The sequence below is a fragment of the Homo sapiens genome, chromosome X (genome assembly GCF_000001405.40).
Source record: "Homo sapiens chromosome X, GRCh38.p14 Primary Assembly".
Lineage (NCBI taxonomy): Eukaryota > Metazoa > Chordata > Mammalia > Primates > Hominidae > Homo > Homo sapiens.
The window spans coordinates 120,028,533-120,172,711 of record NC_000023.11 but is presented as its reverse complement, the minus strand read 5'-3'; the positions used below and the strand labels follow the sequence as shown (position 1 = coordinate 120,172,711).

At 42.6% G+C, this 144,179-nt stretch overlaps 3 protein-coding genes and 2 long non-coding RNA genes across 6 annotated transcripts, besides 4 other annotated features; 3 read left to right on the top strand and 2 right to left on the bottom strand.

Annotated features, from left to right (window-relative positions):
• Window positions 1-7,081: 7,081 nt before the first annotated feature.
• Window positions 7,082-14,099, bottom strand: RHOXF2 (Rhox homeobox family member 2). Its single transcript, NM_032498.3, has 4 exons — window positions 13,883-14,099; window positions 13,286-13,697; window positions 12,309-12,354; window positions 7,082-9,254 (listed from the first exon to the last, which is right to left on the bottom strand). Exons 1-4 carry the CDS (start codon window positions 13,959-13,961, stop codon window positions 8,925-8,927), a joined length of 867 nt encoding a protein of 288 aa, NP_115887.1. The 5' UTR covers window positions 13,962-14,099; the 3' UTR covers window positions 7,082-8,924.
• Window positions 14,100-25,856: 11,757 nt separating this feature from the next.
• On the bottom strand, window positions 25,857-136,476 carry RHOXF1-AS1 (RHOXF1 antisense RNA 1). The gene is made up of 5 exons (NR_131238.1): window positions 136,180-136,476; window positions 51,573-51,860; window positions 33,593-33,714; window positions 28,812-28,989; window positions 25,857-27,074 (listed from the first exon to the last, which is right to left on the bottom strand). It is a non-coding gene; the product is annotated as an RHOXF1 antisense RNA 1 (long non-coding RNA).
• Window positions 51,999-52,180: a silencer, noted in NCBI's record as "fragment chrX:119254442-119254623 (GRCh37/hg19 assembly coordinates)". NCBI's record gives its function as "represses an EF-1alpha promoter that drives an FKBP-Casp9 reporter gene in an ReSE screen in K562 erythroleukemia cells {active_cell/tissue: K562}" and the evidence as "EXISTENCE:reporter gene assay evidence [ECO:0000049][PMID:32094911]".
• On the top strand, window positions 52,274-63,661 carry RHOXF1 (Rhox homeobox family member 1). 2 transcript variants are annotated; one of them, XM_011531281.3, is made up of 4 exons: window positions 52,274-55,142; window positions 56,806-57,247; window positions 59,798-59,843; window positions 63,410-63,661. In XM_011531281.3, the coding sequence occupies exons 1-4, from the start codon at window positions 55,103-55,105 to the stop codon at window positions 63,518-63,520; spliced, it is 639 nt and encodes a 212-aa protein (XP_011529583.1). In that variant the 5' UTR covers window positions 52,274-55,102; the 3' UTR covers window positions 63,521-63,661. The 2 variants fall into 2 exon arrangements, with proteins under 2 accessions (XP_011529583.1, NP_644811.1); NM_139282.3 differs by lacking the exon at window positions 52,274-55,142 and having other exon boundaries at window positions 56,799-57,247.
• Window positions 53,012-55,070, top strand: LINC01402 (long intergenic non-protein coding RNA 1402). Its single transcript, NR_126557.1, has 3 exons — window positions 53,012-53,172; window positions 54,801-54,850; window positions 55,003-55,070. It is a non-coding gene; the product is annotated as a long intergenic non-protein coding RNA 1402 (long non-coding RNA).
• Window positions 95,022-100,448, top strand: RHOXF2B (Rhox homeobox family member 2B). The gene is made up of 4 exons (NM_001099685.3): window positions 95,022-95,238; window positions 95,424-95,835; window positions 96,767-96,812; window positions 99,867-100,448. The coding sequence occupies exons 1-4, from the start codon at window positions 95,160-95,162 to the stop codon at window positions 100,194-100,196; spliced, it is 867 nt and encodes a 288-aa protein (NP_001093155.1). The 5' UTR covers window positions 95,022-95,159; the 3' UTR covers window positions 100,197-100,448.
• Window positions 120,105-120,604: an enhancer, noted in NCBI's record as "H3K4me1 hESC enhancer chrX:119186073-119186572 (GRCh37/hg19 assembly coordinates)". NCBI's record gives its function as "activates a minimal SCP1, AML or CMV promoter by ChIP-STARR-seq in naive and primed H9 embryonic stem cells {active_cell/tissue: H9 hESC(naive and primed)}" and the evidence as "EXISTENCE:reporter gene assay evidence [ECO:0000049][PMID:30033119]".
• Window positions 120,605-121,106: an enhancer, noted in NCBI's record as "H3K4me1 hESC enhancer chrX:119185571-119186072 (GRCh37/hg19 assembly coordinates)". NCBI's record gives its function as "activates a minimal SCP1, AML or CMV promoter by ChIP-STARR-seq in naive H9 embryonic stem cells {active_cell/tissue: H9 hESC(naive)}" and the evidence as "EXISTENCE:reporter gene assay evidence [ECO:0000049][PMID:30033119]".
• Window positions 128,405-128,906: an enhancer, noted in NCBI's record as "NANOG hESC enhancer chrX:119177771-119178272 (GRCh37/hg19 assembly coordinates)". NCBI's record gives its function as "activates a minimal SCP1, AML or CMV promoter by ChIP-STARR-seq in primed H9 embryonic stem cells {active_cell/tissue: H9 hESC(primed)}" and the evidence as "EXISTENCE:reporter gene assay evidence [ECO:0000049][PMID:30033119]".
• Window positions 136,477-144,179: the final 7,703 nt, after the last annotated feature.

The window sequence follows — 144,179 nt, the reverse complement described above, 5'->3', positions numbered from 1 at the left end:
GACCGGATCTCTTTGCTCCTCAAGCTTGCAGACAGCCTACTGTAGGACCTCGTGATCATGTAAGTTAATGCTTAATTAACTCCATATATATATACATGGAGGATATATATATATATATATGGAGGATATATATATATATATATGGAGGATATATATATATATGGAGGATATATATATGGAGGATATATATATATGGAGGATATATATATATGGAGGATATATATATATGGAGGATATATATATATGGAGGATATATATATATGGAGGATATATATATATGGAGGATATATATATATGGAGGATATATGGAGGATATATATATATGGAGGATATATATATATCCTATTAGTTCTGTATATATATATATATTCTGTATATATATATATAAGTTCTGTATATATATACATATATATATCCTACATATACATATATATATCCTACATATGCATATATATATCTATATCTCCTACATATATATCTATATATCTATATCTATATCCTATTTGTTCTGTCCCTCTAGGGAACCCTAATGCACTGGATCTCAAAGTTTCTATGGTGAGACCAAATGTTTAAAGATGTCTGATGTCCCCAAGACCAGGAGAACAAGGGAGTAAGGAAAGAGAGTGCTGGAACTTTATGACTTCAGGCAGTCACTGTCTCTCTCTGGGCCTCAACTTCCCCTTTGAAAAATGAGAATGTTTGCCCTCTCTAAGAATACCAGACCCAAAGTGCTCAGGAGCATTTCTCAAGATTATTGGAAGTGTCAAAATGAGAATCAGATCAAGTTAGGAAACATTTTAAAGTTTATTGTTATACAGTAAGAGAAAGTACAGCTCATGACCCAGGAGACTTCAAACAAAGTGGTAGAAAGCTCACCTTATGGCAGTCATAGCACACTTTATAAAGCATAAAGGAGAATATTTTGATTTTTTTTTGTGGTTGGCTGTTTTACGTTATCATTCTTTTTAAGGTAAACAGAGCTGTTTAAACTGATTTGCCTATAGCTGATTGGTTTAATTTCACTGAATCACGCTGACAAAGATGTAAAGGTTATGTTTGATATTTATGATTAGAGACAGTGTTTTGGGGAAATTGGGAAGAATTAAATTTTGGTTACCTGGTTATGAGTGGTTGGCCTTCGGGTACACCTAAAGTGTGGCTTCATTTTTATCTTTAACAGAAGATAACTGAGCTCTCATTATGTGCTAGGGCACTGTTTAAATTCTGAATCCTGCCCTCTGGTAGGAAGACAGAGATTAAACAAGAGAGCCAATAACCAAACAAAAAAGTAGAGAGACTGCGGGGTTAGGGATTTTAGCTCAGGTGCTTAGAGAGGGCATTTGAGCAGAATCATGAATGCAGTAAAGGAGGCAGCCATGCAAAAACCTGTAGGAAGAGCATTCCAGGCAGAGAGAACAGCCAGTGCAAAGGCCCCAAGGTGGGAAGGAGCTTGGTGTGTTCTCAAGACCCATGTGCTCAGGACCCAGGGGGCAGAGGAGGAAGCAGGGGGAAATGAGGCTAGGAAAGGAGGCAGACGAAGATGGCAGAATAGAAAGCTCCGCTGATCGTCCTCCTGCCACTCTGTGCAAGGACACCAAGTTAACAACTACCTACACAGAAAAAAACACCTTCTTAAAAACCAAAAATCAGGTGAGCACTTACAGTACCTGGTTTTAATTTCGTATCACTGAAAGAGGCACTGAAGAGATATAGAAAACAATCCTGAATCACCAATGCTACCCCTTCCCCACCCTGGCAGCCATGGCATGGTGTGGAGAGTGTTTCTGGGCACTGGGGAAGAGAGAACACAGTTCTTTTGCTTCACAATTCAATTGTGAAGCATTGCACTCAGCAATGTCCTGTTACAGCAGAAAGGAAAACCAGATCAAACTCAGTTGATGCCCACTCACAGAGGGAGCATTTAAACCAGCCCTAGCCAGAGGGGAATCACTGATCCCAGCAGTCTGAACTTGAGTACCTGCAAACCTCACCATGAAGGGCCAAAGTGCTGTCAGTCTCTAAGTAAACTTGAAAGGCAGCCTAGGCCATAAGGACTGCAACTTTTAGGTAAGTCCTAGGGATGAACTAGGCCCAGACACAGTGGATTGGGGGTGGCGGGGCGGGGAACACAACATGCTGAGACACTAGCTAGGACAGCCAAGGGAATGCTGGCATCACTTTTCCCCTAACCCCAGGATGCACAGCTTGTGGCTCTAAAAGAGAGCCCTTCCTTCTGCTTGAGGAGAGGAGAGGGAAGAGTTGGGAGGACTTTGTCTTGCATCTTGGATACCAACTCAGCCACAGCAAGATAGGGCTCCAGTCAGAGTCAACAGGCCCCTGTTCCAGCCCTAGTTCCCAAATGACATTTCTAGACAAACTGTGGGCCAGAAGGGAACCCACTGCCTTGAAGGAAAGGACCCCATCCTGCCAGCATTCATCACCCGCTAACTGAAGAGCCCTTGGGCCCTGAATAACCAACAGCAATGCACAGGCACTACATTGAGGGCCATCATGAGCCTCTGAGACTTGCTGGCTTCAGGTACCAACACCACCACGGGGCCTAGAGCACCAAGCAGGTTCTTGAGGTTCCAGATTCCAGGACTTGACAGCATTTCTGGACCTGCCCCAGGCCAGAGGGGAGCCCACTGCCCTGAAGGATGAGTCCCAGACCAGGCAGCATTCACCACAAGCTAACTTAAGAGACCTTGGGCCTTAACGGAACATTGATGGTAGTCTGTCAGTGCTCCTTGTGGCCAGGGGTGTCAGTGGCTGTGGAGTGAGGCTCCTTTGCCTTTGGAAAGGGGAGGGAAAAGCAGGAAGGACTAGGTCTTATGGTTTCAGTGCCAGCTCAGCTGCAATACAATAGAACACCAGGTAGACTTCGAAGGTTTTTGACTCTAGTCCCTGACTCCTGGATGATACTTCTAGACCCACCTGGGGCCTGGGGGAACTCACTGACCTGGAGGGAAGGACACAGGCCTGGCTGGCTTTGCCACCTGCTCATTGTAGAGCCCAGGGTCTTAAGCAAACAGAGAGACAGTAGCCAGGGAGTGGTTACAGCAGGCCTTGGGTGAGACCCAGTCCTGTGCTGGCTTCAGGTCTGACCCAGCACAGTCATAGTGGTGGTGACCACAGGGGTGTTAATACCTATGTCACTCCACCCCCAGCTTTAGTTGGCTCAGAACAGAGAGAGCGATTCTGTATGTTCGGGAGAAAATAAGAGAACAAGAGGCCAGGTGCGGTGGCTCAAGCCTGTAATCCCAGTACTTTGGGAGGTCGAGGCAGGTGAATCACAAGGTCAGGAGACCGAGACCATCCTGGCTAAACACAGTGAAACCCCATCTCTACTAAAAATACAAAAAATTAGCTGGGCGTGGTGGCATGCACCTGTAGTCCCAGCTACTCGGGAGGCTGAGGCAGTAGAATCGCTTGTACTTACAGTGGAACGTTCCAAATGAACAACAACACATTGAAATACATTTAAAAATGAGGGCTCTTGGTAAAATCCCTTTTGGCTAAGGACGGGTTTGGCACTATGGAATGTTAAGTGCTATTCTCTTTGGATTAATCGGTCTTACACTTTTTGCTGACGGCTATGGGTGACAGGATTAGGCATGTGCAGGACCGTGGGAGATGGGGAGCTTTTTCCTCCCCAGAAGGGGAATCCTGACAGCTGATGGAACTGCTGGAAAAGATCCCTTCACTACTGGCAAGTGGTCCCCTGAACTTTTCATTTTCAGTGTCACTGCAATGAATGAGTGGGTCCTTCTCTGGCCTCTGTGAGCTCTTCACCTTCCCCACCCTGCCACAGGCAATGCTTTTCTCTCTCTCCTTTCCCTTTCTTATCTTTTCTATTACTCAGGGTGACCATCTTGCCCAGGGACGTGTTGAAATTCCTAGTCAGAAGTTGGATTAAAGATGACGGGAGCCATCTAAGGACAAATTTAAGCCTTGCCAGTTTAATATTGGGTGCTAAGCAGAGTAGCTGATGTCTATGTTTCGTCACACATATTTTACTCTGGCCCAAACAGAAAAAGATAATTTTCCTTTGTGTTGTGGCTTGGCCCCCCAGGTCTATGGTGCAGCGAGGTGGGTCACTAGGGCCACTTAGGGCAACGGAACACAGAAGCCTGGCATGCTGGCAAACAGGTAACAATTTCTTACCAGTCAGACTCCTGGCCTCTCTCTCTCTCTCTCTGTGCAAACAGGTTGAATAAATGGTAAAAATCACTGTTACTCTCCTGTAAAGTTTAAATTAATCAGAAAAAGCACTTGTAAGGCTAGTCTTAAGCTGTACCAAATTTGGTATGCTTTGTGTGTCTTTCCATATTTTCTGTCATTAATGAGGGGTACCTTAGGATAGAATACAGGCTTAGGACACCTGTAAGCCCGCTGTTCAAGACAGCCAAGCAAACTGATCACTTATAAGCTTTGCTGCAGGTCCCTGGAAAAAACAAAAAACAAAACAAAAAAAAAACTGGATAAGGTTTCCCTCTTGTCTTGTATGTCCTTGGGAGCTTGACCTTGTAACCATGTGGCCATGCTTTCTCTTCACAATGGCAGCCTGGGTTCAGCGTTCAATTCCTGGCTTGGAAAATGAGTCCTTTAACTTCTGTCTATGGATTTATATGTATTATGTGTTTGATGTTTATATATAAAAGAGCTTTCACTAATTGGTTTAAAAATAATAAAAGCTTAAATAACATATTTTGTCAGAAAAGTAAAAAGTGTAATGCCTTTTAGTTCATGTGTCTTAAGTAATTTTTGGGAAATAAAGAGAGTTTTAAAAATTATTGGTAAAATGAAAATGTCAAATAAGGCAAACGTCGAGCTGTAACCAATCCAGCCATTCTCTATCTCACTTCTGATTTCTGTATGTAGTTTCCCTTTTTTGTCTATAACTCTCCCACCACATGGCTGCACTGGAGTCTCTGTGAATCTGCTGTCATTCTGGGGGCTGCCCGATTTGCAAATCGTCCATTGCTCAATTAAACTCCTTTAACTTTAATTTGGCTGAAGTTTTTCTTTTATCACATGAGAACAGGACTTATAATGAGAAAAAAAATAAGGTGGAATGATGGCATCCTAGGATTGCTGGCTTTAGAGTTGCTTTCAATCATATTCTATTGCTCCACGGTTTTGAATTTGCTTAAAGTTACCTTCTCAAGTACAGGTTGCAAATTGGAAGCTGCATCCTATATCTGGTCTGCAGATCTGTTTCGGATGACCAGTGTAATTTTAAATAAAACATATTTGAATTGATTGCTCAGATCTAAGGATCAGAAGGTTTCATGTAAACACTTATTTCTGGCCAATCTTTACAAACTGGAAAATCTGCCAGATCTGGACCCCAAAGTCCTGACCAGAAAAATTAGGCTGAAGCAGAGTAGTGGCCATTCCCTTTGGGGGAGACATAGCCTTTCCCAGTTTACCAGTCCCCACTCTGCTTGTTTTCTTCATTTATGTTACCTTCCCGGCCCTGTTAGCAGCTAGGTTTTCGACCCTTACTATTTTTTTAAAAATTATAGGAAATGTCCAAAATATATAAAACAAACATAAGATGAACACTCATATAGCCACCACCCACATTCAACAATTATTAATATCCAGTCTTGTTTCATCAGTAGCCTTGCTGATTTCTCCAACATCCCTGCACCCAACCTGGGATTATTTGGAAGCACATCGAGACATCACATAATTTCATCATTAACCATTTCAGGGCATGTTTAAATGATACACCCTTTTTATACAGACAGCCACAGTTATCACTACCATAGCGAAAACATGGAAAAGCCTTTACAAATATCCACTCTGCTCACTTTAAAAAATTCCTCTCCATATTATTCACTTCATTTGATTCCTTTTCTCTGTCAAGAAAGGACAAACAGTAATTGTTGATCTGGGAAAATGGGGTCGAGCATGCATATAAACATGAATGGTACTCCCCACACTCTAGAAAACAATGCGTGAAATGATTTTTTTCATAAGGCATTCATTCCTATTTTTTCTGATTTTTTGAAATATGCCTGATAAACTTTTACCACTAAACCTACTCCAAATACATGAGTCATGCTATTACTGTCATGATTCCATAGGTGAGATGATATGGTTGGGATATTTGTCTCTGCCCAAATCTCATGTTGAAATGTAATCCTTATTTTCCCCAATGTTGGAGGTGAGGCCTGTTGGGACGTGTTTGGGTCATGGGGGTGGAAACCTCATGGCTTGATGCTGTCCTTGCAATAGTGAGCGAGTTATCACAAGATCTGGTTGTTTAAAAGTGTGTGGCACCTCCCACACCCACTCTCTCGCTCCTGCTCTCACCATGTGAGATGCCTGCTCCCAGTCTGTCTTCCACCATGACTGTAAGCTTCCTGAGGTCCTCACCAGAAGCAGATGCCAGCATCACACTTCCTGTTAAGCCTGCAGAACTGTGAGCCAACTAAACCTCTTTTCTTTATAAATTACTCAGCCTCAGGCATTTCCTTATAGCAAAACAAGAATGGCCTAACACATGAGACAGCAGAGATATAGTAGGTTAAGCGACTCATTCAAGGTAACAAAGACAGCGTAGAGCTGCAGCAAGAACCCAGACCACCTTATTTTTAATCAGATCTCTTTCTGTTATACCACATAGGAAAGGTGGAACAACAGGTTATAATAATATGATGATAGGAGATAATATAGAATAATAGTAGAAAACATTTCTGTGTGCTTACTCTGGCTGGGCATTGTGGAAGGCCACTTACATATGTTATTTATCCCTCTCATCAATTCTGTGATATAATATTATCATCTTATAGAGAATAATAATGATACTACAGAGCTTAAGTAAAATGCCCAGGGGGAAACAGCTGGGAAGTGGTGCATCTGGGATTGGAAGCCAGATTGCCCTAACTGTGGCATCCCAGTGCACCACCGCTGAATTAAACTTGACAAAGCATGGGCTCTGGAGGCAGACAAATTTGGCTTCAGATCCTGTTCCTCTGATTAGCTTTGCACCATGGATAAGTTTCCTCTTCTTTCAATGAAGATGCTAGAACCTCACTATTAGGATTCATTTGAGCATCAAACAAAATCATCCAAGGACATTATTTTATTGCTTGTCACATAGTAAAGGCATACAAGACGTTAGCTGCTAATAAAAAGGGAATGAAAGTTTTAAAGGGTACTGTCTCCAGTAATGTTCTCCATCAGAAAAAATTGTAACTTGTTCTCCACCCAGCCCCTTGAACTAGTCCCATTGTATGCTACCTAAACAATGTGTTGTTCAAGGTCAGTAAATGACATCCTAACTATAATTCTACGAATTTGAATTTCTTAAGGTCCAAGAACTCTGCTTTGAAGTTCAGGATCTAGGTTACCAGAGCTAGACAACATCTTGACCTATAATTCTAACAGGTACTTATCAGATACATGAAAACAAATGCCAACTGAGTATAGGAGATCTCATTTTCTACATAAAGGAAACATATATGGCTAAAAATGTCTTTTGATGGTGTAAAAATTTTATGAATCTGATAACCACGGGGAGGGATAATGGAAGTATGATTTCAATCTCCCCTCCTCCCCTTTTACCTTTCTTTGCCTATTTCTGAGTATCTCTAGGCTACCAAATGTTTCAGTCTGAATGTAGAAAAAACAAAATAATGAGCAGGAATAGACCGACTGGCACAAAATGTACCAAATGGAAACAATTTCCAGACGGAATGTACACTGACATGCGCGACTTACTGTAAATAATTATACAAAGCACAATACAATGAGAACAAGAGCAAAAAAAAAAAAAAAAAAAAAAAAGGAAAATCTCAATCGGAGAAGAAAAAAGAATCCACTTGGCCAAGAGGCATGCATTAATGCATAGTGAATTCATGGACTTTCCTTATTCCCACCAAGGCTTGTGGCTTCAGGGGTATGAATAAACCTCCTTCTCCTTGCAAAACCCTCACACCAAATGCAATTGCGTGGCTGAAGCTTGACACCCACAATTGTGAAGAGAGAAGTGGGGAATGAAAAGCAGCAGACAGCCTGACAGAAAGTTCATGCTCACCCAAGAAAATGGAATTTTCCTTCAGGCTGAAAACATAATCATTATGAAACTGGCCATCAAATAATTTTCAGAGAAAATACTGTTGTAACCATCACTCCTTATCTGCAGGCATTGCAATCACTTCACAGGATGACCACAATGTTCATGATCACTTTTTAAAAACTTTTTGGTATATTTTTTCTTTTCTTTTGTTGTGGTAAACCATATAAAAATTTGCCATTTTAGCCATTAAATAAGTGTATAATTTCATGGCATTATTTACACTTACACTTTTACAAGAAAATTACTTTAAAGAAGTCTTCCATAGCAAGAAAAAACTTAATGAATTTTTAAGAGTGGGCATGGCTTCCTTCCCGATACCATTTTGGTTTTGCTGTTTTCCACCCTGGCAGTAACTTGAAACACACTATTCTCTCATTAGGGACTCACACCACCCCATCCTGCACATGTACCTGGTATCAATGGGGGCAGAGAGGAGATGAGTATGGGGTGTTGGGGGTGGGGGTGGAAGAGAATGTCTGGGTCGGTGTAAGCCTGCCATGGGCACATGGGAAAATTCTGTGACATGCACAGCCCCCAGATGGTGACTCAAGATTACTGCATGAGACGAGAGTCCGTGACATTCGGTTTGAATGGCATTTCTTAACAATTTTTATTGAGAACTTACTGACCCCATGTGACACACAAAACAAATGTACATACCCTTCACATATTTATAGAAACATTTTTACAAGTGCCCTAAAAATGGGTCAATGATGTACTTTTCTTTAAAACGTTTAATAGACATTTGATGAACTACTTTTGATGGGGTGCTATGCAAAATATGAATCTGGCTCAAAGACACTCTGGCAAAAAGTGGCACAGAGGCTATCCCTTAGACATTGGGGAATGTGAAAGAAGGCACGATAACAAAAGGGAATGGGCCAAATTCAGCCTGGCCAGCGGGTGGCATAGGTGGAAGAAGCATGAGTGGAAGGGGCAAGGACGGAGGAGGAAAGGGTGGCATGGGGAAACACAGGCTGCTGGAATGGCTGTGGTCCCAGAAGTAATCATCTCTCATCCCGCTGATGAACAAGGGTGCCGTTATGGCCTCAGCTGCGGTTACCATGACAGGCTGGCCCACTGCCATGAAGGGCAGCATGTTTCTTGCCATTAATGCCCTCTGATGTCTCCTCCATTTGGCTCTTCTATTCTCAAACCAAATCTTCAATCAGAGGAAAAAAGAAACAGGTTTAGTATACTGAGCATTTAATTTCATCATGGAAAAAAACACAACAAGCAACTCTCTATGTCCTTAACCTTTTCGGGTGTATCAAGACAAGCTACTTCCTTACTACTAAAATATCTTAGAAAGGTGACCACCACACCTTTCCCCTAGTGAGCTCCAAGTATGTGCTACGTACGCTCTGGCTTGGCTTATTTCTTTGTCTCTCTCCTTTTATCTGTAATATTACTTTTTCCACTCTTGGGTGCAGGTGTAGCTGATGAGTGGGACTCGATCCCTGCTGGTATTGCTATGTGTGGCATGTCTGCTTGCAGATACTTGACCATCAGCTACCCAGCTGCCCACCAACTCCTACTTACTAGGCCACTGTCACCCTGGTCGTGGGGGAAGCTGAGCTTGGAAAAAAAGGCGGGGGTGCCTTTTAAAGTCATACCAAGAAGATGAGGCCCCCGTTTTGAAAAGCCCATCTTCAGTGTAAAGTAAAAAATCGGTAAGAGTACATTGTATTTTAAAACAAGTTTTCTTTCCTTCAAGAAATTCTAAGGGGTCATTCATCTTCTGAAACTCCTTGAGAATTAAAAAGATGGTATATTGCAAGGCAAGTCTCGTTATAGGGGGCCCAGGGAGTTTGTGGATTGTCTTGCTGGGAAATGAGGGTATCTGAAGCCCTGGACACTCTTCACACTTCAGCTTGAAGCTTTGTGGAAGGAGGACACAAATGTTGTCCAAATTCACAAAAATTCTCAAAAAGCTTTGCCCAGTTGAGAGTTTGAGAGAAAGGAAGCATTGCTAATTCTGCACGCTCCAACTCATCCCTCCCTCCAAATCTTCCTGGGCTAAGGACAAGGTCAGCTCACTTTGTTCTCCCTATAGTCCTGGGATATGGGACAGAGACTTGGTTGCCCAGTTCCATGGGACGCCTTCAGCCATCTAGCCTCACTACTCGAGCAGAAGATCCCAATCTCATCAGCATTCCCAAAGCGGGAGTGTCCAAATAGGCAACTCTGAACACGTTCAGTAGTAATGTGGAGGAGGTATCAAAAAACACTACTCCCCAAACACCTGCCAATTGTTAAAAGACCAAAAAATAAAACCTGTCAATTAAACAACACTATCCCCCAAGCTTCTAGTTAATGACATTTCCATTGTATTTTGATCCTTCTGGAAGTTCCCAAACTGCAAATTTTATGGGACAAAGGGACTCTTCTCCCTGTTTGATGCCCCATTTCCTTCTCCCATCTTACTATTTGGAGTCCTTCTCCCTCATGAATACATAGTCTAAATTTTAAGCCTACCGTAATAGTGCTTGTTTAGAGACAATTCCAATGTACCTGTGGTCAAAGGTTCATAAACATAAGCAATGCCAAAAGTGGGCCAAATGTGCTATGGGACAACATTAGGTCCCTAGTCTCCGTATCGGTTTCATAAACCAGCCCTTACTATCTTTACAAAACAGAGGGGGGAAACATCTATTAAAAATTTTTGGAGATATTCATGCTGAAATGTTTGGCAATAGATGAGAACATCATGCCTTTTTCCTTATTTGCTGAGTGAGAGTGGTCCTTTTGCCTTCAGAACTGCATTGAGTGAATGCTATGTAAACCCAGGGAGGGGAAAGGCAATTCACCAAAACGTCAATATTTCATCTCCCCCAAATTGGCATTGCCTGCCTGAGAAAATGGAGGGCAACAGGATGCCAACACTCAGTGCCCCGTTTTGTCAGGCAGCTTTTCTGCATGCCACCATTGACAGAACCGCAGCATAGTTCCCTCACTGCACTCACACACATGAGCTCTGCAGAAAAGCTATTAAGGTCATCCCGATTTTTCTTTCTTTTCTTCCTTTTTTGCAAATACTCCTTTGGATCCACTGACCTACAAATTTATTATCACAGCCTGAGCAAATAAATAAAAAGGTATTTCAAATTACCACAGGTAAGAGTCTAGCCTGACCTGACAGCCATCCCCCACTATCAACACATTCCACAAAACACATCTCTTCCTGTTAGTACAACAAACTGGAAGAAACAAAAAATCTCTTAAATGCTAGAAATTGATCAAGAAAATATTCACTGATGCATTTGGTAGCTTCAAAAGTTGAATGGGGGCAGCTTCCCCAAGCCATGAGTGTGACTGTATACAATTCTTGCCTAACACTTCCATCCTTAGGTTGGTGGAAATTTATGAAAAATTGATCTTGTAGTTTGTTTTGGTTTCTAGATAAACTTGCAAAGGTTGCAAGCCTTTTCGCTATCTCTACCATAATGCAAAACCAACTATGTCAGCAATGTTTTCAGCCTGCCATATCAAAGTATTCCAGAAAATTAAAATTTAGAGCTGCCACTCTCTACAAGGCTTCACCAAATACTTAAAAACAATAGTAGGAGGGCCAGGCGCTTGAACTTTATGCTATCCCCCGCCATCAGTCTCAGCTTAAGGAAACATACGTTCTGGTTGGGAATTATTCCTTTACCCCAATGCCTAAACATTTATAAATTCTTAACCAAAGAGTTTATGCTTGGTTTTAAATATATTAAATAGTTTAGTTTAATGGAGCTCTTTGGAGCATTAGTTCGAATAATCCCCATGTCAGAAAACCCCAGGATGCCTCCACATGGAAGTGCTACCTAAAGGATACCAGTGCTAGGAATTCAATCTTATATATTATGCTATATTTAATTTATACTGTTATATATTATATATATTTGTAATTTGGAATACATATATTTATATATTTGTAATTTATTCAAGTGTATAATATATTTTATACACAAGGAATAAAGGAAACAGTTCAGTACTCATTTTTTTTTCCGTGGATTGTCATGTTCCCTCTGGTAATGGGAAATTTCCACAAGCTGAGCTTTCCTTACTGCATTTTCCAGCCACAAAGATCCCAAAGTTCAGACCTCATTGCCTATACATGAAAAAGGCCACAAAAACACCAAGATGGCAATGTCTGGGTCAAAGTGTGTCCAAGCCCTGAAGCGGGTTTTAGAATGGCTCCCCTGCCCGATTGCTTTTTCGGTTTACTGACCTGCACTGCGAGTTCAGTCACATTCATGCTTCTTGCCAGCCTCCTTCTATGGAAGAAACCACACGTGTTCAGCATTTGGAGTTGTGGGTGTCGTTTCATTCTTGTGTTTAATTTTTTTATTCTACCAACTCCCCACACCCAGTAGGCTGTTCTGTAACACCCAGCTGAGCCTCACATTAGGAACATTTCTCTCATGCCACAAATAAAGGAGATGCCAAAAAAAAAAAAATCAGGGCGGTGGCTCACGCCTGTAATGCCAGCACTTTGGGAGGCCGAGGCAGGAGGATCACTTGAGGTCAGGAGTTCGAGACCAGCCTGGCCAATATGGTGAAACCCCGTCTCTACTAAAAATTCAATAATTAGCCGGGCGTGGTGGCTGGCGCCTGTAATCCCAGCTACTTGGGACGCTGAGGTAGGATAATCTCTTGAACCTGGGAGGCAGAGGTTGCAGTGAGCCGAGATCGCACCATTGCACTCCAGCCTGGGTGTCCCAGCGAGACTCCTTCTCCAAAAAATAAAAAAATAACCCCCCCATAACAAAAAAAATCGTTAATCAATATAAATGACATTCTAACTTACTATTTGAAACTTAGAAAAATTAACACCAAAGGAAACCCAGACGAACGACGGACTTCTCAGAATTTTAAATAAGGTCAGAATGCGACCCTGCACTTGCTGTACAGAACCTTAATCTCCTCATCTTTATTTCTGCCTCGCCTGGGATAGGAGTTATTTATCATAACTGACCTCAGCCCAAAGTTGCCCAACTTGGTTCATTTAAATTCTGCATGATGCCTAATAGGCATAGCCCCACTACAGAACCCACTAGGTGCCAGGGGTCTGCGGGGAGGGGACGGCAGCAACACCAGGCCCCAGATGGGTTTTGGTTCAGGAGGGGAGAGGGTAGGAGAGGGACTGCGGGAAAGCCAAACGCCGCCTCCCTGCAAACCGCGCGCCAACCAGAGCAATGGGCTTACCGCAGGAACTCACTGGGGAACTGCTCGCGTTGGAAAATGCGCTCCAGCTCCTGCAGCTGCAATGGGGTGAAGGCGTGGACGTTGGGCTGCTGCGCGTTGCCAGGCTCCAGCCCCCCGACGGCGCCCTGTGGGCGCGAATACTGCTGCCCAGGTTCCTTCTCGCTCTGGTCGCTGTCCTCAACGTTGCCATCGCTGCCGCTGGTGCCCTCGAGGTCTCCTTCCCATAGGTGGCCAGGAACTCCGGCGCCGCCGCCATCTTTTTCTTCTCCGCCGCCATCTTTTTCTTCTCCGCCTTGGGCTCCTGCCGACTTTAACTTTTCTCCTGCTGCTGTGCCTTGCTCAGGCTCAGGCTGTGCATCCTCTTCCTCCTCTTTGACCTCTTCAGTAAGCGACAGCACCATAGCATTCATATCTGGAAAAGTAGAAACCCCAAGAGAAAGATCAAGGCATTGGTCCTGAGGGTGTTGGAAGGAGGTGGTGAGGGGCTACACTCTGAGAGCAGTGGTAGTGCAGGGGTATCATCCAGTCTACTCGCCTCTCCCAGAGAACCTTGGTTTCCTGAGTTCGCAAAAGCATGTGTCCCATCAAGGTACTGACCCTGTAGTTCTTTCTCGTCGTCGACTGCAGGGCTGAGCAAGCTGGTCATATACTGGCTACACTGGTCCGGAGGCTCCATACCCTGAGTGGTGTGGATGGAGCTGTGCACTTCTGCAGATTCTGAGCTGGGGCCACCACGCTCTCCTAGGCAGTGCTAGAACTGTGAGTCGCCGCCTGCAACGTTCTTCTGGTGTCTAGACTCAGCAACAGTGTATCCACTTAGAGACCTCCTCTCTTGCTTTTCTGCTTCCCGCTATTTGCTGTGGGTTGGGCCTGCTGAGGTGCGCATGCGTCAGGGGCTTGGCCTTGCCCGGATGAGGGAGAGCACGCGTTGGTGGTGTGGGGGGGGAGGGGTAAGTGGTGTAGTAGGGTGTGGGGGAGGGGGGAGTAGGGCGTGGGAGGGGGAGTAGGATGGGGTGCGTGCTTGCATGCGTTGTCCTGTAGACAGGCATGCGTGAGTGTGGAACTTGGGGGAAGCTGCTGTGCTGAATTGTGCAAGCCCATTTTATGGCGATAAGGGAGATTTTGCACTAGCCCCATGCTTCCTAGGTCTCCAGGAGCAGGAGCTTGGGCCTGGATTTGCAAAGCTTGTGGGCTGCGCAAATGCACTATGTAAAAATGCAGCACACTCCTTGAGAAAGTCCACTATTAATTCTTAGTAATGAATCCACATCAAAGTGCAAGGGTGGAAACATGCACAATGATGCTTAGAGCATCCGAGATTGCTTTTCTTTTCTTTCTTTCTTTCTTTTTTTTTTTTTTTTTTTTTTTTTGAGACAGTCTCGCTCTGTCTCTGGAATGCAGTGGCACTATCTGGGCTCACTACAACCTCCATCTTCTGGGTACCTAGATTCAGTAACAGTGTATCCACTTAGAGACCTCCTCTCTTGCCTTTCCTCTTCCCACTATTTGCTGTGGGTTGGGCCTGCTGAGGTGCGCATGCCTCAGGGGCTTGGCCTTGCCTTGGGCACGGGAGAGCACGTGTTGGAGTGGGGGCAGTAGGACGGGGTGGGGGGAGTAGGGCGGGGGAGGGAGTAGGGCGGGGGGGCGTAGGGTGGAGGGGGGGAGTAGGGCGGGGGGGCCGGGGAGTAGGATGGGGTGGGTGTTTGCATGTATTGTGCAGGTACTCAGGAGTGCCTCAGCCTCCCGAGTACCTGGAACTACAGGTGCGCACCAGCACACCTGGGTAATTATTGTATTTTTAGTAGAGACAGGGTTTCACCATGTTTGCTGGGCTGGTCTGGAACTGCTGGCCCCAAGTGATCCACCCACCTCGGCCTCCCAAAGTGCCGGGATTACAGGCGTGAGCCACCGTTCCCAGCTGCAGCCAAGATTTCTAAAATTGCAGGGCATCCTTCCTTTGCCTTTGGTTGTGACTGTGGATAGCGCAGCTTCTGCTATGTCTCTGGCTACAGACCCATTACAAATGCGCACTTACCTTCTGTGCTGAGCTGGTGCTGTGGACCTGCAGTGATTTCCCTTCTTTCCTGCTGCTGCATAGCCCTCTTTTCCTCTACTCCTGCCCTTTTCTACAGATATCTTTCTGAGCTCTTGTTTAGGAATAAATACATTTTATTTATTGTCAAATAATCACAGCCAGGACAGATTGAGTGCTCTAAGATTCTTCCTTTAAGAAGTGTTTTGTAGATACTTCAGGACTTGTTAATGTCCTGAATATAGAGAGTAGGTTTTAACCATAGAACCTATCCTCCATCGTTTGAGTGACTCATTCTATTTTTGCTTGCACAATGACCCTTTTCATCAACCTTATTTTATATAAGAAATTAAACTAGTTTGTGGGCCCCTACATGTACTGTGGGTTCCAGTCACCCCAACGACTGATCCTAATGGATGAGTGCACGCATCATACCTCATGTTCCCAGAGGATGGGTAAGAAAACAGCTGGAAAATATTTGACCAATTCACGTTCAAAGAGATGGGAAGGGATGACGATCTAACAGCCTCTTTCTGATTTTAACTAAGATGTCTCCTCGTCAGGCTGGCTCTTCCTGGAGCTAAACTGCTGGAATCTGAAATTTTGCTTTGCTTCCTGTTGCTAGCTGGCTAATCTCACTTGATCACTCTCCGTTTGTGTTAGTTTTGTCATCTGTAAAATGGGAATAACAATGATAACTATCTCATGGGGTTTTCGAATAGATGGAGATGATTAAACATGCTGCCTCACATTTCCTGCTTCTGTCAGTTTGTATGTGTTTATTTACAAGGGTCCTTGAAAGGAGAGAGATGATGGCTATTCTCTGGCAGTGGGCAACAGGGGTAAGATGTTTTATTGTGAAAATAATGGTTCTATAAGTCTTTTTGTACCTATATGTACTTCACTCAGTAAACCTTTGTTGGCTGCTGTGTTGACAGGGCCCTGTGGCAAGAAATGTGGGGATTGCCACAATGTCTGATCAATGCCTGACCATTGAGATGTAGGTTCTCATAGTGTAGTGGGATTGATAAGGAATCAGAGAGACTGATGGGGTTCAGGAGGATATTTATTATTTAGGTGCACCGGCCCAGTAAGATTAAGATCCAAAGAACTGAGCCCTGAACAAAGAGTTAAGTTACTTTTTAAGCATTTCGTGGGGCAGGGGGAAGCATATTGCAGAAGTGAGAAACAGAGACAGTTATTCAATTAATTGAGACATGCATTACATCATTTCTTAGTTTTCAAGGAAAAACATGTTTTATGACTTGAGTTTATCTGTCTAGTGAACTTGCAGCTGCACAGCTAGGGAAACAGGGTCTTCACAATGCCTGGGAAAGGAGGAGAGATAAGGCTCACTAGCCACAGAAAAACAGGCAGTTAATTTTTAAAGGACTCCAACTCTTTCTCTTTCTCAGGGGAATTGGGTTTTCTTACATACGACTGAGTTTCTGCTTACATATTCTTTAATTTCTTTTAATTCCTATTTCCATTCCCCCCTTTGGTGCTTTTTATAACAAAGGTGTTAATAGAAAGCACCACTACTTGCCACCTCTTCGCGGAGCTGAGCTGCTTCTACTGGCAGTGGCTGATATTTGGTTAATGCCATCAACTGTGCGGTAGTGTGTCGGGTTACTATTGCCTCTGTAGTTGACTGAATACTCCTAGTAAGCAGGGGTAAAAGGCAAGGGAGGATGAGGCAGTTGCCAAGAATAAGCAAGAACCTACCAATGAGGGTTTTGAATCCTCCAAAGGCTGAGAACCATCCTCCAAACAAGGAATCCAGGGACCACCCGGATCAAGTCTGAACTAGAACATGGGCCAACTCGCCCATTCTAGCAGTGATTTCCATAATAGCTTGGCCATTATCATCGATTTCTAGGCAACAGTTGGTTAAATTAAATTTTCTACATACTCCTCCTTCTGAGGCTAAGAGGTAATCCAAAGCTCATCTATTTTGATGTATAGCATTTCTTATTTGTGTTGCTTGTATTGCCAATAAACCTAGTGCCCTTGGTGTTTCATTGGTTATAATTTCAAGGACTACCTACAACCTTATGATGCAGTTGAGCATATAGATTGGGGTGCAATATCCCCATGAACCGTCTTGCACCCAGATAGCTGGCTTATAATATTTAATGATTCTTTCAGGAGACCATTCATTATCTTTTCAGTCTCCTATGTCCACATCTTTTTGACATTTGTGTCTATTTTTGTGATTATGCTTCTTCTAGTTCTTCTTTTATTTTCATCATAAACTGGATATCCTAAGAGTTCCTCTTGCTTTAGAGGAATTAGAAAGAAGGATGGCTTGATTGTTCCTAACACACATGCCCCTGTCCATTTAGCCGGCAGTTGCTGATGTACCCATGCTCCACAGATCCATTATAGGCCAGAGGATGCCTTCCAAGCATTTGGAGCCTCTAGCTGATTCCAAGTGTGGCTTAGAGTAGAGAATCAAGAGAAAGGGTTTGGACCTGGTAAGTAGGAGTCATTCTGGGCATTTCTCCGTAGAGTTTTGTTTTTAGTCTCATCATAATGCTGTTGCCCTAGGCAGGTTGTTTCTCCTGCTGCCTCTGTGAAAGCCTTTCCCCATCGGGTGATACAGTACTTTTTAATTACGGAGGTTTTTAACAACCAAACACTGGCTGAGGCTGTTGGTTCACTGGCAGGGTTAGGCAAAGTGAAGTTACCTTGTGGCATTAATTCCTTTGCCTCCCATGGCCACTGGTCACCCATATTAGTTCCTCCACATACATAGCATGAGGAAATTCCTAAGCTGCCAGTTATGTTTTCAGCTAGTTGAGCAAATATGTTTTTGGGTGATGGGGGAAGCTCAGGCACTGGCTGATCAAAATGCTTATAGAATGACTTATGGACCCAGAATTGGGGGATTGGACACATTTGAGTCCTTCTAGTCTTTTTGACAATCAGTAGTGGAACTCCAAGGCCTGCTTCTTGTCTATCAACTCATAATAGTGCTGCCTGCCCTGTAGACCAAAAAGGTAGCTCTGGCTTTAAGATAGTAAAATTTAAAGAATTGCATGTCCTTGTCTTACAATTTAGTTTGACTGACATACTACTTAGCAGAGCAGTCCATCCTGAATATAAGTGTTGGAGCTGTGTTAGCATAGACCACTGAATGTTACGGTCCGGGCATCCGATTTGTGGTTCTCCATACAGATGTTTAGGGCTGTTCCTGCTCAGCCTCTCTTGTGTTAAACCATTGCAGGCTGCTTCTGTTTTTTTTAAGATTATGAACATATGCGGCATGGCAGGCATCAAAGTACAAGGAACTACGCCTTTTATAGGAGGGAGGGGCTTCTTTGGTTCGAGCTATAAGCTCTCCTTCTTTTTCTCCCTCTGATTTAATATGTACCTCAAACCAGAATTCATAAGGTAAGAGTTTAGGGTCATAACCTACATGTAGCTGATTATTTCCTGGGTCACAGAATGAATAGGTGGTCTGGTTGTATGTGCAGATTCCTAACTTGGTTCCTGTACATTCATAGTAGGTATGGTACAGTAGAGTTTTAACTATGGTGTTTCTTACCCAGGTAGTGTGTACACAGTATGGGCATCTTTCTAGAGATTTCTCCTTTTTTAGTATAGGCAGAAATGGTAAGAACATTAGTGTATATAATAGAAACATGCTTACACTACACATGGGCATGGCAAACCTTCCTCTGGGCATAGACATTTGCAGCATTTGCAGTAATAACATAACATAATAACCAGTATTGACAGAATTATAGCTAGGCTTATAAATTGTATCCACATTTGCTTATCCGGAGATGGTCCTTTTAGCTTCGGCTGTGCATAGACTAGTCAGCTTCCGGGCTGTGACTAGAGCAGAGCTTGCAGGATTCTCAAGCTTCACCTGTGCGTAGACTGACCAGCCTCCGGTGTGGTCAGAGCAGGGCAGTTGTCCTTCTTACCGGTAGTTGGGTTTTGCCATAGGACTGTTCTGGTGGGGCAATCTGGGTCTTGTTGGCTAGTCCACTGGTCGTCATGGGGAGTCACTGCTGCCGCTGGTTTTAGCCAGCTATGGTGAATCCAAGGTGTGACACCTGCAACTTTAACAGCAGTGGGAGTAGACATGATCACAATATGGAGCCCATCCTATAAGGGCCCCAGGGTTGTTGGATTCCACCTTTTTTTTTTTTTTTTTTGAGATGGAGTCTCGCTCTGTTGCCCAGGCTGGAGTGCAGTGGCGCAATCTCGGCTCACTGCAAGCTGTGCCTCCCGGGTTCATGCCATTCTCCTGCCTCAGCCTCCCAAGTAGCTGGGACTACAGGTACCCACCACCATGCCTGGCTAATTTTTTGTTTTCGTATTTTTAGTAGAGACGGGGTTTCACCGTGTTAGCCAGGATGGTCTCATTCTCCTGATCTCGTGATCTCCCCGCCGCCGGCCTCCCAGAGTGCTGGGATTACAGGTGTGAGCCACCAGGCCCAGCCTGGATTCCACATTTTAACCCAGACAGAATCCCCGGTTTATGTGGATGCACTGGGTCTGTTAGACTTAAAGGTATCCTTTCACTTACCCAGCCTTGCACCTCCTGCATTGCCACTCCTAAAGCCTGCATCTGTCTTCTAAGGGTTAGCTCTCCTAACTCCTTTAACTACCCTCTAATTTGATTAATGATTGGGGGTGGCCTTCCAAATAATATTTCATAGGGTGAATACCCAATTTGTTCTGTAAGTGTACACCTGACCTGGAGGAGGACCATGGGCAAGACCTGATCCCATCGTAAGTGAGTTTCCTGGCAAAACATTTTTAGTAGCTGTTTGAGTGTCTGGTTCATCCATTCCGCCTTCCCTGAACTCTGTGGTCAGTAGGCTGTGTGCAGTTTCCATTTGATCTTTAAAAGCTGAGTCAGCTGTAGTACTACTTCTGCCACAAATGCAGGACCATTGTCTGATCCTAGGGTTAAAGGCAATCCAAACCTTGGTATGATGTCTTTTAGTAGCACCTTTGTCACCTCTCGTGCCTTTTCAGTCCTGGTGGGGAAGGCCTCAACCCACCCTGAGAAGGTGCAAAGAAACACTAGCATATACCGGTAACCTCCTGCTCAAGGCAACTCGGTAAAGTCTACAAGCAGGTTCTCACAAGGCACAGCTCCCATTTCCTGAATTCCTGGGGGTCGAATAGGTCCTTGTTTTGGCTTATTCCAGACACAGGATAGACATTATTCGCAAACAGCATGGGTGATGGCAGAGAGCCGTGGCACATAGAAGTGTTGACCTATCAAAGTCTCTAGTTTCCAGTGTGTGTTCTTTGATGGATCTGCTTCACAAACCTTGAGGCTATTGTCTCTGGGACGTCTAGTCTCCCATCAGAGAACAGCCACCATCCACCTTTAATATATTTCCCTGTTTCCAGAACAAAACAAGCTTTTTCACTCGAAGAGTAAGGGGGTACCTCCAGCAAAGGGGGCTCTATAAGGAGAGGCATTGCTAGAGTTCTTTCTTCAGGTGAAGCCTTGCTCATTGCTGCCTGCCGAGCCTCTTGGTCTGCCTTTCTGTTGCCCTGCACCTCATAGCTTTTCCTGATTTGGTGTCCTTTGCAATGAATGACAGCCACCTTCTCCGGAGCCCATACGGCTTCCAATAATTGCAAAATTTCCTCTTTATTTTTTATTTCTTTTCCTTCAGTAGTCAAAAGTCCTCTCTCTTTGTGTATTCCCCCATGGGCACGCAGGGTTGCAAAAGCATATTTTGAGTCAGTACATATGTTTACTTTCTTCCCCTTGGCCAATAACAGTGCTCTGGTTAATGCTATTAATTCAGCCTTCTTAGCGGAAGTCCCAGAAGGTAAGGCTTGAGCCTCAACCACTGAGTGTTGGGTCACTACTGCATATCCTGCATATCTCACCCCATCTGTTATGAAACTGCTACCATCAGTGAAGTATATAACATCTGGGCTCTCCAAGGGGGAATCTCTGAGGTCTTCCTGGCTCGAGAACACTTTGTCCACCATATTTATGCAACAGTGGGGAAGGTCCTGCCAGGAGTGAGGCAACCCAGCATCCTTCCAATCGGGTTCCTCCACAGGCAGCAGGGTAGCTGGGTTCAAGGTATTTACATTCTCTAGTGTTATCTGGGGATTTTCACATAGAAGCCCTTGATACTTTAGCATTCTAGAGTTGGACAGCCAACCATATCCTCTTTGCTCCATTAAGGTGACTACGGCGTGTGGCACTGAACTATTAACTTCTGACCTAGGGCTAGCTTGTTGGCATCTTCTATAAGGATTGCGGTAGCTGCCAATGCCCTGAGGCAGTGGGGCCAACCTAAAGCCACCAAGTCCAGTCTTTTGGATAAGTATGCTACCGGCCGATGCCAAGAGCCCAAGAACTGAGTTAAGACTCCAACTGCCATTCCTTGACATTCATCCACATACAAAAAAAGGGCTTTTTTACATTTGGCAACCCTAGTGCCGGGGCCTGGATGAGAGCTTCCTTTATATCCTTGAAGGCCTTTTCCTGTTTCTTTTGCCATAGGAGGGGCTCTCTTTCCTTTCCTTTTATAGCCTCATACAAGGGCCTTGCTGTAAGGGAGAAGTTTGGAATACAGATTCGGCAGAATCCTGCCACGCCTAGAAATTCCCTGGCCTTGTAACTGGGGTGGGCAGTGCACATACAGCCTCCTTGCGTGCACTTAAGCCTGCGCTGGCCTTGGGATACCATGAATCCTAGATATCCAACCTCCTGAAAACAGACTTTTGCCTTGTCCTTGGACACTTTATAACCAGCTTCACACAGCACGTGAAGAAGCCTCTCTGTTCCTTGGAGTCATTCCTCCCTCGTGGGGGCGGCAAATAGGAAATCATCAATGTGTTGTAATAGCACATAATTGTCACTAGGTGGCGCAAAAGCCTCAAGATCTGTAGCCAAGGCCTCCTCAAAAATGGTAGCATTCTTAAACCCTTACGGCAGCCTTGTCCAGGTATATTGCGATTGCCCCCTCTGACTTTGGGGAGCAAGCTTCAAACAAAAGAAGGCATCCTTTAAGTCCAGACATGTGAACCAAGTGGCATCAGCAGGAATCTGTCCCAACATTGTGTATGGGTTGGGTACTGTTGCATGGATAGCGACAGTGGCCTTGTTTACCACCCGGAGATCCTGCACTGGCCTGTATTCCCCATTTGATTTGTGCATGGGTAACAGAGGAGTATTCCATGAGGACTTGCATTTTACTATAATCCCATGTGTATAAAGCCGATTCAGATGCTTTTGTTATTCCATCAATTGCCTCCCTGGGTACTGGGTATTGACGGACTCATACCGGGGCAGCATGAGGGTTAAGCTCTGCTACCACTGGGGGTCTGTTTGCAGCAAGTCCAGGGTATTATCCTCGGCCCATACACCTGGTACCTTGAAAAGCATCCCCCATATATTGTGTAGGTCGGTTCTGGTGACCTTCTGGCACACGGTTCACACAGCCACCATTCCTCAGCCCTTGGGACAGTTGGAGTTCATACCATTGCCTTGGACTTTCCAAACTCCAGTGTCATATTCCCTTTAGGCGTAAAGAAAATTTCTGCCTGCAGTTTCTGGAGTAAGTCTCTCCCCAGCAAGGGCACTGGACAATTTGACATATACGGAAACTCATGCTGCACTTCTTGTCCCCCAATAACACATCTCCTGGATTTGCAAAAAGGTCTCTTTTTTTTGGCCCCAGTAGCCCCTACAATAGTAGCACAGTTCTTTGTGGGGAGGCTAATTGGGTGAGTTACCACAGAGAAATCAGTACCAGTATCGACCAAAAAAATCCATTAATTGACCCCCTATTTCCATAGAGACCATAGGCTCCCCGGGGCCTAAAAAGATGGAGCCTGGTCTGTCTCAGTCCTCAAAATTCTCGGCCCGCTCTAGACCGATCAGATCAGGATCTGCCTTTGAAGCACCACGACTAGCAACTGAATGCCACACTTGGCTGTTACATCATTGACCATCATCTCCATCCTTTTCCTTTTCGGGGCACTCATCTTTCCAGTGGCCCATTTGCCTGCACCTTGCACATTGGTTCCTGTCCAGCTGGGACTGGCTTTCATCTCCCGCCCTTGTCTGTCTCCTTCCTCGGCCTCTGCCTCGGCCACTCCCTCTAGCAAATCCAGGGTTACTTTCTGCTAGTGCAGCAGCTATAAATTGAGCTGTCTCTTTGTTTCTATTTCTGGTTTTTCTTTCTTGCTTTCTCTCTGCCTCTTCTTCCTGGCTTATGTATATTTTGTTTGTTATTTCCAGGAGTTCACTAATATTTTTCCCTGCAAAGTCTTCCAGCTTCTGAAGCTTTTGTCTTATGTCTCCCTGAGCTTGTCCGACAAACATCATATTTATCATATTTTGGTTTTCAGGAGCCTCTGGAATAATTGGCACGTACAGCCTATAGGCCTCACAAAGCCTTTCATTAAATGTACTTGGGCTTTTGTCAGGCTTTTGGCACACTTCTGATATTTTGCTTATATTCATTGTCTTCCTTACTCCTGCTTTTTTCTCATTCAGGAGTGCCTTTCTATATTGCTGCAGGCCTTCCATGTCCCTTGCCTCATTTGGATCCCAGTTAGGGTCCTCATTTGGGTATTGCTGAACTGGCGTGGGTTAGGGGTGGTCTCTGGGGCTTCCCCTTCTAACCAGCTGAGAGCTGCCTGATTAACTCTCCTATGCTCCTCTGTATTAAATAATGTTAGCAAAAGTTGTTGACAATCCGGCCAGGTTGGATTATGTGTCATAATAGTAGAATTCACCAAATCAATGAGAGCCTGAGGTTTTTCTATATAGGAGGGGGTGTGTTGTTTCCAATTTAAGAGATCAGTAGTGGAGAAAGGCTGATAAACATAAAGCCTAGGGCCGCCTTGTATCTGCCCCTGGTCATCATAAACTTGTGTCCTGGTCTCTCAAAGTGGCATCTGCAAAGCCTGTGGTCGGCCTGAGCAGAGGCACCCAGCTGCCTCACCCTGTCCATCTTCCTTGTTTTTTTATAATGGGGGCTTCTGGTCCTCTGTGGGGGGAGACTGAGCCTCACTTTCCTCTGAGCCCAACTCTCCGGACACTCCTGACTCTGCCTCCTGCCTTATTCTGGTCAAAGATGGGTAGACTGGCACATATGGGGGCGGACATTCCCTTTCCTTGGGTGGGGCCTGAAGAACTGGTTTCAGCTGAGGCTTCAGGGATTCCTTTTCCTGGGAGATGCTAGGGGCTTTAGGTTCCTCTGCTTCCTTTGGTTGGGCCACATGAGACACTAATGCCTTGCAATATCCCTCTAGGCAGGGCTGTAGCTACTTGAGGTGACTTCGTGCCACATTGAGCCAAGAGTCTATATAGGGAAACTGGTCTGGGTATCCTGGTTGTCCTCCAACTCCAGTGACCACCTTAAACACATGGCCAGTTAATTCCCTATTATACCTTCGGAGGGCCTCCCCACATTGAAAGCAGGCCAATCTATTTCACAGTTATGTCCTTAGCTTTTGAGCATCCAGTTTCATCCCATAATCACCTCTAAATCTTTTTTTAAAATTCTATATCATGCACTCCAAAGGAGTTGATTTCAATGCTTTCCCTCCCATTTCCTCCCTTGTGGTGCACTTTCCCTTTCACTTTCACCCTTGGGTCCACCAGACCAGGTCCTATTACGGGAGTTTTGGACACTGCTTAGCCAGGAATGTGCCTTCCCCTGTCACAGCCTGCTGTGGCTGTGAAGCTGGTTCGATCAGCCGTATGCAGCGTCCTAGGTCTGATTTCCCCCACACTTGCCTCGGAGCACACAGCCCACGCTGAGGGATCTGTGCCTCCCCACATCACTCCCCACATTGGCCTCTCCCGAGACCGTCTCTTTCTCACACTTTCACACACCTCCCCTGCACCAGGACTCCTCATCGGATGAAACAAGCCTCTCTCGTGTCCCAGGTGAGCCTAGTTAGGCTCCCACATTCACACACATACACAGACCACTCCTACCCCAGGACTCCTCATCGGACAAAATGAGCCTCTCTCATGTCCCAGGTAGGTTCACATGCACCCACACACTCCCAGTTGGGATGGCAAGCCACTCTTGCCACCCTGCCAGCAAGCTGTACCTTGCTGCACTTGCCACTCTATCGGCCCATTTTCTCCCTTTTCCCAGTTCCACTGTTAGTGGGGACACGAGGTTCATCCAAATTGGCAAGCCACTCCTGCCGCCCCCAGCCACTCTAGGTTGGATTACTGGTTGGTCCCTGGGAGGTGACCAAGCTCCCCTTCATCCTTATGGGATGGGCTTTCATGCCTTGGGCCCTTGCTCCTTACAGCGGTTCCTGAAGTGCTGGTATCTTCCTGCAGCCCCATCCCCGGTTCCATTGCACTGCTGGGCAGGCCACTGGGATGCGGGGAGAGCCTATCTCTGTCTGGGTGAAGCTCCCCTGTGATACACCTTGGATGCCGGGTCTCCCCCGGTCCTTGGGCTCTAGTCCCCACAGGCAAAGGAGACAGTAAATCTGTCGTCTCCAATCCCAGGCGAGTCCCCAGAAATGTTGCGGGATTTTTTAAGGAATCAGAGAGACAAATGGGGTTCAGGAAGATATTTATTATTTAGGTGCACCGGCCCAGTACTCAGCCCAAAGGACTGAGCCCAGAACAAAGAGTTAAGTTACCTTTTAAGCATTTTGTAGGGTGGGTGGAGATCTGTGCAGGGGGAAGCATATTACAGAAGCGAGAAACAAAGACAGTTATTTAATTAATTGAGAAATGCATTACAGCATTTCTTACTTTTCAAGGAAAAACATGTTTTACAACTTGAGTTTATCTGTCTAGTGACCTTGCAGCTGCACAGCTAGAGAAACAGGGTCTTCACAATGTCTGGGAAAGGAGGAGAGATAAGGCTCACTAGCCACAGAAAAACAGGCAGTTAATTTTTAAAGGACTCCAACTCTTTCTCTTTCTCAGGGGGAATTGGGTTTTCTTACATACAACTGAGTTTCTCCTTACACATTCTTTAATTTCTTTTAATTCCTATTCCAATACCATAAAAGCAATTAAGGACAGGTCTAGAGTTAGTTAAAGACAGGTGGAGGTGGTGATAGAGAGGACAGGGTTACATTGGTAAGGGTGACAGTTAGAAGGGGAAGTCCTTTTAGTGAAATAGATGAGAGGTTTTAGATCTGCACAAACCTTTTTCATGGAAGTCCAACTTTGCTCCTGGGTAGTTTAAAGGACGTAGTCCCATGTACCACAAGGTTGCCAGGCTATAGGAGCAGAAAATCAGCGTCTTGGCTGCAGGTGATCACAACGATGAGTGCTAGGGGTAACTGTGTCAATTAGAGGGCCGAGGCATAAATAATTGTGTGAAAAGGCTAGCTGTCATTGATCTTTTACATTTCCACAAGGTATGACAGAGCAAGCATAAAAGGCAATGGTCTGAGGTGACTCAGACTTAGTTACATTAATAACAAAGGAGCTAGTAACAGAATAAGGAAAGGAAAAGAAGCAATATAGAAGGTATATGAAAATTAAGCTTTCTTTAACTTTAACTTAGTAAGGCTTAATCCTAGTACAGTAACCCATGATTCTGACGAGGAAGATGTTTTCTTGACTTGAGTATGGTGGGTCCATCCTTTCTCAGCTGTGAGGATGGCAGTCTCAGTGGTTAACAGCATAAAATAGGGTCCTTCTCAGGCTGGCTCGAGTTTTTTTCTTTCTGTCTTTTGATGAGGATGTGGTTTCCAGGCTGCTGCTGGTGTACTGGAAATTCTAGGGCTGGTACCCGTGCTAAAAGACTTTTAGTTCTGAGGGAAGGGAAAGTGGAAGATAAAAAGTATATAATTTTTGCTGCATATTCTGGGGCTTGAGGTCCCATGGTGATGCCTCCCACTCCATTCCTGCTCAGCACCACTCACAGGATGCTGCAGCCCTGCCCCCTCTTAAGGTCTTGGCCTTCTAGTGGCCTTCATCTCCCCTGCACATTGTGGCCTTGGGGATGAGGAGCTTGTGACTTACCCAGCTGCCCTCGGACCTTAAGAAAGCTAAACACCATTTTATATTTGACAATGCTTTTTGTATGATTTTGTACCAGGTAAGTTAAATTTTACCTTTATATTAATGTGCTATTAATGTTAAACTTAATTTTAATAAAATCTTGTAGATATTATCCAATTTTAATGTCTGACTATAAGGTAAGATTTTTATAGACTCTTTTTAACATGTTAAATTTTTTGTTAAAGAGCAGGTTAGTGCTTTAAGAATAAACTATTGTGGTTTTATTTTAATGTTCAGTTCACAGCAAAACTGGATGATAAACCCTTTACCTTTAGCCAAAATGTTTACACACAGAATTTCCTTTACAATTAACATGTTAAAACTTGCTTAAACCTTTAAAACAAAAATTTTTAAACCTTTTAATGTAGGTAAAAATCCATATTCTTATGCCTCCTTATAATCCTTTTATTAAAAGTATATTTTATTTTTCTTACATACTTTGTACATAAACTGTTTTTTTAATAGTTTTACATTCAGGAGGCCTAATTACTTTTAAATTATACAATATTTCTTGCATAAATTCCCTTTATAACCTTTCTTACGACTTTCACAGACAATCTTCAACATGTCTTAACTTTCTGCCTTCCTTTTACACTATTTCTTTTCCTAGTTTCACCCTCTGTCTTTCTTTGATTTCTGTCTCTTACTTATTCTTTCCCTCTATTTCTCTCTCTCATTTGCACTCTCTTTTTTTCTCTCTCTCTCCGTCATCCCTTGTTCCTTTTTCCCTCCCAAGTTCTCCTGCTCCTGCCGGCCGGCAAGGCCGGGCAATGGCATGGGTCCCGCCCCCACACACACACTGCCGTCTGTTTCATCTGCTTTTTTTTTCTTTTCCCAATTTCCCTTTTTACTTTTTTCCTTTCTTCTTACACTCAGTTTCTTGGGCTGGGTGGGATTTGTGGGGCTGCAGTCCAGACCCCGGGCCATCACTGGCCCAGAGGCTTGGCAGATGCCTGCTGCAAGTTGCAATAATTATGCCCTTTCACCTCCTCTGCTCTCCTCCTGGCGCCGTTCCCCACCCTCTTTTTCACATAGAGCTGGGCTGGGGAGAGGGACTTAACCCTTGGTGCGCCTGTCTGGTGTCACGCTTGCTGTTTTTGCTCTTTCTCTCTGACTTCCTTTCCTGGTTTCTTTTTCCTCCCTGCTGGACTTCGCCTCTGCCAGCCACCTATGCTGCTGTTTTCCCCCCTCTCCTTCCCCTTCCCCTAGGGGAGCAACTGGTGGGAGTGGAGCTTAGCCTTTTTCTTTTCCTGAGAAGAGAGGAAAGGGGAGTTTTGAATATATATTTACTACCGGAGGTTTGTGTGAGATTCAACCCCCACAATGGGGATTTCTCACCTCTTTGAGGTTCAATCCCCCAATGGGGATTTCTCACCTCTTTTTGAGGTTCAACCCCTACAATGGGGATTTCTTACCTCTTTTTAAGGTTTAACCCCCCCAATGGGGATTTCTCACCTCTTTTTAACCACCCCAAGGAAATACTTTACCGGCTCTCCCAGTGTTTTTTTTTCGTCGATTTGGGCACAGAGTTTCCTGGTTCACGTGGATGTGAGGATCCTTTACTCCAGATCGCCAGCCAGTTTTTGTTTTTTTTTTCCTGCGTTGCTGAGAGTCTGGGTTTATTCATCACACCAGGTGGATCTTAATTCCATATCCCTGAGGCCACTGCAATGAGGCAGAGGAGTGTGCTCCCTCATGAGAAAGGACTGGAGACCGCCCCCAGAAGAGAACGTATCCATGTACGGATTTCCACCAAAATTGTTAGAAATGCTTGTTTCCCAGTGCCATAAAGAAATTTACTTGAACATAAATTTAATTTCCTCAGCAAGGGCATTTTTACTTTCTGCAGAAAGGGTACACTCGCCAGCTGTTCTGCCATGAGAGTACACTGAACAAGGGAGACAGGGTCATTTATAACCTGACATGTCCACCCTACTGCTATGTCCAGTCTCCATTGGCTGGAATGGAACCTCACATTCTGTATTAGTCCTGATTGGCTAGCAACTTAGAACTTTTTAAAAGAGGCAAAGGCAGAGGAGAACAAAGGAAGGAGGAAGTAATTTATGGAATGCTGAGAAAGGTAAAAACACCTTCAAATAAGGAAAAGGAACAGGCTATCCTAATGCTTGCTTGGACCAGTATAAGCATGCCAGGGCAAATATTTAGGCTAAATTGTGGAAGCTAAGAACATAAAGTACATTGATTTCTTTATTACAGCTCACAGATATTTAAGAATGTTAGCCCAGGTCTTTGAATAAATTTTGCTTCTAAGAGAAGTTACTATTTCTTCCTAATTAGATGGGGAGGAAAGTCTTTGAAGAGGAACCTCTACTTTACTTTTCACAATCATGAAATGAAATTAGAAACCAATAGCAGAAGGGAAACTGGGAAATTCACAAATATGCGGAAATAAATAATATGCTGTTAAACAACAAATGGATTGAAGAAGATATCACCAGGGAAACTAGAAAATACTTAGAGATGCATTAAAATGAAGACACAAACTCCCAAAACCTATGAAATGCAGCAAAAACAATGCTCAGAGGAAAATCTATACCTAAAAACACCTACATTAAAAAAGAAGAAATGTGCAAAATCAATAATCGAACTTACACATTTAGAAACTAGCAAAGGAGAGGAAACTAGACCAAAGCTAGCAGAAGGAAGGAAATAATAAAGAATGGAGACAAACAAAATAGAGAATAGGAAAGCAATATAAACTATCAGCAGATCCAAAATGTGGTTCTCTGAAAGATCAACAAAGTTGACAAACTTTTAGCCAGACTAACAAAAGAGGGAATATCAAAAACTAAAATAAGAAATGAAAGAGGGGATAATACTGGTAAAAAAAAAAAAAAAAAAAAAAAAAAACCAGACACATAGACCAATGGAAAAGAATAGAGAGCCCAGAAATAAAGCTGCACACCTATGGCCATTTGATCTCTTACAAACTTGACAAAAATAAGCAATGGGGAAAGGACTCCCTATTCAGTAAATGGTGCTGAGATAGCTAACTAGCTATATGCAGAAGAATGAAACTGGGCCCCTACATATCATATACAAAAATTATCTGAAGATGGGTTATCATATACAAACATTTTATCATATACAAAAATTAACTGAAGATGGGTTAAAGATTTAAATGTAAGATATCAAACTATAAGAACCCTAGAAAATCTAGGAAACACCATTCTGGACATCAGCCTCAAGAAAGAGTTTGTGAGTAAGTCCTCAAAAGCAATTGCAACAAAAACAAAAATTGACAATTGGGACCCAAGTAAACTAAAGCACTTTTGCATAGCAAAAGAAGCTATAAACAGAGTAAATAGACAACCCACAGAATGGGAGAAAATATTCACAAACTATGCATCCAACAAAGGCCTACTATCCAGAATCTATAAGGAAACAATTCAAGAAATAAAAAACAAGTAACTCCATTAAAAAGCAGGCAAAAAACACATGAACAGACACTTTTCAAAAGGAGACATACAAGTGGCCAACAAACATTTGAAAAAATGTTCAATATCACTAATCATCAGAGAAATGCAAATCAAAACCACAATGAGATACCATCTCACACCCATCAGAATAGCTATTATTAATAAATCAAAAAACAACAGATGCTGGTGAGGCTGCAGAAGAAAGGACACTTACACACTGTTGGTGGAAATGTCAATTAGTTCAGCCACTTTGGAGAGCAATTTGGAGAATTCTCAAAGAACTTAAAACAGAATTATCATTTGACCCAGCAATCCCATTACTGGCATACATCCAAAAGAAAATAAACTGTTCTACCAAAAAGACACATTCACTCATATATTCATCACAGCAATATTCACTGTAGTGAAGACATGGAATCAACCTAGGTGCCTATCAATGGTGGACTGGATAAAGAAAATGTGGCACACATACACCGTGGCATACCGTGCAGACATAAAAAGAATGAAATCATGTCCTTTGCAGCAACAAGGATGCAGCTGGAGGCCATTATCCTAAGTTAATTAACATAGGAACAGAACACCAAATACTGCATGTACTCACTTATAGTGGTAGCTAAACATTGGGTACTCATGGACATAAAGATGGCAATAATAGGCACTAGGGACTGATGGGGGGAGGTAGGGAAGGGGGCAAGGGTTGAAAAACTAACTGTTGGGTACTATGTTCACTAGTATCCCATCCGGATGACAGGACCATTCAGATCTCAAACCTCAACATCATGCAATATACTCATGTAACAAACCTGCACATGTATCCCCTGAATCAAAAATAAAAGCTGAAATTATTTTTTTAGAAAAAGAAGAGGGGATGTTACCACTGATTTGACAGAAATAAAAAGGATTATAAGAAAATACTATGAACATTGTATTTCAACAAATTAGATGCCCTAATACATTGAAAAACAATTCCTACAAACACACAAACTACCAAAACTGACTCAAGAATAAATAGAAAATCTGCAAAGACTTATAACAAGTATGATATTTGACAATAGTGCCAAACCATTCAAAGTGAAACCACTTCCTCTGGGGCAATACCTGTAGTTAGTTGTCTCGCGCCGATGATTAACAACATGGACACACACGTGGAGTGGGTTAAGGAGCAGAAAGTTTAACAGACAAAAAGGAAGAGAGATAGAATAAGCTTCCTCATGCTGAGAAAGCGGGTCACCTGAGAGAGGGTTTCTGGGTTAGGTGCAGAACGTGATCAATTTTGTACAAAGGCTTGAGGAGGCGGTGATTGATTTACATAGAGCCCAGGGGATTGGTTTGACCAGGTGCTCCATTTACACAGTCCATGAAAAGACTGGCCCTCCAACCCTAATCTTTTATTATGCAATTATGGCTTCTATCTGACTGTCACCATGACACCTGCACATGTGACTTTACCTGGCTAGTGCCATGACACCCGCACACGTGGCCACAAAGAAAAGGGAGCGAGAATCGCCATATTGAATGTACCTGGCTTCCAGGTACAGCTGATGGCATTTACATATGAAAGCTAGCTTGCATAGCTATGCTTGCAGCTTGAAGTTTCAGGCTGCTTTCTGTTAGAAAAGAAATGGTTTGGGGGCTGCTTTTTATTAATGGAAAATTCCACCAAGAACTCTTTACCCTTTCTAATTGCCTAAAATAATTTTTAATAACTGCTGTATTAAAAGGATATGTGTACCGAAACTAAGCCAAAACACAACTTTAATAGGCTTAAGATCTCTGTGTGTTTGCTCCTAGACAAAACAAATGGGGTACAGAACAAACAAAAACATGTTGATAGGAGAGAGAATGGATCATGGTCTTTCATAGAGCATTCTGTGCTTCTGGACTCAGAAAAGCTGTCAGACACCTGTTTATGGTTTATTACAGCTACAGAAAACACATTAAAAACAGCAAAGGAAAAAGGTATCACTTGAAGAGAGCAGATATTCACATTTCAAATTAAATACTTCAGGAAATCCAGTTTAAATAATTGAAAGCAAAACTCAAATGCCAAAAGTGGGTAAATATTTAGTCATATTTTCTTGTAAGTTTCTTTAGATTAATTGTTGATATTATTGTTGCTGCTGTTGAATATCCATTGTCTTCCTATCCTTAACACTACAGGAACACAAATACGTCATTGTAGATATATTAGCGTAAGCCATTCCCTACTCTTCTAACCAATTCTGAACTCTTAACCGTGTGATTTCAAATAAAAAATTTTCCCACGATATGCTCTGTAGTAAAGATATAAATAGGTTTGTAACAATGACATTTGGGGAAATTTATCAGGGCTTTACATGTATTTACATAATAGAAACAGGCAGAGAATGCTTAAGGACACTAATCCCATTTGTGAAGACTCTACCCTCATGACCTAATAACCTACCAAAGGCCCCACTTTCTAATACAATCACATTAGGGGTTAGGATTTCAACGTATGAATTTGGCGGGGACACAAACATTGAGTCTATAGCACTGTCATATACTAGTGTTCTGTAGCAGATTAGCAAATTTATGAACACACAGTTTCACAATTTCTAGAGGAATATGCTTCCTCATTGTATAATTTTTCATGTTCATTAACAGAACCAGATGTATTTAGCTTCACTATATCATATAAAAATAAAACACCAGGCCGGGCACGGTGGCTCATGCCTGTAATCCCAACACTTTGGGAGGCCAAGGCAGGTAGATCATGAGGTCAGGAGACTGAGACCATCCTGGCTAACACAGTGAAACCCCATCTCTACTAAAAATACAAAAAATTAGCCAGGCATGGTGGCACGCACCTGTAGTCCCAGCTACTCGGGAGGCTGAGGCAGGAGAATCGCATAAAACCGGGAGGTGGAGGTTGCAGTGAGCCGAGATCGCGCCACTGCACTCCAGCCTGGGCGACAGAGGGAGACTCCATCTAAATAAAATAAAATAAAAGAAAATAAAACACCAAAAGCATATAAACTTAAAACTTAGGTTCAGTAATTAGTGTTTAAGTGGTTTATCTTACTTAGAAAAGATCTAGGTTCTTATTTTAGGCAAACATAACATTAAACAAAGCTAGCCATCATTTGAAGTTATTTCCCTATTAACTATTTTTACAGGATGTCCATGTTTGACTGGCATCACAAAAGCAAAAACCTAAAAAGTTAAATGCATGAGTTTGTTGTTTTACTGCTGTGCTTGACACACATGACGTAATGGAATCGGACAATTCAGTTTTACCTGCATCTTTACTTGTACATTTGTTGTTAGTTTGGATTATATTTATTATTATTATTATTATCATTATTATTATTATTATTATTATTATTATTATTATTATTTCAGACACAGTCCCACTCTGTCCCCCAGGCTGGAGTGCAGTGGCACCTTCTCAGCTCACTGCAACCTCCGCCTCCTGGATTCAAGCAATTCTCATGCCTCAACCTCCTGAGTAGTTGGGATTATAGGCGTATGCCACCATGCCTGGCTATTTTTTATTTTATTTTATTTTTAGTAGAGATGGGTTTTCACCATGTTGGCCAGATGGTATCAAACTCCTGACCTCACGTAATCCACCCACCTTGGCCTCTTAAAGTGGTGGAATTACAGGTGTGAAACACCGCACCCAGCCATTAGCTTGAATTTATAATGTTTATAACCTTAAACATCTGCCAGACATAATATTAGTTTATTAAATGAGTAAACCCAAATAGAATAAAAATATATGCCCATATTATACTTGAAACTGACAACTCAGAAGACAGCTGTTTTTATTAAACCAAAAATATTAAACTAACTTTATTTACCAAAGATTTAACCAAGTCATGTGAACTTGAAAAGCATTTGGGTTTCTTTCTATATCACTGGGAGTTTTAGGAATATTCCATTGAGATAAGTGTTCATTTATCTTTAGGCCAATTTGAATAGAGCTCCTTTAAGAGATTTTATAAATTCATTAGTTAATACCATCCAGAGGTGGAAAAAAATCACATATACATAACATACATTCATACATAAACATAGACACAGGCATAAACGGAGATCTTGGTTTCATTCTAAACTTTTAGCCATGAATCATTAATACAAAACTCATTGATTCATATCTTCTTTATATTTTTATCCGAATTACATTTCTGACAAAAATGGGACAAGGTTACCTACTGAATAAAGGCTAAAGCCTTTTTTAAATCAATATTTGTAGAGAAGACTTTTAAGATTTTCTTTTACCCTGATATGTAATCTTATGAAGTCCGTGGATACTATTTTAGGCAAGAGACTAAGGAGACATCTAGCGGCTGTTTGATTATCTCCAAAACACATCTGAGTGGATAAAATATTCAGTCTATTTCTAATTATCCTTTTTCCTTTTGAGCTTCAGGTAGTTGCCTTTGGGGTCACTAAGTCCCTTGAGAGCCCCTAATGGGGTCAAGCAACCTAAAGGTAAAGAGACTGGGAAGTTGAGGGGTCAAAATGGAAAGGGAAGTCTGGCAGGAGTGGACAGAGGAATGGAAGAGGTAGGAGTTTGCCAGGGACATATTAAAGCATTCAAGGCAGCTGAAGAGAAGATTGAAGGTAGCAATGAAACCAAGTGCCCCATTTTCTTAAAAGGAATTATTTTTACCTTTTTTTCTTTTTCCCTCGCCTCTTACTTAGCTCTTTAGGAATACAATTAAAATCTTTACCTTCTTTTGAACAGGCACTCCCTGCACTGCAAGCTTATCTAACTATGTTTTTGCTTAGAAGTTCCAGGGACCAAATCTCAAAACAAACAAAGCACCCTCTGGAATTCTCCCCCACCGGGAGACTGCCTCAAAACAGCAATTAATTAACAACCCACTTCTGTCCACGAAGGCACTGACCAGACCATCAGACCACAGCATCACTTAAGGTAAGCATTGGAGCGAGTCACATAGATCCCACACCTAGTCACCCCTCTTGCATGCCATTCACTCCAAGTTCCCCTTTTTAAACCCTTGTTTTCTATCCCAAAGGTTAAAGTGGATCCCTTAAGGCAGGAGCCTCTTCTGCTTCTCCACTGCTAAGCTCTGGAATAAGTCAGTTTCTTTTCTTTTTCTTTCTCTTTCTTTCTTTCTTTCTCCCTTTCCTTTCTTTTTTTCTCTCTTTCCTTTCCTTTTTTCATTCTTTCTCTTTTCTTTTTTTTAAGATGGAGTCTCACTCTGTCACCCAGGCTGGAGGGCAGTGGTGCAATCTCAGCTCACAGCAACCTCCGCCTCCCAGGCTCAAGCAATTCTCCGGCCTCAGCCTCCCGAGTACCTGGGACTACAGGCGTGCACCACCACGCCTGGATAATTTTTTGTATTTTTAGCAGAGACAGGGTTTTGTCATGTTGGCCAGGCTGGTCTCGAACTCCTGGCCTCAAGTGACCTGCCTGCTTCAACCTCCTGAAGTGCTGGGAATACAGGCGTGAGCCACCATGCCAGGCCTAGAATAAATCACTTTCTTTTTACCACCCTCGTCCTTGCTATTTGATTTTGCAAGCGCTGAGCGGCCAAATCTGTGTTTGGTTAAACATTTGGTGGCCCATACAGGGAGCACTGTGCATTTCTGGCTGTCCGAGCCTACTAGCCCAGTTTACACTACTGGGCAGGGCACAGGGCCACCTGTGAACACCAACTGCTTGTTGGTAAGCAAGTTCTTACAACTGCTTGTTGTAAGAACATTAGGGTATTTCCCAGAAGCTGCCGAAATGCTTTCTTTTCAGGTAACCTCCCTTTCTCTTTCCTGCATGATGTCTGCTGCCTTCAATGCCTTGCTGGTATAAAGAATGTGACCTCTGAAGAAATTTGGCAACCTTTGAAACTGGGTGAGTGACTTGGAGTGGACTCGACTTTCCTCTGTGTCTTCTACAGTGTTGCTGGGGATCTGCTCTGTTTAGACTTGGCTGCCGGTGGCACCATTTTGGCGTTTAACACATTTGTATATGTGGCACCATTGGGGCTTTGGCACCATTTGGACTTAGCTGCCTGTGGAGCTGTTTGGAACTGAGGTAAGGCATTCAGGATTTTACCTAGCCCCTTAACCAGGGTTTTGTTCAGAAGTGCACCATTTGTTTGTAAGTGTGAGTGTTTGACCTTTGTGTGTGGATCCTGATTTCATCCTTTCCTTTTCACTTACGACTTCATCTTCCTGATTTATCTTGCAAAGCCACCTACATCGTTACTTCTCTCAGGCAAATGTATCTTTAGCTCCCTCCAGCTGGAAACAGTTCACTTCAACCAGTGACTTGCGGAGTGGGGAGGGATTCATCCTACATTGTGCAGGTCTAGGGTACTTGGGCTCTCCCTGACAGGAGGTAAATGAGAGTGGTGGGGGTACCAAACCCACACCATGCAGGGGCTGGAAGGGTCACAAACCTCCTTCTCTTTCCTTCTCTTTCTCTTTCTCTCCTTTAAAACCCAGCTCCTTCACAGAAGCCTGCCAGGAACTTCATATTTTAATTCTCTTTGGAATTACAGCTGGTTACATATTATGACGTATTTTTGTGCACATTTTTAAATGATGAGAAAATTACAGCAAGAAAAATTCAGAGCTCGAGTGGTAACCTGCAACTAGAAAGTTAAGCAGAGTGTTTTAAAGCTCTCCATCTTCCTCTAATTTCTATTCTGCCTGCTTGAAATCTATTACTAACCTTCGGGTGCTGAGATGAGACTCGTTATTTGTGGTCCAACTAGAATATAAACATTGGAAACTCATCTGAAACTGAAAAAAAAAAGATAGAAGAGGTTATATATATATATATATATATATATATATATTTTTCAAACTGCCACAGAGACTGCTTTACCCAAATTTTGGTTCACAGCTTTCATTGGATTATATATTGGGGGCAATCAAAATTTAGCCATATAAACAGCTTCCAATGTAATCAAAGAATAATGTGGATCCAGCTATCTTTCATAAAGTTGTGAGTTTGTATTGTTATCTGATGGCTAGAATTCTGAGGTAAAAGCTATTGGGACCTTTGTTTGTGTGCGTATACATGTTTAGATCTGTTCATGTGTATGTACATGTATTATATATTGTATCTAGCATGCTACCAAAAGGATTATAAGTAAATGAGTACAATCTGCCAAGATGGGCAGATTACTTGAGGCCAGGAGTTCAAGACCAGCCTAGCCAACATGACAAACACCCACCTCTACAAAAAATGCTTTTTAAGTTCACATGAATTTAGTAATCTTTGATAAATAAAACTGATCTTAAGATTATTGGTGAAATAAAAATAGAAATACCTTCAGAATTGTCAGCACACATTTTTGTCTGAGTTTATTGACCAAATGGTTTATATTTGTCACTGTCTATAAATAAAAGTATTAGGCTTTAACATAAATGTCATAAGCCTATAAACCCACCAAAAAAAAATCTTTGTGTGATTTTTTTAATAAATAAGACTAATATAATATTGTTAGTTTAATAAAAAATTAAATCTTCTAAATTATCAACAAAATGCCCATATGTTTAACTTTAAGGTTCTTACTTAAATAAACACCTAATGTGTACAGACTTTAAAAATGGTTAACAGGGAACTAACTCTAAATAATGATTACCTTTGTGTAATATCTCAGTTTTCATAAGTAATCTAGATAAACTGTCAAAAGTTTAAAATTTAAACATGTAAATAAAATAAATGCTTGCAGGCCAGGTGCAGTGGCTCACACCTGTAATCCCAGCACTTTGGGAGGCCAAGGTAGGCTGATCACTTGAGGCCAGGTGTTTGAGACCAGCCTGACCAACATGGTGAAACCCCATCTCTACTAAAAATACAAAAAAAATTAGCCAGGCATGGTGGTGCATGCCTGTAGTCCTAGCTACTTGGGAGGCTGAGGCAGGAGAATCACTGGAACCTGGAAGATGGAGGTTGCAGTGAGCTGAGATCACTCCACTGCACTCCAGCCTGGGTGACAGAGTAAGACTCCATCTCAAATAAATAAAAAATAAATGCTTGTAAATAGAGTTTTCATATATTTTAAAATCCTGAAATTTTTAAATTAAGTAATAATTGCTTGTTGGATGTCTGGGCCATTTCTAATTAAGAAAAAATTAAGTAAAGAAAAACGTGTTTCTAAAATCATGGAGGCCGGGCACAATGGCTTACACCTGTAATCCTAGCACTCTGGGAGGTCAAGATGGGCAGATTACTTGAGGCCAGGAGTTCAAGACCAGCCTAGCCAACATGACAAACACCCACCTCTACAGAAAATAAAAAATTAGCCGGGCATGGTAGTACATGACTGTAATCCCAACTACCTGGGAGGCTGAGGCACGAGAATTGCTTGAGCCTGGGAAATGGAGGTTGCAGTGAACCAAGATCACACCACTGCCCTCCAGCCTGGGCAATAGAGTGAATCCATGTCTCAAAAAATTAATTAATTAGTTAGTTAATTAATTAAAATAAAATTATGGAATGGTTTCCTCTATAAAATACTATTATCTGTTAAATTGTTCATAATTTCTTGCTTCCTAGGTTTTCACTAAAATTTACGGTCGCTAAGAATAAGAATTCTAGTTAATAAGTATTATATAAGTTATATTCCTAGTTTAAAAATAATTTTATATAATGTAGAGGGTTTTTTTAGTTATTTTTTTAAAAAAGAAAAAGGCAATAAATAGGAGACAGGTATGAAAAAGTTATGGATATAAAAATATATCTTTAATTTAAAAATGGTATAAAGAAAATAAAATAATTTTTATATGAAATAAGATCTTCATCCTAAAATAAAGTGACTGGTTATTTAGAAAAGAGAAAAATTTAGGACAAGTCAAATAGTCCAAGCATGTTATAGATAATCTATGTAAGTCATGATAAAGTTTGTGAAGAGGAATTTATGAAAGAAATTTTATATATAATTAAGTTGGGCTATAATTAAAAAGGAATTATTTATAATAGTCTTTCTAAAGATTGGTCACCTATGGTAAAACAAAGTTTTCTTAAGGTATTGATTTACTCTTAATAAAATTACAAAAGGTAGAAAAGGGAAAAGGACTCAGAATTTAAAAAAATAAAATTGCAAAAGATTATTAATTTTAATTCTATAGCCTATTTCTTTTAAAAACTTCTTGGAATCATATCTCAGAAGTTCAACTTTTGATGTATCTCACTACATTCAGCTTTTTTTCCCCTTGAGAGGGCCCAAGGTAACAACTCTCTCCTTTAGCTTTTTTATCAACTCCTATAACATTTTTCTTCCAGTTCTAACTGCTGTTGTGGCCTAATGCTAAAATGTTTGCTCTTAAAGGTCTAGAAAAGTAATGTTTTCCTCTAGGATAACTTGACTCTGCACTCTTGTCTTTCCTTAATATGTCCAAATTTTCAATGTAATCTGAAAATTTCTCATGCATTTAGTCAGAGTCATGTATTCCCTGGCTATACTCATTACCTTAAACACAGTCTTCCCGTGTACGATTAAAGTTAAGTACTTTTTTCATCTAGTTTGACTTTCAGATTATCTAAATGGGCTTTCTAATTTAAAAATACAGTCACACTAAAGAAGGGGTGGGGTTTTTTTGCCTTTTTGATAACTGGCTTAAGAAACAAGATTTTACATTTTATCAAGATAGTTCCTATGTTGTCTTAATAAAGTTTATTAAGTTTTTGATTAATTAAAAAACTGAGATTTAAAAGGATTTAAGTTTTTATATACATGTAACCTTCCACCTTGCCTTTAAAATCTCTTAGTTATCATCTTGGATACATTAGCAACTTTTGTTTTACAAGGACCTATGGTTCTGTTTTGATCAATTTTAAGCCTTTTAGCCTCTTTGACAGATGTCCTCAAAATCAAATCCTAAATTAAGTCTCAAACTTACTGCTGAGGTTTATCAAAGTTATAAAAATTTGATATATATATCAAATTGATATATATATCAAAGTTATATATATAACTATAAGGTTATAAAATCTTTTTACAGCTTCCAATCAGGTCATAAACTCCAGTATTACCACCTCCAACCCCTTAGAAGTCCTCATCAGGTGCTATTGATAGCGACAGGAGGCAGAGAAATTCTAGGCAGATGGGAGGGGTCCATGGTAAAACCCCACCTTTGAGCCAAAAAGCCTGAAACACACAGCCCAAAGTGAGAACTTCTATTCCTGTGTGCCCACTCTCTCCCAATTGGTTCTTCCTGAATAATGTATTTTTCCCAATCGAATATTGCCTTTTCCAAAACTACCTAGGCCCATTCTGCCTCCCATCCTGTGTCTATAAAGACCCCAGATTCAGCCGATAGAGAGGAGAAGCGGCTGGATGTCAGGGAGAGATGACTTGACTTCAGAGACAGTGGGTGGACATCGGAAAGAGGCAACTTGACTTTGGAAGAGAGAGGCAGAGAGGCAGCTTGATTTCAGGGTAGAACGACCTGCCCTTACTGTCGCCTTTCCAGCTCCCCTCTCCACTGAAAGCCACTTTCATCAGTCAATAAAATTCTCTACATTCACCATCTTTCAATTCATCTGCATGACCTCATTCCTCTTTGGCACTGGACAAGAATTTGGGACTCACCAAGTGCAGGTAGCCAAAAAGGTTGTCACACTGGCCCTTTACCCTCACTGGCAGAGGGAAGCTGCCCCATGTGATGAGGCAAAAGGCCCACTGAACTAATAACACACTGCTGTCTGAGGATGGTGGAGCTAAGACAGCATCATAACATGCCTTCTGGGGCCTTGGGGTTGGAGGCACCCCCACCTGGACAATGCCACAGGGCCTGCACAAAGTTTGCTCCTGCTGGCACCAAAGCAGCCAGCCAGTTCCTGCACTTGCTTATTCCGGCTCCTGCACTCATTCACTCACACATTCCCTCCTACGAGGGGTTGAGTGGGGTGGGCTGAGTAAATGGGGCACCCCTGTTGCAAATCCAATGAAGGGGTCAAGAAAATATCTTGCATCTCTATTAACTAATCTTTGTGTTGTTAAGTTATAGGGCTTTGACTCCTGGATACACATATCTCATCTAAAGAAGACACTGACTCCTGCCAGTATCTGACACCAGACTCAAGTTAACCAAAGTCTTCTCTTTAGACTCAGGCAAAGGCAACAATCAAAATAAACTGCTTTCATGAGACACAGGGAAAGGTCTGTCCTCAGAAACATTAAGATTCATTTAATAATTTTGCCTCTATCTGGAATAATATAATTTATTCTATGCCTTAATACTAAATGATTTAAATGTTTAGCTACCTATAAACTTACCCTTCTCAAAACTAGACAGGGCTTTTAACTTTTTTGTTTGTAACACTGCTAATTCTTTATCTTTGTTTTGCCTCCAGAGCGTAAAACTATTCAGTCGTTCCAAACCCAGGGACTATTGTGCAAGCGGTGGGCATATGAGATTATAAGGGCTAGTTTTGAGGTATAAAACCAATTCAGACCCTCCAAATTGAGGACGGGCACACAGATGCCTAAGCCACTAAACAAAATGCTTGTGTTTTATATACCTAATTGCTACAAGCCAAAATTAGAATAGCTCAATGCATAAAATGTATGCTCTTATGTTACTTGAAAGTGATTTTAAAGGTTAATGGGTGCCTGCTTACCTCCATTCCCATCGGGCCTAGAATGTTTAATTGCCTATAAATCTTTTGGCTCTAATCCCTTGGCCATAGGGGTCGTCCCTTGGCCATAGGGGTCCTACCAAGGGACATAATGGACACACACCACCCTGGCAACAACACGGGACAAAATTAAAGTTTAGCCATCAATGCTGCCTCTGGTATGTCTTAACCAAAAGCAGTGGGGAATATAAACTAAAAAAAATAAAATCCTAAACCCCAACCAACTAAATGGACTCCCTTCTTGCCCGAAGGGAATCCCAAAGAAACCTAAAAGAAAAAGTTTCAGGCCATGACAGACAGCAGGGCATCAGGCATGCCTCACTACACCATCCCCACCCTTTCTGGAATTTAGGCAAAACTGACAAGCATTAACATTAAAATGGAGATCATAAGACTGATAAGACAGATTCTTTGTAACAATAAGATACCAAACTATAAACAAGACCACTGACCATAGGCTAATTCTGGCTAGTTTACAAAAAGTACACATTTGCATGCCTTTATGTCCTAAAAAGACCTTTTGATGTCTAGGGCCTAATTATAATACATTATATGTTAAGTCCCCACACAAAAATAAACATGAGTCATATGTTACATACATATTTGTTCCATACACATGTGTCAAGACTGCCTTCATAAACATTTATGACCTCTCCTGTATGTCTTAACCAAAAGATGTGGGAAATATAAACTAAAAAAAAACTGTTAAATTTGTGTATTGAGTCCACCTGTCATCATATCCCCACAAGAACTCTGGACACAATTGATAGTGGGGACTGTGCATGATAATTAAGTAATTAAGACTGAATGCTAAATATTATCTCAGATAATTCAGAAAATGTCTTGTTAGCCCTGCAAGACATGAACCAACAAATCAAAACTATGTCTGACCCCACATTGTCGCTAGCTCAGTGGTTAGCAACCTGGTTCAGGTCAGGACCGTCCTGGTGGCAAAAGCTGCTTATAACTTTGGCCCTGGTTGCAGGGATAGGCATATTTCTTTGCTGTGGATTTTACTGCTGTTGCAACTTCTGTATGGAAATGCAAGACAGGCTTTCCCAAGAGACTTTCCTGGCCTCGCACCATAATGCTCCAGCAAACATTGTCTGTGAACCCCAGTACTTGTGAATATTTCCAACTCCAATGGATCAGTTCCATTCTGGTACCCTATAACTCCTCCCACTTTCAGCAGTAAGTAGCCAGAATAAAAACAATGCCCAAATCCCATGAAAATGGAATGGAATTTGACAGTGGGGAGTCGTAACCAAGTACCTCATTTTCTTAAAAAGAATTATTTTTACCTTTTTTTCTTTTTCCCTCACCTCTTACTTTACTCTTTAGGAATACAATTATAAACTTTACCTTCTTTCCAACAGACACTCCCTGTGAAGCAGGAGAATAGGGTCTGGAGGCAGGGAACCTAAAGCTGTTTCACACTAACTTCCTAGAACTAAATTGAAAGGAAAGCCCTAACTTTCCACACCTAAGTAACAAAAGGACCAGAGGCTACTCCCTTTGCAAACCCCCACCTTTCCTTTGCTGCAGATGGGAAATTGAAAGTACCTCTGATTGGCTGATTTTGGCAACCAATCAGACCTTTATATAGGAGTGTAACTTTATAACTTTAGTTCAGCTCAATCTGATTGATTGCCAGCCAGGTCACCGTTTGCATAGAAGTACAACTTTTTGACTTCACTTTAGCCTCTGATTGGTTGCTTTCTGCAACCACCAGATGTTTGCATAGGAATGTGACCTTTGTAAGTTCACTTCAGCCTCTGATTGGTTGCTTTCTGCAACCACCAGATGTTTGCATAGGAATGTGACCTTTGTAAGTTCACTTCAGCCTCTGATTGGTTGCTTTCCGCAACCATTCAGACTGATTGCAGGCCACCACTTCATTTACGTGAGGTAAGCACCAAGTGGCCAATGGGAAACCTCTAGGGGGTATTTGGACCCAAGAAGATTCTGTATCTGGGCCCTTGAGCCGCTGCTCAGGCCTGCTGCCACCCTGTGGAGTGTACTTTCGATTTCAGTAAATCTCTGCTTTTGTTGCTTCACTCTTTACTTGCTTTTTTTGTGCATTTTGTCCAATTCTTTGTTCAAAACGCCAAGAACCTGGACACCCTCCACCAGTAACACCTAGACTGAAAGCTTATCTAAATATATGTTTGCTTAGAAGTATCAGGGACCAAATCTCAAAACAAAACAGGCACTCTCTGGAATTCCCCACCAGGAGATTGTCTCAAGACAACAATTAATTCACAATCCAATTCTATCCATGATGGTGCAGACCAGACCATCAGATGGCATCACTCAATATAAGTCATCCAAGCGAGTCACGTAGACCCCGCACCTCCTTGCCCTTCACACCAACTTTCCCTTTTTAAGCCCTTGCTTTCTTCCCTGAAAGTTAAATCAGTTCCCTTAAGGCAGGAGCCTGTTCTGTTTCCCCACTGCTAAGCTCTGGAATAAAAGTCACTTTCTTTTTACCACCCTCGTCCTTGTTATTCAATTTTGCAAGCAATGAGCAGCTTAGCCTGCGTTTGGTTACAGTAAGAGGAGGAAGGAGGAGAGAAACCAGTGGGAAGAGAGAAGTCTTAGAGACACCAGTTTGGGGAGATGATAAGTTTCCCAAAAAGACCAGTGAAGTTCCAAATTATCCTCAGCAAAACCATGTCAACAAGAAGGAGTTGGACAGTGTAGGTGGAGCATATAGTCAGTAGGAATTCAAGAATGGTGTTTCAGTTGACTCAGAAGTTCCTGTGGGAAAAACAGGATCAAATAGAACAGAGAGGCCTCACAAAGTAACAAGGAAAAAATTTCCAGCCTGGGCAACATAGTGAGACTCTGTCTCTACAAAAAAAAAAAAAAAAAAAAAGATTAAAATTAGCCGGGCACAGTGGCGTGTGCCTGTACTCCCAGCTACTCAGGGGTGCTGAGGTGGGAGGATTGCTTGAGCCTGGGAGGTTGAGGCTGCAGTGAGCCATGATCACACCACTGCGCTCCAGCCTGGGCAACAAAGGAAGACCCTGTCTCAAAAAAAAAATTTTCCAGCCCAAAGAATCAATGAATAATTCCCACTCAAAATAGAAAGCCAGAAAGAAAAGCTTTCAGCCCAGGGAGCCAGAGAATAATCCCCACTCAAGACAGAGATCCAGGAAGGAAACCATCCAGCCTAGGAGATACCTTTCAAAACAAGCCTGGAACTCTAACCTGCTTCAGAGAGTATACTCAGAATCTTAAGAATCAAATCAATCCTTACCAGCTTTAACAGAAGTTTGCCTGGAACAATGGTTCAAAAGTCTGACTTAGCAGTGGATCCCAAATCAATCAGTCAGGAGTGAAGGAAAGGGCTTAAAAGGTGCACATTTGAGGTCCGCAGTGATAGGTCCAGGAGTCCAATGATGAATCTGATCCTATAAAAGTCACAGCATCATTACTGTTCAATTTTTTTAAATGACACTTGTTAAAGATGGTGAGAAAGACTGTGTTCAAGGGGGAAATATCAAGATAAGTATAGGAATCACTGCAATGGCATCTTGCAATGGGGGAGATAGATTGAGATCAGCTAAAATACAATGTGGGCAAGTGGGAATTTAGAGCCAAGGAACAAGGTGGGAGTCAATGGATGGAAATTAACTAAGAGGAAACATCAGGCATAATGGAAGATTTGGGCCAAACCGACCTAACATTATTTTTGCTGAAGGCACCAGGGCGATCAAACATCACCTGGGAGATGGTGGAGGATGAGGAACCAGATTAGATATTGAGAGTGCTTGGATATGGGGGATGACTAAATAGACTTAGCAGGACTTAGCAATTTCCTTGCTGAAATCGGACAATGCAGAGACAAACTCAGAAATCCAAAACTCCAGGCCTAGTTGAAAAAGAGCTCAAGGGAACCTGAGTAAAATTCGGTCAATAAGAGAATCTTTGTCAGCACTAGAATTCTGGGATGAATAAAACAGAGGTCCTTCCTTCCAGGAGCTCAGTGTAGTGGGGAATAAAAACATGCTCTCTAATCCCAGCTACTTGGGAGGCTGAGGTGAGAAGATCGCTTGAGGCCAGGAGTTCCAGACCAGCTTGGGCAAGGTAGCGAGACTTCATCACTAAAAAATACAATTTTTATTACATAATATATATATTATATACAATATATATTAATATATTAACATATATAATATATAACATATATATTATATATAATTTTCTTTAATGATAACACAAGACAAGGAAATTCCAGTGAGTATGAGGTGTTTGGCCATGTGTGCTCCAGCAGAAGGTGAAAGGGAGAAGAAGGAGACCAGGGCAACTTATGAAGGGACGTGATGAAGAGTAAGAATGTAAGGGAGTAGGTAGGATGCATAAGGGATCCATCAGCTAGATGGATTGAAAGGGTGAAAACACAAGGCAGGCAGAGAGGAAATGTGAATAGACAGAAGTAAGATGTCAGGGACTCTGCAGGCAGGTGAGCTCACTCACTTCTGCCACAGGCTCTCCTCCCTCTCCTTATTGAGGAGGCTAGGCCACAGCTTGTCATACCCATAGGGGTGTGGGTAGCTGCCATAATTGGCGGACCAGAAGACAGAAGCTAAGGGGATGCCATGTGGGGCAGAGGGCCACCCTAGAAAGCACGACCACTAGTGTGAGCGGTAGGACTGGTTTCAAGAGCCTTGGCAGAGGCCACCCAGCTGATGGCTGAGGCCATTCCAGTCCCTAGGCCATGGGCAAGAGTGAAAGTGAAAGCAGCAGTCCTGCAGGGAGTGGGCAGATTTGCTGGGCTTGGGGCTTTTCCAACAACTTTGACATTTCCTCCAGAGCCCAAGGACTCCCAGATACCTCACTGCTGCTGTGGGATAAGGGGATAAAGAAAAAAGCCAGTAGGGCAACTGGGTCCCTGTCTCCTTCCAGTTCCACATGACATTCAAGTCTAAGCTAAACAGGAGACCTTGTCCTTTCTCTGCCTCATTCCGAAACGACTGAAGGAAGTGTTACCAAAACACCAAGGCTACCGTCTAAGTCCTGCTGCTCACTGCACAGAAAGCCAATCACAGAGACAGTGAGTATTGCCAAGGAAAAAGGCTATAATCGGATGCTGCAGCTGAGATGGAAGCTCAGTCTCAAATCCATCCCCCGAACCCACTAAAACTACGGGTTTATATAGCAGGGAAGAAATTTAACAATGTATAAGAAAACAGGAACTAGGGAGGGGCAAGGAAGCAATCAAGATGAAAGAGGGGTCTAGCATCTCACTGTCTGGATGTAGTGATCTGGTGAGTTTCAGTTCTTTGATCCCTTTTTTTTGAGAGGCCTGAAGGTTGCTTCCTGAGGAAGGAACTCAGATAAAACAAATGTAAGGTTCAAACTTTAACACCAGAAGGGTCCATTTCTATTTTTATCAAAATGAACAGTCCTTGGCAGGGTTCCCCAACCCCTGGGCCACAGAGCAGTACTGGTCTGTTGCCTGTTAGTAAATGGGCTGCACAGCAGGAGGTGAGTGGTAGGTGAACGAGCACTACCGCCTGAGCTCTGCCTCCTGTTGGATCAGCGGTGGCGTTTTATTGTCATAGGAGCGCGAACCCTACTGTAAACTGCACATGCAAGGGATCTAGGTTGCGTGCTCCTTATGAGAATCTAACTAATGCCTGACGATCTGAGGTGGAACAGTTTCATCCCAAAACCATTGCCCCGCCCACCAAGTCCATGGAAAAATTGTCTTCCACGAAACCAGTCCCTGGTGCTGATAAGGCTGGGGACCACTGGTCTATAGAACTGTTGGGTCGGTTTCAGAAGGACCACAGGTCACAAGACGTATTTCACTGAGCAGCTGTTTCAACAATACAGTCAGTTCAGTTTGTGTTTCGTGTGTGTTTACATCAGGTATTATATAGAGCACACTGTCACATATATCTGTATATAGATAATATATATATGAGTGTATATAACATATGCATGTGTATAATTATAGGGATGGCTCAAATCAAAGTACCTAATGTTTTCCTTAATCTCCTAAATTAAAAGAAAAATATAAATGGGATGAATGGATGAGAAAAAAAGGACAAAGTATTTAAAGCATTTCCTATGAAAATGACATGTTTATATGAGAGTTGCAATAAAAATACGGAGTGCTGAGTCAAACTACTGATAAACAACAAATATTTTTAGATAACTGTGTCTCATGCAATATTTGGGACATACTTTATACAAAAATATTTGTTGCTTATTTGAAATTCAAATACAAGTGAGTGTCCTGCAGTTTACCTGACAATGCAGAAGGGGAACATCACACACTGGGGCCTGTTGTGGGGTGGGGGGAGGGGGGAGGGATAGCATTAGGAGGTATACCTAAGTTAAATGACGAGTTAATGGGTGCAGCACACCAACATGGCACACGTATACATATGTAACAAACCTGCACATTGTGCACATGTACCCTAAAACTTAAAGTATAATAAAAAAAAGATTATTTCCTATACTTCAAAATCAACAAGATTTGATTGCATTTAAATTTTTCTGTCCATTTGTTCTTCTATGTAATACTTTAAAAATAATTGGCATAAAAATTCAATCAATTCATAAAAGTCCAAAGCAAAAAAAAACAAATCTACTGACATCTCTTGAGGAAGAAATGATCAGGATTGACATTAATGAACCCTCTCACAGAGACCACTACACACACACACAAAAAGAAGGATGGGTGAATGGATGCAGAGAGAATTTAATAAGACTGAAATGATGCCATACATGCTTTTAAAAAATAAAAAGTATTAAATTTTAAATTTTACTTCAATATAAGAGAAGAAAAAGAAAAAAAGGGAGATTGAAAGAACTGCTGAACTTCAGGAAGTTCTACTTGATCACAAATTGATACTAGTTTTATAAAATTCCCTTTTTCTTCTCAAGGGTGCCCTGCCCTTCCAGCCTGGTGCCTTGCCCCTTGAGGCATAATATTTCTGAAAACTGTCCAAAGGACCTGCATATTGTTAAGAACAGCTGCAAAATGTACCAGAGAGAAAGATCAGGTGAGCTGGTGCCTAATTCATTACTGTGAGGTCTCCTCTCTTGGACACTTGTGAAGTCTTGGTCATCAGTGCTCTGAACCTTAAGATCAGAACCAAGTAAAGAGAATGAAAGATAAAGTTAGAGAAACTTCAGGTAGGGATGGAAGGCAGAGAGCAAAGCATATATGGGCACGGGACTTACAATAAGGAACAGCAGGACAGCACAATGGCATTCTTGGATTGTTGGCTTTAGAAACGCTGTCAATTATATTCTACTGCTCCAGAGAATGAAAATTGCTTAAAATTGGCTTCTCAGGCAGAGTTTACAAACTAGCAGCTCCAGCCTGAGTCTGTTCTGCAGACCTGATTTAGATGGCCAGCATACTTTTCAATAAAACATATTTCAGTTAGTTACCAACATTTAAAGAACTGAAGGTTTCATATCAACATTATAATTTGTGGCCAATCTTGAAAAACTGAAAAATCTGGCAGTCCTGGCCCAACATTGCCAGCCAGCAACACTAAGCTGGAGCTGAATACTGGCTGCCCCTTTGGAAGAGACATATTCTTTCCCAGTTTGCCACAGTCCCTACCCTGCTTGCTTCTCTCTTTTATGTTACCTGTCTGGCCTTGTCAACATTTGAATTTACAACTCTGATTATTACAATTTTTCTATTATGCAAACTGTCAGACATATACAAAAGCAGAGAGAATGGTAAAGATGAACCCTATTTGTACCCATTATCCAGTTTCAACAATTATCATAGACAACCTTGTTTCATGAATACCCTAACCAATTCTCAAACACACTTGGATCTCCCCCTGGATTTTTGTGATGCACATCTAGACGTCACATCATTTCATCAGTAAATATTTCAGTGTGTATCTCCAAAAGAACCAAATGTGTGACTCCTAACCAGGCTTATTCTGTTATGTCACATATTCCATGGGTTATACTGTGGTGAGAGGATATATTACAGAGTAATAGTAACAAATATTTCTGAGGTCTTACTCTGTGACTAGGTATTGTGCTAGGTACTTACATATATTGTCATTTATTCCTCTTCTCAATTCTATGGCATAGACAATGCTTTTATTCCCATCTTATCGATAATCTTCACATAGATGTCCTCCCTAATATATATACACATATGTATTTGTGTGTATATATATACACACATACATACAAACACATATACTGCATATTATTTATTTATATTTATATACAATATAACATATTTAGATACTTCATACTGATATTATTCACATACATATTTAATTGTATTAATATATAGGAACTAGAAAAGTAGTTTGGTTCTACTTTCTTTGGCCTTTTTTGAAATCGTGTATGCTCTGATAATGGGAAATTTCCCTAAGCTGAGGTTTTCTTATCCCATTTTCTATTCGCAAAAACTCACAGTTTGAACTTATTTCGCAAACCTGGAAAAGGCAACAAAAACACACCAACTTCAGAATATCTAGGGCAATGGTATCTACCTCTTGAAGCAGATTGTAGAATGGCTGCCCTGCCAAATAAGTTTTTTCAGGTATAGTGACCTGCACACTGGTTTCAGTCATGCTCATGCATCTTACAAGTCCCTTTCTGGTGAGAGAAAACCACAAAGATTCAGTATTTAGAGTTGTGGATGAAACAAAATTTATGTTGTTCATTTCAAGCTTGCTTTTAAATACTTACCTCCCAACACCTCTCCCCGAGTACACTATTTTGTAATATCCAGATTGAGGCTTTCTTTAGGAATGATTTTCCCCCATAGTGAATGTAAGGGGGCACAAAAAAACTCAGGATTCCAGAAAAATAACACTTTTTGCACTACTCTGAAAAATCAAAAATATTATGAGCAAATTATCAAATATTTACATAAAACCAGAATTTGCCCATCCACTTGCACGACCATGCCTTACTCTCCTCACCCTGATCATGGTTCTTGTTCCAATCAAATTCTATTTATACAAACCTAGTTATCAGGCCAAAGTTTCCCCACTTGATTCATTTAAATGTTGCTTGAAAATATTTACCTTGGTGTCCAGGAGGCATTGCCTCCACCCTGAAGCCCAAGGGCAAACAGGCCCCAGCAGCCTTGAAACCCCTAGGTAGCTTTTGGCTCAGAAAGGTTTGGAAGGGGCCTGGGGAAAGAGAATAAGCCCTGAGCCCAGCCCCTGCTCCGTGAAAAGTCGGTGCCGCCTAAGCATGCCACTTACCTAACACGTCCGGGTATGGAACGAGTTGAAAAATGTTCTTCAGCTCCTGTAGTTGCACCAGTGTGAAAGTGAAGAGCCAGAGGAGCTGCTGACTGTCCTCAGGCTTTCTGAGTTCGTGGCCACTGCCACTGACGAGTTTCTCTTTGTCCATGGGGCCAGGGCCTGCCGCACTACCACGGCATTCTGCTGGTGCTGCTGGTGCGGCTGCTCCTAGTTTACATCTGGACGGTATTTTGCCCTCCTCGTTTTCGCCTGATACAATCACTGAGATCACGGGAGGAATCGCATCTGGAAAGGCGGAAAGGCAAAGAGAAAGATCAGAACACTGGAGGCCTGAGTTTATGGGCTGGAGGAGGTTAGGGGCCGCAAACTGAAAGCTGCACAAAGATAATCGGCTGTCGCAGGAAAAGGTAGTTTGCCTGAGTTCACTGGAGCACCTGTCACCATCCAGGCACTGACCATTAAGTTCTTCCCGGTCCTCGATTCCCAGGGTGCGATAACGGTGCCATCTTGGCTTCTCCTGGGCTGAAGTTTCAGTCCCTGCTGTTGATGAAACGGTGCGCCTCCGCAGACTCTGGGCTGCGATCTGCGGTAATCCCCGGTCCGGACAAGAAGTGCAACGCTTCTTGAGAAAAGTCCAAGTACTCCAAAATTTTGGCCATGACTCCACCACCTCAGAATGCAAGTGTAGACCGCAGCCCAGTGCTTAGTGCATCCAAGAATGTTAATGTTTACACTGCATGGGCTCTGGCCGCGACAGTGGCACATTGCATCCTCTGCTGTGCTCCACCTCCGGGCTTCTGGTTACAAGTACTCTACACAAGCTTAAGTGTTCCCTGTGTTGGGCTCCTGCTATGGGCCTGGGCAAGTTTCCACCTTTTCCCTGCCTCCTCCTCCTTCCACCTTTTCTCCCTTTTTCTAGAAATAAAATCCCAATCTTATGCTCAGAAATAAATAAAACTTTATTGTCAAATAAAAGAGGCAGGCCAAATTGAGGACTATGGTTCTGCCTTCAAGATGTGTTTTGCAGACGCTCCAGGAGATGTTAATATCCTGAGCACTGGAAATAGCTTCCAATAATAGGCCCTATGCTTGGTAACATACTATGATATTGGTCTACCGTATTTTTTCCTTTGCAACTATCATTATCTTCAGCACCATTTTATGAAAGAAACTAAACCATTTTCATGGGCTGCTAAGGGTGTCATTGGGCTTAGTTACCTTACCTACTGTACCTAATGGATAAGTGCCCCTGCCTCATATTTCTGCAAGATGGCTAAGAAATCAGCTTAAAAAAAAGTGATTAAACAATTCACTTTTAAAAAGATGTCAAGGGATGGCAATCTCACAACCTCTCTCTGACTTCAACCAAAATCTGACTTTTGTTGGAGTCTGGCCCCCTCTCCTTCTCTTAACTAATCAGTTCATGATCAATTTTCAGCCTTGGATCAAATGCTGCATGAGAGACATGTAAGAGTTTTAATCATGGAGTGCAGTAGACTAGCTGGGACGTCTGTGACAGCTTGATTTCTTCCACATCTCAGATTTCCACAGTGTACCCCGGTGTTTTCTCACCTTCAGTCACTCATAGGCATCTTAGGTGAGTGTTGTTGCCCTATGTGGGCACCAGAAAAGCTAGTACTTACTTAAATGTTTTACTTTAAATATAATTTAATTTTTAATTTTTGATTCACTCTTGAAAACCTTAAGTACCTAATGGAACCCTCATCCTAAGCAAAAATAGCCACAAATCACGGCCTGATGTAACAGATTTATGTGAGCAGTGACCCTAGAACCAGACTAGGTATCTGAATCATGGCTTCACTCACTACTTGCTAGCTGGCTAATCTGGTGAGCAGTTTATTCTCATTTTGCCTTGGTTTAATAATTTTTTAAATGGAGATAACAATCATACCTAATTCATAGAGGTGTTTTGAGGATTAATTGAGGTGCTTAATTATACAATTTCACAAATGACCATGCAGCCTCACATTTCCTACTTGACTCACTTTCATATTTTTTTATTCACAAGGGAGAGAGAGTGATTGTTCTCCTCTGGCAGCATGTAATAAAGATAGAGCATCTTCTTGTGAAAACAATACACGTACCATGTTTCTATGTACCTATATGTGCTTCCATCAATAAGCCTATGTTGGTTGCTGCATGTATGAGCCCTGGGCCAGGAAATGTGCCAGGAGAGTGTGTCTTTCACTCAGCAGACAGATTTTCTTCCTTGGCCTAATATATCTTATTCCTAGATACCAGAGCAAATAATAATGTAATAAGCATTACCATGTATTAAGTACCTACTCTGGACCCAACCCAAGAACAAGCAGTATGAAGGTGATAAGCAGGGGCACCATGGTGTAATTCACATTTTCATCATCAGATCACTCTGGCTGCTGGGTGGAGAATGTTTATAGGAGAAAAAAGGTGAAAGCAGGGAGACAGGACACTAATGCAATATCCCAGGTTTAAGATGATAGAGATTATCTTAAGCATGTCAGAGAAAAAAAATTAAAGGTTTGGGAATGTGTTTCTGAGGCGGAGTCAACAGGATTTGCTGATAAATTGACTATTTGGAGTTGAAGAAAAAGAATAAAACAGTCTATATATAACCAAGTACCTCTTTTTTAAAGAATCAAATGAATTATTTTTTCCTTTTTCCTTTCCTCACACCTCCTACTTAGCTCTTTGGGAATGCAATTATAAACTTTACCTTCTCTCCACCAGACACTCCCTACACAGCAAGCTTATCTAACTACATGTTTACTTAGAAGTTACAGAGACCGAACCTTAAAGCAAACCAGGAACCTCCAGAACTCTCTCCTACCAGGAGGCAAATTGAGATTGCCTCAACTTACAACCTAGCTCTGCCCGTGACGGTGCCAGCCAGACCACCTGATAGATAAGACATCCGAAGCAAGTCACATAGACTCTGCACTTCATCGCCCTCTCCCCTGCATGCCATTCACGCCAAGCCCCACTTTCAAAGCTCCTGCCTTCTGCCCCAAAGGCTTTAGTGGCTTCCTCAAGGCAGCCTGTACTACTTCCCCTCAACTAGCTCTGGAATAAAGCCACTTTCTTTCTACCAGACGTCGTTCTTGTTCACTGGACTTTGCAACTGGTGAGCAGTCGGAGCTGTGTTCAGTTACATGTATGCCTTGCCTCATTGAACTCTCATGAAAACCCTATGATCGAGACACTGTTGTTATCTCCATTTTATAGGTGAGGAAGCTGAGAACCAGATAGATTCATCCAGTGTCCTAGGACACACAGTGAGTCATGCTTCGGATCTGTGCTCCTAGCTGATGCCTCCCATTACTGGTAGTCCTTTCCTGCTCCCCACAATGTACATTTATTCATTTCTTTTTCTATTTTCTTATTATCTTTCTATTTTTCTTCTTCTTCCTCTCTCTTCTCTCACTAGGGATAGAACGCAAGGATCTCACTTAGCCCAGTGGATGGCAGTCAATTAATGGAGCGAGTGGCTTAGTCCTTGTCATGCTGCCAAGTGCAAGGGCCTTTCCATGCTCAGAATCACCATGAAGACGAGAGCTATCTCTCTTGGTAGGCTACAGACTCAAAGGGTCTGCATATTTATATATGCTGCCAAAAAAACCTCAAATAACCAATAGATATAAATAGATACAGAAAGTTTTTAAAAGAACATTTAAAAATAAAATTTTTAAAAATATTTTTAAAAAACAAAATAAAGTATATAACATCACTTAAGAGCACACACACAATCTCTAGAAAAATTAAGGATTCATGAGTTGTCCACCCTCAAAAGACATCTCCATGCCCTTCCTCATGACAGACTCTCTTAGCGCTTTCCTTTCTTTCATTTTCATTTTATTTCTTATTTTATTATTTATTTTAAAGAAAAGGGGCCTCTGTCTGTTGCCCAGGCTGGAGTGCTGCCATGTGATTCTAGCTCACCACAGCCTCAAACTCCTGGGTTCAAGTGATCCTCCCATCTCAGCCTCCTGAGTAGCTGGGACTAGTGCAGGAGCCACTGCACCAGGCTCTTCAGGGTTTTTCTTCGTAATTGGGCTTATTGGGGTCAGTGGTAGGAAGGCTGTGTAGTTACAAGGCTCTGTGGAGCAGAAGTGGCCCCACATCCAGTAAGCTGCATATCCTTAAATCCCAAATCTCCATCCCAAGATTGGAGATTTTTGGCAGGTATGCCCTTACTGGTGCTCTTCCTATACCATCCCCGATTTTATTTATTTATTTATTTTTTGCTTGTCCTTATAGCACTCCATTTTGCCATGAGTACAGGTTTCTCTTGCATAGCCAAAGATATTCAGTCTCAGGCTAACAGATTCAGCCTCGTGTTTATTCTGTGTTGACTTTCTCAAAGGGTGCGTTAGATTTCTTGCAGAGCACATCTTACCACCCAGAATGCTCTGCATGCCCATCTCCAAGATCCCGATCCCAGCACTGAAGAGAGCATGGCAGCTCTGCTTTCAGTGCCTTTGCTGGAACTCTGAACAAGCAGCCCCCAGTCAATCATTTCTGCTTAATTAATAGCCCGCGCCCTGTGCATGCTGCCAAATATGGAGGGTCAGGCCATGAGATATTCTCCAAACTTTTACTCAAGGCGTCCTATGGTCACCGTGAGATCTCACCTCCCCTCTGAGCCCCCAAATCAGCTTTCCTCAGGGTAATAACTAGGCCCGAGTAGGGTGTAGTCAGCAAAGCTGCAAGCTGGGGCCCCATGTTGCATACATATATGCCTCCTATTGGCCCTTTTCTTCTCCACACTGCCCCTGTGTTTTGGCCACCCCACTCCACCCTCAACTGCCACCCCCACCCACGACCCATACCACACCCCTCACCCCCACCCACAACCCCTACCCCCACCACGCACCCTCCACCCACACCTCCCATCTCCACCCGCTACCCCCACCCCCACCATGTACCCCCACCGGCAACCCCCACCCCAACCCACAACCCCTACCCTCACCCGCAACCCCCACCCTCACTGTGCACCCCCCACCCTCCACCCACACCCCCATCCCCACCTGCACCCCACCCCACACTCACAACCCCCCACTCCCACCTGCAACACCCCCACTCCCCACCCGCACCCCCCAACTTCCCATCCCCCCACTCCTCTCCATTCCCTCTCTTGCTTGTGCGCATAAGCAAGTCCCACTCATTGCAACTGTAACCAATACCAAGCATGAGAACAGGAACTAGCTCCACCCTCTAACCCCCACTCCAGCTGCAGACGCCACGGAGTTTGTGCAGGGGCGCAGCGCTCCAGCCATGGCGCGTTCGCTCGTCCACGACACCGTGTTCTACTGCCTGAGTGTATACCAGGTAAAAATAAGCCCCACACCTCAGCTGGGGGCAGCATCAAGCGCAGAAGGCCATGTTGGCCAAGGAGCTCCAGGCCTCATGGGTAATATGAACCCTGAGGGCGGTGTGAACCACGAGAACGGCATGAACCGCGATGGCGGCATGATCCCCGAGGGCGGCGGTGGAAACCAGGAGCCTCGGCAGCAGCCGCAGCCCCCGCCGGAGGAGCCGGCCCAGGCGGCCATGGAGGGTCCGCAGCCCGAGAACATGCAGCCACGAACTCGGCGCACGAAGTTCACGCTGTTGCAGGTGGAGGAGCTGGAAAGTGTTTTCCGACACACTCAATACCCTGATGTGCCCACAAGGTAAGTGGCCTGCTCCAGGAGCCACGAGATCTCCAAGTTCGTTTCGAGGCATCTTTTTCTCTCCCTTGCCCCACCCAATCATGAGGAAAAAGCCACTGGGGGTCCTTGCCTGCCTTTGTGCTGGTGTGGAGGGGGATATTTACCTCCTGGGCATCAAGGTAAATGTTTTATTGCAATGTTTATGTGAATGAAACCTGGAAACTAGTCCGTGCCTCCCTTTTATAAAGATGTGGTAAAATACACGGAAATATGAAATTTACCGTCCAAACCACTTTTTAAGTATAGAGTTCAGTTGTGTTAAGTATGTTCACATTGTTGTGCAATAGATCTCTAGAATTCTTCTCATCTTGCCAAGCTAAGTCTCTATACCAGTTAAGCAACTCCCCTTTTCCCCCTTTCCCCAGCCCTTGGCAACCACCATTCTACTATTTTATGTCTCTATGATTTTGACTACTCTAGGTATCTCATGTAAGTAGAATCATACAGTATTTGCATTTTTGTCACTGACTTATTTCACTTAGCATAAGGTCTTCAAGGTTCATCCATATCGCAGCATATATTAGAATTTCCTTCCTTTTTAAGGCTAAATAATATTCCATTTTATAGATACAGGTGCACACCAACAGTACATGGGGGTTCCAGTTTCTCCACATCCTCACCAACACTTGTTATTTTCTGGGGTTTTTTACATAGCCATCCTAATGGGTGTGAGGTGATACTTCATTGTAGTTTCGATTTGCTTTTCCCTAATGATTAGTGATGTTGTGCATCCTTTCATGTGCTTAGTGGCCACTTGTATATCTTCTTTGGAGAAATATCTCTTTAAGTCCTTTACCCATTTTAAAATCTGAGTGGCTTTTTCTTTCTTTCTTTCTTTTTTTTTGGTTATTGGGTTGTAGGAGTTCTTTATACACTCTGGATATTAACCCCTTATCAGATGTGATTTGCAAATATTTCCTTCCATTCTATGAGTTGTCTTTTTACTCTGTTCATTGCATCTTTTGATATACAGAAGTTTTAAATTTTGATATAGTCCAAGTTATGTATTTTTTCTTTTATTACCTGTGATGATGGCCTGTTTTTGTTGTTGTTGTTGTTTTTGTTGAGTGGGGGATCTGTCACCCAAGCAATCCTCCCATCTCAGCCTCCTGAGTTGCTGGGATTATAGGAGTGAGCCACCACACCCAGCTGTGGTCTGTTTTTATAAATAAAATTTTATTGAAATTGGGGTAAGGAGAATGAGGTACTGTCATGCAACTACAGTGCTAGATCCTTCCTTTATTTAAAATTTTGATAATTTGTTCATCATAGTTTTTTTTTGTTTGTTTGGTTGGTTTTTTGTTTTTCTGGTTTTTTTGTTTTGTCTTGAGACAGAGTCTCTCTCTGTGGCCCAGGTTGGAGTGCAGCAGTGCGATTTCAGCTCTCTGCAACATTTGCTTCCTGGGTTCAAGCCATCCTCCCGTGTCAGCCCCCTGAGTAGCTGGGACTGCAGGCACAGGCCACCACACCTGGCTAATTTTTGTATTTTTTTTGTGTGTAGAGATAAGGTTTCGCCGTGTTGCCCAGGCTAGTCTCAAACTCCTGGGCTCAAGCAATTTGCCTGCCTCGGCCTCCCAAACTGCTGGGATTACAGGCCTGAGCCACAGTGCCTGGTCCTCATCACAGATTTTTGCATTAATTGTTATTTATTAAAATAGTGCATTAGGGCCAGGCACGGTGGCTCAGGCCTGTAATTCCAGCGCTTTTGGGAGGCCAAGGTGGGAAGGTTGCTTGAGTCCAGGAGTTCAAGAACAGCCTGGGCAACATGGCAAAACCCCGTCTCTAAATAAAACTTAAAAAATTAGCCATGTGGGTGTGGTGGTGTGTGCCTGTACTCCCAGCCACTTGGAAGGCTGAGGCAGGAGGATCGTTCGAGCCCAGGACATGCAGGCTGCAGTGAGCAGTGATCCTGCCACTGCACTCCAACATAGACGACAGTGAGACCCTGTCTCAAATAATAATAATAAAAATAATAATAATGCATTAAATTATTCATCTTGGCCGGGTGCGGTGGTTCATGCCCCAAATCCCAGCACTTTGGGAGGCTGAGACGGGCAGGAGTTCGAGACCAGCCTGGCCAACATGGCAAAACCCCATCTCTACTAAAAATACAAAAATCAACTGGGCATGGTGGTATGTGCCTGTAATCGCAGCTACTCGGGAGGCTGAGGCACGAGAATCGTCTGAACCCCGGAGGCGGAGGTTGCAGTGAGCTGAAATCACACCACTGCACTCCAGCCTAGGAGACAGAGTGAGACCTTGTCTCAATTTAAAAAAAAAAAGGTATTTCTCTTGATTACTGAGTTGTTAACGTCACCTTAAATTTCGTGATGAGGGTAAACCATTTCTAAAGCAACCATGGAGCTGGGAATTAGAGAAAAGTATATACTTGGGGGAGGTGTGAGGGGAGATTATAAATTGTAAAACAAGCATGAAGTAAATAGTACATACTATATATTTCATTTCATCCACAACTTTGAATACTAACCATGTGTGATCTTCTCTCCACAGAAGGGAACTTGCCGAAAACTTAGGTGTGACTGAAGACAAAGTGCGGGTCAGTACACTTGAAAAAGCAATTTGAGAGGACAGCCATTCTAAAACCTGCTTCAGGGCATTGAAGGCTTTGAAGGCTTTGTCCTGAACGTTCTAAAGTTGTTGTTTTTATTATTGTCTTTTTTATGTTGACAAATAAGTTTTGAAGTTTGGGTTCCTTGTCGGTAGAAAAGGAAGTAAGCTCCAGCTTATGGTTCTTTCCTCTTTCCCATTCCAATTAGGGAATATGATTTCCTAAAGGAAAAACAAAACAAAAACTGCTTCTCCTAATCTGTATACAAAATTAAACAAATACATACATATGAAACACATATATTATACATATATGTATTATATATAATACATATGTGTATTATATATAATACATATATGTGTATTATATATAACACATATATGTGTATTATATATTATACATATGTGTATTATATATAATATATGTGTATTATATATAATACATATATGTATATATATCATACATATATACATATATGTATGTATCCAATAAATAAAATTCAACTCCTTCTAACGCTGGTATCTTTTAGGAACAATTTCTGTGTAGAGTCATGGTGGGGTTCAGTCTTACCTTAGAAGTATTCAAGTTAATGCAGGGAGGAGCAGGGTTATAAGAGGGTTCAAGTGTACTAAATTATTTAAGGCCAGGCATAAACACTTAGCTAAATGAGTGAATTTATAAATATTGGGATGAGGGAGTAATTCACCCACAGAACACATTACATGACTAAATAATGTATACTTAGTTAAGCTGAGACTGATGGGAAGATAGCTTATATGTCCAAGCCCCTGGTCCTTCTTTGTTTGTTTTTAAGTTATTGGTAAAGCAGTATAGAGAGTGGCAGCCCTAAGTTTTAATTTTCTAAAATACTTTGATGTGTCAACCTGAAAATATTGCTAAAATAGTCACATTATTTTGAAATTGAGGAAGGTTTGTAAGGTTTGTATGCTTTGGAAAATTGTCTAAAGAATGAAGCAAACAAAATGAGTAATATTGAATTCATTTCAGTTGACCAAGAAGGGTGAAAAGGTTAGAGAGAAATATGGTCAAAATAGGCTTTGCACATACTATGCATGTACTATACAAATTCAACATTATGAAACTACTAAATGTTTAAGTGACTGTTCTCTTGAGGAATTTCTATCCATCTAAGGATTTATATTTCTTTTTGGTGGTACTTTTTTGAAGAGGTGGGTTTTCTGGAATTTGTTTGGAGAGGTGGCCCTCATTTTAGGGTAGATTCACACCCATGTTAATTTCAAATACTTTTCATTCCTTTAAGCAGTGTTAACTAATTAGTAGGTCATAGGATTCAAGTGATGACCACTTAAGACCAAAGAAAACCATACATAGTATCAAAGTGATGTTTTCCCAAAAAAGAAAAAACAAAAATCAGGATGACCTTATTATTAGCTTTTATGCAGAGTGCATGTGTGAGTGTAGTGAGGGAAATGCACTGCCGATCTGGTAGTGGGTTGTCCAAAAAAGCAAACTAACAAAGCGGGTTACTGAGTGCTGGCATCCTAATGGCAAAGGGTGGACTCACAATCACACCTGGTTCGGGTTGGAGAAGTTGAAAAGAGGTTGGGATCACTTTTCTCCAGCTGGTAAGGCAAACTCAGAGGAAAAGAAAAACAAGGCTTGGTGAGTTGTTTTTCTCCTCCCTGAGTCGACATAATGTTCTCTCCTTAGTGCTCTGAAAAGAATATGAGCCACAAGATACAAATAAGGGAAGAGACAGAATGCTCTCATGTATCTCCAAACTATACAGCATAAATTTCCCCCAAGAAAGTAATACATAGTTTCCCCATAGCTTTTGCAGATGTAATGCAACTGGTTTATGAAACCAGTATTGGGAATGCAGACCTAGTATCAGAACATACCAGTTAACCCACTGTACACTTTGGTTATGTTTATAGAGATTTGACCAGTGGTACACTTGAAAGCTCCCAAAATGAGCTCTTTTAGACTTTTAGAGACTGGCCTCATGCAGCAGAAATACTGCAAATCCTTAACTGGGAAAGTGAAAAAGACGTGTCAGGTAGAGAAAGAAGGCCCTTTGTGCAGCTTACAATTTGCAGTTTGAGAACTTTTGAAAGTAATAAATACAATATAAACTCCGTTAACTAGGTTGCTGAGAGGATAGTGACATCTAACTGACAGGCTTTTTTTGTCTGTTTGCTTTTTAATTGTTGGCAGATATTTAGGGAGGAGCCATATTTGTGACCCTTCCCCCACATTGATGTTAACCATCTTCCTAAAATGCTGGTTCCACCTTTCTGCCTTAGGAATAGGGGGTGGGATTCAGATCTCCTGGTTGAGTAGCAGGGCCTAGGGGGCCCTGCCTTACTGGGCTACAGCACCTCCAGTCCAGGATCCTGGAGCTGTAGGTAAAACAGAGTGAGCTGACCTTGTCCTGAGCCCAGGAAGGTTTGGAGAGTGCAGCAGATTGGAGAACGAAGATTTGGCATTGGTGACAATGGTATGCCTCTTTCCCCTAAACTATTGGGTGAGCAAAGATTTTTGAGAGTTTCAGTTAATTTGGGTCGAGCTGGTTTCAACTTTCCTTAATGCTACAGGCTAAAATATCAAGGCAGTGTCCAGGCCTCTCTTGCCAGAGGACGAATGATCCCTTAGACATCCTGGAAGGAAACCTGTCTAAAATTCCAGTGCGCTCTTTCCTATTATTTACTACATACTAAAGATGGATTTTTTAAACAATCCCCTGAAAATGATTTGAAATTAGGCCCACTTTTTACCATGCCGAACTTCTCCCACAAACAAGATGAAACTCTCCCTAGTGAGGAGGGAGCAGGAGGCAGCTGGATAGTTGATGGTCACTTGTCAGATGCACACCTTTTGTTACCCTGTTGCCAGGCATTGAATTAACAAACAGCAAGGACCTGGAACAACTCATAAGCCAGAACTGCATCCAATATCTGGAAGTAACCATTAAAGAATATTAAAATTGGGGCTGGGCACAGTGGCTCACGCTTGTAATCCCAACACTTTGGGACACCAAGGTGGGAAGATCACTTGAGGCCAGGAGCTCAAGTCCAGCCTGGGCAACATAGCGAGACCCTGTCTCTACAGAAAAATTAAAACAGCTGGGCATAGTGGCATGTACCTCTAGTACCAGCTACTTGGGAGGGTGAGGTGGGAGGATCTCTTGAGCCCAGAAGTTCAATGTCACAGTGAGCTATGATTGCACCACTGGATCCCAGCCCAGGCAAAACAGCAAGACCCTGTCTCAAAAAATAAATAAATAAATAAATAAATAAATAATAAATAAATAAATAAATAAAATGGAGAAGAGAGATACAAAGTAATAAGCTTATTCCAGGACTTGGCACAAAGCTGGTCCTCACTAAGGGTGAGCTGAAGGGCCACGGGCTATGTTGTTAACTTTCCTAAGGTATTTTAGCAATGAGGAAATAGCTTTTCCTGATGCAGTTTAAAATCTCAATAGCATATAAAGTTGCATCCTGTGTTTTTCTATTACGACATTAACTGTTCAATATACTAAACCAATCCCCTTTTCCCTCTGATTGTAGGTTTGGTTTAAGAATAAAAGGGCCAGATGTAGGCGACATCAGAGAGAATTAATGCTCGCCAATGAACTACGTGCTGACCCAGACGACTGTGTCTACATCGTCGTGGACTAGCCCTAGAATGCCATCCTTCTTCAGGAGCTAGTTTGGAGATGGGTTTTTCTGGTGCCACTGACACCTGGGCTGCCCATGCCGCTCAGGCTACCCTTATCTCCTCTGCACTTATGTTATCAATAAAGAGGCAAATTCTCAATATATTTGTTTTTGTGTGCCAATTGTGGTTAGTAGGGTATAGGTGCAAATTGTTTTTAAAAAGCCATTTAAGGCCAGGTGCAGTGGCTCACACCTGTAATCTTAACACTTTAGGAGGCTGAGGCGGGTGGATCAGGAGGTCAGGAGTTCAAGACCAGCCTAGCCAAGATGGTGAAACCCTGTCTCTATCAAAAATACAAAAAAATTAGCTGGATGTGGTGGCAGGCACCAGTAATCCCAGCTATGCGGGAGGCCTGAACCCAGGAGGCAGAGGTTGCAGTGAGCCAAGATCGCACCACTGCACTTCAGCCTGGGCAACAGAGTGAGACTCCATATCAAAAAAAAAAAAAAAGAAAGCCATTTAAACAAAATGACAAGGAGATCTTTCATGAAATGACATCCCTGGCTTGCCATCAACAATAGGCCCTGCACATCACAGAAGTTTACCAAGCGTCATTGTGAGTTTGCACTGACCCATACATCCTTCTCCACTCCCCCTCCCTACCCCTGCCATTATGCCATCCTCACCACCTTGCCCCTTTAGGGACCACAAATATGTGCAAGAAGGGGTGAAGCAGATTCCTGGTGAGACAACAGTGTATTCCCAGATAAAGCTGAGTTCCAGTTATGCTGACTAGTTCAGTCCAAATTCTGGACTCTAAAGAGAAACTTCCTAGGTGGCTACTCATAGGATTTATGGGAAGGTGGCAGCTGAACGTTGATCCACTCCACTATGCTCCAAATTCTGTTCACTGCCCTCCCTTTTTGTGGGGGACACAGGGGAATAGGAGCTATTCTGCCCCAAAGATCCTGCTGCTTCAAAAGAAACACAAGCAAAAATTTCATTAAGCCCAAAAAGAGGCTCTTCTCCATTTTCTCCCCTCCCCCCGGCCCAGAAAGCATATTGTTATACCTTCCCTAGCTCAAAAGCAGATGAACAATCCTTTAAGTTTATTTTGTCATCTTCAACATCTTCGAGAGAATCCCACTTCCTGCTGATTACAAGGTGAAAGGGGACCTTTTCATTTAGTGCTGCTCAAAGAAGAGTAAGAAGATGGTACCCTGAGCAATGTTCCAGAATATCCACTCACTGGAACGAAGCTGTCAGACCTCTGCTTTGTTCATGCTATTGTAAACCAAAAATAAAATTCGAAGCCCCACAACTATCTGAATGGATCCCTCCTCTCAGCCAAGGGCATTCCAAAGTTAACCTGAAAAACTTATTCAGGTCATGACAGGAAGTAGGCGTCAGACATGCCTTATTATTCCCTACTCCCTTTTGGAATTCGTGTACAGCTGACCAGTCTTAACGTTAGAACAGAACTTAAGACTAACATACTCTGTGGCAATAAGACACCAATTTCCAGCCTAACTCTAGTATAGCATCACATGACAGATAGCAAGGCTTGAAAGAAATCAAAAGTATTTTACCCTATGTGTTTCTTTGTCATATTTTGAAACAGTCCTGCAAAGCTGTCTCTTGTGGGGGGAAATGTACATTCTCAAGAGAATCCCCTTTCTTGTGCAGGCCTTTTTCTTGATCCAGGAGAGAATCAACTCAAGTAAGAAACATTTACAATCTATTCTCTCTGAAGCCAGCTACCTGGAGGCTTCCTCTGCATAATGGGAACCTTGGTCTCCACAACCCCTTATCTTAACACAGACATTCTCTTGTATTGATTCTTGGTCTTTAGACAATAATGTAACTTTTCAACCAATTGCCAATCAGAAAATCTTTGAATCTACATATGACCTAGAAGCTCCCACTTCGAGTTTACCCACCTTTCTGGACAGAACCAATGTTGTACATCTTACATGTATTGATTGATGTCTTATGTCTTCTTAAAATGTGTAAAACCAAGCTGTAACCCAACCACCTGGGGCACACATTCTCAGGATCTCCTGAGAGTTTTCACAGGCCATTGGTCACTCATATTTGGCTCAGAATAAATCTTTTCAAATATTTTACAGAGTTTTACTCTTTTCATCAACACGATCTTCTTTGTGCAAAACTTCCAGGATAGAAAGAAAACAAAAACAAAAATAAATTAGGAAGATGAAGAGGCCCAGCCCATTTTTTAAAGCATAAAGTTCTTCTCAGTTTAACCTTTGTTTTTGAGTAACCTTTAGCAATATGAGTCTCCTTCAGTGGAGTTTTATGTTAAAACTGATTAATTGTGGGCCCCACAGTCATACTATAAAGTGATTGCAGTGACTATAGATAAGGTATCAGAGTTACCCCACAATTTCCTCTCATGGGTCTTAATCAAAGACCAGTTTAATAGTGCTCATATGTTCCCAGTGTAAAGGAAGGCTCTGTTTCCTTGGAAAAGCATGCCATGGTGCCTGCTAATTTTAATTCCTTACTTCTTCCTTTTTCCACTTGTGATTGTCAAATTTCAGCAAAGTAGTATGCATAATGTGTGGCTTCCACAGAGAGAGGGTTGTTATTGCTACACAGAAGCCCCAGGCCCTGTTGGGAGTGTGGAAAATCCAAGAAGAATGTACCTCACCACTCTCACAGGATGATTTTGAAACCAAAAATTATTTCCCAGTGTTAATCACTTTCCATCTAAAACAGTAAATTTCTCAATGCTTTAAGCAGCCTCAGAATTAATGGGTCTGTACAAATAAGCTCCAAGACACCATCAGACCCAGGACTGACACCTTCTCTGCACTGGCTACAGCTGAAACTGAAGGCCAGAGAGTGCTCAGCAGAAATCCTCAGTCAATCCTCACATCCAGTCTGACACACACTAGCAGAGAATATTCTTTTTTCATGTTCAGATTTCCTGGAAGAAGCAAAATAAAAGTGAATACATTTTCCAGAAGTGGGTAGCATCTTCAAGAGTCATATACACTGTTTTTTAACATGTCTCTACTTCCAGGTGCCAGAAATTAAGGCAGGATTCAGGCAGGACGGTGGTATGAGGCAGAAAAGATAAGCAAAACATTGTGGTACATGATAATTTACCTGCAGTCTAGGTTTTCAAAGAGAGAGATCCTTTAAAATTAATGCCACAAAGAACACTTCTCTTTCTTTTATTTTTTTAGTTAACTCTCATTTTAAGTTCAGGGGCACAAATGCAGGTTTGTTACATGGGTGAACTTGTGTCATGGGGGGTTGTTGTACAGATTATTTCATCACCCAGGTATTAAGCCTAGTACCCATTAGTTATTTTTCATTATCCTCTCCCTCCTCCTACCCTTCAGTAGGCCCTAGTGAGTGTGTTCCCCTCCATGTGTCCATGTGTTCTCATCATTTAGCTCCCATTTATAAGTGAGAACATGCAGTATTTAGTTTTCTGTTCCTGCATTAGTTTGCTCAGGATAATGTTCCTTTTTATGGCTGCATAGTACTCCATGGTGTATATGTACTACATTTTCTTTATCCAGACTATCATTGATGGGCATTTGGGTTGATTCCATGTCTTTGCTATTGTGAATAGTGCTGCAATGAAATACATGTGCATGTATCTTTATGATAAAATGATTTATACTCCTCTGGGTATATACCCAGTAATGGGATTGCTGGGTCAAATGTTATTTCTGGTTCTAGGTCTTAGAGGAATCACCACATTGTCTTTCACAATGGTTAAACTAATTTACATTCCCACTAACAGTGGAAAAGCATTCCTATTTCTCTGCAGCCTTGACAGCATCTGTTGTTTCTTGATTTTTTTAATAATTGCTCTTCTGACCAGTGTGAGATGGCATCTCACTGTGGTTTTGATTTGTATTTCTCTAACGATCAGTGATGTTGAGCTTTTTTTATATGTTCGTTGGCCACACAAATGTCTTCTTTTGAGAAGCGTCTGTTCATTTCATTTGCCCAATTTTTATTATACTTTAAGTTCTAGGATACATGTGCAGAACGTGCAGGTTTGTTACATAGGTACACACGTGCCATGGTGGTGTGCTGCACCCATCAACTCATCATCTACATTAGGTATTTCTCCTAAGGCTATCCCTCCCCTAGCTCTCCACCCCCGACAAGCCCTGGTGTGTGATGTTCCCTCCCTGTGTCCATGTGTTCTCAATGTTCAACTCCCATCTATAAGTGAGAACATACAGTGTTTGGTTTTCTGTTCCTGTGTTAGTTTGCTGAGAATGATGGTTTCCAGCTTCATCCATGTCCCTGCAAAGGACATGAACTCATTCTTTTTTATGGCTGCATAGTATTCCATACTGTACATGTGCCACATTTTCTTTATCCAGTCTATCATCGAGGGGCATTTGGGTTGGTTCCAAGTCTTTACTATTGTGAGTAGTGCTGAAATAAACACTGTGCATGTGTCTTTATAGTAGAATGATTTATAATCCTTTGGGTATATACCCAGTATTGGGATTGCTAGGTCAAATGGTATTTCTGGTTCTAGATCCTTAAGGAATCACCACACTGTCTTCCACTATGGTTGAACTAATTTACACTCCCACCAACAGTGTAAAAGCATTCCTATTTCTCCACATCCTCTCCAGCATCTGTTGTTTCCTGACTTTTTAATGATCGCCATTCTAACTGGCATGAGAAGTTATCTCATTGTGGCTTTGATTTGCATTTCTCTAATGGCAAGTGATGATGAGCTTTTTGTCATATGTTTGTTGGCTGCATAAATGTCTTCTTTTGAGAAGTGTCTGCTCATATCCTTCAACCACTTTTTGATGGGGTTGTTTTTTTTTTCTTGTAAATTTATTTAAGTTCCTTGTAGATTCTGGATATTAGCCCTTGGTCAGATGGGTAGATTGCAAAAATTTTCTCCCGTTCTGTAGGTTGCCTGTTCACTCTGATGATAGTTTCTTTTGCTGTGCAGAAGCTCTTTAGTTTAATTAGATCCCATTTGTCAATTTTGGCTTTTGTTGCCATTACTTTTGGTGTTTTAGACATGAAGTCTTTGCCCATGCCTATGTCCTGAATGGTATTTCCTAGGTTTTCTTCTAGGGTTTTTATGGTTTTCAGTCTTACATTTAAGTCTTTGATCCATCTTGAGTTAATTTTTGTATAAAGTGTAAGGAAGCAGTTTCAGTTTTCTGCATATGGCTAGCCAGTTTTCCCAACAAAATACCTAGGAATACAGCTAACAAGGGATGTGAAGGACCTCTTCAACGAGAACTACAAACCACTGTTCAAGGAAATAAGAGAAGACACAAACAAATGGAAAAAAAACATTCCATGCTCATGGATAGGAAGAATCAATATTGTGAAAATGGCCATACTGCCCAAAGTAAAGAGAAAAAGAGTCTGGTATTCTAGAGGGAGATTAAAAACAGATGCCAAATCAAACATAAAATTGTAAAAATCTATCATAGGATTGTATAAGGGGACCAATTTTATCAATATAGGTAGTTTTAAATTTAGTCTCTTACTATTTAACTGGATCTCTGAGGTCTGAGGCAGAGCCCACACTGAATTCTGAATCTCCAAAAGAGAAATTTTCATGAGCCTAGAACATGTGATGCTTTTATAATGCACTTTCTTTGTGAAGACATTTCTCTTAGTGTCTAAACTATACTCTTTCTGATTTTAAACACCCAAGAATAGCCACTGTTGTAATAACTACTTTAGTCAAAACAAAATCAGGTAACAATACAAAAGCAAGCTATTTAAGATTTGAGAAGAACTTGTCTGTTTATACTCTTAAGGTTCCATACGGAAAAACAGAGGTTTCTCCCCAAAATGGAGTCTGGCACCTTCTCTGTTTTCTTTAAGGAATCTCAGGCTGTTAAAAACCATTTTAGGTCCCTCATGCAGCAGAGAGGGGCAAAAGGAAGGAGAGACAGGAAGAAAAATGGAGAAAACAGAATTCAGTCAACTGAGAAAAACAAAACTTTTTCTACAAAAAAAATGAAGTTCTAGGAAAAAAAACCATAAAGGCCTTTTAAGTGGACACACACACACACATACACACACACACACACACACACACACACACACCCAAAATCTTCAATATTAGCTTTTTAATTAAGCAGATTCATAGCCATTGAGCTCTTCCAAAAAAAAAAATCCTTTTAAGCCGGGTGTGGTGCCTCACACCTGTAATCCCAGCACTGGGAGGCCAAGGTGGGTGGGTCACTTGAGGTCAGGAGTTTGAGACCAGCCTGGCCAACATGGTGAAACCCTGTCTCTACTAAAAATACAAAAATTAGCCTGGTGTGGTGGCACATGCCTGTAATCCCAGCTACTCAGGAGGCTAAGGCAGGAGAATTGCATGAACCCAGCAGGCAGGTTGCAGTAAGCCGAGAATGTGCCACTGTACTCCAGCCTGGGCAACAGAGCAAGACTCCATCTCAAAGAAAAATCCTTTTAAATCTCATTGCCATATTTTAACTGAGACAAATTGCTCATACTTCAACAGTAACATAAATATGAAACCTGAAAGGACTTGATTTAGGAACCAAACCCAGGGTGTTGTGGTGGGAAAAAAGGGCAGAACCATAGCTACTGAACTGCACCATGGGACAACAGCTGTTGCTCTTTCAGTTTGGCTTGGCTAGCAAAAAGTGGCCTTGTTATGTAAGTAAAACCCCTCAGTAGTTAAAATCTTTCCTCTTTTTCCCCTTTGCTGGTCATTTTTTCTTTTTCCTTTTTTTCCCCAGCTGTGGGAATTTAGCTAATTCAGTGGCATTGTTCCCCATAATTTGGAAATTTCCTTCAGATTTGACTAAGTCTGATAGAGTTTATCAAATCCAATGGAAAAAAGACCAAAAGAAGAACAAAAATAGAAACAAACAAAAATAGTTAAGCAAAACAAACAAAAAATTGCACAACTTATACAATTACTGAGCACTCTAAAGGTAAGTAGAAATTAAGAGCAGCTGGTTGTTAATTTTAACTTTAGTCATTAAGGAGAATTTCCAAGACAAAATCCCAATTCAGTTACTTACCTAGGAATGGAGCCCAGTCTGAAGATGGCTCTCTACCATCCTAGAAGCAGGAAACAACTTCAACTCACCTTCCCTGTTGGAAGTGAGCTCACACTCCAAAAAGGAGTTGCCTGCTCTCCATCAACATGAAGCAGGACAATTCACCTTCCTTGTGTAAAACTCCAGAAAAGGAGTTGTACAACAAAATAAACCTTAGATCTCAGCCAAATTTGAGGAGATCATGGATTCTCTGAAGGGGGAGCTCCCAGGACTTCACAAATTGTCCTATTGGTTTGAACAATAAAGATAGCTCAAACTGGTACCAAGCACCAATAGGAGATTTGTCAAAGGTTAGGGGAACCTCCACTCAGAAGCCATTCCTGGTTACCAACTTGTGAACCAAAAGTATCTGAGACAGGTTCCAATCAATTTAGAAAGTTTATTTTACCAAAGTTAAGGATGCACCCATGACACAGTCTCAGAAGGTCCTAATGACATGAAATGTAGCAGGACGATCCACAGACAAAACTCCTCAGGCACCAGGTTAAAGACGGAAGGAGCTTTATTTGGCCAGCAGTGTCGGCAGACTCATGTCTCAAAAACCGAACTCCCTGAGTGAGCAATTCCTGTCCCTTTTAAGGGCTTACAACTCTAAGGGGGTCCACATGAGAGGGTCGTGTTCGATTGAGCAAGCAGGGGATATGTGACTGGGGGCTGCATGCACCAGTAATCAGAACAGAACAGAACAGGACAGGGATTTTCACAATGTTTTTCCATACAATGTCTGGAATCTATAGACAACATAACCAATTAGGTCAGGGGTCGATCTTTAACTACCAGGCCTGGAATGCAGTGCTGGGCTGTCTGACTACTGATTTCACTTCTGTCTTTTAACTCCTACTTTTTCTTTGAGGCAGAAATTGGGCATATGACAATATGAGGGGTGGTCTCCTCCCTTATTCCCCCCTTTGAGAACCTCACTCATTAGTGGGAGTTCTCACTTTCATCCTCACTACCCATGTCTTCTTGCAAGACAGATCAATAGTGATTTATATAGTACACCTGTGCTGAAGCATTTTGGTGAACTAAGGTAGCGGTGAAGCTTTTTATTACTTGTAGGAGTACAGGTAGCAAACAAGGGAGTAGTAAGCAGGTTCTTATTGCTATTATAATTTTTATTATAAGAGTTTTAAATGCTCTTAGCCCTAGAAACCATTTTCCAAACATGGCTCCAGGATTAAGTCCATGCCATACTTGCATGGGCACATGTGCCAGTTTTGTCATATCTTTTTGTCTTCAACTACTTGCCCTTGATCATTTATGTGCAAACAGCAATTGGTTAGGTAAAATTTTCCACAGACTCCTCCTTCAGCTGCTAGCAAGTAGTCTAGGACTAGTCTATTTTGATAGATAGCATTTCTCATCTGGGTTTTTGCTGGGCTAAAACAGTTAAAGCTCTGCCAGTTTTATTAGTGATTACTTCTCAGACAGCTTATAACCGTATGATTCGGTTGATAGTATAAATGGGGGTTGGGTATCCCCATGAGCCATCTTGTGCCTAAGTGGTAGGCCCATAGTACTGTATGATTCTTTCAGGGGGCCACTTGTCATCTTTCCAGTCGCCTATAGCTATGCTTCTCTTTTCTTGGGAAGCATAGACTGGGAAGCCTAGAAGTTCGCCTGTTTTTATGGGCAGTAGGAAAAAGGATGGGTTATAGCACACATCAGGCTGGTCACTTCCTGGTCTACATACCTTGTATAGAATAGCATTATACAAACAAGTTCCTTTTAGAGTCCCAGTACACTTATAATAACCATAAAATAATAGGACTGTAGCAATCTTTTGTCCTACCTCAGTGACTTGATGTATATACTGGGAACAGTCCTCAGTCTGAGGAAGGTCAGTTGAAGTTCTTACTGTACAAGTCCAAATTTTAAGGGAAATGAGTCCTGCGATGAGTTTCCTCATGCTTTGACCATGCAAGGACCAGTCAGCTTCCAGGTGTGACTGGGGCAGGGCTTGTCATCTTCTTCAGAGTCACTTTGCAGGGGTTGGCGAAGCTGCTCCCATGCACGTACAGCTCCCAGTCTACTGATGTTTAAGGATGGTCTTGGAGGTTGGGCCTGCTAGAATAAACTGAGTCCAACACCTCTACACAGTTAAGTTTAACTGGGCTCTCTGATACCAGGAGCAAGGTGGCGGGGTTTAGGGTGTTGCAAACTTCAATGGTTATGTGGGGATTTTTCACAGAGCAAGCTTTGGTATCTAGTTAGTCTAGTATTTGTTAGCTAATGACGTCCTTTGGTATTTATTAAAGTCACCACAGCATGGGGGGCCTTTATGTTTAGGTTTTGCCCAAGAGTTAGCTTATCCACTTCTTGTGCTAGTAGGGCTGTTCCTGCCAAGGCCCTCAAACATGGGGGCCAACCCTTAGAAACCCCATCTAGTTATTTAGAGAGGTAGGCCACTGGCCTCAGCCAGGGCCCCACAGTCTGGGTTAAATCTCTAACTGCCATTCAGTGTAAAAGGTTTGGTCAGGTCAGGTAGCCCCAGGGCTGCAGCCAACATGAGGTTTTTCTTTTAACTCCTGAAAAGCTAGTTGCTGTTGGTTGTAATAGGTGTAGTTTATTTACTTTACATTTTTATTAACTGTCACCTACCAAAATATTGACTTAAATCCTGCAGCTATTTTATTTTGGGCTTTAAATTGATCTGGTATTTCCCGTGGGACTCCAATTGCATCTAAATAGACATGAGAGTCGAAAGACCCATAAGAGGCTTCTCTCGCTTTATGATGTCTTATTTTTCCTCCCTCTGGTTGATGAAATGCCAGGGTGAAAGGGATAGCCAATTGGACTAAAGCACAAATGCCACTCCAGTTATTCGGCAGAGTGCCCAGTAAAGGTCCACCACAATACCACACACATCCGCTCGGGGATGAACAAGGGCTGACTGATTGATAAGCTCTTGAAAATTCTTAAGCTCACTGCATCCCTTCAGGTCTCCAAGGAATGCTAAGTTTTCTCCCTGTTGTGAGAGACATGAAGTGAACTTAGTGTTGGGAGATGGAAGCTGGATGGCCCTCAGGGGCTGACTCGCAGGGTGCCAGACTTCAGGACATAGCGGAGAGAGCTTGGCACGACTTATTACTCCAGGCTGTAGAATCCTGAAAAAGAGCTATCATGCAGCCCACACCTGGTCAACTGGATGACTACCTTAGTGAAAAGGGGACAATCTGGGCCTCTGGCCTGCCATGTGCACAAGCATAACGATTGCTTTTGTTTAATGTGCGGAAAGAATATTTGATCCATTCCAACCAGGCATTTGCATCTTGGTATACTGCCTTAATTGCCAAAGTTTGTTTTAAGTCTTTAACTTCTATGATTCTTTAGTAAAATGAATGTATGGTTTTAGGAAATTACAAAAACTGGTTGGGGTAGTTCATTCTTGCTTTTTAGTGGTCCACAGAACTTTGGACCAACTACGGCATAAAAGCTCCACATCGGGGGGCAAGACTCCTGGTTGACACTGGGGTCTTTATTGAAATCTCCCTGGATTAGATGGTCCTAATTTACTAATGCCCAGTCTGAGGAGAGTCAGGAGGGACAGAGGTACTTTTTTGAAGTAGAGAGCTGTTTTTGGCTTAGCAAGTCCCTGCAGGGTATAACAAAGCAAGCATTAAATGCAATAGTTTGAGGCGAAATTGACTTGGTTATGTTAATAACTACATGGTCAGTAATAGAGCGAGGAAAGAAGAAAGTAATAGAATAGATGAAAGAATTAAATTTTTCTTAGCTTGAGTTTGGTAGGGTTTTCCCCTGGGACTATGGCCCATGACTCTGGAGGGGGTGGTGCTTTGACTCGGGTATGATGAGTCCATCCCTTTTCTGCTGTAAGAACAGCAGTCTTGGTGGTTAGCAGCACAAGGAAGGGTCCTTCCTAGGCTGGCTCGAGTTTCCCTTCTTTTTACCCTTTGATGAGAACATGATCCTCAGGCTAGTGCTGGTTTACCAGAAATTCTAGGGGTGGTACATGTGCTAAAAGACTTTTAGTTTTAAGGGAAAGGAAAGTGGAAGATAAACCAAGTATGCAATTTTTAAGAAATTGACCTTTTGTTTTAAATGTGGGATCATCAGCAGTCCTTGGTGCCTTTCTACTGAAAAATTTCCTTTAGCACCTACTTTTATTAGTTTTTAGACCAAAGAAAGCCAAACACCATTTTATATTTAATAATGCTTCCTGTATGATAATACAGGAATAATAATGCTTCTTGTCTTTCATGCATGGATGTGAATTGACAGTTCAATTGCATTTAAAATATGGCACAATGAGCCATTGGCTGTGCTGAGAGATCTGGGTTGTTGACCAAATTCTGAGGCTTCCTTGTTCTCAATCCCTCTCACAACCTGTTTCCCTAGGAACTTGGTGGTCAGCAGAGCACTTGAATTCTCCTTCCAAACCATGAGCTTATATTTTTGGCTGTTCCTTCTCTCTTTTGCAGACACACGTGCATGTAGGCATGCATGCACACACACAGGATCTTTAGCTAGAAAGCACCCTGGAATGGTCACATCACTCCATTTCACCCTGTGCTTTTTGGTCATCAGAATACCCCCACCCCCACAAGCTGCAACCACGTTTCTACCTGTTAGAAGACACAACTGTCAAGTTGTTCCCAGTGAGATAAAACAAGAAACAATCGTCTATTTATGAGAGCATTTTCCAATTTAAAATTCCAATTGACTAATCCAGGAGTTTGGGAAATTTTCCATATGCACAGTGGCCTAATATCAAACTCCTTCCTATAAAAATAGGAACAATTCATCATCATAAAGCTTGTCAAGCCAGTTGTTAGTGGGACCCACAAAGCCAGTTCCTCAGTTGGGTATCAAATCCGTACAAATCTGTATTAACTAAAAATAATAACTAGTTTATTCACGAGAAAAATTAATTTTAAAAGTACATAATTCAGGTCCTTCCAAAAACACATTAGTGATTAAAAGCTTTTTTTAGTGTTGAAATCTCTTAAAAAGTTATTGATATAATTGGGAAGGGCCTTCATGTAGAGTCGAATGAACACAGACCATAATACATTCCTGCACAACCCCTACTCCCTATTGGCTCCCCTCCGGAGTCCTGCATGGGTGCTCTAAGTGGCAGTCATGTGCTAGTCCATGCTGCAGGGTCACAGATTGGGAAGACCGGTAATGAATGGAAGCTGGATGTCCCTGAAGCTATAACATAGGCCAAGTGCAGTAGCTCACACCTGTAATCCCAGCACTTTGGGAGGCTGAGGTGTGCAGATCACCTGAGATCAGGAGTTGGAGACTAGCCTGGCCAACATGGTGAAACCCTGTCTCCACTAAATATATGCCTGTAATCCCAGCTACTGGGGAGTCTGAGGCACGAGAATCACTAGAACCCGGGAGGTAGAGGTTGCAGTGAGCCAAGATCACACCACTACACTCCAGCCTGGGTGACAGAGTGAGACTCCATCTTAAAAAAAAAAAAAAAAAAGGAAAAAAAAAAAAGCTGTAACAGAAAAACAACTTAATTATTGCAAAGAAGAGATCAGTATAGTGACATGTGACTCCAATCCCACTGCAGTGTCTAGGGTAGGCATGTGTTACCGTGTGCTCTTTCAGTTTAGCCATCTGTAGGCAGCTTGTGTTTATCAACTCAATTAGACCCCCTGCCTTATCGCAAGGGCAGAGGGCTTTCTGTATCGCAGGTTCTTGCCTTGGTGTACCAGAAAAATCAGATCACATGTGGGCTTGGAGGATGGGTGCAAGGTTTTTTATTGAGTGGTGGTAGCTCTCAGCGAGGTGGATGGAGAGGCCAGAAGGGGGATGGAGTGGGAAGGTGATTTTCCCCTGGAGTCAGGCCACCCAGCGGCCAGGCTCTCCTCTGACCACCACAGCCAAAGTCAGTGTTGTTCAGCTGGTCGGCCTGCTGGCATCTGCTGGTGTCTGCTGGTGTCTGCCGGTGTGCTCTTCCACCAGTGTGTTCCTCTCGAGGGCCAGCCACTTCTGTCTGCCCATGGCCACTTGTGTCTCTGCCAATATGGTCTCGGGGTTTTTATAGGCACAGGATGGGGGCGTGGTGGGCCAGGGTGGTCTTGGGAAATGCAACATTTGGGCATGAAAACAGAAATGCCTGTCCTCACTTTGGTCCATGGGCACAGGACCGGGGTGGAGCCCTTGCTAGGGACCCCGCCTTCTCCTCCCAGCATTTCCCTGCCTCCCTCCCCTGTCATTGGTGTGCTCTGGCCTCCCCTCACTTCCCATTCAAGAAACACAGGCTGCTCTCCGGAAATGGCAAGAACATCGTGCGCCATTTGGAGGTGGGAGAGTTGGGAATAGGAGAGGTGGGGTTGTTCTCTGAGGACCTAAAGTCCCACCAATCAGGAGTCTGGCAAATGAACCACAATTGCAAAATTGGCTTTTATGTGAAAGTATACATTCTGGTGCCACAAAAGTCGGGCAATTAAGATTTCCATTGAAAAGTTTCTTACTAGAAATTTCCCCAAATCACATAACTTCTCTGACTCAATTCAGCTCTTGGACCTAACTCAGTGAACGATTACTTTCAGTATCCAATAGTGTGGTCCAGTTTTTCCATTTAACACTATTTCAGAAATGCTTTTCAACATTTTATCATTTTCTTCATAGTTTTCATTTTAATGTCTGCATTCGTATCTTGTAATTTGCTTAAGGTTGTTTCCTGACACATAATGAGTGATCAACAGATATCAATTGAATGAATGCACATCTTTGTACATATGGCTACTTTTAAACTTTCTTTTGCTTCCTTTTTTGTTTTCTGTTTGTTTGAGACGGAGTCACCCTGTCACCCAGGCTGGAGTGCAGTGGCACAATCTAGGCTCACTGCAGCCACTGCCTCCCCGGTTCAAGCAATTCTCCTGTCTCGGCCTCCAAAGTAGCTGGGTTTACAGGTGTGTGCCACCATGCCTGGCTATTTTTTTTGTATTTTTTAGTAGAGATGGGGTTTCACCATGTTGGCCAGGCTGGTCTTGAACTTCTGACCTCAAGTGATCTGCTCATCTCGGCCTCCCAAAATGCTGAGATTACAGGTGTGAGCTACCATGCCTGGCCTTGTTTTGTTTTTGAGGCAGTGTTTCACTCTGTCACCCAGGCTGGAGTGCAGTGGCTCAATCATGGCTCACTGCAGCCTCGACCTCCTGGGCTCAAGTGATCCTCCCACCTCAGCCTGCTGTGTAGCTTGGGCTATAGGCATGTACCACCATGCCCAGCTAATTTTGCAAATTTTTTGTAGAGCCAGGGTTTTGCCATATTGCCCAGGCTGGTCTTGAACTCCTGGACTCAAGCAATCCTCCTGCCTCAGCTTCCCAAATTGCTGGGATTTCAGGCATGAGCCACCACACTCAGCCTAAATTAGCATTTTTGGGCTAACATGCCAGAACTGAAATACATAAGTGAAAGAGTTTGAACCTTTTCTTTTTTTCTTGTATATTGCCATGAGAAACAGTATCCAGTTTTGGTTAAAAACATGGTTTTTAGGCTAGGTGTGGTGACACGCGCCTGTAGTCCTAGCTACTCAGGAGGCTGAGGCAGGAGGATCCCTTGAGCCAAGGAGTTTGAGGCTGTAGTGAGCTAGAGTTGTGCCACTGTGCTCCAGCCTGGGCCACAGAGCAAGACTCTGCCTCTAAAAAATAATCAGCAAGGCACCGTGGCTTACACCTGTAATCTCAGAGATTTGGGAGGTGAGGTAGGAGGATCACTTCAGGCCAGGAATTTGAGAACATCCTGGGCAACATAGTGAGACATCATCTCTATTTAAAAAAAAAAAAAAGCTTCCAAATGGTTTTATGTAAAATAAAAAAAAGGAACATAGCGTTTTTAACTTCAACAAAGCTCTATTAGGCTAGTTTGGATATTTGTCCCCTGCAAATCTCATGTCAAAATTTAATCCCCAGTGTTGGAGGTGAGACTTGGCAGGAAATGTTTGGATCATGGGGTTGAGTCCCTCATGAATGGCATGGTGCTGACCTGGTATAATGAGTGAGTTCACACTCTATTATTTCCCCTGAGATCTGCTTGTTAAAAAAGCCTGAAACCTCCTCCCCTATCTTTTGTTCCTTCCTGTCACCATGTGATTGACATACACTTGCTCCCCTTCCTCCATGAGTGGAAGCTTCCTGAAGCCCTCACCAGAAGCAGATGCTGGTGTCATCCTTCTTGTACAGCCTACAGAACGATGAACCAAATAAACCTCTTTTCTTTATAAATTACCCAGCCTCAGGTGTTCCTTTACAGTAACACAAAAATGGACTAAAACACCATACTAACTGTGTGATGGGGGACCACTTACCCCTCCCTTCTGAGTCACAGTCATCTGATCTACAAAATGGGGTAAACAGTAGTTCCTCTGCACAGAGATGTGGGCACAAGAGGAAAGTGGGCACAATATTGGTTATTGTTATTATCATTGCCATTTGCAATACATGTTTTTCCCCACAGCCACAGGAACGTTGTATTTTATCATTTTCAGCTTGTCTTTATTTATTAATTAGGTATGAAATGACACTGTTATATTTATACTAACTAGGCCAGGCTTGGTGGCTCATGCCTGTAATCCCAGCACTTTAGGAGGCTGAGGCGGGCAGATCACCTGAGGCCAAGAGTTTGAGACCAGCCTGACCAACATGGTGAAACCCCATCTCTACTAAAAATACAAAAATTAGCTGGGCGTGGTGGTAGGTGCCTGTAGTCCCAGCTCCTCTGGAGGCTGAGGCACAAGAATTGCTTGAACCCAGGAGACAGAGGTTGCAGCAAGCCGAGATCACACCACTTCACTCCAGCCTGGGTGACAGAGTGAGATTCTGTCTCAAAAATATAATAAAATAAAATATAAATTTAATTTAAAAATATATTTATAGTTCCTTGTTGCATAGTGAAGTTAACACCTTTTTTAAGGCTCTTCTATGTGCTTTTTGTTCTGTGATTTGTTTTATTCTTCACTGAACGTTTGGACATTTGGTGGTATTCTTCCAATGTTTAATAACTTAAAAAATACATTTAAAATAACTAATGCTTACGTTTTTCACTACAAATATTTCCCCATTCTGTTGTTTTCCTCTTTTTCTTAGTTTTGTGGTCCATATTTTTCTTTCTGATTTTTTTATTGCTTCATAACTTTAAAAGTTATCCTTCTTCCAGAGTTGACATTATGCTTTATCAAATAATTGCACTGATGATTTTTAAATTCTATACTTCTACTTGATTTGATGTTACCTAAATTTAACTCCTTAAATCAGCTGAGATACATTGTGCTGCCTTAGTAGGAGATAGGTAGAAAGGTGAGGATAGGAATAACATCTACCTTACACCATTGCTGTGACAAGTGAAAGACGCAATGCATGCATGTCTAACACTGCGCCTGGCAGGTAAAGAGCAGGGACTCAGTAAGTGACGAAAGCTATTAATTTAATTCTTATTATCAGTATCTAAAGTTGGATATCTGTAGAAGGAACACTGAGAGGTTTGTCACATACCAATTATAGGAGTAACATAGAACTGTAAAAATTTTATAAATTAATTGAAAATGACAACTCTAAATTCATATGTACAACTGCACATGAAATACATATAATCATAGATATAACTAAACATACACAGCAATACATTTACTTCTTTTTGATACTGCGAGTGATGTCAAGGGAAAAGACATTCACATTTCAAAGTTTAGTTTTATAAAATTAAATATTTCAAGAATATCAGTTAAAATAAAACAAAAGCATAACTCAGAAGCTAAAAATGGTAAAACCTTTGGCCAGGTTTTCATTTAAGTTTCTTTAGATTTGTGAGTTTTGTTATTATTTTTAGAATTTATTTATTAAGTTGTTTTTTTATTTCCATAGGTATTTGGGGAACAGGTGGTATTTGGTTACATGAGTAAGTTGTTTAGTGGTGATCTGTGGGATTTTAGGACACCCATCAATCAAGCAGTATACACCGAACCCAATTTGTAGTCTTTTGTCCCCCACCCCACTCCCACCCTTTCCTCCGAGTCCCCAAACTCCAATGTATCATTCTTATGCCTTTGCATCCTCATAGCTTAGCTCCCACTTATGAGTAAGAACATACAATATTTGTTTTTTGTTATTGTTTAAACAGTGAGTTTCAAAAGTGTTTCACTTTATAAAAGTACACTCAGAAATATGAATATCTATTGCCTTCTTATTCCTCACACTACCTCAGGAAAGCAAATACGTCATTGCAAATATACTAATGTAAGTTATGCTCTACCCTTCTAACCAATGACATAATTCTTAATTCTGTGATTTGAAATAAAAAATTGTCTCAGCACATGCTCTCAAGAAAAGCCTTGCACAGGCCGGGCGCGGTGGCTCACGCCTGTAATCCCAGTACTTTGGGAGGCCGAGGTGGGCGGATCACGAGGTCAGGAGATCGCGACCATCCTGGCTAACACGGTGAAACCCAGTCTCTACTAAAAAAGAAAAATGCAAAAAAAATTAGCTGGGCCTGGTGGCAGGCGCCTGTAGTTCCAGCTACTTGGGAGGCTGAGGCAGGAGAATGGCGTGAACCCAGGAGGCGGAGCTTGCAGTGAGCGGAGATCAAGCCACTGCACTCCAGCCTGGGCGACTGAGCGAGACTGTGTCTCAAAAAAAAAAAACAAAACAAAACAAAAAAGAAAGAAAGAAAAGCCTTGCACAGGCTTTCGGGAAGTTGATCAGGGCTTTACATGTAATTACAGAATAGCAACTAAGCCAGGGAACCTTTTGTGGCCCCTTACAGCTGCACTCTGAAAATTCAAGTGAATAAAATTAGAGTTGAAGTTATGAATAACAAGTTTTAGCCCTGGAACAATGCCTACTGTAACATTCTAGCATTTCAATTATGATCCTACCTGAGGCTGCCAACTAGGCTGGATCTTCCATGGAAATATTTTCTGCACACTTCTTACAATCTCTCCAATTTCTGTGTCTAATCTTCGTGACACATGTTGCCAATATTATCAAAGGAGACCAATTTAGCTGACAAGTGTACAGATTTTAGGTTCCATCCAAACTTTAAGGGGGCATAGTCTTTCCTAATATGCCCTATGTTTAAGGACACTTGCTCTGAAGTCATACAACTCAATTTCTCCCATCTCTTCTCTGCCCTCCCTATTACACCATCCCTTAGTTATCTTCTTCCCTCATTCCCTCCTCCCCCTTGCCCATTCTCTTCATGCTTTCTCCTCTTCATGTCTACGTCTAGCAAGCTGATGGCTCCCAGCAATGAAGTGCAGGTGAAATTCTGACATTGTATTTTTCTCAAATAAGCCACTCAGCCAGTAGATAGCTTGTCAACACCTTTAAAGTACCTAGGTGTCTGGCACTATGGGGAAGAAAAGCTGAATGAACTAATGTTTCCATCCTCACAACCTAGTTGGAAAGATAAAGCATGTTCATGTGAAAAGATAACTAGAAAGGCCAAGCAGGGGACAGCAAAATACTTTCTAACTTAAAATATGATTCAAAGTTAGATTTAGTAAGTTCTAAGCAACTATAGCCGAAGTTAAATCCTTTCAAGATAAAGGGCACCACACTGACCTCAGAAATAAGAGTGTAACCAAGTACCCCCATTTTTCTAAGTGGTAGTTTAATTATTTTTTTCTGTTCTTTTCTCCTTTCTCCTTTCCCCCTGCTTCCTATTTAGCCCTTTTTGAAATGCAAAATAACCTCTCTCCTCCCAGTCACCAGACTTTCCCTACAGCGCAAGTTCATCCGTGTGCCCCAAGATGGAGCTCTCCTCTAGAGTTGATAGTTGAAGTGCAGATCAAAGCATGTCCCCACAGAAATCCCACCTCCAGAGGGTCACCTCAGGAGGGCATGCTTTCCATTTAGCCACTTTTACAACTTATTTCTGCCCAGAAAGGCACCAACTCAACTGTCTGGTAGATAAGAAACCAGGGTAGCAGGGAGACCCCCTGCCCTTGCTCACTTCTCTGGTCAACTTAGAAAAGATTTCACTTTTGCTACAAAGGTGAAGCATCACATTTAAAACAAGACACTTTATGCCCCTTCCCCTAGCTAGCTTCGGAAATAAATTCACTTTTCTTGTACAAGGCCTTGCTCTTGTTAATTGGACTCTAAGTCCAATTAACCTGCTTTTTGGTTACAAGAGGAGGTGGTTATAGCCCAGGATTTTACCAAGCTGAGGTCCATCCTCCAACATTGAAGTCCATAGACCCTGAGTACTGTGCTGGTCAGTCCCAGGTGGGCAGATCCTTGAGAGTCATGAAATCTTAAGACCTCTCAGAACAATCCAGCCTCACTTGAACAGGTGTGTTTGCCACACAGTGGACTGCCTCATTGAATAGTGCCTTGTGCAGAACTAAAATACTGTGGCAAAGCTGTTCCTCTAATGGCTGAATATCTGATGGTGATGTTGATGTTTTTCTCTTTTCCAGTCAGGTCCAAGGTCATATCTACGGTGGACCACTCTTACAGGCTTAGCCTGAAAACTCTATGATTACCCTATAGACCCACCGCAAACACCAAGGTCTGTAAGGTAAAAGAAAAGAGTGGGCTCCCTGGACCTTGACTGCTTTTTAGCCTCTAAAAACAAAATACATTAGCATGAGAAGGAAAATGTATATGCTAAACAAAACACTCCTCCATGTAACCATGTGGTAAGTGGCACAAAAGAAGATGCACATAATGTATCAATGAAACTCTTTTTTGTGTGTGTGTGTGATGGAGTCTCACTCTGTCGCCCAGCCTGGAGTGCAGTGGCGTGATCTCGGCTCACTGTAAACTCCACCTCCCAGGTTCACGCCATTCTCCTGCCTCAGCCTCCTGAGTAGCTGGGACTACAGGCACCTGCCACCACGCCCGGCTAATTTTTTGTACCATTAGTAGAGACGGGGTTTCACCGTGTTAGCCAGGATGGTCTCAATCTCCTGACCTCGTGATCCGCCCCCTCGGCCTCCCAAAGTGCTAGGACCACAGGCGTGAGCCACCGCGCCCGGCCCAATGAAACTCTTAAACACATGGGAAATCACATTGTTTTCTTGTATAAGTAATACTGGATGTTCTCATTGTTTTCCCTACCTTTTATCTACTGCCTTTGTGAATATAATTCTTTGGGATCATAGTAGAAATCACATACTTACTTTATTATATTATCTGAGCACTCTGTAGATCAAGTATAATAATTGATCTCTCTGTGTTTTCTGAAAGTAAAGATAGTATCTGCCAACATACAAAACAACTGATAAGATTATGCAAACATAGCTTTGGGTTTATTCTACACAGAACTTAACTTTTCTTTTGCCCTTTGTCAAAAGTACAATAAAATGTGAAAGTTATAACAAAGTTCTCAACCAGCTCAGTTCAGTTCAGTAATTCTCAACAGGACAGTCAGCTATAGGCCACAAATTTCTGTGCCTGTATCCCTTAGAAAGAAAAGGAAGAACACATTCCAAAAGAATATTCCAGTGTATGTATGGAACAGGAATTAAAAGAAATTAAAGAGTGTGCAAGCAGAAACTCAGTTGTATGTAAGAAAACCCAATTCCCCCTAAGAAAGAGAAAGAGCTGAAGTCCTTTAAAATTAACTGCCTGTTTTTCTGTGGCTAGTGAGCCTTATCTCTCCCACTTTCCCAGGCATTGTGAAGACCCTGTCTCCTTAGCTGTGCAGCTGCAAGGTCACTAGACAGAAAAACTCAAGTTGCAAAACATGTTTTTCCTTGAAAAGTAAAAAATGATATAATGCATGTCTCAATTGCCTTTGTTTCTCACTTCTGTAGTATACTTTCCTCTGCACAGATCTCCCCCGACCCACGAAATGCTTAAAAGGTAACTTAACTCTGTTCAGGGCTCAGTCCTTTGGATGTTAATCCGACTGGACCAGTGCACCTAAATAATTAATAAATATCCTCCTGAGCCCCATTGGTCTCTCTGATTCCTTAAAAATCTCGTAACATTTCTGGGAACTCGCCTGGGATTGGAGACAACAGATTTACTGTCTCATTTGCCTGGGGGACTAGAGCCCCAGGGCTGGGGAGACCCAGCATCCAAGGCACGCCACAGGGGAGCTTCACCCAGACAGAGACTGGCTCTCCCCACATCCCAGCAGACTGCCCGGCAATGCAACAGAACCAGGAACAGGGCTGCAGGACGATGCCAGCACTTCAGGAACTGTAGTAAGGAGCAAGTGCCTAAGGCAGGGAAGCCTGTCCCATAAGGATGATCACCTCCCAGGGAATGACCACTAATCCAACCCAGAGCAGCTGGGGGTGGCAGGAGAGGCTTGCTAATTTGGATGAACCTCGTGTCCCCATTAACAAAGTGAAAGTGGTTTACTGGATCTGGAGACAGGAACTGGGAGTGTGTGGGTGTGTGTGAACCCACCCAGGACATGAGAGAGGCTCGTTTCGTCTGATGAGGAGTCCTGGGCAGGGGAGGTGTGTGAAAGTGTATGAAAGAGATGGTCTTGGGAGAGGCCAATGCGGGGAGTAACGTGAGGAGGCACAGATCCCTTAGGGCAGGCTGTGTACTCCAAGGTGAGCGTGGAAGAAATCAGACCTAGGATGCCGCATACGGCCAATGGGACCAGTTTCACAGCCACAGCAGGCTGTGACAGGGGAAGGCACATTCCTGGCTAAGCAGTGTCTGAAACTCCCATAAAAGGACCTGGTCTGGTGGATCTGAGAGTGAAAGTGAGAGGGAAAGTGCACTGCAAGGGAGGAAATGGGAGGAAAAGTGTCGAAGCCAACTCCTTTGGAGTGCGTGATAAAGAATTTTAAAAAAGGATTTAGAGGTGATTATGGGATGAAACTGGATGCTCAAAAGTTAAGGACATACTGTGAAATAGATTGGCCTGCTTTCAATGTGGGGTGGCCCTCTGAAGGTACAATAGACAGAAAATTAATTGGCCGTGTGTTTAACGTGGTCACCGGAGTTGGAAGACAACCAGGATACCCAGACCAGTTTCCCTATATAGACTCTTGGCTCAGTGTAGCACAAACTCACCCCAAGTGTCTACAGCCCTGTCTAAAGAGATATTATAAGGCATTAGTGGCTCAGGCAGCCCAACCAAAGGAAGAAAGAAAAACCAGATATAGGAACAGAGATGGCTCAATTTATAGCTGCTGCACTAGCAGAAAGTAACCCTGAATTTGCTAGAGGGCGTGGCCAAGGCAGAGGTCGAGGAAGGGGGCAGACAAGACCAGGAGAGGAAAGCCAATCTTGGTTGGACAGGAACCAATGTGCAAAGTGCAGGAAAATGGGCCACTGGAAAGATGAGTGACCCAAAAAGGAAAAGGATGGAAATGATGGTCAATGGTCTAACACCCAAGTGCGTTATTCGGTTGCTAGTCATGGTGCATCAAGGGCAGATCCTGATCTGATTGGCTTAGCAGGGGCCAAGAATTTTGAGGACTGAGACAGACCAGGCTCCATCTTTTTAGGCCCCGGGGAGCCTATGGTCTCTATGGAAATAGGGGGTCAATTAATGGATTTTTTTGGTCGATACTGGTACTGATTTCTCTGTGGTAACTCACCCAATTAGCCTCCCCACAAAGAACTGTGCTACTATTGTAGGGGCTACTGGGGCCAAAAAAAAGAGACCTTTTTGCAAATCCAGGAGATGTGTTATTGGGGGACAAGAAGTGCAGCATGAGTTTCCGTATATGCCAAATTGTCCAGTGCCCTTGCTGGGGAGAGACTTACTCCAGAAACTGCAGGCAGAAATTTTCTTTACGCCTAAAGGGAATATGACACTGGAGTTTGGAAAGTCCAAGGCAATGGTATGAACTCCAACTGTCCCAAGGGCTGAGGAATGGTGGCTGTGTGAACCGTGTGCCAGAAGGTCACCAGAACCGACCTACACAATATATGGGGGATGCTTTTCAAGGTACCAGGTGTATGGGCCGAGGATAATACCCTGGACTTGCTGCAAACAGACCCCCAGTGGTAGCAGAGCTTAACCCTCATGCTGCCCCGGTATGAGTCCGTCAATACCCAGTACCCAGGGAGGCAATTGATGGAATAACAAAAGCATCTGAATCGGCTTTATACACATGGGATTATAGTAAAATGCAAGTCCTCATGGAATACTCCTCTGTTACCCATGCACAAATCAAATGGGGAATACAGGCCAGTGCAGGATCTCCGGGTGGTAAACAAGGCCACTGTCGCTATCCATGCAACAGTACCCAACCCATACACAATGTTGGGACAGATTCCTGCTGATGCCACTTGGTTCACATGTCTGGACTTAAAGGATGCCTTCTTTTGTTTGAAGCTTGCTCCCCAAAGTCAGAGGGGGCAATCGCAATATACCTGGACAAGGCTGCCGTAAGGGTTTAAGAATGCTACCATTTTTGAGGAGGCCTTGGCTACAGATCTTGAGGCTTTTGCGCCACCTAGTGACAATTATGTGCTATTACAACACATTGATGATTTCCTATTTGCCGCCCCCACGAGGGAGGAATGACTCCAAGGAACAGAGAGGCTTCTTCACGTGCTGTGTGAAGCTGGTTATAAAGTGTCCAAGGACAAGGCAAAAGTCTGTTTTCAGGAGGTTGGATATCTAGGATTCATGGTATCCCAAGGCCAGCGCAGGCTTAAGTGCACGCAAGGAGGCTGTATGTGCACTGCCCACCCCAGTTACAAGGCCAGGGAATTTCTAGGCGTGGCAGGATTCTGCCGAATCTGTATTCCAAACTTCTCCCTTACAGCAAGGCCCTTGTATGAGGCTATAAAAGGAAAGGAAAGAGAGCCCCTCCTATGGCAAAAGAAACAGGAAAAGGCCTTCAAGGATATAAAGGAAGCTCTCATCCAGGCCCCGGCACTAGGGTTGCCAAATGTAAAAAAGCCCTTTTTTTGTATGTGGATGAATGTCAAGGAATGGCAGTTGGAGTCTTAACTCAGTTCTTGGGCTCTTGGCATCGGCCGGTAGCATACTTATCCAAAAGACTGGACTTGGTGGCTTTAGGTTGGCCCCACTGCCTCAGGGCATTGGCAGCTACCGCAATCCTTATAGAAGATGCCAACAAGCTAGCCCTAGGTCAGAAGTTAATAGTTCAGTGCCACACGCCGTAGTCACCTTAATGGAGCAAAGAGGATATGGTTGGCTGTCCAACTCTAGAATGCTAAAGTATCAAGGGCTTCTATGTGAAAATCCCCAGATAACACTAGAGAATGTAAATACCTTGAACCCAGCTACCCTGCTGCCTGTGGAGGAACCCGATTGGAAGGATGCTGGGTTGCCTCACTCCTGGCAGGACCTTCCCCACTGTTGCATAAATATGGTGGACAAAGTGTTCTCGAGCCAGGAAGACCTCAGAGATTCCCCCTTGGAGAGCCCAGATGTTATATACTTCACTGATGGTAGCAGTTTCATAACAGATGGGGTGAGATATGCAGGATATGCAGTAGTGACCCAACACTCAGTGGTTGAGGCTCAAGCCTTACCTTCTGGGACTTCCGCTAAGAAGGCTGAATTAATAGCATTAACCAGAGCACTGTTATTGGCCAAGGGGAAGAAAGTAAACATATGTACTGACTCAAAATATGCTTTTGCAACCCTGCGTGCCCATGGGGGAATACACAAAGAGAGAGGACTTTTGACTACTGAAGGAAAAGAAATAAAAAATAAGGAGGAAATTTTGCAATTATTGGAAGCCGTATGGGCTCCGGAGAAGGTGGCTGTCATTCATTGCAAAGGACACCAAATCAGGAAAAGCTATGAGGTGCAGGGCAACAGAAAGGCAGACCAAGAGGCTCGGCAGGCAGCAATGAGCAAGGCTTCACCTGAAGAAAGAACTCTAGCAATGCCTCTCCTTATAGAGCCCCCTTTGCTGGAGGTACCCCCTTACTCTTCGAGTGAAAAAGCTTGTTTTGTTCTGGAAACAGGGAAATATATTAAAGGTGGATGGTGGCTGTTCTCTGATGGGAGACTAGACGTCCCAGAGACAATAGCCTCAAGGTTTGTGAAGCAGATCCATCAAAGAACACACACTGGAAACTAGAGACTTTGATAGGTCAACACTTCTATGTGCCACGGCTCTCTGCCATCACCCATGCTGTTTGCGAATAATGTCTATCCTGTGTCTGGAATAAGCCAAAACAAGGACCTATTCGACCCCCAGGAATTCAGGAAATGGGAGCTGTGCCTTGTGAGAACCTGCTTGTAGACTTTACCGAGTTGCCTTGAGCAGGAGGTTACCGGTATATGCTAGTGTTTCTTTGCACCTTCTCAGGGTGGGTTGAGGCCTTCCCCACCAGGACTGAAAAGGCACGAGAGGTGACAAAGGTGCTACTAAAAGACATCATACCAAGGTTTGGATTGCCTTTAACCCTAGGATCAGACAATGGTCCTGCATTTGTGGCAGAAGTAGTACTACAGCTGACTCAGCTTTTAAAGATCAAATGGAAACTGCACACAGCCTACTGACCACAGAGTTCAGGGAAGGCGGAATGGATGAACCAGACACTCAAACAGCTACTAAAAATGTTTTGCCAGGAAACTCACTTACGATGGGATCAGGTCTTGCCCATGGTCCTCCTCCAGGTCAGGTGTACACTTACAGAACAAATTGGGTATTCACCCTATGAAATATTATTTGGAAGGCCACCCCCAATCATTAATCAAATTAGAGGGTAGTTAAAGGAGTTAGGAGAGCTAACCCTTAGAAGACAGATGCAGGCTTTAGGAGTGGCAATGCAGGAGGTGCAAGGCTGGGTAAGTGAAAGGATACCTTTAAGTCTAACAGACCCAGTGCATCCACATAAACCGGGGATTCTGTCTGGGTTAAAATGTGGAATCCAGGCTGGGCCTGGTGGCTCACACCTGTAATCCCAGCACTCTGGGAGGCCGGCGGGGGGGAGATCACGAGATCAGGAGAATGAGACCATCCTGGCTAACACGGTGAAACCCCGTCTCTACTAAAAATACGAAAACAAAAAATTAGCCAGGCATGGTGGTGGGTACCTGTAGTCCCAGCTACTTGGGAGGCTGAGGCAGGAGAATGGCATGAACCCGGGAGGCACAGCTTGCAGTGAGCCGAGATTGCGCCACTGCACTCCAGCCTGGGCAACAGAGCGAGACTCCATCTCAAAAAAAAAAAAAAAAAGGTGGAATCCAACAACCCTGGGGCCCTTATAGGATGGGCTCCATATTGTGATCATGTCTACTCCCACTGCTGTTAAAGTTGCAGGTGTCACACCTTGGATTCACCATAGCTGGCTAAAACCAGCGGCAGCAGTGACTCCCCATGACGACCAGTGGACTAGCCAACAAGACCCAGATTGCCCCACCAGAACAGTCCTATGGCAAAACCCAACTACCGGTAAGAAGGACAACTGCCCTGCTCTGACCACACCGGAGGCTGGTCAGTCTACGCACAGGTGAAGCTTGAGAATCCTGCAAGCTCTGCTCTAGTCACAGCCCGGAAGCTGACTAGTCTATGCACAGCCGAAGCTAAAAGGACCATCTCCGGATAAGCAAATGTGGATACAATTTATAAGCCTAGCTATAATTCTGTCAATACTGGTTATTATGTTATGTTATTACTGCAAATGCTGCAAATGTCTATGCCCAGAGGAAGGTTTGCCATGCCCATGTGTAGTGTAAGCATGTTTCTATTATATACACTAATGTTCTTACCATTTCTGCCTATACTAAAAAAGGAGAAATCTCTAGAAAGATGCCCATACTGTGTACACACTACCTGGGTAAGAAACACCATAGTTAAAACTCTACTGTACCATACCTACTATGAATGTACAGGAACCAAGTTAGGAATCTGCACATACAACCAGACCACCTATTCATTCTGTGACCCAGGAAATAATCAGCTACATGTAGGTTATGACCCTAAACTCTTACCTTATGAATTCTGGTTTGAGGTACATATTAAATCAGAGGGAGAAAAAGAAGGAGAGCTTATAGCTCGAACCAAAGAAGCCCCTCCCTCCTATAAAAGGCGTAGTTCCTTGTACTTTGATGCCTGCCATGCCGCATATGTTCATAATCTTAAAAAAAACAGAAGCAGCCTGCAATGGTTTAACACAAGAGAGGCTGAGCAGGAACAGCCCTAAACATCTGTATGGAGAACCACAAATCGGATGCCCGGACCGTAACATTCAGTGGTCTATGCTAACACAGCTCCAACACTTATATTCAGGATGGACTGCTCTGCTAAGTAGTATGTCAGTCAAACTAAATTGTAAGACAAGGACATGCAATTCTTTAAATTTTACTATCTTAAAGCCAGAGCTACCTTTTTGGTCTACAGGGCAGGCAGCACTATTATGAGTTGATAGACAAGAAGCAGGCCTTGGAGTTCCACTACTGATTGTCAAAAAGACTAGAAGGACTCAAATGTGTCCAATCCCCCAATTCTGGGTCCATAAGTCATTCTATAAGCATTTTGATCAGCCAGTGCCTGAGCTTCCCCCATCACCCAAAAACATATTTGCTCAACTAGCTGAAAACATAACTGGCAGCTTAGGAATTTCCTCATGCTATGTATGTGGAGGAACTAATATGGGTGACCAGTGGCCATGGGAGGCAAAGGAATTAATGCCACAAGGTAACTTCACTTTGCCTAACCCTGCCAGTGAACCAACAGCCTCAGCCAGTGTTTGGTTGTTAAAAACCTCCGTAATTAAAAAGTACTGTATCACCCGATGGGGAAAGGCTTTCACAGAGGCAGCAGGAGAAACAACCTGCCTAGGGCAACAGCATTATGATGAGACTAAAAACAAAACTCTACGGAGAAATGCCCAGAATGACTCCTACTTACCAGGTCCAAACCCTTTCTCTTGATTCTCTACTCTAAGCCACACTTGGAATCAGCTAGAGGCTCCAAATGCTTGGAAGGCATCCTCTGGCCTATAATGGATCTGTGGAGCATGGGTACATCAGCAACTGCCGGCTAAATGGACAGGGGCATGTGTGTTAGGAACAATCAAGCCATCCTTCTTTCTAATTCCTCTAAAGCAAGAGGAACTCTTAGGATATCCAGTTTATGATGAAAATAAAAGAAGAACTAGAAGAAGCATAATCACAAAAATAGACACAAATGTCAAAAAGATGTGGACATAGGAGACTGAAAAGATAATGAATGGTCTCCTGAAAGAATCATTAAATATTATAAGCCAGCTATCTGGGTGCAAGACGGTTCATGGGGATATTGCACCCCAATCTATATGCTCAACTGCATCATAAGGTTGTAGGTAGTCCTTGAAATTATAACCAATGAAACACCAAGGGCACTAGGTTTATTGGCAATACAAGCAACACAAATAAGAAATGCTATACATCAAAATAGATGAGCTTTGGATTACCTCTTAGCCTCAGAAGGAGGAGTATGTAGAAAATTTAATTTAACCAACTGTTGCCTAGAAATCGATGATAATGGCCAAGCTATTATGGAAATCACTGCTAGAATGGGCGAGTTGGCCCATGTTCTAGTTCAGACTTGATCCGGGTGGTCCCTGGATTCCTTGTTTGGAGGATGGTTCTCAGCCTTTGGAGGATTCAAAACCCTCATTGGTAGGTTCTTGCTTATTCTTGGCAACTGCCTCATCCTCCCTTGCCTTTTACCCCTGCTTACTAGGAGTATTCAGTCAACTACAGAGGCAATAGTAACCCGACACACTACCGCACAGTTGATGGCATTAACCAAATATCAGCCACTGCCAGTAGAAGCAGCTCAGCTCCGCGAAGAGGTGGCAAGTAGTGGTGCTTTCTATTAACACCTTTGTTATAAAAAGCACCAAAGGGGGGAATGGAAATAGGAATTAAAAGAAATTAAAGAATATGTAAGCAGAAACTCAGTCGTATGTAAGAAAACCCAATTCCCCTGAGAAAGAGAAAGAGTTGGAGTCCTTTAAAAATTAACTGCCTGTTTTTCTGTGGCTAGTGAGCCTTATCTCTCCTCCTTTCCCAGGCATTGTGAAGACCCTGTTTCCCTAGCTGTGCAGCTGCAAGTTCACTAGACAGATAAACTCAAGTCATAAAACATGTTTTTCCTTGAAAACTAAGAAATGATGTAATGCATGTCTCAATTAATTGAATAACTGTCTCTGTTTCTCACTTCTGCAATATGCTTCCCCCTGCCCCACGAAATGCTTAAAAAGTAACTTAACTCTTTGTTCAGGGCTCAGTTCTTTGGATCTTAATCTTACTGGGCCGGTGCACCTAAATAATAAATATCCTCCTGAACCCCATCAGTCTCTCTGATTCCTTATCAATCCCACTACACTATGAGAACCTACATCTCAATGGTCAGGCATTGATCAGACATTGTGGCAATCCCCACATTTCTTGCCACAGGGCCCTGTCAACACAGCAGCCAACAAAGGTTTACTGAGTGAAGTACATATAGGTACAAAAAGACTTATAGAACCATTATTTTCACAATAAAACATCTTACCCCTGTTGCCCACTGCCAGAGAATAGCCATCATCTCTCTCCTTTCAAGGACCCTTGTAAATAAACACATACAAACTGACAGAAGCAGGAAATGTGAGGCAGCATGTTTAATCATCTCCATCTATTCGAAAACCCCATGAGATAGTTATCATTGTTATTCCCATTTTACAGATGACAAAACTAACACAAACGGAGAGTGATCAAGTGAGATTAGCCAGCTAGCAACAGGAAGCAAAGCAAAATTTCAGATTCCAGCAGTTTAGCTCCAGGAAGAGCCAGCCTGACGAGGAGACATCTTAGTTAAAATCAGAAAGAGGCTGTTAGATCGTCATCCCTTCCCATCTCTTTGAACGTGAATTGGTCAAATATTTTCCAGCTGTTTTCTTACCCATCCTCTGGGAACATGAGGTATGATGCGTGCACTCATCCATTAGGATCAGTCGTTGGGGTGACTGGAACCCACAGTACATGTAGGGGCCCACAAACTAGTTTAATTTCTTATATAAAATAAGGTTGATGAAAAGGGTCATTGTGCAAGCAAAAATAGAATGAGTCACTCAAACGATGGAGGATAGGTTCTATGGTTAAAACCTACTCTCTATATTCAGGACATTAACAAGTCCTGAAGTATCTACAAAACACTTCTTAAAGGAAGAATCTTAGAGCACTCAATCTGTCCTGGCTGTGATTATTTGACAATAAATAAAATGTATTTATTCCTAAACAAGAGCTCAGAAAGATATCTGTAGAAAAGGGCAGGAGTAGAGGAAAAGAGGGCTATGCAGCAGCAGGAAAGAAGGGAAATCACTGCAGGTCCACAGCACCAGCTCAGCACAGAAGGTAAGTGCGCATTTGTAATGGGTCTGTAGCCAGAGACATAGCAGAAGCTGCGCTATCCACAGTCACAACCAAAGGCAAAGGAAGGATGCCCTGCAATTTTAGAAATCTTGGCTGCAGCTGGGAACGGTGGCTCACGCCTGTAATCCCGGCACTTTGGGAGGCCGAGGTGGGTGGATCACTTGGGGCCAGCAGTTCCAGACCAGCCCAGCAAACATGGTGAAACCCTGTCTCTACTAAAAATACAATAATTACCCAGGTGTGCTGGTGCGCACCTGTAGTTCCAGGTACTCGGGAGGCTGAGGCACTCCTGAGTACCTGCACAATACATGCAAACACCCACCCCATCCTACTCCCCGGCCCCCCCGCCCTACTCCCCCCCTCCACCCTACGCCCCCCCGCCCTACTCCCTCCCCCGCCCTACTCCCCCCACCCCGTCCTACTGCCCCCACTCCAACACGTGCTCTCCCGTGCCCAAGGCAAGGCCAAGCCCCTGAGGCATGCGCACCTCAGCAGGCCCAACCCACAGCAAATAGTGGGAAGAGGAAAGGCAAGAGAGGAGGTCTCTAAGTGGATACACTGTTACTGAATCTAGGTACCCAGAAGATGGAGGTTGTAGTGAGCCCAGATAGTGCCACTGCATTCCAGAGACAGAGCGAGACTGTCTCAAAAAAAAAAAAAAAAAGAAAAGAAAGAAAGAAAGAAAGAAAAGAAAAGCAATCTCGGATGCTCTAAGCATCATTGTGCATGTTTCCACCCTTGCACTTTGATGTGGATTCATTACTAAGAATTAATAGTGGACTTTCTCAAGGAGTGTGCTGCATTTTTACATAGTGCATTTGCGCAGCCCACAAGCTTTGCAAATCCAGGCCCAAGCTCCTGCTCCTGGAGACCTAGGAAGCATGGGGCTAGTGCAAAATCTCCCTTATCGCCATAAAATGGGCTTGCACAATTCAGCACAGCAGCTTCCCCCAAGTTCCACACTCACGCATGCCTGTCTACAGGACAACGCATGCAAGCACGCACCCCATCCTACTCCCCCTCCCACGCCCTACTCCCCCCTCCCCCACACCCTACTACACCACTTACCCCTCCCCCCCCACACCACCAACGCGTGCTCTCCCTCATCCGGGCAAGGCCAAGCCCCTGACGCATGCGCACCTCAGCAGGCCCAACCCACAGCAAATAGCGGGAAGCAGAAAAGCAAGAGAGGAGGTCTCTAAGTGGATACACTGTTGCTGAGTCTAGACACCAGAAGAACGTTGCAGGCGGCGACTCACAGTTCTAGCACTGCCTAGGAGAGCGTGGTGGCCCCAGCTCAGAATCTGCAGAAGTGCACAGCTCCATCCACACCACTCAGGGTATGGAGCCTCCGGACCAGTGTAGCCAGTATATGACCAGCTTGCTCAGCCCTGCAGTCGACGACGAGAAAGAACTACAGGGTCAGTACCTTGATGGGACACATGCTTTTGCGAACTCAGGAAACCAAGGTTCTCTGGGAGAGGCGAGTAGACTGGATGATACCCCTGCACTACCACTGCTCTCAGAGTGTAGCCCCTCACCACCTCCTTCCAACACCCTCAGGACCAATGCCTTGATCTTTCTCTTGGGGTTTCTACTTTTCCAGATATGAATGCTATGGTGCTGTCGCTTACTGAAGAGGTCAAAGAGGAGGAAGAGGATGCACAGCCTGAGCCTGAGCAAGGCACAGCAGCAGGAGAAAAGTTAAAGTCGGCAGGAGCCCAAGGCGGAGAAGAAAAAGATGGCGGCGGAGAAGAAAAAGATGGCGGCGGCGCCGGAGTTCCTGGCCACCTATGGGAAGGAAACCTCGAGGGCACCAGCGGCAGCGATGGCAACGTTGAGGACAGCGACCAGAGCGAGAAGGAACCTGGGCAGCAGTATTCGCGCCCACAGGGCGCCGTCGGGGGGCTGGAGCCTGGCAACGCGCAGCAGCCCAACGTCCACGCCTTCACCCCATTGCAGCTGCAGGAGCTGGAGTGCATTTTCCAACGCGAGCAGTTCCCCAGTGAGTTCCTGCGGTAAGCCCATTGCTCTGGTTGGCGCGCGGTTTGCAGGGAGGCGGCGTTTGGCTTTCCCGCAGTCCCTCTCCTACCCTCTCCCCTCCTGAACCAAAACCCATCTGGGGCCTGGTGTTGCTGCCGTCCCCTCCCCGCAGACCCCTGGCACCTAGTGGGTTCTGTAGTGGGGCTATGCCTATTAGGCATCATGCAGAATTTAAATGAACCAAGTTGGGCAACTTTGGGCTGAGGTCAGTTATGATAAATAACTCCTATCCCAGGCGAGGCAGAAATAAAGATGAGGAGATTAAGGTTCTGTACAGCAAGTGCAGGGTCGCATTCTGACCTTATTTAAAATTCTGAGAAGTCCGTCGTTCGTCTGGGTTTCCTTTGGTGTTAATTTTTCTAAGTTTCAAATAGTAAGTTAGAATGTCATTTATATTGATTAACGATTTTTTTTGTTATGGGGGGGTTATTTTTTTATTTTTTGGAGAAGGAGTCTCGCTGGGACACCCAGGCTGGAGTGCAATGGTGCGATCTCGGCTCACTGCAACCTCTGCCTCCCAGGTTCAAGAGATTATCCTACCTCAGCGTCCCAAGTAGCTGGGATTACAGGCGCCAGCCACCACGCCCGGCTAATTATTGAATTTTTAGTAGAGACGGGGTTTCACCATATTGGCCAGGCTGGTCTCGAACTCCTGACCTCAAGTGATCCTCCTGCCTCGGCCTCCCAAAGTGCTGGCATTACAGGCGTGAGCCACCGCCCTGATTTTTTTTTTTTTGGCATCTCCTTTATTTGTGGCATGAGAGAAATGTTCCTAATGTGAGGCTCAGCTGGGTGTTACAGAACAGCCTACTGGGTGTGGGGAGTTGGTAGAATAAAAAAATTAAACACAAGAATGAAACGACACCCACAACTCCAAATGCTGAACACGTGTGGTTTCTTCCATAGAAGGAGGCTGGCAAGAAGCATGAATGTGACTGAACTCGCAGTGCAGGTCAGTAAACCGAAAAAGCAATCGGGCAGGGGAGCCATTCTAAAACCCGCTTCAGGGCTTGGACACACTTTGACCCAGACATTGCCATCTTGGTGTTTTTGTGGCCTTTTTCATGTATAGGCAATGAGGTCTGAACTTTGGGATCTTTGTGGCTGGAAAATGCGGTAAGGAAAGCTCAGCTTGTGGAAATTTCCCATTACCAGAGGGAACATGACAATCCACGGAAAAAAAAATGAGTACTGAACTGTTTCCTTTATTCCTTGTGTATAAAATATATTATACACTTGAATAAATTACAAATATATAAATATATGTATTCCAAATTACAAATATATATAATATATAACAGTATAAATTAAATATAGCATAATATATAAGATTGAATTCCTAGCACTGGTATCCTTTAGGTAGCACTTCCATGTGGAGGCATCCTGGGGTTTTCTGACATGGGGATTATTCGAACTAATGCTCCAAAGAGCTCCATTAAACTAAACTATTTAATATATTTAAAACCAAGCATAAACTCTTTGGTTAAGAATTTATAAATGTTTAGGCATTGGGGTAAAGGAATAATTCCCAACCAGAACGTATGTTTCCTTAAGCTGAGACTGATGGCGGGGGATAGCATAAAGTTCAAGTGCCTGGCCCTCCTACTATTGTTTTTAAGTATTTGGTGAAGCCTTGTAGAGAGTGGCAGCTCTAAATTTTAATTTTCTGGAATACTTTGATATGGCAGGCTGAAAACATTGCTGACATAGTTGGTTTTGCATTATGGTAGAGATAGCGAAAAGGCTTGCAACCTTTGCAAGTTTATCTAGAAACCAAAACAAACTACAAGATCAATTTTTCATAAATTTCCACCAACCTAAGGATGGAAGTGTTAGGCAAGAATTGTATACAGTCACACTCATGGCTTGGGGAAGCTGCCCCCATTCAACTTTTGAAGCTACCAAATGCATCAGTGAATATTTTCTTGATCAATTTCTAGCATTTAAGAGATTTTTTGTTTCTTCCAGTTTGTTGTACTAACAGGAAGAGATGTGTTTTGTGGAATGTGTTGATAGTGGGGGATGGCTGTCAGGTCAGGCTAGACTCTTACCTGTGGTAATTTGAAATACCTTTTTATTTATTTGCTCAGGCTGTGATAATAAATTTGTAGGTCAGTGGATCCAAAGGAGTATTTGCAAAAAAGGAAGAAAAGAAAGAAAAATCGGGATGACCTTAACAGCTTTTCTGCAGAGCTCATGTGTGTGAGTGCAGTGAGGGAACTATGCTGCGGTTCTGTCAATGGTGGCATGCAGAAAAGCTGCCTGACAAAACGGGGCACTGAGTGTTGGCATCCTGTTGCCCTCCATTTTCTCAGGCAGGCAATGCCAATTTGGGGGAGATGAAATATTGACGTTTTGGTGAATTGCCTTTCCCCTCCCTGGGTTTACATAGCATTCACTCAATGCAGTTCTGAAGGCAAAAGGACCACTCTCACTCAGCAAATAAGGAAAAAGGCATGATGTTCTCATCTATTGCCAAACATTTCAGCATGAATATCTCCAAAAATTTTTAATAGATGTTTCCCCCCTCTGTTTTGTAAAGATAGTAAGGGCTGGTTTATGAAACCGATACTGAGACTAGGGACCTAATGTTGTCCCATAGCACATTTGGCCCACTTTTGGCATTGCTTATGTTTATGAACCTTTGACCACAGGTACATTGGAATTGTCTCTAAACAAGCACTATTACGGTAGGCTTAAAATTTAGACTATGTATTCATGAGGGAGAAGGACTCCAAATAGTAAGATGGGAGAAGGAAATGGGGCATCAAACAGGGAGAAGAGTCCCTTTGTCCCATAAAATTTGCAGTTTGGGAACTTCCAGAAGGATCAAAATACAATGGAAATGTCATTAACTAGAAGCTTGGGGGATAGTGTTGTTTAATTGACAGGTTTTATTTTTTGGTCTTTTAACAATTGGCAGGTGTTTGGGGAGTAGTGTTTTTTGATACCTCCTCCACATTACTACTGAACGTGTTCAGAGTTGCCTATTTGGACACTCCCGCTTTGGGAATGCTGATGAGATTGGGATCTTCTGCTCGAGTAGTGAGGCTAGATGGCTGAAGGCGTCCCATGGAACTGGGCAACCAAGTCTCTGTCCCATATCCCAGGACTATAGGGAGAACAAAGTGAGCTGACCTTGTCCTTAGCCCAGGAAGATTTGGAGGGAGGGATGAGTTGGAGCGTGCAGAATTAGCAATGCTTCCTTTCTCCCAAACTCTCAACTGGGCAAAGCTTTTTGAGAATTTTTGTGAATTTGGACAACATTTGTGTCCTCCTTCCACAAAGCTTCAAGCTGAAGTGTGAAGAGTGTCCAGGGCTTCAGATACCCTCATTTCCCAGCAAGACAATCCACAAACTCCCTGGGCCCCCTATAACGAGACTTGCCTTGCAATATACCATCTTTTTAATTCTCAAGGAGTTTCAGAAGATGAATGACCCCTTAGAATTTCTTGAAGGAAAGAAAACTTGTTTTAAAATACAATGTACTCTTACCGATTTTTTACTTTACACTGAAGATGGGCTTTTCAAAACGGGGGCCTCATCTTCTTGGTATGACTTTAAAAGGCACCCCCGCCTTTTTTTCCAAGCTCAGCTTCCCCCACGACCAGGGTGACAGTGGCCTAGTAAGTAGGAGTTGGTGGGCAGCTGGGTAGCTGATGGTCAAGTATCTGCAAGCAGACATGCCACACATAGCAATACCAGCAGGGATCGAGTCCCACTCATCAGCTACACCTGCACCCAAGAGTGGAAAAAGTAATATTACAGATAAAAGGAGAGAGACAAAGAAATAAGCCAGGCCAGAGCGTACGTAGCACATACTTGGAGCTCACTAGGGGAAAGGTGTGGTGGTCACCTTTCTAAGATATTTTAGTAGTAAGGAAGTAGCTTGTCTTGATACACCCGAAAAGGTTAAGGACATAGAGAGTTGCTTGTTGTGTTTTTTTCCATGATGAAATTAAATGCTCAGTATACTAAACCTGTTTCTTTTTTCCTCTGATTGAAGATTTGGTTTGAGAATAGAAGAGCCAAATGGAGGAGACATCAGAGGGCATTAATGGCAAGAAACATGCTGCCCTTCATGGCAGTGGGCCAGCCTGTCATGGTAACCGCAGCTGAGGCCATAACGGCACCCTTGTTCATCAGCGGGATGAGAGATGATTACTTCTGGGACCACAGCCATTCCAGCAGCCTGTGTTTCCCCATGCCACCCTTTCCTCCTCCGTCCTTGCCCCTTCCACTCATGCTTCTTCCACCTATGCCACCCGCTGGCCAGGCTGAATTTGGCCCATTCCCTTTTGTTATCGTGCCTTCTTTCACATTCCCCAATGTCTAAGGGATAGCCTCTGTGCCACTTTTTGCCAGAGTGTCTTTGAGCCAGATTCATATTTTGCATAGCACCCCATCAAAAGTAGTTCATCAAATGTCTATTAAACGTTTTAAAGAAAAGTACATCATTGACCCATTTTTAGGGCACTTGTAAAAATGTTTCTATAAATATGTGAAGGGTATGTACATTTGTTTTGTGTGTCACATGGGGTCAGTAAGTTCTCAATAAAAATTGTTAAGAAATGCCATTCAAACCGAATGTCACGGACTCTCGTCTCATGCAGTAATCTTGAGTCACCATCTGGGGGCTGTGCATGTCACAGAATTTTCCCATGTGCCCATGGCAGGCTTACACCGACCCAGACATTCTCTTCCACCCCCACCCCCAACACCCCATACTCATCTCCTCTCTGCCCCCATTGATACCAGGTACATGTGCAGGATGGGGTGGTGTGAGTCCCTAATGAGAGAATAGTGTGTTTCAAGTTACTGCCAGGGTGGAAAACAGCAAAACCAAAATGGTATCGGGAAGGAAGCCATGCCCACTCTTAAAAATTCATTAAGTTTTTTCTTGCTATGGAAGACTTCTTTAAAGTAATTTTCTTGTAAAAGTGTAAGTGTAAATAATGCCATGAAATTATACACTTATTTAATGGCTAAAATGGCAAATTTTTATATGGTTTACCACAACAAAAGAAAAGAAAAAATATACCAAAAAGTTTTTAAAAAGTGATCATGAACATTGTGGTCATCCTGTGAAGTGATTGCAATGCCTGCAGATAAGGAGTGATGGTTACAACAGTATTTTCTCTGAAAATTATTTGATGGCCAGTTTCATAATGATTATGTTTTCAGCCTGAAGGAAAATTCCATTTTCTTGGGTGAGCATGAACTTTCTGTCAGGCTGTCTGCTGCTTTTCATTCCCCACTTCTCTCTTCACAATTGTGGGTGTCAAGCTTCAGCCACGCAATTGCATTTGGTGTGAGGGTTTTGCAAGGAGAAGGAGGTTTATTCATACCCCTGAAGCCACAAGCCTTGGTGGGAATAAGGAAAGTCCATGAATTCACTATGCATTAATGCATGCCTCTTGGCCAAGTGGATTCTTTTTTCTTCTCCGATTGAGATTTTCCTTTTTTTTTTTTTTTTTTTTTTTTTGCTCTTGTTCTCATTGTATTGTGCTTTGTATAATTATTTACAGTAAGTCGCGCATGTCAGTGTACATTCCGTCTGGAAATTGTTTCCATTTGGTACATTTTGTGCCAGTCGGTCTATTCCTGCTCATTATTTTGTTTTTTCTACATTCAGACTGAAACATTTGGTAGCCTACAGATACTCAGAAATAGGCAAAGAAAGGTAAAAGGGGAGGAGGGGAGATTGAAGTCATACTTCCATTATCCCTCCCCGTGGTTATCAGATTCATAAAATTTTTACACCATCAAAAGACATTTTTAGCCATATATGTTTCCTTTATGTAGAAAATGAGATCTCCTATACTCAGTTGGCATTTGTTTTCATGTATCTGATAAGTACCTGTTAGAATTATAGGTCAAGATGTTGTCTAGCTCTGGTAACCTAGATCCTGAACTTCAAAGCAGAGTTCTTGGACCTTAAGAAATTCAAATTTGTAGAATTATAGTTAGGATGTCATTTACTGACCTTGAACAACACATTGTTTAGGTAGCATACAATGGGACTAGTTCAAGGGGCTGGGTGGAGAACAAGTTACAATTTTTTCTGATGGAGAACATTACTGGAGACAGTACCCTTTAAAACTTTCATTCCCTTTTTATTAGCAGCTAACGTCTTGTATGCCTTTACTATGTGACAAGCAATAAAATAATGTCCTTGGATGATTTTGTTTGATGCTCAAATGAATCCTAATAGTGAGGTTCTAGCATCTTCATTGAAAGAAGAGGAAACTTATCCATGGTGCAAAGCTAATCAGAGGAACAGGATCTGAAGCCAAATTTGTCTGCCTCCAGAGCCCATGCTTTGTCAAGTTTAATTCAGCGGTGGTGCACTGGGATGCCACAGTTAGGGCAATCTGGCTTCCAATCCCAGATGCACCACTTCCCAGCTGTTTCCCCCTGGGCATTTTACTTAAGCTCTGTAGTATCATTATTATTCTCTATAAGATGATAATATTATATCACAGAATTGATGAGAGGGATAAATAACATATGTAAGTGGCCTTCCACAATGCCCAGCCAGAGTAAGCACACAGAAATGTTTTCTACTATTATTCTATATTATCTCCTATCATCATATTATTATAACCTGTTGTTCCACCTTTCCTATGTGGTATAACAGAAAGAGATCTGATTAAAAATAAGGTGGTCTGGGTTCTTGCTGCAGCTCTACGCTGTCTTTGTTACCTTGAATGAGTCGCTTAACCTACTATATCTCTGTTGTCTCATGTGTTAGGCCATTCTTGTTTTGCTATAAGGAAATGCCTGAGGCTGAGTAATTTATAAAGAAAAGAGGTTTAGTTGGCTCACAGTTCTGCAGGCTTAACAGGAAGTGTGATGCTGGCATCTGCTTCTGGTGAGGACCTCAGGAAGCTTACAGTCATGGTGGAAGACAGACTGGGAGCAGGCATCTCACATGGTGAGAGCAGGAGCGAGAGAGTGGGTGTGGGAGGTGCCACACACTTTTAAACAACCAGATCTTGTGATAACTCGCTCACTATTGCAAGGACAGCATCAAGCCATGAGGTTTCCACCCCCATGACCCAAACACGTCCCAACAGGCCTCACCTCCAACATTGGGGAAAATAAGGATTACATTTCAACATGAGATTTGGGCAGAGACAAATATCCCAACCATATCATCTCACCTATGGAATCATGACAGTAATAGCATGACTCATGTATTTGGAGTAGGTTTAGTGGTAAAAGTTTATCAGGCATATTTCAAAAAATCAGAAAAAATAGGAATGAATGCCTTATGAAAAAAATCATTTCACGCATTGTTTTCTAGAGTGTGGGGAGTACCATTCATGTTTATATGCATGCTCGCCCCCATTTTCCCAGATCAACAATTACTGTTTGTCCTTTCTTGACAGAGAAAAGGAATCAAATGAAGTGAATAATATGGAGAGGAATTTTTTAAAGTGAGCAGAGTGGATATTTGTAAAGGCTTTTCCATGTTTTCGCTATGGTAGTGATAACTGTGGCTGTCTGTATAAAAAGGGTGTATCATTTAAACATGCCCTGAAATGGTTAATGATGAAATTATGTGATGTCTCGATGTGCTTCCAAATAATCCCAGGTTGGGTGCAGGGATGTTGGAGAAATCAGCAAGGCTACTGATGAAACAAGACTGGATATTAATAATTGTTGAATGTGGGTGGTGGCTATATGAGTGTTCATCTTATGTTTGTTTTATATATTTTGGACATTTCCTATAATTTTTAAAAAAATAGTAAGGGTCGAAAACCTAGCTGCTAACAGGGCCGGGAAGGTAACATAAATGAAGAAAACAAGCAGAGTGGGGACTGGTAAACTGGGAAAGGATATGTCTCCCCCAAAGGGAATGGCCACTACTCTGCTTCAGCCTAATTTTTCTGGTCAGGACTTTGGGGTCCAGATCTGGCAGATTTTCCAGTTTGTAAAGATTGGCCAGAAATAAGTGTTTACATGAAACCTTCTGATCCTTAGATCTGAGCAATCGATTCAAATATGTTTTATTTAAAATTACACTGGTCATCCGAAACAGATCTGCAGACCAGATATAGGATGCAGCTTCCAGTTTGCAACCTGTACTTGAGAAGGTAACTTTAAGCAAATTCAAAACCGTGGAGCAATAGAATATGATTGAAAGCAACTCTAAAGCCAGCAATCCTAGGATGCCATCATTCCACCTCATTTTTTTTCTCATTATAAGTCCTGTTCTCATGTGATAAAAGAAAAACTTCAGCCAAATTAAATTTAAAGGAGTTTAATTGAGCAATGGACGATTTGCAAATCGGGCAGCCCCCAGAATGACAGCAGATTCACAGAGACTCCAGTGCAGCCATGTGGTGGGAGAGTTATAGACAAAAAAGGGAAACTACATACAGAAATCAGAAGTGAGATAGAGAATGGCTGGATTGGTTACAGCTCGACGTTTGCCTTATTTGACATTTTCATTTTACCAATAATTTTTAAAACTCTCTTTATTTCCCAAAAATTACTTAAGACACATGAACTAAAAGGCATTACACTTTTTACTTTTCTGACAAAATATGTTATTTAAGCTTTTATTATTTTTAAACCAATTAGTGAAAGCTCTTTTATATATAAACATCAAACACATAATACATATAAATCCATAGACAGAAGTTAAAGGACTCATTTTCCAAGCCAGGAATTGAACCCTGAACCCAGGCTGCCATTGTGAAGAGAAAGCATGGCCACATGGTTACAAGGTCAAGCTCCCAAGGACATACAAGACAAGAGGGAAACCTTATCCAGTTTTTGTTTTGTTTTGTTTTTTGTTTTTTCCAGGGACCTGCAGCAAAGCTTATAAGTGATCAGTTTGCTTGGCTGTCTTGAACAGCGGGCTTACAGGTGTCCTAAGCCTGTATTCTATCCTAAGGTACCCCTCATTAATGACAGAAAATACGGAAAGACACACAAAGCATACCAAATTTGGTACAGCTTAAGACTAGCCTTACAAGTGCTTTTTCTGATTAATTTAAACTTTACAGGAGAGTAACAGTGATTTTTACCATTTATTCAACCTGTTTGCACAGAGAGAGAGAGAGAGAGGCCAGGAGTCTGACTGGTAAGAAATTGTTACCTGTTTGCCAGCATGCCAGGCTTCTGTGTTCCGTTTCCCTAAGTGGCCCTAGTGACCCACCTCGCTGCACCATAGACCTGGGGGGCCAAGCCGCAACACAAAGGAAAATTATCTTTTTCTGTTTGGGCCAGAGTAAAATATGTGTGACGAAACATAGACATCAGCTACTCTGCTTAGCACCCAATATTAAACTGGCAAGGCTTAAATTTGTCCTTAGATGGCTCCCGTCATCTTTAATCCAGCTTCTGACTAGGAATTTCAACACGTCCCTGGGCAAGATGGTCACCCTGAGTAATAGAAAAGATAAGAAAGGGAAAGGAGAGAGAGAAAAGCATTGCCTGTGGCAGGGTGGGGAAGGTGAAGAGCTCACAGAGGCCAGAGAAGGACCCACTCATTCATTGCAGTGACACTGAAAATGAAAAGTTCAGGGGACCACTTGCCAGTAGTGAAGGGATCTTTTCCAGCAGTTCCATCAGCTGTCAGGATTCCCCTTCTGGGGAGGAAAAAGCTCCCCATCTCCCACGGTCCTGCACATGCCTAATCCTGTCACCCATAGCCGTCAGCAAAAAGTGTAAGACCGATTAATCCAAAGAGAATAGCACTTAACATTCCATAGTGCCAAACCCGTCCTTAGCCAAAAGGGATTTTACCAAGAGCCCTCATTTTTAAATGTATTTCAATGTGTTGTTGTTCATTTGGAACGTTCCACTGTAAGTACAAGCGATTCTACTGCCTCAGCCTCCCGAGTAGCTGGGACTACAGGTGCATGCCACCACGCCCAGCTAATTTTTTGTATTTTTAGTAGAGATGGGGTTTCACTGTGTTTAGCCAGGATGGTCTCGGTCTCCTGACCTTGTGATTCACCTGCCTCGACCTCCCAAAGTACTGGGATTACAGGCTTGAGCCACCGCACCTGGCCTCTTGTTCTCTTATTTTCTCCCGAACATACAGAATCGCTCTCTCTGTTCTGAGCCAACTAAAGCTGGGGGTGGAGTGACATAGGTATTAACACCCCTGTGGTCACCACCACTATGACTGTGCTGGGTCAGACCTGAAGCCAGCACAGCACTGGGTCTCACCCAAGGCCTGCTGTAACCACTCCCTGGCTACTGTCTCTCTGTTTGCTTAAGACCCTGGGCTCTACAATGAGCAGGTGGCAAAGCCAGCCAGGCCTGTGTCCTTCCCTCCAGGTCAGTGAGTTCCCCCAGGCCCCAGGTGGGTCTAGAAGTATCATCCAGGAGTCAGGGACTAGAGTCAAAAACCTTCTAAGTCTACCTGGTGTTCTATTGTATTGCAGCTGAGCTGGCACTGAAACCATAAGACCTAGTCCTTCCTGCTTTTCCCTCCCCTTTCCAAAGGCAAAGGAGCCTCACTCCACAGCCACTGCCACCCCTGGCCACAAGGAGCACTGACAGACTACCATCAATGTTCCGTTAAGGCCCAAGGTCTCTTAAGTTAGCTTGTGGTGAATGCTGCCTGGTCTGGGACTCATCCTTCAGGGCAGTGGGCTCCCCTCTGGCCTGGGGCAGGTCCAGAAATGCTGTCAAGTCCTGGAATCTGGAACCTCAAGAACCTGCTTGGTGCTCTAGCCCCCGTGGTGGTGTTGGTACCTGAAGCCAGCAAGTCTCAGAGGCTCATGATGGCCCTCAATGTAGTGCCTGTGCATTGCTGTTGGTTATTCAGGGCCCAAGGGCTCTTCAGTTAGCGGGTGATGAATGCTGGCAGGATGGGGTCCTTTCCTTCAAGGCAGTGGGTTCCCTTCTGGCCCACAGTTTGTCTAGAAATGTCATTTGGGAACTAGGGCTGGAACAGGGGCCTGTTGACTCTGACTGGAGCCCTATCTTGCTGTGGCTGAGTTGGTATCCAAGATGCAAGACAAAGTCCTCCCAACTCTTCCCTCTCCTCTCCTCAAGCAGAAGGAAGGGCTCTCTTTTAGAGCCACAAGCTGTGCATCCTGGGGTTAGGGGAAAAGTGATGCCAGCATTCCCTTGGCTGTCCTAGCTAGTGTCTCAGCATGTTGTGTTCCCCGCCCCGCCACCCCCAATCCACTGTGTCTGGGCCTAGTTCAGCCCTAGGACTTACCTAAAAGTTGCAGTCCTTATGGCCTAGGCTGCCTTTCAAGTTTACTTAGAGACTGACAGCACTTTGGCCCTTCATGGTGAGGTTTGCAGGTACTCAAGTTCAGACTGCTGGGATCAGTGATTCCCCTCTGGCTAGGGCTGGTTTAAATGCTCCCTCTGTGAGTGGGCATCAACTGAGTTTGATCTGGTTTTCCTTTCTGCTGTAACAGGACATTGCTGAGTGCAATGCTTCACAATTGAATTGTGAAGCAAAAGAACTGTGTTCTCTCTTCCCCAGTGCCCAGAAACACTCTCCACACCATGCCATGGCTGCCAGGGTGGGGAAGGGGTAGCATTGGTGATTCAGGATTGTTTTCTATATCTCTTCAGTGCCTCTTTCAGTGATATGAAATTAAAACCAGGTACTGTAAGTGCTCACCTGATTTTTGGTTTTTAAGAAGGTGTTTTTTTCTGTGTAGGTAGTTGTTAACTTGGTGTCCTTGCACAGAGTGGCAGGAGGACGATCAGCGGAGCTTTCTATTCTGCCATCTTCGTCTGCCTCCTTTCCTAGCCTCATTTCCCCCTGCTTCCTCCTCTGCCCCCTGGGTCCTGAGCACATGGGTCTTGAGAACACACCAAGCTCCTTCCCACCTTGGGGCCTTTGCACTGGCTGTTCTCTCTGCCTGGAATGCTCTTCCTACAGGTTTTTGCATGGCTGCCTCCTTTACTGCATTCATGATTCTGCTCAAATGCCCTCTCTAAGCACCTGAGCTAAAATCCCTAACCCCGCAGTCTCTCTACTTTTTTGTTTGGTTATTGGCTCTCTTGTTTAATCTCTGTCTTCCTACCAGAGGGCAGGATTCAGAATTTAAACAGTGCCCTAGCACATAATGAGAGCTCAGTTATCTTCTGTTAAAGATAAAAATGAAGCCACACTTTAGGTGTACCCGAAGGCCAACCACTCATAACCAGGTAACCAAAATTTAATTCTTCCCAATTTCCCCAAAACACTGTCTCTAATCATAAATATCAAACATAACCTTTACATCTTTGTCAGCATGATTCAGTGAAATTAAACCAATCAGCTATAGGCAAATCAGTTTAAACAGCTCTGTTTACCTTAAAAAGAATGATAACGTAAAACAGCCAACCACAAAAAAAAATCAAAATATTCTCCTTTATGCTTTATAAAGTGTGCTATGACTGCCATAAGGTGAGCTTTCTACCACTTTGTTTGAAGTCTCCTGGGTCATGAGCTGTACTTTCTCTTACTGTATAACAATAAACTTTAAAATGTTTCCTAACTTGATCTGATTCTCATTTTGACACTTCCAATAATCTTGAGAAATGCTCCTGAGCACTTTGGGTCTGGTATTCTTAGAGAGGGCAAACATTCTCATTTTTCAAAGGGGAAGTTGAGGCCCAGAGAGAGACAGTGACTGCCTGAAGTCATAAAGTTCCAGCACTCTCTTTCCTTACTCCCTTGTTCTCCTGGTCTTGGGGACATCAGACATCTTTAAACATTTGGTCTCACCATAGAAACTTTGAGATCCAGTGCATTAGGGTTCCCTAGAGGGACAGAACAAATAGGATATAGATATAGATATATATATATATATGTATATGTAGGAGATATAGATATATATATGCATATGTAGGATATATATATGTATATGTAGGATATATATATGTATATATATACAGAACTTATATATATATATACAGAATATATATATATATATACAGAACTAATAGGATATATATATATCCTCCATATATATATATCCTCCATATATATATATCCTCCATATATATATATCCTCCATATATATATATCCTCCATATATATATATCCTCCATATATATATCCTCCATATATATATATATCCTCCATATATATATATATATATATATCCTCCATATATATATATATATCCTCCATGTATATATATATGGAGTTAATTAAGCATTAACTTACATGATCACGAGGTCCTACAGTAGGCTGTCTGCAAGCTTGAGGAGCAAAGAGATCCGGTCTGAGTCTCAAAACTGAAGAACTTGGGAGTCCGATGTTCAAGGGCAGGAAGTGTCCAGCATGGGAGAAAGAGGTAGGCTGGGAGGCTAGGCCAGTCTCTCCTTTTCACATTTTTCTGCCTGCTTCATATTCACTGGCAGCTGATTAGATTGTGCCCACCAGATTAAGGGTGGATTTGCCCTGTGCAGCCCACTGACTCAAATGTTAATCTCTTTTGGCAACACCCTCAGAGAACACCTAGGATCAATATTTTGTATCCTTCTATCTAATCAAGTTGACACTCAGTATTAACTGTCATACCCAGAGTGGCTGTTACTTCCCAAAAATATTCAGTCTGTAATTGATAAAGTGGGGTTTTTATCCTGGTATGTCAGACTTGTGGCTGAGACTTTCTGACACTTGTGAGGCTGGAAGGGAAAGAGGCAGTGGATAAAGTGGGCCTTGGCTTGTTCTCATAGGTTGCAATTAACATCTGAAGCACTTGCTTTCAACCTGAAGAACTTCATTATTTCTTGTGAGGTGGATCTACTAACAACAAATCCTCCCATTTTTATTTAACTGGGAATGTCTTTGCCTTCATTTCTGAAAGGTAGCTTTGCTGGATGTAGGATTCTTGGTTGATAGTTTTTTCTTTAAGCATTTTGAGTATTTAATCTTACTGCCTCCTGGCCTTCATTGTTTCTGCTGAGAAGTCAACTACCAATCTTACTGGGGTAAGTGATGAGACATTTTTCTCTTGCCACTTTCAAGATTTTCTCCTTGATCTTAGCCGGTTTTACTATGATGTAATCTGTTTGTGGATTCTTTACATATATCCTTCTTAGAATTCACTGAGCTTCCTGAGTGTGTAGGTTATTGTTTTTAAAATAAATTTGGGAAATTTTCTGCCATTATTTCTTTGACTATTTTTTCTGCTCCTCTCTATCTCTTCCTTTCATCTCCTCTCTATCTCTTCCTTTCTTCTAGTAGATCCCACTTAGGTTTGTGTGGCTGATGGTGTCCTACATTTGTCTGAAGCTCTATTTATTTTTCTTCACTCTTTCTTCTCTCTAGTCTTCATCTTGCATAATCACTATCAATCCTGTTTCAAATCTGCTAATTCTTTCTTCTGCCAGTTTAAATGTGCTATTGAACCTGCTAGTGATTTTTTCATGTCAGTTATTGTACTTTTCAGATTCAGAATTTCCATTTGGTTCTTTTAAAATAATTTCTATCTCTTTAATGATATTTTCTACTGGATGCAACATTGTTATCATACCTTTATTTTCTGAATCATGCTTTCTTTTAGTTCAGTAAACATATTATTTTTTTTCTCTGTAGAGATGGAGGTCTTGCTATGCTGACCAGGCTGGTCTCAAACTCCTGGCCTCAGGCAATCCTCCCGCTTCAGCTTTCCAAAGTGCTGGGATTACAGGTATGAGCCACCACACCTGGCCTGCAAACATATTTATAATGGGTATTTTGAAGTCTTTCTCTGTTAAATCCATCATGTGGTTGCTCTCACAGGCAGTTGGTGTTGTCTGCTTTTTTTCTGCTGTATGGGGCATACTTTCCTGTTTCTTTGCAGGTCTGTATTTGTCTGTTCTCACATTGTTATAAGGAAATAGCCGAGAGTGGGTAATTTATAAAGGAAAGAGGTTTAATTGACTCACAGTTCAGCATGGCTGGGGAGGCCTCAGGAAACATACAATCATGGCAGAAGGTGAAGGGGAAGCAAGGCACCTTCTTCACAAGGCAGCAGGAAGGAGAAGTGCAAGCAGGAGAAATGCTAGACGCTTATAAAACCATCAGATCATGTGGGACTCACTCACTATCACGAGGACAGCATGGGGGAAACCGCCCCCATGATCCAATTACCTCCACCTGGTCCCATCCTTGACACATGGGGATTATGGGGATTAAGGGGATTACAATTCAAGATGAGATTTTGGGTGGAGACATAGACAAACCATATCACATGCCTCATAAACTTTTTGCTGGAAATTGAAATCATTTCTGAGACATGGTCCCACTCTGTCACCCAGGCTGGAGTGCAGTGGTGCAATCATGGCTCACTGCAGCCTCGACCTCCTAGGTTCAAGTGATCCTTCCACCTCATCCTCCTGAGTAGCTGGGACTATCAGCGTGCACCATTCCACCTGGCTAATTTTTTTTTATTACTTTTGTAGAGATGGGGGGTCTCTCTGTATTGCCCAGGCTGTTCTTGATCTCCTGGGCTCAAGTGATTCTTCCACCTTGGCCTCTCAAAGTGCTGGGATTACAGGTGTGAAGCATTATGCTTGGCCACAAAATTTTTGATAATATGTTGTAGCAACTGCCCCCAACCCTGGCCTCTGGGACTTGTTATTTGCTGGTATATTTTTTTTAGTGATTGGCTGGATTATTTTAATGAAGCTTATTCCTTCTCCTCATAGTCTTAAGCCTCTGATGTTGCTCTTCAGGAAGACATGACTTTGGGTGTGTACACCGTCACTCTAGGATGGCAGTGGTGTTAGTAGGGCTCTCTGTCTTTCCCTTACCATGCCCAACTATTAAACTCCACTAATTGCCTGCTGATCATTCTATTGTTTTCAGCAATGCTCTAGGACATAAATTGTTCTACAAACTAATTCAATTAAATTGTGGTTTATTTGAAGGAATAGTTTTTGAGGTCCACGTCTGATATTTGTTCTGATACCAGGAGTGCTCTTACCAGCCATCTTATTTCCTGGTTTTCTCCTGAAAACTATCCAGCTTACAGGCCATGCTTTATCTTCATTAGATCCACAAATCTCAACTGCCTTGTATGACAACGTCCACTGTTCTTGAGAGCACTCTTAGCTTTGAACTTTACACTCTGTTGCAAATGAAGTCAATCCCTTTGGGAAGAGATTAGGAGCTACCTGTTTTGTAGCCTGTTCCTCCTCCAAGGCAAAATCTTTGAGCAAGAGCTCTAGAGACAAGGTGGGGACGGTGGCAAGCTTCTGCCTGAATGGCAACCCCTTTCTATGGGCTGAGGCCTTGGCAGAGTGGGGTGCAGCAGCCTAAGGTGCTCTCGGCTTGCCTCTTCAGCATGTAACCACCACCTCATGAGCGAGGCAAGGAAAACTTGAGCCGCGGTTTCCTCAGTGTGTTGCATCTAAGGTAGAGCCTCCATTAAATAACTGGGGGACAGAGTCGGCAGATTAAATGAGCCACCATCACTCAGCTGTACTCACCTGATACTTAGCCTCAGAAACAAGTAGCTGGTGTCAGTATGAATGATGCTGAAGTGCTGCTCCTCTTGGGAAGAAAGTCCTCTGGCTGGGAGCCAGAGGGGAGAGGGAGCCCTATGCTCTTGTCTGCAGCAGTCTGAAGTAGAATCTCTGCCTTACTGATCTGGGAGGGGAAAAGGAAGAAGCTGTAGTGATTCAAATACCACAGACTTGCTTTTCTTATTGAATTTTTGTAGGTTCTCTTAGAAAGACGTTTCTTCATTTGCTGTTTTCCCTTAGGACCATTTCCAGGGGCTTTAAGTTGTTGTTTTAAAAATAATATTTACCACTTTCACTTGGGAGTGCATCAGCAGAGTTCCTCAAGCTGTCATGCTGGAAGTTGAACTCCGTGTTTGGTACTTTTTTCATTTGCACAGTGATCTTGTTTTTTCTATGCCTAGACAAGGTTATGAAGTGGTATTTTTTTTCTCACTTCGTCAAGATCACAGAGTGATTTTGTCTGGCAGTAGTGCTCTGTGAGACTGTTTATGTTCAACAGGAAAACATCAAGACCTAGTTGTGCGTACCAGGCCAGTGCTGGCTGTCAGGGACTGCGATATGGTTTGGATTTGTGTCCCTACCCAAATCTGATGTCGAATTGGAGGAGGGGCCTGATGGGAGGTGATTATATCATGGGGGAGGATTTCCCCATTGCTGTTCTCATGACAGTGAGTGAGTTCTCATAATATCTGATGGTTTAAAAGTGTGTGGCACTTTCCCCCTTAATTTTTTGCTCTCCTGTCACCATGAAAAGATATGCCTTGCTTCCCCTTCACCTTTTGCCATGATTGTAAGTTTCCTGAAGCCTCCCAGTCATGCTTCCCGTTAAGCCTGTGGAACTGTGAGTGAATTAAACCTTTTTTTCTTTATAAATTACCCAGTCTCAGGTAGTTCTTTATAGTATGAGAACGGACTAGTACAGACTGCTTATCACCTTCTCACAGTGTAGAACAATCACTTCGTAATTATTCTGTCTAAGGGGCAAGGAAGCTTGGGCATTTATCCACCAACTCCCAATAATCATTGGTTGAGGGCTGCTCCTGGGGGCATTTATTCCCCAGCCTTCCCTGTTCAGGCAGAGGGGCTTCAGACCCCAGAGGAAGCATCAAGCTGTTGCAAATTGGGCCAAGTACATATGGCTGAGATCTAGTAGGACACAGACAACATCTGCTATAGATGACCTGCCAAAGATCCTGAAAGGGCCAGGATTTGAGCTCAGTGTTATCTGATGACCATGTCTTAGCCACCACTTGATTTCGTGAATGGAGAGGTTTGAAAAGAACAGCAGAACTTTGCTAGAGGGGTTGTCAAGATTACTTGCCTGAACAGTTTCTCATGTATATATTACACAGACTGTTGGAGATACCTGCTCTGTTCCCAGCTCCTGGCTAGACGATGGGGTCACAAAGATGACCCAGGCATGTTTTCTGCTCTTATGGTACAATCTGTCTGTTGAGGGTGGGATATCTGAAGGGACAAGCCCACACTTCGTCCCCAGTCCCACCTGTGTTGGCTAGGGAGTCCTTCCTGGAGGATGTGTTGCGTAAACAATGGAGAGAATTTAGGGAACATCGAGCCTACTCTTTTCACTTTACAGATGAAGGAACACAGGCCCACAGCAAGGGAGTGGTCTGCAAAAGAGAACATATAGACTGCACCCTGGAGAAGGCCAGCTTCTAAGTGGCCATGCCCTTCCTTAGCTCCCCAGTCACCCAGATACAGGAAGTGCTCACTATATCAGATTCAGCTCCTCAGCACTTACCAAGTCCATCCTGCCCAGAATGCTTTCCTTCAAAGGCCTGCAGGCTCAAGGCTCTGTCTTAAGCCTGAGCCTTTTTACCTCTAAAGAAAGTAATCAACCTCCTCCAAAGGCATTCAGTGTCCTGGTATGGGAGAATATGTGTGTATACCAGGGTCTGGGAATTTTGAGAAACCATCTTAAGGTTTGGTGAGTTGCTTTTTCTCCTTATGTGAATTTATACAGTCCTCTATGGAGTTCTGGAGGGAAAATGAACCAAACAAAATATTTTTTTTGAGACAGGGTCTCACTCTATCTCTTAGGCTGGGGTGCAGTGGCACAATCTTGGCTCACTGTAGCCTTGACCTCACAGGCTCAGGTGATCCTTCCACCTCAGCCTCCCGAGTAGCTCGGACTACAGGCATGCAGCACCACACTCACCTAGTTTCTGTATTCTTTGTAGAGATAGGATTTTGCCATGTTGCCCAGGTTGATCTCAAACTCCTGGGCTCAAGTGATCCTCTTGCCTCTGCCTCCCAAAGTGCTGGGATTACAGGTGTGTGCTACTGCACCCAGCCGAAGATTTTTTTTAAAGTGAAAACAAAGTATGTTTTTATCTATTTCCAAACTATAGCATGAATTTCCCCAAGAAACTTTTAGCAGATGCTCTCCTCCCTTTTGCAAATATACTAAAACTATTTTATGAAAACAGTATTGGGAATATGGACCCAAAACACGGTTATCCTGATGTAGAGATTTGGCCAATGGTACATTTGAATTCCACTAAAATGAACTCTGTTATACTGACCTGCTTTTGACTATATCCTTTATACAGCACTGTAGAGGGCTTTCTGCAGGCCCAGAGCAATGGAGTGGCCTACGTAAGAGAACACACATAGCTCAGCTTAGAAGAGGCCAGCCGCTGAATGGCCATGCCCTCCCCTGGGCCAGAGATCATTCAATTAAGAGAAACACACACCAGCCCAAGTTCAGCTCTTCAGCACCTACCACATTATCTAGCCCAGAACTATTTCACTTAAAGGGTTGAAGATTCAAGTCCCTTCCCCAATCATGGCACTGGGCCATTTTACCTCTAGGAATAGTAAACAACCTCCCCTAAAGGCATTCAGTATCTTGGTGTCCATTCTTACAGGCCCTTGAGGGAGTGATACAACTTGTACCCTCCTCACAACTCTCATTTCTCCCAATCTTCTTGCAAATCTGTGCCTGAAGCTGGAAGCACAACACATGAACAATAACTAGCTTGGTGCTTGGTGTTGAATTAACTTTTTTAAGAAAGCAGGCTAACAGGTTGGAAATTGTTCTGTCAATATTTTAGAATCTAGTAATACAAAAGACCCCTTCTAAAAGCACGTTCTGTTGTGTTACACAAGCAAGGGGACAAAGATGATTTCAGAGGTAGCATTCAGGTGTGAGCATCATAATTGATACATTTGGACCCCTCTAAAGCACAGGCCACAGACAAAACTAGGGCCTCTATGAGAACTGCAGAGTTGGATTATGATTTTTTGTTTCAAGCCGAAGAATCTTGGTTTAGGCAAAATAATGGAGGGAAGGCAGAGAACAAGGAAGAGTCTCTGTCCATTCCCTTTGAACGAGAGAAACAAAAAAATTAAACAAAGGATGTTTTAAAATCAAAAGGTGAAAGAGTCTGTGGAGACATAGGAGGAAAGAAATCCATGGCAATGGCTGAGCCTGGAGCTGTTGTTGAGGTGTGGGGAGCTTGATGATAAACAGCGGCTAGCAGCTAGGTACTGCCTCTGGAAGGTAGCCAGTGGGGCACAAGGAGGTAGCTCTGGCCAGCTGGGCTTTACCATTAAAAAAAAAAAGGAAAAATGGAACTCTGGTCCCTATATAAATCAGTCCCTAACATCTCCTTCCATAGCCCTCATCACGAGGCCAAGCAGTAAGACCAATTTCTCTTTACCTCTGATCCCTATCCTCCCTTTAACTCATCTGGTCACATTAAGGGGTTTCAGTGGGATTGAAATTATTTATAAGGAAGAAAGGAAAGTAAAGACTGAGTGGAGGTTTCACAATCTGATTTTCCCTGGCCCAGGTCCCCAACCCCAGCACCTCAAGGAGCACAAAATATGATTCTATTCATTTTAAGCACAAAGAATTTCCAAGGATTTCTCAGAAATTCCACAGGCCTACCCGCCACATCAAAAAGGTCAACTCCAAAAGTGAGTCCGACAGAAATATTGTAAGATGCTAAATCGTCTCTTCTATTTATTTAACATACAGACTTAGATTTAGGAGCCTCTTCTTGGCTCAACCCGTTAGGTGAACACATTCTATAGTATCAAAATTTTGCATAACTCTCCACTAAGTAAATGTTTAGTCCATTCATTCTGAACTGGAAGGAAGGAGACTAGCTGCCAGCTGTGATCCTAGTCAACATGCAGGATGTGATGAAATGAGGAAGTCTTCTTCATGGTCATCGAGTTACTGTCCAAGAGTAGCAACCACAGCCAACGACAGAGATCAAATTTCATTCATCTCACTCTGCTCCTTCTCACCATTCTTTCCCCTATGAACCATAGGAAAGACTCAATCCATAGGCAAAATAAAAATGATACTCTGAATAACTCTTTTAACACCCTCCTGATATTTAGGCACCATGCCCAAACTGTCTTGTTCCCTCTCACAATTGGTAGCATTCTAATATTGTACATCAATATCTCAGTTAAATAGAATAACACTAGGAGGGAACTTGAATTAATCATGATTGCATACTTATTGCAGGAAAAGATAAATAACCAAGAAAGCCACTTTTCCTCTGCTGAATCTTTTTCTTTGCTTAGCTGTTTTTTCCATATGTGTTGCTTTATATAACTATTTAGAGAAAGTCTCAGGGATCAGCACACATTCAATCTAATAGCCTAAGTGTTTTTCAGCTAACGCCATGGCAATAAAGTTTGCTCTTTGGAGTGATGGCTCTTAGACACTGTATTAGTCTGTTCTCACACTGCTATGAAGAAATGCCCAAGCCCGGGTAATTTATAAAGGAAGGAGGTTTAATTGACTCACTGTTCTGCATGGCTGGGGAGGCCTCAGGAAACTTACAATCGTGGCAGAAGGCAAAGGAGAAGCAGGCACTTTCTTCACAGGGCAGCAAGATGGAGGAAGTGCAAGCAGGGGAAATGCCAGATGTTTATAAAACCATCAGATCTTGCGAGACTCATTCACAATCATGAGGACGGAATGGGGGAAACCACCCCCGTGATCCAGTTACCTCCACCTGGTCCTGCCCTTGACACATTGGGATTATGGGGATTACAATTCAAGATAAGATTTTGGATGGGGACACAGCCAAACCATATTAGACACTACAAACTCACAGTGAATCTCTGGAATATACCATGCTCATTTCTGACTATCTTTGCTTGTGCTGTTCCTATACTCCTTTCCTCATCTAGCCAAATCATTCATGTCTGTTTTCCTCTCACATTTTCTGCCTCCTTTCACCCATCTTCTTCTTTTTCCTTCTGTTTCTCAACCTCACCTGCCCAATTGTCTCCCCTTCCAGACCCCCTGTAGACCTGAAGTCTCAATCGCTAATTAAGAGGCAACAGTCATGACTTATGGCCTCTCACTGAAACATAACTGTTTTGTGGGTGTAATTCTTATGTTCCCTACCTGCATGGTAAGCACTTGCATTTTCAGACTGGGTCTCCTACTCTTCTTGTTTCCTTCACGGAAGCTAGCAGTGGTGCTTTATGTGTAATTTTTAAAAGGGCAATGATTATCGTAACAGCTAAAATTTTTGGAAGGCTTAATGTGTGACAAGTACTGTGTGTGAATTAAGCTTATTGCTATTTCACAAATGAAGAAATAAAGACAGAGAGAGATTAAATAATCTGTCCAAATCACAGCTGACAAGTGGCTATAATGGAATTCATTGACCAAACATCCCATTCTGTTCAGTAGACTCAAATGTGAGGGGAAAATAGACATACATAATCTCACATTTTTTTTCAACAGAAAATAAGGAAATAAGCTGTGCACAGTGGCTCATGCCTGTAATCCCAGCACTTTGGGAGGCTGAGGTGGGGGGATTGCTTGAGGCCAAGAGTTTGAGACCAGCCTGGGCAACATAGTGAGACCCCATCTCTAGGAAAAAAATAGCTGGGTGTGGTGGCATGCACCTGTATGTAGTCCCAGCTCTTTGGGAGGCTGAGATAGGAGGATTGCTTGAGCCCAGGAGTTCAAAGCTGCAGTGAGCTATGATCAGACCGCTGCACTCCAGCCTGGGTAACAGAGCAGGACCCCATCTCTAAATTAGTTAATTAAAATAAAAAGAAAATGAGGAAATAAACAATGACATGGGATTCTTGTTCAATCTCATTTCTTTAAAACAGTCCATTAACCAGACTAAATCTAACCCTTGGGTATTATGCTGAATTAAGGATTCATTTTAATATATAAGTACACAATATTTCTGGATACAAATTAAACAGAATAGACTGCTGGGTATGTACTAGATATTTTTCTTTCATTCTTCTATTTGCTCATTAGATTCCCTTTTCTGTGCTGCCATTTTTTTCTTTATAATCATTAACCCATCCATTTATTGTCTGTTAGGAAGTAAGGCAACATATATGCAATGAATATAATAAGAAAGGAAAACTGAAAAAATGTTGTTTTAGAAAATAACGTTAATAGTGTCACTTGAACCCAGAAGTTCGAGGCTGTAATAAGCTATGATCGCGCTCCTGCACTCCAGCATGGGCAACAGAGTGAGATCCTCTCTCTTAAAAAAAAAAAAAAGTTAACTGTGGATTAAGACATCTTTTTCAAAAGATAAAGCCATTTTCCTTTGCCCGGGTGAATGCTAAGCAGTTTGTGAACTCACAGTATCACTGGGATTTGGAAGTCTCACGTGTTAAAAAGTAAGACATGATCAAAGCTTGAATACAGCCATAGGTCTGCTTGTTTGAATCCCATCATTCCAAGATATGCATATTTTGTTTAGTGTTTCAGTATATTGATATGGTTTATGTAACAGTATATATACAACTACTTTGTGGAGTATTTCCTGCAATTTCATGTACTCGCATTCAGAAGCAATCAGAAGCCATTCTTCTTTTTTCAAAACAAGGAAAACAATATTTCTTCCATCATTCTACATATATATTTGGCACCTGTTAATGTCATATATGCCAACAGCTACTTCAGACATCTCTTTTTGATTGACTAGTATTTCATTTTTCAGTCATCGTCAGTCTTAAAGATTAATGTTTTGTCTTTCTAATAAATATGTAGTTAAGTGAATTCCATACTTATTTTTAGGTCGACCGTGTGTTTTCTTGCTTATCTTTCTGTGTTAATTGAAATTCTGTTAAACCTAGAAAATTACTTGGAGTATGTGTTCAGATGACGTGGGGCAGGCAAGCCCCCAGACTGGGGCTTAGCCTGGGAGAGTTCTTGGCTTTGCCCAGGAAAGAATTCAAGGGTGACTTGGTGGTATTAAACAGCAATCTTTTACTTAACTGGAGCTGTTCCTTGTGAAGCAGGGCTAACTCATTGACATAGTGCCCAGAGCCACATTTGTGGGCTGTTGGCAATTGTATTTATATCCACTTATGGTCCCCTACCCACCTTAAATTTGGAGAGCCTCATGTAAAATCAGAAACAAGCAGGGGACTAGATTCCCTTATTGTCCTCTTTATGCCCATATTGTTTCATAATTATAAAATGTTAGACAGGAACATAGGGTCCTTGGATGGAAGGATACCACATAAATATATTCAGATAGATGAAAGGCAGAACTCTTTGTTACTTACAGCTCCAAATGAGAGAAGGCTGCCAGGTAGAGCCACACCTGAAGTTGTAACGCAGGATAGAGCTATACCTGTAGGAGGCAGTCCAGGTATGGCAAGGGAGGTTTCATGGGCTCCCTGTGGATTTGTTAATTTGAAACTTAGGCAAAAGGGCTGTCCCTAGTTGTCTGGTACCTATCCCTGTGGTGATTAGGGCAGGTACATAGTTGCCAGGAATGTGAGAGCCCCATAAGGGAAATGGTTGAGATGTGGATTTAATCAGCTGCTCAAGAAGAGGAACTGACTAGCCTCTAGCCAGGGCCTCAAAATTGGGTCAAGATGGCACTGAAGAAAACAAAACCCACAACTGGTGGAGCCAAGATGGCCGAATAGGAACAGCTCCAGTCTACAGCTCCCAGCGTGAGCGACGCAGAAGATGGGTGATTTCTGCATTCCCAACTGAGGTACTGGTTTCATCTCACTGGAGAGTGTCAGACAGTGGGTACAGGACAGTGGGTGCAGCGCACCGAGTATGAGCCGAAGCAGGGTGAGGCATCGTCGCCTCACCCGGGAAGCGCAAGGGGTCGGGGAATTCCCTTTCCTAGTCAAAGAAAGGGGTGACAGATGGCACCTGGAAAATCAGGTCACTCCCACCCTAATACTGCGCTTTTCCAATGGTCTTAGCAAACAGCACACCAGGAGATTATGTCCCACGCCTGACTCGGAGGGTCCTACGCCCACGGAGCCTCGCTCATTGCTAGCACAGCAGTCTGAGATCAAACTGCAAGGCGGCAGCGAGGCTGGGGGAGGGGCGCCTGCCATTGCTGAGGCTCGAGTAGGTAAACAAAGCGGCCGGGAAGCTCGAACTGGGTGGATCCCACCGCAGCTCAAGGAGGCCCACCTGCCTCTGTAGACTCCACCTCTGGGGGCAGGGCATAGCCAAACAGAAGGCAGCAGAAACCTCTGCAGACTTAAATGTCGCTGTCTGACAGCTTTGAAGAGAGTAGTGGTTCTCCCAGCATGCAGCTTGAGATCGGAGAACGGACAGACTGCCTCCTCAAGTGGGTCCCTGACCCCCGAGTAGCCTAACTGGGAGGCACCCCCCAGTAGGGGCAGACTGACACCTCACACGGCCGGGTACTCCTCTGAGATGAAACTTCCAGAGGAATTATCAGGCAGCAACATTTTCTGTTCACCAATATCCGCTGTTCTGGAGCCTCTGCTGCTGATACCCAGGCAAACAGGGTCTGGAGTGGACATCCAGCAAACTCCAAAAGACCTGCAGCTGAGGGTCCTGACTGTTAGAAGGAAAACCAACAAACAGAAAGGACATCCACACCAAAACCCCATCTGTACGTCACCATCATCAAAGACCAAAGGTAGATAAAACCACAAAGATGGGGAAAAAACAGAGCAGAAAAACTGGAAACTCTAAAAATCAGAGCGCCTCTCCTCCTCCAAAGGAACGCAGCTCCTCACCAGCAATGGAACAAAGCTGGATGGAGAATGACTTTGACGACTTGAGAGAAGAAGGCTTCAGACAATCAAACTACTCTGAGCTAAAGGAGGAAGTTCGAACCCATGGCAAAGAAGTTAAAAACCTTGAAAAAAAATTAGACGAATGGCTAACTAGAATAACCAATGCAGAGAAGTCCTTAAAGGACCTGATGGAGCTGAAAACCACAGCCCGAGAACTACATGATGAATGCACAAGCCTCAGTAGCTGATTCCATCAACTGGAAGAAAGGGTATCAGTGACGGAAGATCAAATGAATGAAATGAAGCGAGAAGAGAAGTTTAGAGAAAAAAGAATAAAAAGAAATGAACAAAGCCTCCAAGAAATATGGGACTATGTGAAAAGACCAAATCTACACCTGATTGGTGTACCTGAAAGTGACGGGGAGAATGGAACCAAGTTGGAAAACACTCTGCAGGATATTATCCAAGAGAACTTCCCCAATCTAGTAAGGCAGGCCAACATTCAAATTCAGGAAATACAGAGAACGCCACAAAGATACTCCTCGAGAAGAGCAACTCCAAGACACATAATTGTCAGATTCACCAAAGTTGAAATGAAGGAAAAAATGTTAAGGGCAGCCAGAGAGAAAGGTCGGGTTACCCACAAAGGGAAGCCCATCAGACTAACAGCTGATCTCTTGGCAGAAACTCTACAAGCCAGAAGAGAGTGGGGGCCAATATTCAACATTCTTAAAGAAAAGAATTTTCAACCCAGAATTTCATATCCAGCCAAACTAAGCTTCATAGGTGAAGGAGAAATAAAATCCTTTACAGACAAGCAAAATGCTGAGAGATTTTGTCACCACCAGGCCTGCCCTAAAAGAGCTCCTGAAGGAAGCACTAAACATGGAAAGGAACAACCAGTACCAGCCACTGCAAAAACATGCCAAATTGTAAAGACCATCGAGGCTAGGAAGAAACTGCATCAACTAATGAGCAAAATAACCAGCTAACATCATAATGACAGGATCAAATTCACACATAACAATATTAACCTTAAATGTAAATGGGCTAAATGCTCCAATTAAAAGACACAGACTGGCAAATTGGATAAAGAGCACACCCATCAGTGTGCTGTATTCAGGAAACCCATCTCACGTGCAGAGACACACATAGGCTCAAAATAAAGGGATGGAGGAAGATCTACCAAGCAAATGGAAAACAAAAAAAGGCAGGGGTTGCAACCCTATTCTCTGATAAAACAGACTTTAAACCAACAAAGATCAAAAGAGACAAAGAAGGCCATTACATAATGGTAAAGGGATCAATTCAACAAGAGAGCTAACTATCCTAAATATATATGCACCCAATACGGGAGCACCCAGATTCATAAAGCAAGTCCTTAGAGACCGACAAAGAGACTTAGACTCCAAGACTTTAACACCCCACTGTCAACATTAGACAGATCAACGAGACAGAAAGTTAACAAGGATACCCAGGAATTGAACTCAGCTCTGCACCAAGCGGACCTAATAGACATCTACAGAACTCTCCACCCCAAATCAACAGAATATACATTCTTTTCAGCACCACACCACACCTATTCCAAAATTGACCACATAGTTGGAAGTAAAGCACTCCTCAGCAAATGTAAAAGAACAGAAATTATAACAAACTGTCTCTCGGACCACAGCGCAATCAAACTAGAACTCAGGATTAAGAAACTCACTCGAGACCACTCAACTACATGGAAACTGAACAACCTGCTTCTGAATGACTACTGGGTACATAATGAAATGAAGGCAGAAATAAAGATGTTCTTTGAAACCAACGAGAACAAAGACAAAACATACCAGAATCTCTGGGACACATTCAAAACAGTGTGTAGAGGGAAATTTATAGCACTAAATGCCCACAAGAGAAAGCAGGAAAGATCTAAAATTGACACCCTAACATCACAATTAAAAGGACTTGAGAAGCAAGAGCAAACACATTCAAAAGCTAGCAGAAGGCAAGAAATAACTAAGATCAGAGCAGAACTGAAGGAAATAGAGACACAAAAAACCCTTCAAAAAATCAACGAATCCAGGAGCTGGTTTTTTGAAAAGATCAACAAAATTGATAGACCGCTAGCAAGACTAATAAAGAATAAAAGAGAGGAGAATCAAATAGACGCAATAAAAAATGATAAAGGGGATATCACCACTGATCCCACAGAAATACAAACTGCCATCAGCGAATACTATAAACACCTCTACGCAAATAAACTGGAAAATCTAGAAGAAATGGATAAATTCCTCGACACCTACACCCTCCCAAGACTAAACCAGGAAGAAGTTGAATCTCTGAATAGACCAATAACAGGCTCTGAAATTGAGGCAATAATTAATAGCTTACCAACCAAAAAAAGTCCAGGACCAGATGGATTCATGGCCGAATTCTACCAGAGGGACAAGGAGGAGCTGGTACCATTCCTTCTGAAACTGTTCCAATCAATAGAAAAAGAGGGAATCCTCCCTAACTCATTTTATGAGGCCAGCATCATGCTGATACCAAAGCCTGGCAGAGACACAACAAAAAAAGAGAATTTTAGACCAATATCCCTGATGAACATCGATGCAAAAATCCTCAATAAAATACTGGCAAACCGAATCCAGCAGCACATCAAAAAGCTTATCCACCATGATCAAGTGGGCTTCATCCCTGGGATGCAAGGCTGGTTCAACTTACGCAAATCACTAAACGTAATCCAGCATATAAACAGAACCAATGACAAAAACCACATGATTATCTCAATAGATGCAGAAAAGGCCTTTGACAAAATTCAACAGCCCTTCATGCTAAAAACTCTCAATAAATTAGGTATTGATGGGATGTATCTCAAAATAATAAGAGCTATCTATGACAGACCCACAGCCAATATCATACTGAATGGGCAAAAACTGGAAGCATTCCCTTTGAAAACTGGCACAAGACAGGGATGCCCTCTCTCACCACTCCTATTCAATATAGTGTTGGAAGTTCTGGCCAGGGCAATCAGGCAGGAGAAGGAAATAAAGGGTATTCAATTAGGAAAAGAGGAAGTCAAATTGTCCCTGTTTGCAGATGACATGACTGTATATTTAGAAAACGCCATCGTCTCAGCCCCAAATCTCCTTAAGCTGATAGGCAACTTCAGCAAAGTCTCAGGATACAAAATCAATGTGCAAAAATCACAAGCATTCTTATACACTAATAACAGACAAACAGAGAGCCAAATCATGAGTGAACTCCCATTCAGAATTGCTTCAAAGAGAATAAAATACCTAGGAATCCAACTTACAAGGGATGTGAAGGACCTCTTCAAGCAGAACTACAAACCACTGCTCAATGAAATAAAAGAGGATACAAACAAATGGAAGAACATTCCATGCTCATGGGTAGGAAGAATCAATATCGTGAAAATGGCCATACTGCCCAAGGTAATTTATAGATTCAATGCCATCCCCATCAAGCTACTAATGACTTTCTTCACAGAATTGGAAAAAACTACTTTAAAGTTCATATGGAACCAAAAAAGAGCTTGCATTGCCAAGTCAATCCTAAGCCAAAAGAACAAAGCTGGAGGCATCATGCTACCTGACTTCAAACTATACTACAAGGCTACAGTAATCAAAACAGCATGGTACTGGTACCAAAACAGAGATATAGACCAATGGAACAGAACAGAGTCCTGTTATCTACAACTATCTGATCTTTGACAAACCTGACAAAAACAAGAAATGGGGAAAGGATTCCCTATTTAATAAATGGTGCTGGGAAAACTGGCTTGCCATATGTAGAAAGCTGAAACTGGATCCCTTCCTTACGCCTTATATAAAAATTAATTCAAGATGGATTAAAGACTTAAATGTTAGACCTAAAACCATAAAAACCCTAGAAGAAAACCAGGCAATACCATTCAGGACATAGGCATGGTCAAGGACTTCATGTCTAAAACACCAAAAGCAATGGCAACGAAAGCCAAAATTGACAAATGGGATCTAATTAAACTAAAGAGCTTCTGCACAGCAAAAGAAACTACCATCAGAGTGAACAGGCAACCTACAGAATGGGAGAAAATTTTTGCAATCTACTCATCTGACAAAGGGCTAATATCCAGAATCTACAATGAACTCAAACAAATTTACAAGAAAAAAACAACCCATCAAAAAGTGGGCAAAGGATATGAACAGACACTTCTTGAAAGAAGACATTTATGCAGCCAAAAGACACATGAAAAAATGCTCATCATCACTGGCCATCAGAGAAATGCAAATTAAAACCACAACGAGATACCATCTCACACCAGTTAGAATGGCGATCATTAAAAAGTCAGGAAACAACAGGTGCTGGAGAGGATGTGGAGAAATAGGAACAGTTTTACACTGTTGGTGAGACTGTAAACTAGTTCAACCATTGTGGAAGACAGTGTGGCGATTCCTCAGGGATCTAGAACTAGAAATACCATTTGACCCAGCCATCCCATTACTGGGTGTATACACAAAGGATTGTAAGTCATGCTGCTATAAAGATACATGCACACGTATGTTTATTGTGGCACTATTCACAATAGCAAAGACTTGGAACCAACCCAAATGTCCAACAATGATAGACTGGATTAAGAAAACGTGGCACATATACACCATGGAATACTATGCAGCCATAAAAAATGATGAGTTCACGTCCTTTGTAGGGACATGGATAAAGCTGGAAACCATCATTCTCAGCAAACTATCACAAGGCCAAAAACCAAACACCGCATATTCTCACTCATAGGTGGGAATTGAACAATGAGAACACATGGACACAGGAAGGGGAACATCACACACCGGGGCCTGTTGTGGGGTGGGGGGAGGGGGGAGGGATAGCATTAGGAGATATACCGAATATTAAATGACGAGTTAATGGGTGCAGCACACCAACATGGCACATGTATACATATGTAACAAACCTGCATGTTGTGCACATGTACCCTAGAACTTAAAGTACAATAAAAAAAAAAAAAGAAAAAAGCCCCCACAATTGTATTACACACACACACACCTCTTCACATTGGTGGGAGGTCCCCTAGGACTGGGGCAGGGCTTTGTCAGCATACGTGAAATAGCTTCCATGATTCCCTTTGCTTTGGGTGGTTGCACTGTGGTGGCAGCAGTCTGGGAGCCAAGACAACAGAGATGTTTCCACTCTCAGAGAGAGCCCCGTTCTCTCAGGAAGGCAAAGTTTCCAGTGTCCCACTCAGTGGCCATGAGGGTAGGTCTGGAGCATGGGGTTGGGATGGGGGTGGGGGGACACTCATACGCTTGTCCTTAGTTCATTGACTGGAATGGTCTTGGGCGTCAGCTGGATGGCTTCAGCTAAGTTCCTGTTGCTGTAGCTGTGGGTTGGGGATGGGAGAGAGGGTCATCTACTGGGGGAAAACAGTCTCCTGAAACTGCCCATTCCAGACTGGGGAAAGACCGACCGATGGGAGAGGATATGTCTGAAGGCACAGAACATTATAGAACTGGCTCTCCATAGCCCTTATGCCATGCCCATTCACTCAGAGTAAATTGTAGTAAACTCTGCAAAAACAACAAAGTGTTTTGTAAATCAGTTAATTTCTTAAGCTTGCATGAACTAGTCATTGGCAACTTGATTGCTCCAAGAATGGCTCACTTGTTCACTTGGTCATTCTGTGACTTGGATTTTGGCAAAATGGCTCTTGATGAATTAACCAGGAGTCAAAATCATGACCGCCAACACCAAGCAATTAAGGCGAAGTCTTTGTCCATGGGAAGACCCTCTTTAGAACTTTCTCCATGGAGCCCTGTGTTCCAACGGGAGAAGGAAAATACTAGGATTTTATCCTTACATATCTGTGGGGACAAATCATTCTTGATCCTCCCAATGACCTTTTCTAGCTCTTTTTTTATCTGTACCTTCCTAATGAGATGCTAGGTAGGCAGAATGGGCAGAAAGAGCTGGGAGCATGGTCAAGTGTGGGGTCTTGGTGATGAATGGGGAGAACCACTGTAGGTACTTTTTTTTGTAGACAGTCCCCATTCCTAACAAACTCTGATACATGAATGATCAGATCCTTGTTTGGAGTACCAGCAGCAGTAGCTGAAGAAGCCTCAGAAGTCTTTAAGCAGCTCTTACCCAGGGTTCCCAGAAAGAATGCTTATGAATGCTGTTATAGCAACAATTTCAACCAATGGGAAGTAAAGCCCAAATATTTCTGCCCGTTTCAGTTCGGTCAAGGAGGAGGAAATGGGAGAGAGTGAGGGAAGGAGGAACATCAAATTTATCTGACCTCAATAACAGGACCAGTCTGTAGTATCCATACTCAGCTCCTTCCCAGCAAGAGATGAACTCATAGGGCTGTGCAAGGAGGAAGAGTGACAATAAGCCTTACAGCTGGTATGTATTCGGAGGTTCTTATGTGCCAGTTACTGTGTAAATACTCGGTATATGTTGTCATTTACTCCTCACAACAGATATTAGTGTTTTCATCTTAAATTTCAGGAAACAGACACAATGCTCATTTTCCCAAGGCTCAAACTCAGAGGTGTCTGTGTTTTACTTGGCTATTCCTAAATTCTGAGATCAGGGCCTCCCTTGTGGGCCTAAAGGTTACTCTTGTCTTTTATGAAAGAGAGAGACAGTATATTATAGTATGCTAACTATAATGGTTATCAGCAGAGGCAGAAGCAATTTACATATTGTTTCTTTTTCTTCAATTTCCTTGCCTATAAAATGGGGATAACAAGCTTACTGAACAGGATTTTTATGAGGATTGAATCAGATATTTCATTGAAAGACTGAGAGCAGAACCTGCCACATTGTAATCTTTCTTTACAAGGTTTAGATATTATTTCTGTTATTAAATATTTTGAGAGAGGATTGTAACCACCTGATGGGTTCTTCCTGCCTGCTGCACAAATGAAGACCATGGCATGGTAGTAAATAAAAGAATTTAATTGATGCAAGGCTGGCCACGCCACATGGGAGATAGAATTGTTACTCAAATCAATCTTCTTGAGCATTTAGGGGTAGGGTTTTCCAAAGATAGTTTTAGGGAGGGAGTTAGGGTGGCTAAGCAATGGGTGCTTGCTGCTGATTGGTTGGGGGTGCAATCATAAGGGTGCAGGAATGGTCCTTCTGCCCACTGAATATCTTCTGGGTGGGGCCACAGGAGTGGCTGGCAGGTCCAGGTGAAGCCATTGGTGTCAGACAGGCAAACAAATCTGAAAAGATATCTCAAAAGGCCAGTCTTAGGTTCTACAATAGTAATGTTATCTGGAGGAGTAATTGGGGAAGTAGCATATCTTGTGACCTCCAGAACAATAGCTGGCAATCGTTTATGTCTACACCTTAGCAGAATTTAGGCTCCTCTATCCCCCTAGCCTGGTGGTCTCTCATTAGCTTTACAAAGGCAGTTGAATTTTGGGAAAGGGCTATTATCATTTAAAGTATAAACTAAATGTCTCTCCAGGTTAGCTTGGCCTAACCCAGGAATAATTAGGGGCAGCTTGAAGGCCAAAGGCAAGATGGGACTTTGGCATGATCAGATCTCTTTCACTGCTATAATTTTCTCAGTGTTGTAATTTTTGCAAAAGCCGTTTCAGCCTCACTCTGTCACCCAGGCTGGAGTGCAGTGGTGCAATCACAGCTCACTGCAGCCTCAACCTCCCAGGCTCAAGTACTCCTCCTGCCTTAGCCTCCCAAGTAGCTGGGACCACAGGCACACACCACCACACCCAGCTAACTTTTTTATTATGTGTGGAGACTAGTTCTTCCTATGCTGCCCAGGCTGGTCTCAAACTCCTGACCTCAAGTGATCCTCCTGCCTCGGCCTCCCAAAGTGCTGGGATTACAGGTGTGAGCAACCATGTTCAGTCTACTATTATTTTAATAGTAGTGTAAATGGTGTTGTTTTAAATGTCCTTAATTAGTGAAATAAAAAGATAATAACCTATGTCAGGACCCAATTTTATTAACTTTATTAGTCCCTGACATCTCCAAGTATCAGAACCCCTGCCTTTAACCACTATGCTTTGTATGTGGAGTAGTTTCCCACCTTAAGACAATTGGTCTTAATTGCAATACAGAAAGGGAAGTGCTTCGTTGAATGTCCTCTGTATCCAGGAAGAAATACTAAGCTTGCTGCCTGGAAAACACTACACAAATCTAGGACCCATATGTAAACATCATGCTGCTGAGATGGCATGGAGGGGTCAGGGCACTGGGGTGGGAGGAGGAAGTGTAACTGCCCAAGGGGTTTACCTTGCCCACTGCCTAGGCAGAGCCGATTTATGAAGACAGGGGAATTGCAATAGAGAAAGAGTAATTCATGCAGAACCGGCTGTGTGGGAGACTGGAGTTTTATTATTACCTAAATCAGTCTTCTCGAGCATTCAGGGAGCAGAGTTTTTAAGGATAACTTGGTGGGTGGGGGGAAGCCAGTGAGCCAGGAGTGCTGATTGGCCGGAGATGAAATCATAGCGAGTCGAAGCTGTCTTCTTGTGCTGAGTCAGTTCCTGGGTGGCGGCCACAAGATCAGATGAGCCAGTTTATCCATTTGGGTGGTGCCAGCTGATCCATCAAGTGCAGGGTTTACAAAATATCTCAACCACTGATCTTAGGAGCAGTTTAGGAAGGGTTAGAATCTTGTAGCCTCCAGCTGCATGACTCCTAAACTATAATTTCTAGTCTTGTGGCCAATGTTGGTCCTACAAAGGCAATCTAGTTCCCAGGCAAGAAGGAAGTCTGCTTTGGGAAAGGCTATTACCATCTTTGTTCAAACTATAAACTAAGTTTTTCTCCAAGGTTAGTTGGGCCTACGCCCAGGAATGAACAAGGACAGCTTGGAGGTTAGAAGCAAAATGGAGTTGGTTAAGTTAAATCTCTTTCACTGTCTTAGTCATAATTTTGCAAAGGCGGTTTCAGAAGTATGGGAGTCAGTGTGGCTAAATAGGAGGAACAGAGACTCTCAATGCAGACAGAGGGTTTCAAGTCACAGATCTGCCACTTACTGGATTTGTGACTTTAGGCAGGTTGTTTTAGCTTTCTGAGCCTCATCTGTACAATGGAATTTTCACAGTAATTAGTTCATAGGGCTGAAAAGAAGATGAAATGAAGAGATTCAAGTAGAACACTCAGAACAAGGCCTGCCATGCTGTAGGTGTTTAATAAACATTACCTTCCACAGTGATGATGATTAAGGGACTAAATTTCATGCACGTCCATGTGAAGAGACCACCAAACAGGCTTTGTGTGAGCAACGGGGCTGTTTATTTTACCTGGGTGCAGGCGGGCTGAGTCCAAAAAGAGAGTCAGTGAAGGGAGATAGGGGTGGGTGGGGCTGTTTTATAGGATTTGGGTAGGTAGTGAAAAATTACAATCAAAGTGGGTTTTTCTCTTATGGGCAGGGGCAGGGGCCACAAGGTGCTCAGTGGGGGAGGTTTGGAGCCAGGTGAAGGAATTTCACAAGGTTAATTGCTCAGTTAAGGTGGGGCAGGAACAAATCACAATGGTGGAATGTCATCAGTTAAGGCAGGAACCGGCCATTTTCACTTCTTTTGTGATTCTTCACTTGCTTCAGGCCATCTGGATGTATACGTGCAGGTCACAGGGGTTACGATGGCTTAGCTTGGGCTCAGAGGCCTGATACTAACCATAACAGATAGAATTTAAAAAGCAGAGGAACCAAAAACAGCCCACCACTCTCCTGAGCTGGGAGAATTTGCCCAGAATTCCAGGGATAGGTGTGTCCTAAGCTTCCGCTAGGTAGGGTCAATGCCCAGCAGCCAAGCCAGAAGGAAGATTTGGGCAGACACTGTCATTGGTGAACACGTAAGCTCCAGAGCTAGAATACTACTGATGATGGTGACTGGCTTTGGTTCTTCCGTCTGGTCTGACACCCAGAAAGCCGATCAGACTCACCGCTATGAACCTTCTAGTGCCACAGCAGGCCAGAAACCACAGCCCTGCCTCCCCTTCTCCTGAGTTCCCGGTGTGGGTGTGGTAGGGGCACGGGTGGATTCAGTATTTCTGTAATGGAAACTAGAAACACGTAGCCCCACAGTAGCTGCATTCCAAAGGGGCAGAGATCTGACTTCCTTTGTTTCATGCTTTTAGAGACAATGACAGCAAGACCTCTCACAGGAAGTGCTAGGACCACTGGAGAGAGTGAATTCAACTCTTGGCCAAAAACCTATGGGTGATCTTTCAGGCCTCGCCATAGGCAATTACAAAAGCTTTACCTGGCAGGGATCATGGGGGGACGTGCCCTCCCCACATCAGACCTGATGCACAGCCGTGCATTGCAGTCTGTGAATGGAGTTGCAGTCAAGGACTCAGACGTCCCGAACTGATCATGCTCTCACACATGTCGGCATTCCTAGACCAGATGCCTCCATTTGGAGTCCGCCTTATCAGGAGCCTTTGGCAGAGGCCTTTCTCAAGCACCTGAGCTAAGACCTCTTGTTGCCATGGTGGGAGTGGGGGATGCCTAAAAATATTTTTTTCTTCAAGCTGACTCAGTACTCAGTACTTTTCTACTCCTAGCCCTTCCCTGTCACCTCCTCCTGCCCCTGGGTCCATAAAATGGCAGGAGCCTCTTGTTCAGGGCTCCCTTAACAGTGAGATGATGATGCCCTGCATCTGTGGTCAGACCCCTGTTGGAGCCACCCCATGTGGAAAAATGGAATAATGGAGGAGTCGGTACTTTTTCTGGTTCAGTCCCTTGCTTATACTATCAAAGGCAGTTATTAAAGTCTGACTGTTACTTTTATTTTGACTCGTCTTAATCGACTACTCTGACACCCAGCAGCTCAGCTCTCTCTAGCTCAGCTGAGCTCTTGAAAAATTGGAATGGCAAGCTGGGTAGTTGATTATGCACAATGTCGTTTCTGAAGAGCAAAGAGCCTGAAAATCTCGTGGGGCAATTCACTAATGATGGGTGTAAGCAGACCTTGCAGGGCACTCCTGGAGGATGCTAATGGATTATTTGCCAGAGTCAGAGGATCTGACCGGGCACTCTGCCAGTGAGTCCTGGGAAGTGCTAGCAGACCTCACGTGGCACTTTACCAGCCATGCCAGCAGGTCTCAGGAATTGCTATTGTAAGTCACAGGGTATACTTGGAGGATGATAGAAAATTGTTTATAAAAGCTTTTGGTTCCAAGGTAACCATCGGTCCTCCTGTTTATCCCCATCACCTCGGCTGAGATAACCTAGTGGATCAAATAAGAGATCCAGCAGAGGGGCTCTAAGAAGCCACAGAAACAATTCCCTGGACACCGTTCTCTGATGATGGGGCCAGAAGTCGTTGGAGACCCTGTAAACTGACCTGTACCCCAAAACTATTCCTAGATCTAAGCAGTTCCCTGGGGCTGACGGACAACATGCCATGCAGCATGTTACTGAGACTCATGCTTCTAATAAAAATAATGTAGAGCTCTTTAGAATCACTTTGTCCAGTGATCTCACTAGATAGGGTCAATGCCCAGCAGCCAAGCCAGAAGGAAGACTTGCTTAGGGGAAGAAACCACAGAGACTTGGCTAGTTTGCTTCCATTACGAAAAAGGTAATCTTGTTAAATAAACTTCATAAAGGAAAGTGGCTCCTTGAGGGGTACATCACTACAGACCCCCTCCTCCATAGTGCCTTGATAGTGGCCACTTTCTCTGAGGAGGAGGAGCAAGGTGGGGAGATGAGAGTGTATGTATACCAACGACCATCTCTTTCCTCAGCTGGGTACTATTTGGTCTCTGACAGATTTGGTCCACACATAATGAGTACCTAGTCACTGAAAAACATGTCTCAACCACCTTCGCAGAGACTATGGAGGTCCTGCAGCCCTCCTGGTGGTCTCTTGGGTCTACTACGAGGGAGTGGGAACGGTAGATGAGAAGATTAACCAGACTTAGATTTACGGGTTTGTTCATGCTGCTCCTGCTTGTTGTCAAGCCCAATTAAGCCACCTCCTGAGGTCAAGTCCATCAATCTGCAGTGTGATCCAGATCTTAACTCAGAAATTCTCAGGCACAGAAGAAATGGCTTCCGATAAAATAGCAAAATTTGACCCCTCCCCTCCAAAAAGGGAGCATAAAAATAGTACTTGAGTGCCCTCTTCTGGACTGTCTGGGCAAGGGCCTTCCCAAAGAGATCTCTGAGTCTGATTACTCAATAATGGAACCACGAAAGCAGATTGATGGGCTCCCCACTAAAAAATTCAGGGCCAAGTACCAGGCCATGGGGATTTGATAAGTGGTCCCGCTAGAGTCTGCACAGTGATGGCCTTCCACCTCTCCTGGTGGATTTGGAGACAAATCAGAGATCCTGAGCAACTTTTGCTCTGACACTCAGCTTTCAAATATAAACAAGATTAGGGGTTACAAACAAAAATCCAAAGATTTTAGGGGTTATAAACAAGATCCTTCTGTACTCAGGGGACCCAGAGGCCCTATGCCAAGGTTAGAGTTCAACTGAACAGTGGAGAGGAATTGCACTTCTTAGGCCTTTTAGATACCAGTACACAGGTGACTGTGATCCCCACAAACCCTTGCATCAAGATGAGGAGAAAACAGATCGTGTTCTCTGACTTTGGGCTCCTACTAACCTCCGTTGTCATGGCCCCCACTACTGAATGAAATATTGGCAGTGATGTGTTTTCCATGTGCAGCCCCACTTGCCTTTGCCTCCAAGCCCTGACAGGAATTGCAATAGTTATGGCCATCTTAGTGAGAAATATAGAAGACCATGGACCCATCTGATGACCAACACCTAGTACTGTTGTTTCCCAAAAAACAATGTCAGCTGCCTAGGGGAGAAAAAGAATAATTGCCATCATTGCTGAGCTTAAGGAAGCCAAAATGTTTCATGAGACTGTTTCTCCATTCAATAGCCCCATCTGGCCTGTGCACAAGACCTTGGTTTCTTGGAGACTTACCACTGATTTTAGGCAGCTCAATGCGTAATACCACCTTTGGCACCAGCAGTACCTGACATTGTGACTATTACAGAGGCCCAAAACAGAGAGAACTTGGTATGCAGCAATTGATATTGCAAAGGCATATCAAATTGTAGTCCCCAGTGTTGGAGATGGGGCCTGGTGAGAGGCGATTAGATCATAGGGGCAGATTTCCCCTCTAGTTTTGTTCTAATGATAGTGAGTAATCATGACATCTGGCTGTTTAAAAGTGTAGCATCGGCTGGGCATGCCCTCAGCCTCCCAAGTGTCTGGGATTACAGGCACTTGCCACCATGCCCCGCTAATTTTTGTATTTTTAGTAGAGATGGGGTTTTACCATGTTGGCCAGGTTGGTCTTGAACTCCTGACCTCGTGATCTGCCCACCTTGGCCTCCCAAAGTGCTGGGATTACAGGCATGAGCCACTGTGCCCAGCCTAGTCTCTAGCTTTTAACTGGATCTCAGCTCTGGGCAGAGCCCACGCTGAATCCTGGATCTCCAAAAGATAGAATTATCATGATTCTAGACCATGTGATGCATTTGCACTGCACTTTGTTACAAAGACTTTCCTCTAAGTGTCTAAAGTATACCTTTTCTTATCTTAAACACCCGAAGAGTAGCCTCTGTTGTAATAACTTAGTCCAAAAATCAGGTAACACAGTACAAAAGCAAGCAGTTTAAGATCTGAGAGGAACTTGTCTGTTTAGACTCTTGGGGTTCCATAAGGAAAAACAGATGTTTCTCCTCAAAAAGGACTCTAGTGCCTTCTCTGTTTTATTTAAGGAATTACAGGCTGTTAGAAACTATTTTGGGTCCCTCATGCAGCAGAGGGGAACAAGAGAAAGGAGAGATAGGCAGAAGTAAATGGAGAAAACAGAATTCATTTGACTGACTGAGAAGGAAAAAACCTTTTTCTCAAAAAACAAGGTACTAGGAGAGAAAAAAAAAACAGGCCAGGCACGGTGGCTTACGCCTGTAATCCCAGCATTTTGGGAGGCTGAGGAAGGCAGATTACCTGAGGTTGTCGGGAGTTTGAGACCAGCCTGACCAACATGGAGAAATCCCATCTCTACTAAAAATACAAAATTAACTGGGTGTGGTGTCGTATGCCTGTAATCCCAGCTATTTGGGAGGCCGAGGCAGGAGAATTGCTTGAACCCGGGAGGTAGAGGTTGCAGTGAGCCAAGATCGCACCATTGCACTCCAGCCTGGGCAACAAGAGTGAAACTCCTTCTCAAACAAACAAAACAAAACAAAAAACCATAAAGGCCTTTTAAATATACACACACACACACACATCGTGGATATTAGCTTTTAATTAAACTGACTTTTAGCCACTAAGCTCTTAAAAAATTCTTCTAAATCTCACTACCCTATTTTAGCTGGAACAAATTGCTGATATTTCAAAAATAACACAAATATCAAACCAGAAAGAACTTGATTTAGGAACCAAACCCAGGCTGTTGTGGTGGAAAAAAGGGCAAAACCTTAGCTACAGAACTGCAGTGTGGAGCACAGTTTGGCTTGGCTAGCAAAAGGTGGCCTTGTTATGTAAATAAAGCCCCTCAGGTAGTCAAAATCTTTCTTTTTTCCTGTTGATGGCTGTTTATCCTTTTCCCTTTTCCCCCCCAGCTGCAGGAATTTACCCAATGCAGAGGCGTTGTTCCTCACCATTTGTAACTTTCCTTCACATTTGATATAGTTGGGTAGAGTTAGTCAAATCCAATGGGAAAAAGACCAAAACAACAAAACAAACAAATAAATGAAAAAACAGTTTGGCAAAACAAACAAATGATCATACTATGTATACAATTCCTGAGCACTCTAATGGTAAGGAGAAATTAAGAGCTGCTGGTTGTTAATCTTAACTTTAGGTCATTAAGGAGAATTTTCAAGATAAAACCCCAATTCAGCTACTTACCTAGGAATGGAGTCCAGGCTCAACACTGCTCTCTACCAGCCTATAAGCAGGAAAAAAACTCCAACTCGCCTTCCCTGTTGGAATTGAGCTGAAACTCCAGAAAGGAGTTGCCTGCCCTCCATCATCATGGAAGCAGGAAAACTCACCTTCCTTGTTGAAAGTGAGTAAAACTCCAGAAAAGGAGTTGTACAGCAAAAAAAAACCTTAGATATCGACCAAATTTGGGGAGATCAGGGTGAGGGAAGAGACGGACCCTCTCATATTGTTTTATATTGTTTTATACTCAGTACCTGTTTTAAGAAAAAAACAAGGAAGTGAAACCAAGGGCAGGCAGCCAGGCACCAGACCCAAAACCAGAACTGAAACCAGGCCTGGGCCTGCCTGGCCTAAACCTAGTAGTTAAAAATCAACTCATGACTTAGCAACCGATGTTATCCATAGATTCCAGACATTGTATGGAAGAACGCTGTGAAACTCCCTGCTCTGTTCTGTTTCACTCTGACTACCGGTGCATGAAGCCCCTGTCACATACCCCCTAGATTGCTCAATCAATCACGACCCTTTCATGTGAAATCTTTAGTGTTATGAGCCCTTAAAAAGGACAGAAACTGTGCACTCGAGGAGCTCGGATTTTAAGACAGTAGCTTGCCGATGCTCCCAGCTGAATAAAGCCCTTCCTTCTACAACTCAGTGTCTGAAAGATTTTGTCTGCAGCTCGTCCTGCTACAAGGGATTGTCTGGAGGGGGGAAGTTCCCAGGCCTCAGCAAATCTGCCTATTGATTTGAGCAATAAAGATATCTCAAGCTGGTACCAAGCAGTAATAGAAGATTTGTCAAAGGTCAGGGGCACCTCCACTCAGAATCCCTTGGTGGTTACCAATTTGTAAACCAAAAAGTATCTGAGCTAGGTCTCAATTAACTTGGAAATTTTATTTTACCAAGGTTAAGAACATGCATCTGGAAGGCAGGTCTATGCCTTTTTCCAAAGAAGATTTTGTGGACTTCAGTATTTAAAGGCAAAAGGGCAGATATTGGGGGAAAAGGAAAAAAAATTAAAGGTGTGGGTAGATAACAGACAAATGGTTGCATTATTTTGAGTGTTTGATAAACCTTTCACTGAATACACAGTTTACATGTGAGAGAAGGGTAGAGGAATAGTTACTTATGCCTTTGTCAGCTCAGTGAATCTGCATTTTTACATTAGGAAAGCAATCAGATATGCATCTGTCTCAGATGAACAGAAGGATGACTTTGAGTTCTGTTCTTTGTCTAGAACCTGTGAAGATAAGCTATCAATTTACATTGTCAGGGTAAAATTCAACAGAACCATTTTAAGGTAAACATCTTGGGGCTCAAAAGGAATGTCCCAGTGGACAAATTGTGAGACATGTATGTAGCTTTTTTTTTTGTTTGTAGCTATCTTATTTAAGAATAAAATGGGAGGTAGGTTTGCCTGATGCAGTTCCCAGCTTGACTTTTCCCTTTGGCTTAATGATTTTGGAGTCCTGAGATTTATTTTCCTTTTACAAGACATTACCATTCCAAAAGAATGAATATGGGAGGCATAAAGTGGTTTCTTGTCCCAAGTAAGTTCAAAATTTAGCATGGCAGGGCCAGGTGTGGTGGCTCACGCCTATAATCCCAGCACTTTGTGATGCTGAGGTGAGTGGATCACTTGAGGTCAGGAGTTCGAGACCAGCCTGGGTAACATGGTGAAACCCCCCTCCTCGTCTCTACTAAAATACAAAAATTAGAGGGGCATTGTGGTGAGTTCCTGTCATCCCAGCTACTCAGGAAGCTGAGGCAGGAGAATTGCTTGAACCTGGCAGGTGGAGGTTGCAGTGAGCTGAGATTGTACCACTGCACTCCAGCCTGCGTGACAGAATGAGATTTCATCTCAAAAAAGTAAATAAATAAATAATTAGCATAGCTAATTCCATTAGATTTCAAGGCCTAGGAACAATCCTCTTTAGCTCAATGTTCTGCCATCTGGTCTTGCAGTGATCCACCAGCTTCTGTGCCACCCTCATAATTCACTCTTCCTTTTTCTTGAAGGCTAATGTGTCTTTGCAGTCTAGTAGCCCTGTCAGCTCATATCCTGCCTATAGATTTCCAGAAGTCCAACAGTCTTCCTTCATTTCATCCCATATCTATCTCCTTTACTCCAAGATGCCAGTATTTCTGTTGATATAACATTCTCAAAATCCTTATCAGTCTCGTGTGTGTTATGGGAGTCCATGTCATTAGACAAGATCCTTCCTGGATAAACCCATCTCTATTCCTGCCTTCAGCTGATATGGTTGATTGGATCCATGAATCACATATATAATCTCTTTAGCAAGATTGTCCAGCCATACTGTTGGCCTTCTCTTCAGAGTATGCTTTTGCGACAATAAATTTTCTAATTTTGGCATCCTTTGGAATCACGATAGGCTGAGAACCTCCAAAATCAAGTGCTAGTTACTTTTTGCCTAATAGTTCTTTCCTCAATTTATATCTTTCACATTGAAATGGGAGAGTTCACTGACCCCCCTTGCAGGGCCTGCAACAGGGGTGTGGCTCGTCTGTTTGGCCACTGCATGCTCAAACCCCTTATGGGAGGGGGAGCACGCATTTGAGCTAGGGCAAGCACTTTTGGGCTCTGGGCCTACAGCAATATCCAGGGATGTTACAATGCTCCTTTAGCCCTGCCATCCAGGGACAGCTTAAGTGTTAAACAGCTCAGTGCCCTCTTGGTACTGGGTTCCTGTCCAGCATCCAGGAAGAATCAGGTCACACAGACAAATTGAAGGATGGTAAATGTGGCGTATTTTATTGCTGGATGGAGGTGGCTCTCTGCAGGATGGATGGGGAGCTGGAAAGGGAATGGAGTGGGAAGATAATCTTCCCCTGGAGTTCAGTCGTCCCTTGGCTGATCTCCTCTCCTACCGTCCCCAGCCTAACTCCTCTTGATGTTCAGAAGCTCCTTCTCTTCTCTCCTTCTCTGCCACACCACTCTTCTGTTCCTCTGCTCTTCTGCTTGTCTGCTCATCTGCTTGTGGATCCTGGGGTTTGGAGTTTATACAGGTACAGGATACAGGGGCGTGGCAGGCCAAAAGGCAGCATTTGGGCACAAAAACAGGAACGCTTGTTCCCATTTAGGGCCACGGGTTTCCAGACTTGAGGGTGGGGCCTTTGCTGGGAAACCACCCTCTTCTACCCAGTATTTCCCTGTCTCCTGTCTGTATCAATATTACATTTTACTATAAGCAGCAAGGAGAAACCAGGTTATGAAGATAAGCTATCAATTTACATTGTCAGGGTAAAATTCAACAGAACCATTTTAGGGTAAAGATCTTGGGGTTCACAAAGAAAAATCTTAAGGATTTTGCCTGTAAATTTCTGCCAAATATCCAAGTTCATCACTTTCAAGTTCTGCTTTCCATGTGACTGAAGAACATAGTTCAGCCAAGTTTTCTGTCACTGTATAACAAGCATTGCCTTTCCTCCCATTTTCAGTAACATTTTCTTCATTTCTTTCCAAGACCTCTATACAATCAACTTTAATATTCCTATTTCTAACAACAGTCTCTTCAGGGCAATTTAGGTTTTTTTCTATCACGCTTCTCAAAAATTTTTCTAGTCTCTATCCATGGCCTAATTCCAAAGCCAATTCCACATTTTAGGTCTTTAGTACAGCAACATCCCACTTCTAGTTTCAAAATCTGTATTAGTCAGGGTTCTTTCAGAAAAAAAAAAAAAAAAAAACCAACAGGGTATATATGTATTTGATTTGTTTCAAGGAATTGCCTTAGATGATTGTGGGGTCCAGCTAGGTAAGTCCAAAATCTGTAGGGAACTTGGGAAGCCTAGAAACTCTCAGGTGGAAACTGAGGCTGCAGTCAGCAGGCAGAATTTCTTCTTCCTCTGGGCATATCAGTTTTGCTCTTAAGGCATTTCAACTGATTGGATGAGGCCCACCAAGATTATCCAAGACAGTCTCCTTTACTTAAAGCAACTGATTATAGATGTTAACCACATCTATATAATACCCTCACAGCAGCATCTAGATTAGTGTTTGAATAACTGGGTACCATCACCTAGCCAAGTTAACAAATTAAACTAACCATATCTATTCAACTAATTAAATATAGTAATACAACCAAATAAATGACATTTTTTTCCATGCAGTATTTCAAAATACTTAAGAGTAGGCAACATATTGGCCCAAGGTCAGTGGCTCTGAGGGTAGCTGGACCACATCAGTCAGAACTGCTATAAAATAAAATAAAATAAAATAAAATAAAAAATAAAAAAACCTTCTGGCTAACTGCACTTGCAAAAAATCAAGAGAAATCCAAGATACACAGCACCACTACAGTCTTCTAGCTTCAAATAGTTGTAATATGATTCACTCCTAGCAATAGAGTAAAAAGGTAAAGCTCAAGTTACAAGTTAATTGATATTTTCCATAGCATATACCATAAAGAAAGGTGAAAAATTCAGACCCTAATGCTGATTCTGACCAACTCTCATTTTCACCGGTTATTTTGCAGTCCCTCACTATTCAGCTGTGAAATTCATCTAAGGACATAAACTTAGTGTGTAATTTCTCCTCCGAAGGCAAAGTGGAAAGATATCAGAACTACACATTGACAGATTTAGTAATAGACTTAGTAATGTTGTTAATAGTCTTCTATATCCCTGACTGTCTGTAATAGAAATACAACTACTCGTTCTCTTTCTTCCTTTCCAGAGAAATGAGATCTGTGAAGCACAAAATAAAGACTAGAGGCTGTATTACATGAAGTTTGTCATGTAACAAGTCATTGCCTAATTAACATGGAGTAGTACAATAAAAGAGTATCACTCTCAGCATGAAAGCCACCTCCCTCCTTCTGTAAACCTTGCCTTGTATGATGAGGACAACATAAATCACACAGTGCAGGTGTGTTTAAAGTCAGCATCAGAACAAATGTTAAATTGGATAAAATATCAATATCAAAAATGATTTTTTCTTACTTACTAGACCCTGATGTCATCTGTGGAATTGCTGTATATACATGGAATATCACTATCTTTACAGTAGTTATACATTTTCAGATCTTCATATTATCTGGTTACAGATCTTCATATTATCTGGTTACCTTTAGCACTGAACATGCAACTCCTTATTCCAAGTGACAACTACACTCTTTTAATAAATAAATAATGGTAGCTGTTTCTGCTCTGTTGACTTACAGATTGACAAAATGACCAGAAAGAATGAGAGTTGGTCAGAATCAGCATTAGGGTCCAAATTCTTCACCTCCCTTTTCGTGGCATTTGACTATAGGAAACATCAATTAACTTGTAATAATTTGAGCTTTTACTTTTTTACTCTATTGTTAAATACCATACAGGATGAATGAATGTTGAAAGTGTGATCTCAGTTTTAAAAGTGTCCTAACTGGAATTGTAAACACTATAGGATTCAGATAAAAAACTAGAAAAAAATAAAACTTTTGTTGTATTCTAGTGAATGCTGAAGGAACAATGTTTTCGAACATACTAACATGTATAACAATATTAGCAAGTACCATTTATGAAGTATTAAGTGCTAGTCACAGTGATAGGTTTTTGATGTACATTATATCTATAATTTTAAATGCCAGTTTTTTTCCATTTCTAAATTCCATAGAATCATCTGACATTATATTAAATATAGATTATAACTGATTGGTAAAAGAAATGACATAATCATTTCAGTCCCTAACAGAAATTGCACATTATAGGTATTTGAGGATTAAATCATGAGCTAAGTACAATTAAGCACTCATCCAAATCTCTTTTGGCAGCTGATATAGTAAGAGTGTAGGCTTCTTTGGTGACCTACTCTCTACAAAATGCTTTCCATAAGTTTATTTAACTACATTTTAAATTATATAAGTAATCTATGAATGCACATTTTTGGTAAACTTTGACAATTCAAGCAGTAAAACCAAAGGCCCCTCTTCTCCTTACCCCACACCTTCAACATGCATGAACACTCATGCAATCCTAGCCCTCTCTCCTGAGGTAACCATTGTTTTCAATTTAGTATGTATCCTTGACATTTTTCCTTTGTATCCTCATACATAATCATATTACCAATACAAATATATAGTTTTTTAAAAACAGAATTTGAATCATCCTGCACATATCATTTTCATTCTTTTTTCCCAGCTTTATTAAGGTATAATCTACAAACAAAAATTGCATATATTTAAGATGTTAAACATAATGTTTTGATATACATATCAATTGTGAAATGAGTATCACCATTACACGGCAAGAAAAAGTTTCTGCACAGTCAGTAAAATCATCAACAAAATCAAAAGGCAACCTGCAGAATGGGAGAAAATATTTGTAAGTTATATATTCAAAAGGGAGCCAGTATCTAAAATATATAAAGAATTCATACAACTCAATAGCAAAAATAATAATTAAAAAAATTTAAATGGGCAGAGGACCTGAGTAGACATTTTTCCAAAGACATACAGATGGCCAACAGGTATACGAAAAGGTGCTCAACATCACTAATCTTCAGGGATATGCAAATCAAAACCACAATGCAACATCATCTCACCCCCATTCGAATGGCTATTATTTAAAAAATCAAATGATAACAAGTGTTGGTGAGGGTGTGGAGAAATGGGAATTCTTGTACATTTTCAATAGGAATGTAAATAAGTACAGCTATTATAGAAAACAGCTTGGAGGTTTCTCAAAAATTTTAAATAAGAAGCTTACCATATGATCCAGCAATTCCATTTCTGGGTATTTATTCAAAGGAAATGAAATTGGTACATCAAAGAGATACCTGGCTATTTCTAAATTATTATTTAACAAAACGTCTTGGAGTTCTTTTCACATCAGTAAATATAAGGCTACCATCAGTGGTTCTCAACTAAGGACTAGTTTGCTACCCCCTCAGCATTTGGCAATCTAGTGGCATTTTGGTTGAGACAGCTGCGGTGAGAGAGTGCTACTGACACCTACTGATAGAGACCTGCGATAGGGCTAAACATTTTACAACACACAAGTCAGCCACCCACAACTAAGAACTATACAATCTAAAATATCAGTTTCACAAACCCTAGTCTATATCATTATTTTACTGTAGTATGGTATTCCATAGTTGTTTCATAAGGAAAGAACTATGAATTAGTTTATTCTCCTATTAGTTTATTCTCCATAGGTCATTCTGTTAGTGAACACTTGGGATGTTTCCTTTTTTTTTTAATCAAAAGGAAACTTTATTTAGTCATCTTCTCAAAGCAATCTAGTTTAAAAACAAGTTGAGATTAAGACAGAAAAAAGAACACGAAGTCTAAGAGAATCAGACAGATGGACGGGAGAAAGAGGGTGGGCAGGAGGGCCGCCCTAGGATTCCTTTTTTAAGTTACAATTTATTTTATTTTTAATATTAATTTGTGTTGAAATTTTTTAATTGACAAATAACAGTTGTATATATTTATGGGGTAAAATGTGATGTTTTGATACATGTATATATTGTAGAAAGAATAAATCAATCTAATGAATATATCCATTACTTCACCTACTTATTTTTTGTGATGAGAATGTTTAAAATATACTCTTACCAATTCTGAAACATACAACACATTATTATTAGCTGTGGTCATCATGCTGTGCAATAAATTTCTAAAACATTCTTCCTGTCTAACTGAAACTTTCCAATTCTGCTGCAATAAATATAGTACATGCCTTGTTTAGGCATATATGTGAGTAGTTCTGTAGGATACTACTCAGGAGTGGAATGGCTAAGGGAAAGCAAAGTTCTTTTACTTATTTTTGCAAAGTGCTTTAAAAAATCTTTAAATGTATAAATGTTGATAGGTACCACCAAATTGCTTTTCAACATCACATACACAGTAGTGTAGGAAGGTCCCAATTTTTCCACATCCTTACCAACACTGGGTATTATCTGTCTTTCTTATTATAGCCATCTAGTGGATATGAAATGGCACTTCATTGTGCTT

What these genes read in the sequence shown, in the direction of transcription:
- RHOXF2 (NM_032498.3), bottom strand. Translation starts at nt 13,961, where the DNA reads ATGGAGCCTCCGGACCAGTGTAGCCAGTATATGACCAGCTTGCTCAGC. An exon ending in CGACGAGAAAGAACTACAGG is followed by an intron (nt 13,698 to 13,882) that starts GTCAGTACCTTG and finishes CTACTTTTCCAG; the next exon opens with ATATGAATGCTATGGTGCTG. An exon ending in TTCCCCAGTGAGTTCCTGCG is followed by an intron (nt 12,355 to 13,285) that starts GTAAGCCCATTG and finishes TTTCTTCCATAG; the next exon opens with AAGGAGGCTGGCAAGAAGCA.
- RHOXF1 (XM_011531281.3), top strand. Translation starts at nt 55,103, where the DNA reads ATGCTCAGAATCACCATGAAGACGAGAGCTATCTCTCTTG. An exon ending in GACGAGAGCTATCTCTCTTG is followed by an intron (nt 55,143 to 56,805) that starts GTAGGCTACAGA and finishes CCCCCACTCCAG; the next exon opens with CTGCAGACGCCACGGAGTTT. An exon ending in TGACTGAAGACAAAGTGCGG is followed by an intron (nt 59,844 to 63,409) that starts GTCAGTACACTT and finishes CTCTGATTGTAG; the next exon opens with GTTTGGTTTAAGAATAAAAG.
- RHOXF2B (NM_001099685.3), top strand. Translation starts at nt 95,160, where the DNA reads ATGGAGCCTCCGGACCAGTGTAGCCAGTATATGACCAGCTTGCTCAGC. An exon ending in TTCCCCAGTGAGTTCCTGCG is followed by an intron (nt 95,836 to 96,766) that starts GTAAGCCCATTG and finishes TTTCTTCCATAG; the next exon opens with AAGGAGGCTGGCAAGAAGCA. An exon ending in TGACTGAACTCGCAGTGCAG is followed by an intron (nt 96,813 to 99,866) that starts GTCAGTAAACCG and finishes CTCTGATTGAAG; the next exon opens with ATTTGGTTTGAGAATAGAAG.